Source organism: Dendrobates tinctorius, unplaced genomic scaffold, assembly GCF_039654945.1.
Source record: "Dendrobates tinctorius isolate UK_male_01 unplaced genomic scaffold, ASM3965494v1 ptg000084l, whole genome shotgun sequence".
NCBI lineage: Eukaryota > Metazoa > Chordata > Amphibia > Anura > Dendrobatidae > Dendrobates > Dendrobates tinctorius.
The window spans coordinates 45,355,095-45,491,664 of record NW_027361752.1 but is presented as its reverse complement, the minus strand read 5'-3'; the positions used below and the strand labels follow the sequence as shown (position 1 = coordinate 45,491,664).

Here is a 136,570-nt window from a genome sequence, read left to right as displayed (position 1 = left end):
TTCTAGCTAAGTAGCAGACAGAGAGAGGAACTTGAAGGGAGTTCACAGCAGCAAGTACCTCACAGAACAGCGCTAGAGAGGAGGCCTCACAACCTACCTGAATAAGGAGATTCCCAAATTGCTTTCAAGCTGACCGACTCCAGAACCATCTGTAACCTGAGCCCTGGACTGTACCTACACAGCTCAGTAAAAGGTAAAGGAAACTTCACTCTGTTGTGTCCTCTAGCTATTCCTGTGTCACCTATCCAACTCTGCTACATCTATCATCCTCAAACACAACATCTTCTCTACGACAACTGCCCTGGGACAAAGCTCTGCCTGTGGAGAGCTATACCAACTCTGCTGCATCACCATCAGTCCCAAAGGATCTGCCCTGCAGCGCTGGTCACCTCTGATCAGATACCACAGGTGGCATCACGAACACTTATTACAAACTTTATAAACTTTATCCATTGAAAAAATTCCCTTTTTATTGGACGTCCAGGGCCACGGACCGGGTCACCGCTGCCGTGACAGTGCCCCTTTCAGAAGCGGCCCGGGACCGAGTAATCCCCACTGCCCTGGCGGGTGATCCAGCAGCACGATTCTTAAAGGGACAGCAGCACTGTGTGTGCAGAACCTCCCAGCAGGGAAGATGCCACCAGTAGGTGGCGGTAGCAGTAGGGAAACGGAACCTGGAAATACCCAAAAAGTGAGGCAAAATGATATTGACCCCAGTGTGCATCCAGTGTGCATGTGAGTGAGAGTGGGGTAACTGATGGAGTGGATGAGGAGGGTGCGGGTATGGAAGTGTCTGTGGTTGAGGATGCGAGTGGCAGTGTGTCTAAGGTGGCAAGTGTGAATGGGGTGGCAAGGGTGAGTGCGGTGTTTGATGGTAGAAGGGGGAGGGGGACGGTTCATCTGCCTCCCTGGCCACCGGTCCTCGGAGTTATTCATGGGTGGTGGCTGGAGCCTCGGGGTCTAGTGAGGGGTTTCCTCACCTCTGGACCTCAGAGATAGCGCCTTGCAGTGCTGTTTCCTCAAAAAGGGAGAACGGACGAATGAAGTAGAGGGTAGAGAGGTGGTCTTGGCCTTTTGGCTGGATAGATACAGCCTGGCTGCCTTTCAAGATAAAAGGGAGGGGGAAACAGTTTAGTCCCTCCTGACAGCCAGAGAGGGAGTGGCCTGGCGGAATGTGGTCCATCTTCGGTGAAGGAGCAGTGAAGCGTGCCCGCCAAGGGTGAGAGTTGTGGAGCTCCTTCTGAAGATGCACTTCAGGGCGACAGACATCTTTGCCCTGATTCATCTGTTTGGCACCTCCTTCAGTTTTGCTCAGCCAGAGGGCTTCGAGCTTTTCTGGTCGAATTTTGAACTGGCAAAAGGGGAGCCTGGCTGGTGAGACTCTGCCCTACAGGTGGTGTCTCACCAAAATAATGTAAAGAGGGTGACCATTCTGACAAGTAGTGAATCACTCTGAGGTCGACATCAAGACGTGACTTTCCCGTTATGGGACGATTTTGGCATTTGGTCAGGGGGCTGGACCTTCATGGTAAAGTTGAAGGTTTCAGGAGGTACTGTCACCCACATCCCCTCCTCAGCATTTCTGGGGAGGGAAAGAATCCAGATCTTCTACCAGGGGCAACCGAAGGTCTGCCACAGGTGCGGGGATCCCCGCCACTTCAGCGCAGCTGCAAGGTGCAGAAGTGTGCCTTGTGTGGCGGGGTAGGTCATCTTGCCGCGGCCTGTGGTGACATTAGGTCACCCGTACAGCCGCTGCCCCTGTTCCTTTTCCAGCACCATCTCTGGCCCAGCAGGGGGGGAGCCAAGGGGAAGTCCCCGGTGGTGCATCTTCTGCTGAGGCTGAGGGTGGAGGCGTGAGGGGAGCTGAGGGGTCAGTTAGGAAAGTTGAGGCTGGTACATCTGCCCACCAGTGGCAACAGGTGAGGTGCCGTAAGAGCAGGGGGCAGGATAAGTTTCAGGCAACTGGAGTAATGACTGCCCCCACCCTGCCGACGGCAGCCGAAGCCTCTGAGGCCCTGGGGGAGAAGGCGGTGAGCGAGGAGATCTGGAGGATGGAGAGGGAGGAGTTGGCTGTTTGTGATAACTCTTCCCAGTATGAAAGTCTGGATGAAGAGGTGGAGGAGCAGCCTAAAAAAACGGGTGACAATCGTACCAGTAAGAGTCAGAAAAGGAGGAAGAACAAGGCTAAAAAAATCAAATGCCCACCCCCCCCTGACTGCTAGGGTGCCTACGGAAGGGCTCACCGGCTCGCCTCTGATCCTCCTCTCCAGTCGGTTCCAAGCCCTTCATGACTCTGCTGTGTCGGAGGTGGGGGGGTGAGGGGTCGGACACAACATTTGGGGTGTCTTTGGGGAGTGGCGAGGTCCGTCCTCCGGGGGATTCACACTCCTCTGAGGGGGACTACCTTGGGATCCAGGGGCGAGGAATCTAGTTCTGGGAAGGAGGTGTCCAGTGCTGTAAAGGAGGATATGGACACCTCAGTGTCTTAAAAGAGGAGGGGTGAGTCGAGCTCCTCCTCACAGGGGGAGAAGAAATCGGGGGGGGGTACGGTTAAAAAACAGGCCGTCTAACTCAATCACCCATAATGGCGGAACCTACCCCGTTGACTCTTGCATCGATTAATGTCACCAGCATAAAGTCGGATACGGCTAGATTTCCAATTCCAGCCTTTGATTTTTTCACCAGGGTTGAGGCTGATATTTTATTTTTGCAGGAGACCAGACTAACGGACCTGGGGTCCATCTATAAAGCAAAGTGGGAATGGAGGAGTTGGCCCTCATACTGGTCTATTGCGGCTTAGCCGTATAGCGGGGTAGCGGTCCTTTTAAAGACAGCGGAGGTGGAATGCAGATGGGTGATCGAGGTAGAGATGGGGAGATGTTTGGTCCTTGACGTCTTCATGAGGGGACAGGAGCTTCAGCTCATCAATATCTATGGCCCGCAATCTAAGTGGGACCATAAATGTCTCTTCCTGAGGATCAAACCCTATCTTTTTACGAGCCAGCAGGTGGTCTTTGGTGGGGTTTTAATACTATAACCAGACTCCGTGATAGGGGAGGCCCCAGAGACCGACTGGCTTATGATAGCGTAGCCTTGAATAGCATAGTAAGCGAAGCTCGCCTGATCCACATCCGGCACATCCCAGGTCACGGGGGTTTCACTTTTTATAGGGGAAGCAGTAGGTCTAGGATAGATAGGTTTTTTAAAGGAGGAAGCCGTCTCTTCTGCAGTGTCCTCTGTTGAGGTTGAGTTCTCCGATCACTGTTTAATTTTCTTTACTTTGAATGTTTCAGAGACTCCCCACATGGGGAGAGGCCTATGGAAGCTGAATTCATCCCTTCTGGAAGAAGCGGAAGTAAGACAGTCCTTTGAGGAATCTCTTCAGAGCCAGGTACCTCTCTTGGGTCTTTGTAGCAGTAAGTCTGAGTGGTGGGAGATCTTCAAAAGAAGGGTCGCAAGGTTCTTCCGTCAGCTCTCGAGCCTCAGGGGCCTCAACCAGACAGCCCTAAATGCATCTGCACTAATACAGGGTGCAGCAGACCCAAGTAAAATGGCAGCTGCACAGGTGCATAAATACCAAATGAAACAGCCAGCCTACAACCAAGGTTTGGCCGTGTGGTACACCAGTGCAGAAGAAATAATCCGCATGTGACAGTGTTCACAAAGGGAATGCAGGGCTTCTGGTTCACAACCTCTTAGTAACACCATATAGGGGGGATGCCCAGTGCCAACTAGAATGCATCCCGTGTGAACAGAGACCACAAGTTTGCAGAACCATTTGGGCCCAACTGCACCCTGAAAGAAATATAAAAAGTGCACAAAAAACATATCAATATATGTAAGGTATTGGTTGATATTAAGGCCTTAATACGGAAGCTGGCAAACTTTGTCAAAGTTCCTTACACTTGCCAGTCCTACTCTAACATGAAGTTAGAGGATTTTTTCCTCTTTTTGAGGTTTTCATATCAGCCTCAACAGGTATTGCCTGTATTGGGAGCTGGGGAGGAAACTCAAGCAGCTCGTCTCGACTGGAGGGGACAGAGAGGAAATCTCCAGGGTGAAGACCTTGCTCAAGGGGTGCCAGTACGATAGGCACACATCTTTGGTTTTTGAGAGGGATTTCGGGAGGTACCACTCGCCCGACCCTTACAGAAACTGCAGGATGTCAGTGAATTGTAAGATGGTGACAGGACTGATCGACAGTATGGGGTCCCTGAACAGATCCAAGTCAGGGATCCTGGAGGTGCTCAGATCCTTCTACTCGCACCTCTTAGGGAGGAGGGATCCTGATCGGGATGAGATGTCGGCTTTCCTGGCTGAAACTATCCCTGAGCCGGGGGATGACCCCTCTCTTCATATTTTGACAGAAGCAATCAAGGAAGAGGAAGTGAGATGGGCGATTGATGGGCTCTGGCCCAAAAAGTCGCCCGGTCCAGATGGCTAAACATCGGAGTTCTGTAAGACTTTTAGGGACTCTTTGGTCCCCCTCTTGACTGAGGTGTTTAATGAGTGCCTCTCCTCGGACTTTCTGCCCAGTTCAATGAGGAAGTCAGCCCTGATTATCCTGTCAAAGGGTAAAGACTCGTCCCGTATTGAGAATTGGCGTCCCATAGAGCTTCTCAATATGGACCAAAAAGTTCTGGCAAAGGTGCTTTTTAATCAGTTGGTGAAGTTTGCGCCCTGGCTCCTTTCGGGGGACCAGCACTGCTCTGTTCCAGGCCGCAGAACATTTAGTGCTGTGCTCCGTGGCCGAGAGGCAGTGGAGTAGGGCAGGGCACTGGAAGGGGTAATTGCTGTCCTTAGACCAGGCGAAGGCCTTTGATCGGTTTAACCATGAGTACCTCTGGTCCATCCTTCTGAGGTATGGTCTGCCTAGGAGGTTTGTTGATTGGTTGAGCGTTTCATACAAGGGGGCAGAGACTTTTCCGCTCGTGAACGGTTGGGTCAGACACCCTTTTGAGGTGAGGTCTGGTGTCCGCCAGGGCTGTCCTCTGAGCCCACTGTTATACGTGTTCGCGATCAACCCCCTTTTAAGGAGGGTGGAGCGCGGACTGTTGGTGGGAGTCGGGATGGACCAGGTGGAGCCAGAGGCCGCTTTGAGGATAGTGGCGTACGATGATTACGTTTCCCTTTTTGTATCCTCGAGAGAGGAGGCAGATTGGGTGATGTCTGAGGTTGAACGCTACTCGGTGGCATCCAGGTCCATGATCAACTGGGACAAGTGTGAGAGTCTCTGGCTGGGAGGGGGAGATCCAAGCTTTGATCTCCAGGACACCCTTCCATGGCCACAGGCCACAGCAAAAATATTAGACATCAGTTTCGTCCCGGGGGACTATCCCCAGCAAAACTGGAAGGGCAGACTTAATATTGCCGCCCAGAAGTTGGATCAGTGGAAGGGTTGGTCTTTGACCCTAAGGGAAAGGGTTAGTCTCGCAAAAAGACTATTTGATTCCTTTGCTAATATATCTGGGCAGCAACTACATCTTTCCAGAGCCTCTTTGGACATGGGTCTACAGCCTGTTTTTCCAATTATTATGGGGAAATAGGCTGAACCTAATCAAGAGGGAGGTCACCTACTGCACGAGGAGACTAGGAGGGTTGGGTATGGTAAACCCAGTGGTGTTTCTAGTAAACACCTTTCTTAAGGCAAACATCGCTAACCTCTGGTTAGAGAGGGCTCCTCCGTGGGTATTCTCCTGTAGGAGGTGGTCTCGGCCTTTCTTCCAGGAATGGGAGACAGGAGGGCAGGTGAAAGACTTTCGTACACCTCATGGGCATCTTCCGGCTTAAGCTACCCCGGTTCTGAAGGTGATCCGTCGGTGGGGTCTGGGAGTGTGAGAGATCAGGACCATGTCGAGAAGGTTTCTTGACAATAGGGTCCTGTTGACTCACTTTCAGAAGCCCCTGGCGCTCAGGGATTGCCAAAGCCGGGATCTGGAGGTGGGGCTCGGGTTATTGAACTCTAAGCGGATCCCCTTGAAGTATTGGGGCTTGGCGCTGCTTCCATGGGAAGCTGTTTGTGAAGGAAAACCTGAATTGCAGGCGCTATGATGACCGAGATTGTCCCCGCTAGGAGTGTGGCGGTATGCTTGAAAGTATGGAGCACTTCCTGCTTCGGTGTCCCTTTAATAAAGAGGTCTACAGCAGGGTGGGTGCTTCCATTGGCTGGCCCAGGCTGGCAGGACTTTCCTGCGCGGAGTGGGCCTATGGGGCATTCAGGTACCTTGGTGGCCGAGATCGGGGCACTGCTTACATTGTTAGTTTAGTAACTAGGTTCTACACGTGGAATGCACGGTGTCTACTCAGCGGAAAGAACTCCCCAGGGATGAGGTGATTAGGAACATCCTGGGTGACCTGGCAAAAGTGCGCTCGCTGGAGTTTGAGAGGCTGGGTGCAGGGAGGGCCTCTCTGCTATGGAGAGGGTTCTCCTTTAATGTGCCCTAGGGAGAGTTAGGTTCTGTGTGCCTGTGATAGAGTTGAGTTAGTCTTTTTTATCCTTTTATCTTTATTTTGTAGGGTCAGATAGATGTGTAGGGACAGGGAGGGACAGTCTTTAGGGACAAGTAGTATTAGGTTGGTAGTGAGGGTCAGTGAGGGGCAGGTAAGGAGAGGTTGGTAGGGCTATAGGGACAGGATTTTCTCTTTTGTGTTGTTAGGGAAGGTCAAGGTGATATGCGGTAGATTAGGGGGAGAGCCTCTATGGTCTCCAGTTCCTGGTAGTGGGCTGTAACTCTCACTTACAGATTTTTGTTTTGCAATTGGACGTCCAGCGGGATGCCAAGAAGATGGGAAAAAAAGGCCATTAACTTTTATGGACCTTGCTGTGTAGGAAAGGCCACAAACTTTGGTGAGAGCTGGTGTGCTAGGCCACAAACCTTCATGGGGCCTTTTGGGGGAATGGTGGTGGTTTAGTTTAGGAGAGTAAAAAAACAAATATATAAAATTAAAAAAATAATAAAAAAAATATATTAAAAAATAAATATATAATTAAGTTTTGGCCAGGTGGCATATTTACTTTCTTTAGGGCAGTTGGCCGAATTTTGCTTTTTTTTCTAGGGGTGTGTAATGTAAAATGTCTGTGAGGTAGAACTTTCTAGAATCTCCCATTGCTACACACTGAGGAGACGAGCCTGTCATGTAGCTGCAACCCCCCCCTTCCCCCACAACACACACCAGCGTCTTCCTGCGTGCAGCTCTGTGAAACCTGAAGCCTCAGTGTAGAATTCTTCTCCTCCCCCCTCCCTGCACAGCTAAAGGAAGTCCTTTGTCCTCTGGGACATGTGTCTGAAATAAAACTGTGAGAGATATTAAAATAGGCTAGCATGGGCTCCGATCGCGACAGAAAAACGAAACGAACATTTCTGTGATCTGCGCGGACCCGGCTTCCCTACGGTGGCTCTTGCAAAATCCTAATCTCTCCAGAAACTGAGATATGGATTGCTCCCAAATGGAGGGTCTTAATATTGGCATGCTTGGTGTTTTCGGATTCTATTCTGTAAATCACAAACAATGATGCCCTATGTGTGTTGGTACGGGCGTTTCTCATTTAGATATAGTTATTCTAAGTTTTGTAGTCAAATCATAACTTGGAGAGAGGGAGGTTGGACCTCTCCAGACCGCCCATTTCGTGAGGTCACAGACCCTAGGCTATAAGGTACTCCCTACCATATCCCAGGCAGTTAAGCTGGAGTTCTGATGCTGAACAAACGTACCCCATGTCTTGGGATGTTTGGCTACTGCCCATCCCCCGAGCCGCATGGTCTGCCTAATACCAACTACGCACATGCAAGTGTTACTTTCTGTTCTTTCATCCTCTTTGTTTTATATTTGTATTTGTACATATGTAATGTCTCAACTTTATAGCAACTTCTATCTATGTAATCACTGCCCGCATTCTTTTGTGAATAAATGAAAATCTATTAGCTCTGTCTCCATGCTCTAAGAAACGAACTATGCGCCTTTTTTACATAATCGCTACTAATTTCAGGGGTTTGCCGCGGACCATCTTAATTAACTCTTTGATTAAGTAAAGCGTGGCTGGTGGCAGCGTGGTGTGCGCGGCTGGCGAGGCTAGCTGGCAGTACAGAAGGGTCTTATATTGCTGAATGAGTGGTTGAGGCCACAGCATTGATAATTCCCTTACTGCAGTAGTCTAATTGCTGTGCACAACAAGCAGCCCGTCCGGCGACTAATTATCCTAGGTGCAGTTCCCTGACTGACCTGAGAGTAAGGGGGGCGCCGGAGAGCTGCGAGTTCCAAAGTGGAACTGAGAAAGTGGGATATACATAAATCCCTGCAGTTCTGGGAGGTTGCTAGCAGTGGTGGGGCAACTAAAATACCCCCCTGCGATAAATTGTTAGAGCAAGAATAGCTTGCTGTATTTTTGTCACATGGTGCCAGTGGTGGGATAACTAAGATAAGCCCCCATTGTGCCTGTGATAGCCATGTGCCGGTTGTGTGTCGGGTCCCTCCGTCCGCTGATACACCCGTGTCAGTGGTGGGATCGTCACATTTGGTGGCAGAGCAGTGGGATAATCCTAGAGCATTAGTGATTTGGTTTGAGCGATCTTTCCTCTCACTAAAAACCTGCACGGTTCCTGCGGGAATTCTGCATCATAGGTTTTGGAGAACAGACTCAGTGGTTACTAGTCCTCAGACATTTATGTGTAGTTGCAAGTATTCCCTCCCTTTCTCTCCGTTTTTCTTTCCTATCTTTTATTTGGCAACCATGGCAGCAAAAGGAGAACACTGGTACAGACAGCAGAAAAAGGAAAACCTTGCTGCAGTATGCACGTACCGAGGCATTAACGCCACAAGCAAAACCAGAGATCAATTGATCGCGGCTCTGGTGCAGCTGGACAACAACCAGAGTCCAGCGGGCGCAGAAGTTGGCCCAAGAGACAATGGGGCTGCAGAGGCTCCACTCCTGAGCGCTGACCCCAGATTCAACCAGAGCACGCTGGACCCCTACCTGCAAGCAGCCTTGGACGCACTCCCTGCCTAAGACAGTGAGGGATGGGTGAGGCTGATCCAGCAATATCGGCAGTAGGCCCAAGCCGAACGCCAAGCGCAGGCGGAGAGCCGAGCGCCAAGCAGAGGCTGAGAGAGCCGAGCGCCAGGCGCAGTGGGCCCATGAACTGGAGGTGCTCCCGCGGGGGGGGATGCCCCCACAGCCCGAAGCAGTGAGCCCAGCAGCGTCCAGACTCCTACACCCCGGCCAGAGCATTTTCCCGTGATGGAAAAGGATGGGGACTTGGACTCGTTTCTGCGAGCCTTTGAGAAAGCCTGCCGACAGTACCGGCTGGATAAGGTCCAATGGGCCAGGTACTTGACCCCAGGGCTAAAATGCAAAGCTCTGGAGGCATTTGCTTCTCTGCCGTCAGAAGACGACGACGACTATGATGCCATCAAGCAGGCTCTGATCGCCAAATACCGGCTGACACCTGAGGTATACCGAAAGAAGTTCCGGAACCTCCAACGTGGCCCACACAATAGCTATAGTGATGTGGTGCAAGGACTCAGGACCCACTTTGACCAGTGGATCCATGGACTGTCCGTTGATTCCTTTGAGTAGCTATGGGACCTGATGATCAAAGACTAGTTCCTGCATCTTTGCCCAGCTGAGGTCCGACAGTTCATCCTGGACCGCGAACCAACGAACGTGGACAAAGCGGCGCAGATCGCCGACAACTACGAGGCCAACCGGAAGCCAGAGATGCGGAGGCCAGTCACCACCAGCTGAAGAGGGGGTAAGCCTGCAACCAACCCCAGTGCCCCAGCTAGCCGTCTCTCCGGAGGCCCTGTCCCTGTTGCCAACACCAGGGCTACTACTGACTGTTGCCTGTGTTTCCACTGCAAGCGGCCTGGTCACCTCAGTTACACCTGTGCGGAAAAGCCAAAGAACCCCCCAGCCAAGGCCTCTGGGCCCAACGCCTCTGTTCTTTTGGTGGGAGGTGTGGTTGAGAGGATTGACGACAACGTTCAACCCATCCAGGTGGGGGCCCGTCTTGCTACAGGCCTCAAGGACACCGGGGCTGAACTAACCCTCATCCGTCCTGGACTGGCGGCCCCTGAAGAGTTTGTTGAGGGGAAAACCCTGACTGTCACCGGGATCGGGGGTACCCGCTGTCCCTTGCCAGTGGCCCGGGTATTTCTTGATTGGGGTGCTGGGAGCGGGGTGAGGGAAGTGGGAGTGTCTGAAAACCTGCCCACCGATGTTTTATTGGGGACTGACTTGGGGAGGATGGTTGCATACTATGTCCCTGACACCCTCCCCCAATCTGATAATAAGGGTAACTTTAACCCTGGTGTTGATGATGATGATGGGAAACTGAATGTGTTACCTGCTAATGCCTTGATGAGTAATGATGCAACTAACAACCATTCTTTCCCCAGGAATGATGCTGATGTGAATGTACCAAAGCAATCTGATAACCATTCTTTTCCTAGGAATGATAATGATGATAATGTTGTTGTATCTGTGCCGACTGAACCTGTTAACCATTTCTTTGAAACGGTAGATGTGCCCACAGGTACCGAAGTGCTCAGCCCCGACACTCTGCGGAGTGAAATGGCTGAGGAACCCCTGGCAGGAGCAAGCAACGGTGATCAAAGAAATGGGGAAGTGCATGGGGGCCATGAGGAAGGTAATGCCATGCAACTGACCAGTGCCACCGAGGAAGGTAACTGGCCCATAAGTAGCACTGCTCCTGGAGTGTTGGGGGTGGATGGGGAGGTAGGGCCCATAGCAGCGCCGATTGGTGGGTCTGTAGAAATCCCCAGGGAGACAGCATACATAGCAGCTGTCACACGCAGTCAGAGTGCCCAGATCGCAGGTTGCGCCCTGCCTTCTGGACCCTCTTCTGCTACAGGAGAGACTGAACCAGAGGTGACCCCAGAGCCAGTTCCAGAGGGTCCCAGTAAGGAAGGAACCCTGACGTCACTTCTGGCAGCCTCCAGCAAGGAGTTCCAGGCTGCTCTGCACTCAGATGCAAGCCTGGAGAAATTGAGACACCTCGCCGAGACGCCCACCTCCGAGCCTGATAAGGAGAGGGTGTTCTGGGAACGAGGAAGGTTGTACCGGGAGACAGTACCCGGAGATTCCCAAAAGGAGTGGTTGAGGGAAAGACAGCTAGTCGTCCCCCTACAGTTCAGAACTGAGTTGTTGCGGATTGCCCATGAGATTCCACTCGCTGGACACTTGGGGATCAGCAAAACAAAGGCACGGCTGTCTCAACACTTCTATTGGCCCAAGATGGGGACTGATGTCACGACCTACTGCCGCTCCTGTAACACATGTCAAAAAGTGGGTAAGGCGGGGCCTGCTCTTAAGGCTCCCCTTATTCCTTTGCCGGTGATAGAGGAGCCTTTCCAGAGAATCGCGGTGGACATTGTAGGCCCGCTGGCCGTCCCCAGCAGCTCTGGAAAGCGATACATTCTCACCGTGGTAGACTACGCTACCCGGTACCCAGAGGCAGTAGCTCTGTCTTCAACCAGGGCAGATAAGGTGGCTGACGCACTGGTGACCATCTTTTCAAGGGTAGGATTTCCCAGGGAGATGCTTACCGATCAAGGGACCCAATCCATGTCTCGCCTAATGGAGGCTCTCTGAGAAAATGCAGGTGAAGCACCTGGTATCGAGTGCGTATCACCCATAGACTAATGGTTTGTATGAACGCTTCAACGGTACCCTCAAACAGATGCTCCGCATGCTGGTTGAGACCCAAGGGCGCGACTGGGAGCGGTACCTCCCACACCTGCTGTTCGCTTACAGAGAAGTTCCGCAGGCCTCGACCGGGTTCTCCCCCTTCGAGCTCCTGTACGGCAGGCAAGTCCGGGCACCCCTTGGGTTGATAAGAGAATCCTGGGAAGATCAGCCAAACCCCACAGAAGTGTTCATCGTGGATTATGTCATGCGCTTCCGTGACAAGATGCAGACCTTGACGCAGTTGGTGCATGACAACATGACGCAGGCTCAGGCTGACCAGAAGCACTGGGAAGACCAGAACGCCCGGGAGCGGACCTACCAGGTGGGTCAAAAGGTGTGGGTGCTGGTCCCCGTACTAACGGATAAGCTTCAGGCTGCCTGGGAAGGCCCATACGTCGTCCACCAACAGCTCAACCCTGTCACCTACGTGGTCACGCTTGACCATGCTCGGGGTAGGCGCAAGGCCTTTCACGTCAACATGCTGAAGGCGCACCACGAACGTGAAGCTTGCATCCTACCGGTCTGCAACCTGCCCGAGGATGGGGAGGGAGATCCCCTCCTGGACATGCTAGCCCAAGCCAAGGCCGATGGGTGCATTGAGGACATGGAGATAAGTGGTTTGCTAACCGTATCCCAGCGGTCGCAGTTGGTGGAAGCCCTGGAACCCTTCCGGGCCGTGTTCACCAACCGACCTGGGAGGACGTAGTTAGCGGTTCATGAGGTGGACACCGGGAATCACGCCCAACTATGGCGAACACCTTATCAGATCTCTGAGGAGGTACAACAAGTCATGCGCCAAGAGATCAATGAGATGTTAAGGCTGGGGGTGATTCGGTCAAAAAGAGCGTGGGCCTCACCTGTAGTCCTCGTGCCTAAAAAGGATCGAACCACCCGGTTCTGCGTGGACTACAGGGGGCTCAACACCATCACAACCTCTGATGCCCACCCGATGCCGCGCATCGAGGATCTGCTTGAGCGGTTGGCAAAAGCAAGGTACATATCCATCATGGATCTGAGTCGGGGATACTGGCAGATTCCCCTGAGCCCTGAGGCGCAGGAGAAATCTGCCTTTATCACCCCCTTTGGGCTGTACGAGTCCACAGTCATGCCCTTCGGCATGAAAAATGCCCCTGCCACTTTCTAGCGGATGGTCAACCACCTGCTTCGGGGACTGGAAGAGTACGCGGTGGCGTACTTGGACGACATCGCCATCTTCAGTTCCACCTGGGAGGAACACCTTCAGCATCTCCAGGAGGTGTTCAAGCGTCTTCACCAGGCAGGCCTGACTATCAAGCCGGGAAAGTGCCAGATGGGCATGAGCGAGGTCCTCTACCTGGGGCACCGGGTATGCAGGGGTTCCATGACTCCGGAGCCAGAAAAGGTGGACGCAATCGCGTCCTGGCCCACCCCCAGGACCAAGAAACAGGAGAAGTCCTTCTTGGGCACTGCAGGGTACTATAGGTGGTTTGTTCAAGACTATAGCGCCCTTGCAAAACCCTTGACTGACCTCACCAAGCAAAGACTACCCCAAACAGTCAACTGGACAGATGACTGTGAGGCGGCCTTCCAAGCTTTGGAAGCAGCCCTGTGCAACTCTCCAGTGTTGAGAGCAGTTGACAGCAGTCGCCCGTTTCTGGTACAGACCAACGCCAGCGAGTTTGGCCTCGGTGCTGTGCTCAGCCAGGTTGACTCGGGGAACCAGGAGCACCCCGTGTTGTACCTGAGCCGGAAACTTTTGCCGAGGGAAGTGGCATACTCGACCATCGAGAAGGAGTGTCTGGCCATGGTGTGGGCACTGCAACGTTTGCAGGCCTACCTGTACGGGCGCACCTTCACGGTGGTTACCGATCACAACCCTCTGAGCTGGTTGCACAGTGTCCGGAACCAATGGAAGGTTGCTCCACTGGAGCCTTGCCCTTCAACAGTACGACTTTACTGTACAACACAAAAAGGGCAGCGAACATGGTAATGCCGATGGGTTGTCCCGCCGGGGCGAACTCGCTGAGGTGCGCATGGCTGATTACCGAGAGGTAATGCCTCTGTAGCACCCTCTAAAAAGGGGGAGGTGTAATGTAAAATGTCTGTGAGGTAGAACTTCCTAGAATCTCCCATTGCTACACACTGAGGAGACGAGCCTGTCATGTAGCTGCAACCCCCCTCTTCCCCCACAACACACACACCAGCGTCTTCCTGCGTGCAGCTGTGTGAAACCAGAAGTCTCAGTGTAGAATTCTTCTCCTCCCTGCACAGCTAAAGGAAGTCCTTTGTCCTCTGGGACATGTGTCTGAAATAAAACTGTGAGAGATATTAAAATAGGCTAGCATGGGCTCCGATCGCGACAGAAAAACGAAACGAACATTTCTGTGATCTGCGCGGACCCGGCTTCCCTACGGTGGCTCTTGCAAAATCCTAATCTCTCCAGAAACTGAGATATGGATTGCTCCCAAATGGAGGGTCTTAATTATGGCATGCTTGGTGTTTTCGGATTCTATTCTGTAAATCACACACAATGATGCCCTATGTGTGTTGGTATGGGCTTTTCTCATTTAGATATAGTTATTCTAAGTTTTGTAGCCAAATCATAACTTGGAGAGAGGGAGGTTGGACCTCTCCAGACCACCCATTTCGTGAGGTCACAGACCCTAGGCTATAAGGTACTCCCTACCATATCCCAGGCAGTTAAGCTGGAGTTCTGATGCTGAACAGACCTACCCCATGTCTTGGGATGTTTGGCTACTGCCCATCCCCCGAGCCGCATGGTCTGCCTAATACCAACTATGCACATGCGAGTGTTACTTTCTGTTCTTTCATCCGCTTTGTTTTATATTTGTATTTGTACATATGTAATGTCTCAACTTTTTAGCAACTTTTATCTATGTAATCACTGCCTGCATTCTTTTGGGAATAAATGATAAAATCTATTAGCTCTGTCTCCATGCTCTAAGAAACTAACTATGCGCCTTTTTTACATAATCGCTACTAATTTCAGGGGTTTGCCGTGGACCAACCTAATTAGCTCTTTGATTAAGTAAAGCGTGGCTGGTGGCAACGTGGTGTGCGCGGCTGGTGAGGCTAGCTGGCAGTACAGAAGGGTCTTATATTGCTGAATGAGTGGTTGAGGCCACAGCATTGATAATTCCCTTACTGCAGTAGTCTAATTGCCGTGCACAACAAGCAGCCCGTCCGGCGACTAATTATCCTAGGTGCAGTTCCCTGACTGACCTGAGGGTAAGGGGGGCGCCGGAGAGCTGCGAGTTCCAAAGTGGAACTGAGAAAGTGGGATATACATAAATCCCCGCAGTTCTTGGGAGGTTGTTAGCAGTGGTGGGGCAACCAAATTACCCCCCTGCGATAAATTTTTAGAGCAAGATTAGCTTGCTGTATTTTTGTCACATGGTGCCAGTGGTGGGATAACTAAGAGAAGTCCCCACTGTGCCTGTGATAGCCGTGTGATGGCTGTGTGTCGGGTCCCCCCGTCCGCTGATACACCCGTGTCAGTGGTGGGATCGTCACATATTGGTGGCAGCGGTGGGATGTTCGTCACAGGGTGAATGTGTGGGTATGAATGTATGAGGGGAAAAAGGTACATAGGGAAAAAAGGGTATAGATTGAGGTCTCTTCCCTTGCTGGGGGGGTATTAATGAAATGGAGGAACATTTTATTTGTATAAATCTGCTGGACATTGGATATTTGGGGTTTATGAATAATGTTTTTTTTATTGAGTTTGCCTGTAAGTTTTTTCTTTGTAATTTTATAATAGGATCAGTAATGTAATGTAAGTACAAAGCAACTGCACCAGCAGAATAGTGAGTGCAGCTCTGGGGTATAATACAGGATGTAACTCAGGATCAGTAATGTAATGTATGTACACAGTGACTGCACCAGCAGAATAGTGAGTGCAGCTCTGGAGTATAATACAGGATGTAACTCGGGATCAGTAATGTAATGTATGTACACAGTGACTGCACCAGCAGAATAGTGAGTGCAGCTCTGGAGTATAATACAGGATGTAACTCAAGATCAGTAATGTAATGTATGTACACAGTGGCTGCAGCAGCAGAAGAGTGAGTGCAGCTCTGGAGTATAATACAGGATGTAACTCGGGATCAGTAATGTATGTACAGTGACTCCACCAGCAGAATAGTGAGTGCTGCTCTGGGGTATAATACAGGATGTAACTCAGGATCAGTACAGGATCAGTAATGTATGTACACAGTGACTGCACCAGCAGAATAGTGAGTGCAGCTCTAGAGTATAATACAGGATGTAACTCGGGATCAGTAATGTAATGTATGTACACAGTGACTGCACCAGCAGAATAGTGAGTGCAGCTCTGGGGTATAATACAGGATGTAACTCAGGATCAGTAAAGTAATGTATGTACACAGTGACTCCACCAGCAGAATAGTGAGTGCAGCTCTGGGGTATAATACAGGATGTAACTCAGGATCAGTACAGGATCAGTAATGTATGTACACAGTGACTGCACTAGCAGGATAGTGAGTGCAGCTCTGGGGTATAATACAGGATGTAACTCAGGATCAGTAATGTAATGTATGTACACAGTGGCTGCAGCAGCAGAATAGTGAGTGCAGCTCTGGAGTATAATACAGGATGTAACTCGGGATCAGAACTGTATGTACAGTTGTGGCCAAAAGTATTGACACCCCTGCAATTCTGTCAGATAATAAAATATTCAGGATTGAATATTTCAACAGCTGGAGGAACCAGCTCTCCAACAGCTGGAGGAACCTTTCCTTGCAACCAGAAAAAATGTAAAACCTGTCCATTTATAATGAGCTAACACGGTACAAAGATATACATCTTTCCTGTGTCAGATAATAGTCAGTTTCTTCCTGAAAATGAATTCAAACACAAATTCTTTGGTATTATTATCATCATTTAATTTGTCTTAAATGAAAAAACACAAAAAGAATTGTCCTAAAGCCAAATTGGATATAATTCCACACCAAACATAAAAAAGAGGGTGGACAAAAGTATTGGCACTGTTCGAAAAATCATGTGATGCTTCTCTAATTTGTGTAACTAACAGCACCTGTAACTTACCTGTGGCACCTAACAGGTGTTGGCAATAACTAAATCACACTTGCAGCCAGTTGACATAGATTAAAGTTGACTCAACCTCTGTCCTGTGTCCTTGTGTGTACCACATTGAGCATGGAGAAAAGAAAGAAGACCAAAGAACTGTCTGAGGACTTGAGAAACCAAATTGTGAGGAAGCATGAGCAATCTCAAGGCTACAAGTCCATCTCCAAAGACCTGAATGTTCCTGTGTCTACCGTGCGCAGTGTCATCAAGAAGTTTAAAGCCCATGGCACTGTGACTAACCTCCCTAGATGTGGACGGAAAAGAAAAATTGACAAGAGATTTCAACGCAAGATTGTGCGGATGTTGGATAAAGAACCTCGACTAACATCCAAACAAGTTCAAGCTGCCCTGCAGTCCGAGGGTACAACAGTGTCAACCCGTACTATCCATCGGCGTCTGAACGAAAAGGGACTGTATGGTAGGAAACCCAAGAAGACCCCTCTTCTTACCCCGAGACATAAAAAAGCCAGGCTGGAGCTTGCCAAAACTTACCTGAAAAAGCCTAAAACATTTTGGAAGAATGTTCTCTGGTTAGATGAGACAAAAGTAGAACTTTTAGGGCAAAGGCATCAACATAGAGTTTACAGGAGAAAAAAAGAGGCATTCCAAGAAAAGAACACGGTCCCTACAGTCAAACATGGCGGAGGTTCCCTGATGTTTTGGGGTTGCTTTGCTGCCTCTGGCACTGGACTGCTTGACCGTGTGCATGGCATTATGAAGTCTGAAGACTACCAACAAATTTTGCAGCATAATGTAGGGCCCAGTGTGAGAAAGCTGGGTCTCCCTCAGAGGTCATGGGTCTTCCAGCAGGACAATGACCCAAAACACACTTCAAAAAGCACTAGAAAATGTTTGGAGAGAAAGCACTGGAGACTTCTAAGGTGGCCAGCAATGAGTCCAGACCTGAATCCCATAGAACACCTGTGGAGAGATCTAAAAATGGCAGTTTGGAGAAGGCACCCTTCAAATATCAGGGACCTGGAGTAATTTGCCAAAGAAGAATGGTCGAAAATTCCAGCAGAGCATTGTAAGAAACTCATTGATGGTTACCGGAAGCGGTTGGTCGCAGTTATTTTGGCTAAAGGTTGTGCAACCAAGTATTAGGCTGAGGGTGCCAATACTTTTGTCTGGCCCATTTTTGGAGTTTTGTGTGAAATGATCAATGTTTTGCTTTTTGCTTCATTCTCTTTTGTGTTTTTTCATTTAAGACAAATTAAATGAAGATAATAATACCAAAGAATTTGTGTTTGCAATCATTTTCAGGAAGAAACTGAGTATTATCTAATAGAATTGCAGAGGTGTCAATACTTTTGGCCACAACTGTACAGTGACTGCACCAGCAGAATAGTGAGTGCAGCTCTGGAGTATAATACAGGATGTAACTCAGGATCAGTAATGTAATGTATGTACACAGTGGCTGCAGCAGCAGAATAGTGAGTGCAGCTCTGGAGTATAATACAGGATGTAACTCGGGATCAGTAATGTAATGTACACAGTGACTGCACCAGCAGAATAGTGAGTGCAGCTCTGGGGTATAATACAGGATGTAACTCAGGATCAGTACAGGATCAGTAATGTATGTACACAGTGACTGCACCAGCAGAATAGTGAGTGCAGCTCTGGAGTATAATACAGGATGTAACTCAGGATCAGTAATGTAATGTATGTACACAGTGACTGCACCAGCAGAATAGTGAGTGCAGCTCTGGAATATAATACAGGATGTAACTCAGGATCAATAATTTAATGTATGTACACAGTGACTGCACCAGCAGAATAGTGAGTGCAGCTCTGGGGTATAATACAGAATGTAACTCAGGATCAGTAATGTAATGTATGTACACAGTGGCTGCAGCAGTACTGGGTGTTCTGTCACAGAGGGACCCTGTATTTATGGCTGTTAAGATGTCAGAAAACTTTCATTTGGTGAGAACTTCTAATTAGTTCCCTCTGTTTTTGGAGGAAAGTGTTCTGTACGTTACATGTGCTTCTAATCCTGCCTCCGGCATTACGGCTCCAGGCTTTTCTCACGAAGTTCCCGGAGGTGATGAGGCCTCCAGTGTGAGGGATTTCAAGGTTACCGATATCTCTATCTAAAAAAGTCACCAAACACTGAGCTGATTACTGAGAGTGGGGGGAAGGCGGAGAGGACAAAGCTGTCCTCAAGGAGTTCTCTGTAGGAGAGTGATATACACAGAGGCATCTAAGGCTATGTGCACACGGTGCGGATTGTGCTGTGAATTTTTCCGCGTGGATTTGCAGGTAAAGTGACCTGCGTTTTACCTGCAGATTTGCCTGCGGTTTGCCCCTGCGGTTTGACACCTGGACAATGGAACAGGTGTCAAACCGCAGCGGAATCCGCAGAAAGAATTGACATGCTGCGGATTTAACATTCCATTCATTGACATTGTACTGTACATTGCTTGTGGATCCGCAGCAGAATCTGCACCGTGTGCACACACCCTAAATCAGGAGCCCCAACTCTACAGACCACCTCCACCCAAAACAGGGTCCACGTCCTCCTTATAGGAGATTATTGGATCACTGAAAAAACGGAGGTCCAGATACAAAATCACTGTGGGGGGAAATGTTCTTACAAAATAATTACCTGCTCCTGTTTCCCAGGACTGAGGATTAGTTATAGCCGAGTATTTTAAGAATCCACTTCTAGGAGACCTGGGACTTGGCACAATTGTCATGGCATAAGGACTTATTAATGACCTCTCTGTATAAAGAAGTACAAGCCTCACCCCTAGAATGAGAGCGTGTGTGCCCACCATAAACTGCGCCATCATGAATTACAGCGCCAGCGGACTGCCCCACAGAAACAGTCTGTTCAGAAACTGTGACAACTAAGGCTTCTTTCACACTTCAGCTTTTTGACGTCAGTCGAAAACCGCCCTTTTTTGAAAAAAAACGGATCAGTTTTTTTTTGTCGGAATCTGTTTTTTTTCCACAGACTTTCATTAGTGGCGGATTGTGACGGAGGGTCGTGCGTTGCATCCGTTATTTGACGGATCCGTTGGTATTTCAGCGCCCACCGTGTTGAGTAGACAGACATAGTAACGTTTTTTCTCAGCGGCGGACCTGCTTTTTTCAACTGCGCATGCCCTGAAAATCTTCTCCTCATGTAATTTAACCCTAAACGCCGTTCTGGCACAGCCGGAAGAAAAAAAATTCTCTCTCTCTCAGCCACCCCCAATAGAATATAATGTAGCCCCCTCATATAGTATAATGCAGCCACCCCCAAAAGAATATAATGTGGCCCCCTCATATAGTATAATGCAGCCACCCCCAATAGAATATAATGTAGCCCCCTCATATAGTATAATGCAGCCACCCCCAAAAGAATATAATGTAGCCCCCTCATATAGTATAATGCAGCCACCCCCAAAAGAATATAATGTAGCCCCCTCATATAGTATAATGCAGCCACCCCCAAAAGAATATAATGTAGCCCCCTCATATAGTATAATGCAGCCACCCCCAATAGAATATAATGTAGCCCCCTCATATAGTATAATGCAGCCACCCCCAATAGAATATAATGTAGCCCCCTCATATAGTATAATGCAGCCACCCTCAAAAGAATATAATGTAGCCCCCTCATATAGTATAATGCAGCCACCCCCAATAGAATATAATGTAGCCCCCTCATATAGTATAATGCAGCCACCCCCAATAGAATATAATGTAGCCCCCTCATATAGTATAATGCAGCCACCCCAATAGAATATAATGTAGCCCCCTCATATAGTATAATGCAGCCACCCCCAATAGAATATAATGTAGCCCCCTCATATAGTATAATGCAGCCACCCCCAATAGAATATAATGTAGCCCCCTCATATAGTATAATGCAGCCACCCCAATAGAATATAATGTAGCCCCCTCATATAGTATAATGCAGCCACCCCAATAGAATATAATGTAGCCCCCTCACATAGTATAATGCAGCCATCCCCAATAGAATATAATGTAGCCCCCTCATATAGTATAATGCAGCCATCCCCAATAGAATATAATGTAGCCCCCTCATATAGTATAATGCAGCCACCCCAATAGAATATAATGTAGCCCCCTCATATAGTATAATGCAGCCACCCCAATAGAATATAATGTAGCCCCTCATATAGTATAATGCAGCCACCCCCAATAGAATATAATGTAGCCCCCTCACATAGTACAATGCAGCCACCCCCAATAGAATATAATGTAGCCCCTCATATAGTATAATGCAGCCACCCCCAATAGAATATAATGTAGCCCCCTCATATAGTATAATGCAGCCACCCCAATAGAATATAATGTAGCCCCTCATATAGTATAATGCAGCCACCCCAATAGAATATAATGTAGCCCCCTCATATAGTATAATGCAGCCACCCCCAATAGAATATAATGTAGCCCCTCATATAGTATAATGCAGCCACCCCAATAGAATATAATGTAGCCCCCTCATATAGTATAATGCAGCCACCCCAATAGAATATAATGTAGCCCCTCATATAGTATAATGCAGCCACCCCCAATAGAATATAATGTAGCCCCCTCATATAGTATAATGCAGCCACCCCCAATAGAATATAATGTAGCCCCCTCATATAGTATAATGCAGCCACACCCAATAGAATATAATGTAGCCCCCTCATATAGTATAATGCAGCCACACCCAATAGAATATAATGTAGCCCCCTCATATAGTATAATGCAGCCACCCCCAATAGAATATAATGAAGCTCCCTCATATAGTATAATGCAGCCACCCCCAATAGAATATAATGTAGCCCCCTCATATAGTATAATGCAGCCACCCCCAATAGAATATAATGTAGCCCCCTCATATAGTATAATGCAGCCACCCCCAATAGAATATAATGTAGCCGCCTCACATAGTATAATGCAGCCACCCCCAATAGAATATAATGTAGCCCCCTCATATAGTATAATGCAGCCACCCCAATAGAATATAATGTAGCCGCCTCACATAGTATAATGCAGCCACCCCCAAAAGAATATAATGTAGCCCCCTCACATAGTATAATGCAGCCACCCCCAATAGAATATAATGTAGCCCCCTCACATAGTATAATGCAGCCACCCCAATAGAATATAATGTAGCCCCCTCACATAGTATAATGTAGCCCCCTCACATAGTATAATAAAGCCTCCTCAGAGTATGATACAGCCCCCTCATAGAATATAATCCAGCCCCACAGTCCAGTACTCACTCACTGATATATTTAAAAAGAAACACACACAATCTTCACCTCTCCTCCTCGTTCCCGGCTCTGCTCCGGTGTCAGCAGCTGCACTGCCTGGCACACACAATGAAGTGACGTCATCGCGCACTCGCAGTGTCAGAGGGGAATGATGGGACAGGGAGCATCAGCTGACGCTCTCTCCTCCATCATTGCCTTGAATTGTACCGGCGTCCATGATGAATGTGGCGGGGGGGGAGGGTCGGCACTGGCACCAGGCGAGCCCCCCTGACTCACGGGCCCCATAGCGGCTGTGTGGTGTGTCACTATTAGCGGCACATCACTGGTTGGGGGAGCGGGGGCCCTAGGCAGCTGCCTGGTCTGCCTGCCGCTAACGCCGGCCCTGCCTGTCGTCAGGAGTCCACCGCACCTCTGCCTCCTGGTGTCCTGCTTTCTGGGGGGGGGGGGCTCTCCTAAAGACTGACAGTTCCGGAGTGCTCCCCCCAGTTACCGACACCTTTTCAATTTTGACCCATTTAATAAAATGAGACAACCTTTTTTTTTTTAGTTCATCTCCCCCTAAAAATACAAAATAAAAGTGATCACACATCTTATAAACTCCAAACTGGTACTAATAAAAACTACAGCTCGCAACGCAAAAAAAACCCAAAGCTCTGACACAGGAAAAATAGGTGTGGGATTGCTGCTTCCAACAGGTGGCGCTATAGAGTTCAAGGCCTCGCTGAAGAGGCAATGTGCACATGAAAAACAAAAACTCTAGGGTTTGTTTGTTTTTTAACTTTTGTGAGAAGGGAAGGAAGAGAATTAAAACGCAAAAATAGAAATTGGCTGCGTTCAGATGCAACATTTCACTTTCAGGTGCGGTTTTTAGCTGCTGTTGTTGTCACTTATCAACGGCAGGTGTCGCTATCCGTTCCAGAATCCTGCAGCGGTACTTCCTACATTCCAACAGCAGAGGTCGCTGTCGCCTAATTCCCAATCAAGCAGACAGCGGCGCTGCAGTGGTAGTTGTCAGCAGTCCCCAGCAGGTGTCGCTGCGGCGCTGTGACGTCAGCGTGCGGTGAGAAGTTGACCCGTTGGATCGGGCGATGTTCCGGACGCCGCAGACGGGTTTCCGTCAGTGATGTCATCGTGATTGACGTCCCTGCTGCTGCTGACGTCATGGACCAGGCCCTGCGGGAGTTCGCTGCCCACCTCGGGGTGTGTGAGGAGGCCCCCGGCTCTCAGCTGGCCGGAAACGACTGGGATTTCCTGGATCTCGATATGGAGGCGATCGACCTGCGCTCCCTGCCGATGGCCGTCATCTGCTGCAACCTGGAGGTCGGGGTGTTCTACGACAGCCGCTGCAGGGTGAGTGCAGCCCTGGGGGCAGAGAGTGACCCCCAGCCCTCACTGTGGGGGGCTCAAAAATGGGATTATCGTATGGAAAGGGCCCCCCGCCCTCCCGACACCGCCGGGCCCCTCTGTTTATTCCTCCTGGAAATGTCTGACCTTAAAGGGACGCTCCACCCCGGCACCGACCACTGATTCATCCATTTGTCCCGTAGAGTCGCCCTATCTGGCGGCCTCCAAGATGGAAGACGCGGGGGTCCGGCCTGTCACAGTCGCGTTAATTTAGGGTTAGTCAGACGGTCGACATGGGTCTGCAGTGCACAGACCGGCCTCGGGTCAGGAGAGGCGCCGTCCAGTCCGTGCACTGCGGTCTGATGCCCCCCCTCCTCTAGCACGACATGGCGTCTATGAATGCAATACCCGGCCGCGGCTTACCAGCTCGCTCCAATCGCTTCCATTTATTCCCATCTCCAAGATCCTGTCCCCCTATCCCAGTATGGAGTAGGTGTAATAATAGCAATATTAGAAATGTAGTCTAGTTCTTCTGATTTGCTATGTCTCTTTCCTCATTGCAGGACCTTAGGTATCCATGGTTACGACCACTAGCTGCTATATAACTGTACTACCTCAGTGTCCGTAACCATGGATACCTAAGGTCCTGCAATGAGGAGAGAGACATAGCGAATCAGAAGAGCGGCACGGTGGCTCAGTGGATAGCGCCAAGGACAACATCTGCAAGGAGTTTGTATGTTCTCCCCGTGTTTTTGTGGGTTTCCTCCGGGCACTCCGGTTTCCTCCCACACTCCAAAGACATACTGATAGGGAATTTAGATTGTGAGCCCCATTGGGGACAGTGATGATCATGTGTGCAAACTGTAAAGTGCTGTGGAATATGTTAGCGCTATATAAAGATTATTATTATTATTTAACTAGACTATATTTCTAATTGGAGGGATTTCCTAATATTGTTGTTATTACGCCTACTCCATATTTAGGATCGGGTCTTGGCGATGGGAAGACCCCTATAAATGTGTCTGATAGCCTCCGACAACAGGATTTAAATTGCTCGGTCATCAGCCATTACCCCCTCCCCCCTCGGTGTAAAGGCCTCTGTCGCCGCCATCTTTGTGCTCCCGTAAAGCCGACATGGCGGCCGGACGTCACTGATAAGTAATTTGATTCAATACTGCCAATACCGAAGGCGTAAAAAAAAAAAGTAAAAAGTTTTTGAAAATAGAAAAAAAAATAAAAAATCCCCAAATAGTATAAATTCCCACCTGACCCCTTTTTCCCAATTTAAAAACAAATAAAGATGTTGTCGGGTCTGTAAAAATCCAATCGAGGAAAAAGTTCATTTACCCCTATGGGATCATCCAGTCAGGAGGGGGTTAATAGATCCCGGAGTGCGCCCTCCCCGCCGCTCCTTGTGTCATCACCTGATGTGACCTGTTACCTTAAAGGGACCTTCGCTCTGCACCAGTGCATGCTGGGAAAGCTTCATTATAAGAGCGCGTCAGGACAGAGGGTTGCGGAATCATGGCTACTGCAGTGCGACCCGGACCCCGATGCCGATCACGGCCCCTGGGAGGGGGGGGGCACTGGCAGAGCGACCTCTCCTGACATCACTGATGGAGTAAATGCTTGTATTCCCCCATTATAGGACTTCTTCATTCTCTTAGAAATGTGTTCATAAATTGACAACTGGGCGTTACCATTTCCCCTGTTAGAGGGGGGGGGCGTGCCCTTACCAGATCTAATGCTGTTCTGTCAGTGTGGACATTATCACCCCCTCACAGACCAGCAGAGATCATGCGGTGTCTCCCAGAGCTCACGTGAGCGCTGCAGCTAATCAGTGCCTACTGATGGGCTGCAGCGGTCAGAAGAGCATCAGGAGACACAGCGTCCGGGAGGAGGGAAGATGGCTTCTTTGTTAAAGAGTTACCGCCATTTTTATTTAATAAATCAACAGTACACGTGAGAATAATGGTTTTCCTCACCCTCCCCTGGTCCGGCGTGGGTCAGAGCCCAGCGTCTGGTATTGCCTGCAGCGTTATAATGGCGGCACAAGCCACTAAGCTCACTGATTGTCTGCAGTGCTGCTGACATGATGTTAATGCTGCAGATGATAACAGACACAATGAGCAGCAGAGACTCTGCACCGGATCGGGGAGGGTGAGCAAAGGTCTTTTTTTAATATATATAACTTCTACCATAATTGTAAAACCCCTTTTGGAAGGGGGAAAGGGGGGGGGGGGCTCTTGTAAATCCCCATATAATATCTGAAAGCCTGGTGATGATCTGTAGGATGTCGCTGTGAACACCAGAGGGCGCTATGTCAGGCTGTCGGGTTAGTAATCCTGGTTCTTGTAGTGCCCGTGTATTTGCAGTAGGGGGCGCCATCTGCCTTATTATTTTATGGCAGGGCATAAGAGGGGGGGATGTGTTTATTGCCGCAGCGGTGACACTCGTGTCTTTCTACAGTTATTACAGATCCGAGCCGACCTCGCCCGTTCTTTTTGCCTAATATTGAAGTTGTGATACGCAGGGTGATGTAAATGAGTTGATGCAGGAGACAGCGGTGGTTTTGATGGTGCTGATGCGATTATACGTCACTATGGACCTAATGGATGGGGGGGTTAACCCTTTCAGATGACCTCCTCAGGAAAAGAGAGAGTCTGACGGCGCCGGCCCTTTAAATCACTCGATGCTACGTCACAGCTGGATTGCGGATCAGTGTGTGAGAAAATCCGACCGAGGACGACTGACATCTCCTAATAGGAGAAAGTAAATATTTCCTGCATTAAATATTAACATGGGGGGGAGTTAATGGTGTCTCTCCGCTTCAGCGTGCGTCGGTGCATTTAACTCCTTCTCTGTCTTACTTTGCTGCAGTGTTTCAGGTTGTTGGTAATGGTGAATTGCTCTATTATTTGTTTCCTATTTGGCGCTCGATCGGCCGTTATCCGGCTCGGATGTTTCCCGTGTGACGACCTCTTAGTTGCGGGGCAGAGGGTTTCCGCAAACTCTCCAGAGACGTCTGGGAGGCTCCCGATGTAAAGGAAAGGCTCCCGGGCGCCCAAGAGAGTAAGCAAATCTCTGCTTCCTGAAAGGGGCAAGTCCGGAAAAATGGGGGGGGCTATATATTCCTTTTGAGAGATGGATGCGGGTCCCAAATCCTGCGTAATTGTCAATGGCCCCAAGCGTACTGTAGCACATGAACTCTGCCCAAAAAGTGGGCAATCCCAGGGCGGATCTGGGGGTGTACTAACTTCTCCAACCAAGATTTTGGTATGTGTGTTGTAGGGGACCTGCATCCACCTTCAGAGCGAGGCCTACTAATGGTGAGGTATGGTGTGGCCGGAAAAAGTGGCGCTGCGTGTAAAGGATCCACCGGATGCTGGGATAAAGGGGTTCTCTCATAGTGAACGTATATCGCATAGGACGTGACATGTAGATGAGGGTCCTGCATCTCTAGAGCAGGGTAGCCGCTGGCCAACGCGTTCAGGGGGGACTGAATGAAGAGAGGATTGCGCACGTGCCCTATGGGAGTCATGGAATCGACCAGGCAGTCTGCTCGGCTGACTCAGAAGTGAAGGCTGTGCCCATGGATGTGGCACATTCCCCCTGGTGGTGTGGAGGTCTGGGGACCTCTGTTTTGGAGATGGGTGTCTACTACAGTGGTTGCGTCATAGATTTTGTAGACGGGAATGCACCTTTTAAAGGGTGGCGCTTTGGAAGATGAGCGACTCTTATGATGTCTCGTTGACTGGCGTGTGAACGGCTGGCAGGTATCGGACCCTGGTCCTGGCTGTCACCTGGGCATCATCCGCTCTGCTCACCCTGACCGGTACAATATGGAGGCTCGTGCGACCGAGTCCACATCTGCCTGACACCCAGGCTGCCGTTTTCTTGCCGCCCAACCTAATTCCGGGCCTGCCTGGCTCCCCTCTCGCCAGTATCATTAATTATGGACTGTTATCTGAGTTTCCCTTTAATTAGTGGCTTTTTCCCCTCCGGATCTGCAGATCGTCGGCCGTTGTGCCATTTTTCCTTTCCATTTAGCCGTCACTGGATTTATTCCTCTCCTGAAATTGTTCCATTTAATATTATTGGAAACCTTGTAATTTACAGACGCTTCGTGGAAACAAGTCCTGTCCGCGTCCATTACTTAATGATTCCGAGCGCCGCTCTCCGGGTTAGTGACGGAAATAATTCTACTTTATAAGGCGAGGTCTGAAGACGAGGTAGATGTTCTAGTGATCTGTTCCTGGGGAGGGATTGCCGGCACTCGTACGGACGCTTTTGGGCTTTCATACCCTCTCTGTGTAATGACGGAGAGGCGACCAACGCGTTTTAAGCTCTGTGGTCACTCTATAAAAACGGAGCGTATTTGTGTTCGTGCCGAACATCTAGGCGCCATGAAGGTGTCGCATTGCGGCCCTATTCCATCCGTTCCTACCCTGTTGTCTTAATCCTAATGAGCCCCATTCCGGATATACAGATCCGTAGACTGCGCTCGTAGATCGCCAGGGCACCTGTTGTGCAATTTCCTCACAAATAGGCTTTTGGTGTGTTTCAATCAATGTTTGACTGGTGAATGAAAGTAAGCTGCAATACCAGGGCATGGCCACAATGTTGTGTGTGGCGCTCTACCCATAAAAATAAGAGGCTGATACACTGACTAGAGCGCCATGGGTTTTGGGATTGTGTCCCCCCACCAATCAACTCCAAGCAAATCAGACGGGGGGGGATTTATGCACCCATATTACAGATGCAAGTCCGAGCAAGGGTACGACGGCTGTAGAGACGCGTAAGGAGCTGTCAGCTCAGATCCATGGCGAGACCAAGGCTTGTGCCTATAAACCACGTGTCTGAACCAGGCCCAATACTGAGACACAGAAACTTCAGCTGCATCCCCCTCCTCCCACCACTCCATTCCTCCCACAAACTGATTAATTTTCTTCCTATAAATTAAAGGTTTTTTTTTTTTTAAATCAAAACACTGCATTTTTAGTGCAGCAAATAAAATGCATGGCAACCGCAACGTGTGAACAGAGCCAGAACAGACCATTGCTTGGCAGAGCTTCCATAAGAGAGGCTAATCTCAATCAGTGGCGGCGATTTGTGCTGCCACGAAATCCTTAGTGTTGGCAGCACCTCATCCCCCTGCAAACCTGAAGATCATTCCTCCCCGCGTCATCTGCACAAAAGCCTTAAACGAGCCCCAAACCTCTCCGAATATTACTGATCGGTGGTCTTTATGGACAAGATCAAGACACCTATTCCCATTCCTGGTTGTCCCCAGTCTGTGGATGGAGCAGATGTGAGCGGCGCTGATTACAGCTGTTCCTTTCCCACAGACGCCCTGTCATTACGGAGCTGGGTACAGCGCCCTCCTCTCGCTTTGATGGTTCACGTATATTTAGCTGGATCTGACTTTTGAAGCTAAGATTAGTGAGTTCTCTGTAAACTTACCCTAGGCAGCACATCATAGGCAACACACCAGTCTCCACTAACCACATAAGGAACAGCATGTTTACGGTTTTCGGGGCGCGGCGCGTTCTGCAGCGGCATCGGGTGCGGAGCTCCGATCTGTGGGATGTTCTGCAGTTCACATCTTTGTGAGTCATCTGTATATAGACTCACATGGATGAATGCCTTCTTAGGCTATGTTCAGACACAGCGTTTTTGCAGCCAAAACCTGCTCTCTTGACAGTAATAAGGCTGGATTTTTTAGTTGTGTTTTTTTTTTTTTTTTGCGCCAGTTGAATGTGATTTTTCTGCATGTTTTATTCACCAAAAACCACTACTAAAGCATTGGTTGCGTTTTTGCAGCGTTTTTTTCATTGCTTTCTATGGGTGGAAAAAAAAAAAAAAGCAGTAAAAACGCTGAAAGATTTGACACGATGCAGATTTAAAAAAAAAATAAGCCACACTTCTCATACTCGATCAAGAAAAACAAATGACCAATGTGTGCGCATGAGATTTCTGAAATCTCAGAGCTTTTCTAGTACTGTGAGTAAAAAAATCTGTAAAAACACCGGCTTACGCTTCGTTCACACGTTGCATTTTTTTTTTTTTTTGCAGCTTTTTCCGGGCAAAATAAAAGCTGCTTTTTACAGTTTCAGCAAAAGCTCTGAGATTTCAGAAATCTCACGCACATATGTCTTTTTTTTTTTTTTTTTTCCTGTCTGAATTGGAAAACTGCAGCGTTTTTTAAAATCTGCAGCCTGTCGAGTCTTCAAGCGTTTTGACAGCTTTTTTTTTTTTTTTTCACCCATAGAAAGCAACGGGAAGGTGCAACAAAGCGTTTTTAGTAAATAAAAGTAACTTTATTAAACGTATACGGGTGAATGCAAATACGCAATGTGTGAACGTAGCTTTGCGATCAGCAACGGCAGCATTGTGTCCTTAAAGGGGCGGCCCAGCAGATGAAAATTAAAAGCGCTCAGACAAGTATGACGACTCCGGCGTGCTCGAAAAATATGTTCGTCAGTCAATCCCTCCATGCGTCGTCGCTGTCAAACAGGCTGAGACATGCCGTTGCGGGGACATGAAAATAATAATCCAGCACGCCGTAGACACTCAGCCCCCGAACACGGCGGATAACACCCGATCCGATCACGATCGCTCATCACTAATAAGTAAACCAACGTCGATCACCACCGCTCCCGTTCTGATGGTTAACTGTCCCTGACTGTCTCTACCCCGTGGTTCCGTCTCCACACGTGACCGATTTCGCATTTTACTCCATCTTTTATGGAACATCATGTGCCTGGTGATTTCTGACGCCGTACCCTCTGTAGATATTTCCCACTGACGGCGTTGTCGTGTTGAGATGACTCCCGTGTCGAGCGCTGAGCTCTTCTCCCGCCATCTGCGCCTCCCGCGCTGCTGACACTTCTTTTTCCACCTTCCTTCATCTGGAATGAAGGTCGGGTGTTTGTTTTCCGTCGGAGGGAATCATTGACCCTTCCTGCCCTCCTGGACTCTGCCCACGACTTGTTTTTTTTTAACTCCCGTCAATTGTTTTACAATTTTTTTCCATCCCTGCAAACTAATAAAAATCCCGAGCACAAATCAAGATGAAAGGCGACAGAGTCACTTGAAGAACGGCGGAGAGGAGGAGGCGGCGCACGAGGGCCGTCTTATACCTCGTGCACCGTATAGTTCTGGTTTTCTGTCCTTACAGCGAGATTTTATCTATTGGATCCACTCGTTAAACCCCTTTAAAGGGGCGGTTCACGGAACGGTGTATTTCCTTCTTTTCGGTAGATTTGCCATAAATGTCCCCTTTTTGGATCCGCCACGTATCTTTCCTTCACGGCATCCTCCACCTAGTCCAGCAGATGTGCTCCACGATTTTCAGGACTCCTATAGAAGTTACTGGAGAGCGCTGTGCAGGTGCGGCCGCTTCTTCATTCCCGGATGGGCCCGTTTCTCATGATAGATTTGAGTCCAAACTCGGGGTCTTGCCATAAATGAAATGCTTTAAAGGGACTCTTGTCGGCAGAAAATGACTGTTCAAGCCAAGCCCAAGGCGCTCGGCGCCCCCCTTAGTGCAGCCATAGAGTTAAGGCCCCGTCTCACATAGCGAGATCGTTAGTGAGATCGTTAGTGAGATCGCTGTTACGTCACCGATTTTGTGACACAACAGTGATCTCGCTACGTATGACCATAGCGGCGACCGCCCCCCCCCCCGCTGGATCTCGCTGATCGTGCTCGAATGTCCTGGGCCATTTTTTCATCGTCGGTGTCCCGCTGGCCGGCATGTATCGCTGTGTTTGAGGCCGACGAGCGACCTCGTTGGCGACGCAGAACTCAGGGACGCAGGCGGGAGTCGTCAGAATAGTTGCTGTGTGACAAGGTCCCAACGACCGCCGAGGTCGTTATACAGATCGCTGGATCGTTGCTGCGTCGTTGAGTAGATCTATCTGTCTGACAGCTTACTAACGACCATGTGGCGACGCACCAGCGACCCTTACCAGGTCATATCGTTGTCGGAATCGCTGGTGCGTCGCTTAGTGTAATGGGACCCTTAAGTACACCTTCTCGCCTGCTTGGATTGCACCTCCACCCCCTTTAACTGACGGCTCTGGCTTGATAGATCCGGTAGGTGGGAAGGTGCACTTAAATCTTCAGTCATTCTAAGGGTGCATCGAGCGCCTGGGCTTGGTTTGAACAGTCATTCTGTGCCGACAGGCTCCCATGGAAGATTATCCTGTGAGTATGGTGTAAATGTCCTCGGTGGGCCAAATGAGCTGCCATGTGAAGCCCCCATTTAGACAATGACCCCTTATCCCGTAGGGGGTCCTGGGGGTCAGATAATCCATTAATGTACAAGTCTCCTTTAAGAGCAATGAGCACCATTTTTAATTTTTTTTTTTAATTATTGATTAACCCTTTGTTGGCTTTAGTAGATTTTTCTTAGAATTTAACAACTGGTTGTAAAACCTGCGGTGTGATTACATTTTATGCTTCAGTTGCAAGGGAGGGAAAAAGCAAAAAATAAGTGCACCCCGCGTGCAAACTATTTTTTGTGTTGCTCTCAAATACTGCAGACTCACGGCTTGTGACCAGAGCGTGCACCGGACGGTACCGTCAGCGAAACAGAGAAACCTGACACGGTGCAAGAAGCGGCCAAGTTCCCGGCATCCCTGAGTCGGCACCGGCCGAGTTTCCACGCCTCACAGTGAAACAATGCAGCCTTTAAAATCTAAGCACTGGGGGGCGTCATAAAATCCCACCGAATGGAAACTCACCTGCAGGACGGCAACGTGCAGCGCGTTCACTGGGAGCGAGTGCGGACGGCAGCATTGCATCAGTGCCTTATTCATTGCAGATCTTGAGCTGGATCATTTACCGGCTGGTCCCCGTCCAGAGGTTTCCACCTCGTAGTTTCCATGTGTTCCTAATAATTCACCCTCGTAAAATCCTCGCTACATTACGGCTCATAAATCTAACCATGGTAACATAGGAAAGAGTGATAAGTAAGGTGAGGTGTGCGGAGTACCAGATCACTTACATTTTTTTAAAGGTGCGTTCACATGGGGCAGAAAATCTGCAACATGCGGTATTACATTTCATTAAAGCAAAGTGGATGAGATTGCACCAGATTGCGGATCATTTGCTCTCCATACTTGTTGCATGTTGTCTGTAGCTGATTCCCGGTAACCACAAGAAAATAATGTATGAGCTCGAAGGGTGGTACCTCACAAGATGGGCTCAATGGCTGGTAGCCCGTCACGGGTTAGGGGGCTCGACATGGCGTCTAGTAGCTGGCCACGGGGTCTCTTCAGCTGGTAGCCCACCATGAGGGGACTTGACTCGATGGCTGATAGCCCATCACAGGTTAGGGGGCTCAACATAACAGCTGGTAGCAGGCCACGGGGGGCTCGTTGGCTGGTAGCTGGCCATGAGGGCTTGTCAGCTGGCAGCCCACCACGAGGGGGGACGCGGCTCGATGGCTGGCAGCCCGCCACGAGGGGGGACGCGACTCGATGGCTGGCAGCCCGCCACGAGGGGGGACGCGACTCGATGGCTGGCAGCCCGCCACGAGGGGGGACGCGACTCGATGGCTGGCAGCCCGCCACGAGGGGGGACGCGACTCGATGGCTGGCAGCCCGCCACGAGGGGGGACGCGACTCGATGGCTGGCAGCCCGCCACGAGGGGGGACGCGACTCGATGGCTGGCAGCCCGCCACGAGGGGGGACGCGACTCGATGGCTGGCAGCCCGCCACGAGGGGGGACGCGACTCGATGGCTGGCAGCCCGCCACGAGGGGGGACGCGACTCGATGGCTGGCAGCCCGCCACGAGGGGGGACGCGACTCGATGGCTGGCAGCCCGCCACGAGGGGGGACGCGACTCGATGGCTGGCAGCCCGCCACGAGGGGGGACGCGACTCGATGGCTGGCAGCCCGCCACGAGGGGGGACGCGACTCGATGGCTGGCAGCCCGCCACGAGGGGGGACGCGACTCGATGGCTGGCAGCCCGCCACGAGGGGGGACGCGACTCGATGGCTGGCAGCCCGCCACGAGGGGGGACGCGACTCGATGGCTGGCAGCCCGCCACGAGGGGGGACGCGACTCGATGGCTGGCAGCCCGCCACGAGGGGGGACGCGACTCGATGGCTGGCAGCCCGCCACGAGGGGGGACGCGACTCGATGGCTGGCAGCCCGCCACGAGGGGGGACGCGACTTTCTGATCAATCCTGATTATTGGCTAAAGATTGGGAATGATCAGGAGGTAACGCTGCTCGATTGGCCAATTATCAGTCCATGTAAACCTCCAGTAGCCCTTAGCTGCCTCCCAGGGCCATCTTGCACTCGCTCTGTGCAGTTGTTGGGTGTTGGCACCATTACATGTGCACAGAATATTCCACCAGAGATCTGTCACGCACGGTCATATACACAGATTTGCTCTTTGTGTACAGAGGGTTCATCTCTGTGGTCACATTTTTCTGCCAGACATGGTTTTTCCAGCCGATTTCCATATGATGACCTTCTCCGTATGGAAATCTAAACAGATAACCTGCAGACCGTCCTTCCATTCACAGGTAGTTTCCATTATTTGGCTGTGGCTTTATTTTTTTCCTTAATACATTTCCGAAATGCGGATTTAGTTATTTATTAATTGATTTATTTTTTGCCTTTAAAACTACAAAATTGCATCAAAATTAAACAAGAGAAAGGGTCCCGTAACCGGAGTTTGGACTTCTTGGTACCTCTAGTCACGAGGCTGTAGACCGTCCCCTTTAGTGATATGTTTATTGCAAAGGAAATCCCATTTAAGGCCAGTGTGAGAGGACGGGCTGCAGTCAGGGCGTCGCACCTGTTGGATCGCCAACTTAGTCAGGTCCAAAATCCACTGTGTTACATTCAGTACCGGGCCTAAAGTTTAAGTCTAGTCTTAAAGGGGATGCCACTTTAAAGCCGAATGTTGTTGTCCGTGTTCGGACTGGCTGAGGGTGTCCTCACCTGAACTCTACGGCCTCCTTTATGCCTGCGCGGTCAGTGGTCGCACACGTCCACTACCACTCCTTTCACACTGGTGTATGTGGCGCGGGCGCCGTAGTTGCGCCTGCTCCACGCCTCACTTCAACGGCTGTTGGAAGAAGAGGTGGAAAAAAATGAGTGCAAAAATGAAGATTGGCCCCGGTAAGCAGAGGTTAAAAGGGTTATATAACGTTCGACTGCTTTTTCGCAGGGAGTTAGGCTGAGCTGCAATACTGCTCACAGCCTGTGGACAGGGGTGGCACTGTTTGTGAAAGAGTTTCAACCCTAATGTATGACCATGTTCTCATCTAGAGGGTGATAAAAAATAAAAGTGGGTGTGGGTGAAAGATGGAGTTATTTTAGGAACTTTTAGTCCATTACTGTCACTTATCAGCGTCGGAGCCAAGTGGTTACGCCAGTAACGCGAATATAATATTAAATGAAATTTTAATTGCTCGAGCTCACATTCCTGAAAGTGTGAAGCCGAAACAAACATTGTAACTCGGGTATAGAAGAGGCACCGGTGACATTTTCCATGAGGTCATCATCGCGGGAGCTCACTCATTAGAGGTGTGTCAATGGAAAAAAATCTCTCCCGAGGACTGGCCTTACGCCGTTACAAGATTTTTTTTCTTTGGCACGCCTGACTGCTAAGTAATTGGAAAACCAAATTGCAGGGCTTGACTCCGTGAGACTGAGGTTAGGTTATGCAATCTCAATGTGTGGCTGCTCCGGGGCGAGATAGAGAAAGAAGCCTCTATCTGTTGTCATGCCTTGGCAGCCTCGGTGCTGCTGAGGATTAGGTGCGGGTCCTCGGGGCTTATTGGAGGGTTTTCATGTTCGTTTCCTTCGTAATTGTTCGTAAGATTTGATGAGGTTGTGCGGGGTTATAAAAACATGGCTCCTGGTGTCCAAACGGCGCCACACCTGTCCACTGGTGGCTTGTGGTATTGCAGTTCTGCCATAGTCCCATGGACATGGTAAGAAAGTCTGTCGCCCTTTCAATCACAATAAACAGTGGATAGAATAAAATCTATTCCTAATCTGTCATTTGTATGTTTCTATTCTCTTGCATCCCCCTTGTGCGCCCCCCTGCTGCATACAGATGAATAAGACCTAGGAGACCTCTCATTATGTGAACGCTCTCAGTTGTCATCTCTCATGGGGTCTGTCAGTGTGACTCTCCGGACCTGTATCGGGTCCCAAAATTTGGCTTTATTGGCAGTTTAGACAAGGGGATGTTAACTCCTTTCTCCAAAAATGTCAGAACGGAGCACTCTTCTTCTGATTAGAATGGAGTGACAGTGCGCTTTCTCCACCAGTTCTACTTTAATAGCTGGAGAGTTGAACTCTGCTTTCTCTGCTATGAATGAATGAAGTGGCGGTCTCTCACGCACACTGCCGCTCCATTCTAACGGGTAGAAAAGTGACCCTTTCCGGCGATCGGTAGGGGTGCCATCAGTCGGACCCCCACTAATCAATAAATTGTTACACTTCTTGTGAATAGGTGATGGCTTCTTCCAACCAGAATAGTTCAAAAAGTTAATCTTGTTTTCTACCTGGCTCTTGGGATGAGCTGTAGATGCAGGGCAGGACCCCTTTGATTGCGTCCCATCGATGGCTCTTACTGTTTCACCCAGTCAGTGTCCGTCTCCATAAATGTAACTCCTATCTGAGATCGGCTTGTAAATCGTTGTGCCGAACACAAGTGATGCAGTAAATGCTGCTACAAGCCGCGCTCTTGGATCCCGCACACTTTTTCCATCCGCTTCAGCAGCAGCTGGTTTACATATCACTCCCGAGCCTTTAACAAGCTGCCTATATAATCAGTGTTTCCATGAGGACCGCTCTATTTTCTATCAAACCCCAGTGACCTAGCCAAAATAGCAGGAAGTCTTAAGTGGGGAGTATCGTTCCCGACTGTTTCCTTTGTTGAGATTCTTCCTTTCAGCGCTCCGCCAGCAGATAAGATTCATGGATGTTGTTTTTGTCTTTTCTCTCTATAGCCATGGCGGCACAGAGTTGTACCAGTATCGATGCATCTTCCCCATAGTGCCTGTATACATCAACTCCTGCATGTGTTGCGGCTATTGAACAACCGAGAGACATGCAGCTGCAGAGACTCGAACATACTTTTCGAGCACGCTGAAGACACTCGGTTATCCGAGTACTATCTCAGTATTAGGCCAGTTTCACACGTCCAGATAATTCCGGTACCGGTAAACACGGTACCGGAGCTGTCTGTGTGGATACTTGGTACCTTCATGTGGCACACGTGTGGCAACCGTGTGCCACACGTGTGCTGCATCAGGACCACACGGACGGCCGCTGGGAAGAATCGGCTACAGTAAGCGCTGTTCCTGGTGGCTGGTGCTGAACGCGGCTCTCATTCTGCTCTCCTGCTCTGCCGGCAACAGCGAGCAGGAGTGCAGAATGAATGAAAACCCCCCCCCCAGTTTGTGAACCAACCAGACAAAACTTACAGCTGAGGGCTGCAGCCCTTACTGTAGCTGTCAGCTTCATTAAGGTTGGTTCTCAAGAATAGAGGGTCCCCGCGCAGTTTTTTTAAGTTATTTAAATAAATAATTTAAAAAACGGTGTGGGGTCCCCCCTATTTTTGACAACCAACCTGACTAAAGCTGACTCCTGAGGGCTGATATTCTCAGGCTGGTAAAGGGCCATTGATCTTGGCCCCCCACAGCCTCAGCCTAAAAACATCAGCCCCCAGCTGCCCAAAAAAGGTGCATCTATTAGATAAGCCTATTCTGGAACTTTGCCAGGTTCTTCCCACTTGCCCTGTAATGGTAGCAAGTGGGGTAATAAAGGGGTTAATGCCACCTTTCCATTGTAAGGTGACATTAAGCCCGGATTAGTAATGGAGAGGTGTCAATAAGACACCTCTCCATTACTAATCCTATAGTAATTAAAGGGTTAAATAAACACAATTAGAATAAAGTATTTTAATGAAAGAATACAACACACACAGTTTTAAAATCTTTGTTACACTGCTAATTCCATTGCGACGCCCTTGATCTCCTGAAAAAAGGTGAAAATAATAAAGCAACAATATACATCTCGGGGGTTAATCAGTTTCCAGCCGGCGCATGCTCAGTAAATAACCTGCCTTCATAACCTATAAAGATGAGATGCCCAGTGCAGTTCTATTATCTTTAGAACACTTGCAATTCAGTGTGACAGTAGCTGCTCCTCACTGTTTTCTCCTCCCATTTTGGACGTTGCGTCACACAGCAGTTTGAAGCTCCCTCTGTGAGTAACAGCCAGTCCGACAAAAGGGGGTGTGCTATTATCAGGAGACTGGCCGATATTAACAGCATCATAGTGCTGCACACTGCTGTAATCCCTCAGACTGAAGGGGGGGAGCAGTGAAGAGCAGCTTCTGTCACATCAGTCCCCTGATGATGTCTCCTTGTCTGAGGTGAGGGGGTGTAGCGGGTCAGGGTCTGCCCCTTTTTGTCGGTCTGTTAGTGTGACGCTCCTGCTATGAGTGTTATGTGACAGAACATCCCAGACAGGAGGGCGGAGTAGTGAGGAGCAGCTGCTGTCACACTGAATTACAAGTGTTATAAAGAAAATAGAACTGCACCTGGCCATCTCATCTTTATAGTTTGAGGGAAGGGACAGTGTATAAGTTTTTTGATCTCCTGGGAATATCCCTTTAAAGGCTATAGCCAGGACTTTATGAAAAACAAAAAAATGTGCCTAAACACTAACGGGCAGATAGTTGCTATCTTCCAGCCTGTTGTGCACGGCGCCCTTCTTTGACATCACAGACCACTCCTGCAGGGGATTCGGCTACCTCTGCTGACATAACGTTAATAGAGTGTAGGCTTCTTCTCCGCTTCACTCTGTTGTCATGGCAGGGCTACCAACATCTTTCTGATTGACAGACGGATTCCAGCTGCCTAACTGAGGAAGCTGGCTGTCAATCAGAATGATGCTGGAAGTCACACCCCCTCATCAGAGGTAGCTGAATCCTCAGCAGGAGCGGTCTATACCAGAAAAGTACCGCGCCGGGCACAACAGGCAGGTAAGTAGCAACTACCTACCTCTTAGTGCTATGGCACATTTTTTGTTTTTCATAAAGTCCCGGATATACCCTTTCAAGCATAACTTCTATTGAAAATCCCCGCTCCTCGTGGGCGGTCCTAACCAGTGACAGCAGGGAATTGCTCATTAGGATCACCCACTCTACAACTATGCCCAGAAATGAGCGGGATTGCAGTTAATAAAATACAAATTATTCTGAACCTTTACCCAAAAAACAATATATCCAGAAAATAGTATATCTGTTGGGCTCCTTCTGCTCTATAACATGGTGCCCAAAAACTGCGCAGCATTTCCAGGCTGACGGGTTCCTTTTAATATAGAAGATAAGAAGCTAACCATAAACCACAAAAAGGAGGAACATGCCTTGTGCACCAAGCAGATGTTGTGTCTTTGACTTGTGTCCTCGTCAATGTAGTACACCACATCTGCTTACATACAAGCTGAGGCGTCATTTTTTTTTTGGGACTTCCTCTGCCGCGGTTTGCTTTTCTTTTCTCTTGAATTATTTCTAAACTAGGGAACGTCGCTCCAGGATTGTCAGGTGTTGTGTCCCTAGCAGTTACCTCTGTCTTAGTCTAAGCTCAAGGCTAAGGGAACTCTAAATTGATGATAGAATTGGAAGAAAATAAATGAGGAGTGCTGCTTAAAGGGGACCGATCACCAAGTGAAAAGTGTCCAATTTTTGCTGGTACTTCCCTCCCGCTGCTCCCCTGGGTCTATCTTTTCTTTTTTTATCATCCACCTTACAGTTCTAGAGATATTGGCCTTTTTGTTAAGTGATGACTTTTTTTTTTTTTGTTTTGTTTTTTTTTTACTAAGGGGGCAGGGCGCATATCATTCTTTGGGGCGGTGTCTATAGGCTGCTCTGCATTATTACCCTATGAGCCACACCCCCTTAGTAATAACCGTAAAAAAAGCCCATATCTCTGGAACCGGATGGTATATGTTATAAAAAAAAAAAAAGTACGCAAAGAAGAAATTGGAAAAATAAGAGCCAAAAAATGACACTTTTGACCTGGTGACGAGTTCTCTTTAATACCTTCCCACAATTGAATTCCCTAAATAATAGAAGAGAAGTACAACTCTTCTTGTTGTTCTCCCCGCTCACCTTCTTAGAATATGCTAATATTGATCCTTCTTAAGAGGTCACATGGGAGTAGGCTGAAAACACATATGGTACCTGCCACGGCGTGGCCATATGGTACCTGCCGCTGCGTGGCCATATGGTACCTGCCGCGGCGTGGCTATATGGTACCTGCCGCAGCGTGGTCATATGGTACCTGCCGCGGCGTGGCCGTACGTGGGCCTGCCGCGGCGTGGCCGTACGTGGGCCTGCCGCGGCGTGGCCATATGGTACCTGCCGCGGAGTGGCCATATGGTACCTGCCGCGGAGTGGCCATATGGTACCTGCCGCGGAGTGGCCATATGGTACCTGCCGCGGAGTGGCCATATGGTACCTGCCGCGGAGTGGCCATATGGTACCTGCCGCGGAGTGGCCATATGGTACCTGCCGCGGAGTGGCCATATGGTACCTGCCGCGGAGTGGCCATATGGTACCTGCCGCGGAGTGGCCATATGGTACCTGCCGCGGAGTGGCCATATGGTACCTGCCGCGGAGTGGCCATATGGTACCTGCCGCGGAGTGGCCATATGGTACCTGCCGCGGAGTGGCCATATGGTACCTGCCGCGGAGTGGCCGTACGTGGGCCTGCCGAGGAGTGGCCATATGGTACCTGCCGCAGCGTGGCCGTACGGGGGCCTGCCGCGGTGTGGCCGTACAAGTACATTTATCACCTGTAGGGTCCTATGGATATGACTTGTATACCCTGAGGCTTTCTATGTGCAAATGGCACACATGAAGTGCAGACACTGTGAGTGCATCCTTATACAGAGGCACGAGTCCCTCCATACTACACGCTGAATATTGCCTCGTGCCATATTGATCACTGTATGTGTAATCTCTTACTTATAGTGACCTTACCCTCTATAAAACGTCCGCGCACCGATGTCTGCAGCACAACTTCATGGAAAGTTCCTGAAGTTCCTTTATTTTCTCCAAATTACATAATTTAATTATTATTGAGACATTTTTTCCGTTCCGCTTTAATTTCCTGGCTTTGAGCTGAGTTTTGTTTTTTTTTCTTTTTCCCTTGTGAAGTAATGTACGGTTTAGTCGCGCTTTAAAGTCACTGCCAATTAATCTAATCCTTATTCGATGGCTGCAAATAATCTTATATTCCTTTTTCTTGTGTAATCCGGCGATCAGACTTTAGGAAGCCGGGAAATAACGGGCAGTTCTGTCTAAAGCTGCATTCATCATTGTGATTTCCGGTGACCAGAGAATTTTGCGTTGCTGGAGCTCTTCCATTATTGTCTTATGTAGAGGAAAGCCATGGCAGGGAAAAGTGAATAAAAGTGCATAAAAGTAAAAATGTCGCTATACAGTCCAGTTCTGCATGACTAGGCCTTGTAGATGGTTGAGTCAGCGATGAGGAACTGATGTAGCAGGGCTGAGTTTGCAATGGTGGTCGCAGAGCTGGCTGAAATGATGTCAGGGATGAGGAACCGATGTAGCAGAGCTGGCACAGTGATGTAGCAGAGTTGATTTAGTGATGAGAAACCACTGCCTAGCAAAACTGAGGCGACATTTTGGTTCCCAGCACTGTAGATCAGCAGACTAGCTGAGTAGTCCTGCGGTGCTTTACTATTTGAGCCGGGCTAAATTACCCGGAAGGTTAACGTCTCAGGAGTAGAAAGCCTAGGCCAGAGGAAGATGGAGGACTCAGTGCCGGAGTTAAGAGAAGTAAGACCTCCTACGTATCTCTGTACGTTACTATTCAAAATCCGCACTTGTCCACTCGGCTACATCGTCCAGGAGTAATTCGGAAAAATGGAAGACCTCTCCAACTCAAGGAAGAATTGGTAAATGTCCTGGGCACCGCAGAATCCTCCCGCTAAGCCAGCTTTCCCGTCCTTCAGGGTCATGGGGCAGAAAGCAGATGTGGTTATGATAGACCAGATGTCGGAGGGAATGGCAGTGCGCTTGCATGACTACCCGTCAATTGGGCAGTAAGGGGGAGAATGGCTTGGGACCCCTGTTTTGGTGGTTGTTGGTGCTCCTGGCCCCCTAATCATGGCTGGAGCATGTAGGATGTTATCATTAAACTGTCAGTAAACTTTCCACTTCTAAAAGGTGGCACTAGAGAGACGGCTTATTTTTTTGGGAGCAGAGCTAATTTGCATACATTTTTCCCAGGGATCACTTCCAGTCCTATAAGTCTCCAGCTGAAAGAAGAGGCTCTTAGTGGTGACCATTTCCTTTAAGTTTCTTGGTACTTTATCTGCAGTGTTTCCGTCTTCACTGTCACTTCTTCTTGTAGGCTGCTGAGAGCTGCTGGCACGTCTATGTCCCAGAATTGGTGTTGGCACTCTTTTTTTCCCCTTCGCTCATCTCTCGCTTATTGCATTTTGGCTGTGGGATTTTGCCCTGGAAAGTCTGATGCGAGCTCACCGGGGCGCATTATGTAACAGACCGTAAGGACCGATCTCCACACATTGGGAGTGTTTTACCTGTTAGGACTGTGATCTACATCTGTTATAGAGCATTAATTAATACAAAATATCAAATTAGTATCTCCAACCTGGAACCGTTCTTGATAAGATCTCTGTTAACGATCCAATCACAACATGGCAGCAGGATAGAGGGGCAGAAAGGTGAGGATTCCTCAGCATGTTCCTTATGTATTGCTAGAGGCGGCACGTGGTTTTCTCATACAGAGCTCCAAATCCTCTGCGCTGAATTATTATTCTGGGGGGGCCACAGTCATCACTGGGGGGGTTTACTGTGTGCCGGATTATTGCTCAGTGCACTGTATATTCTGTGTGCAGTGTGTGATTGAGGAGGAACCGGCATTTGTTATTTCTAGTCCATACATCAATAGCTGCTCTATAACAAGTCTGATCAGAGAATTCCGCTTCTTTCTCCTGGATTGTAACGTCACTCTCAATTCTTGTGTACAATCTGCATTATGAAAATCATGTATTATAAAAGCGTAAAAATGAAAAAAAGCTCGGTCAGTAAGGGCCAAGTGCCACCTAAGGGCTACTGTGGGCAGCAAGAATGTTACCACTTACAGGGGACCTGTTAGCTAGAAATCACCCGACCCACCATACAGGATCTCACTGAAGTTCTCTCTGTCTGTCTCGTCATCTCTATCCGCCTCTCTATGGCTGTCACGCTGCCTCCGTCTCCCCCCCCCCTCGCGCTGCCTCCGTCTCCCCCCCCCCCCTCGCGCTGCCTCCGTCTCCCCCCCCCCTCGCGCTGCCTCCGTCTCCCCCCCCCCCTCGCGCTGCCTCCGTCTCCCCCCCTCGCGCTGCCTCCGTCTCCCCCCCCTCGCGCTGCCTCCGTCTCCCCCCCCCCTCGCGCTGCCTCCGTCTCCCCCCCCCCTCGCGCTGCCTCCGTCTCCCCCCCCCTCGCGCTGCCTCCGTCTCCCCCCCCCTCGCGCTGCCTCCGTCTCCCCCCCCTCGCGCTGCCTCCGTCTCCCCCCCTCGCGCTGCCTCCGTCTCCCCCCCCTCGCGCTGCCTCCGTCTCCCCCCCCCTCGCGCTGCCTCCGTCTCCCCCCCCCTCGCGCTGCCTCCGTCTCCCCCCCCCTCGCGCTGCCTCCGTCTCCCCCCCCTCGCGCTGCCTCCGTCTCCCCCCCCCCCTCGCGCTGCCTCCGTCTCCCCCCCCCCCTCGCGCTGCCTCCGTCTCCCCCCCCCCCTCGCGCTGCCTCCGTCTCCCCCCCCCTCGCGCTGCCTCCGTCTCCCCCCCCTCGCGCTGCCTCCGTCTCCCCCCCCTCGCGCTGCCTCCGTCTCCCCCCCCCCCCTCGCGCTGCCTCCGTCTCCCCCCCCCCTCGCGCTGCCTCCGTCTCCCCCCCCTCGCGCTGCCTCCGTCTCCCCCCCCTCGCGCTGCCTCCGTCTCCCCCCCCTCGCGCTGCCTCCGTCTCCCCCCCCTCGCGCTGCCTCCGTCTCCCCCCCTCGCGCTGCCTCCGTCTCCCCCCCTCGCGCTGCCTCCGTCTCCCCCCCTCGCGCTGCCTCCGTCTCCCCCCCCCTCGCGCTGCCTCCGTCTCCCCCCCCCTCGCGCTGCCTCCGTCTCCCCCCCCTCGCGCTGCCTCCGTCTCCCCCCCCCTCGCGCTGCCTCCGTCTCCCCCCCCTCGCGCTGCCTCCGTCTCCCCCCCCTCGCGCTGCCTCCGTCTCCCCCCCCTCGCGCTGCCTCCGTCTCCCCCCCCTCGCGCTGCCTCCGTCTCCCCCCCCTCGCGCTGCCTCCGTCTCCCCCCCCTCGCGCTGCCTCCGTCTCCCCCCCCTCGCGCTGCCTCCGTCTCCCCCCCCTCGCGCTGCCTCCGTCTCCCCCCCCTCGCGCTGCCTCCGTCTCCCCCCCCTCGCGCTGCCTCCGTCTCCCCCCCCTCGCGCTGCCTCCGTCTCCCCCCCCTCGCGCTGCCTCCGTCTCCCCCCCCCTCGCGCTGCCTCCGTCTCCCCCCCCCCTCGCGCTGCCTCCGTCTCCCCCCCCCTCGCGCTGCCTCCGTCTCCCCCCCCCTCGCGCTGCCTCCGTCTCCCCCCCCCTCGCGCTGCCTCCGTCTCCCCCCCCCTCGCGCTGCCTCCGTCTCCCCCCCCCTCGCGCTGCCTCCGTCTCCCCCCCCCTCGCGCTGCCTCCGTCTCCCCCCCCCTCGCGCTGCCTCCGTCTCCCCCCCCCTCGCGCTGCCTCCGTCTCCCCCCCCCTCGCGCTGCCTCCGTCTCCCCCCCCCCCCTCGCGCTGCCTCCGTCTCCCCCCCCCCCTCGCGCTGCCTCCGTCTCCCCCCCCCCCCTCGCGCTGCCTCCGTCTCCCCCCCCCCCCTCGCGCTGCCTCCGTCTCCCCCCCCCCCCTCGCGCTGCCTCCGTCTCCCCCCCCCCCCCTCGCGCTGCCTCCGTCTCCCCCCCCCCCCTCGCGCTGCCTCCGTCTCCCCCCCCCCCCTCGCGCTGCCTCCGTCTCCCCCCCCCCCCTCGCGCTGCCTCCGTCTCCCCCCCCCCCCTCGCGCTGCCTCCGTCTCCCCCCCCCCCTCGCGCTGCCTCCGTCTCCCCCCCCCCCCTCGCGCTGCCTCCGTCTCCCCCCCCCCCCTCGCGCGGCCTCCGTCTCCCCCCCCCCCCCCCTCGCGCGGCCTTCTCTCGTGTATAAGTAGTCCGGTGATTGACGTAAAACTCGAAACTGGTGCATGGTGTTTGCTCCTGTCCGTGCTGGGCCAATGATTTTGGTTCGTGCATGCGCCATTTCCAGGCTAACCTCCGTTTCCTTGGAATAGACTCAGGAGCCCTCACCATTTGCAGATGGACAACTCTTTGGCTCTAGTATACGAAGGCTGCACAAAAATTGGCACGTGTCCTGATCAACCTTTGCTTCTGGCCCATTGATTGTTATAGGGCTAAAAACCTGCACAATTTAACTTTTTTTTTTAGGCAGTCCCACTGGTGCGTTCGGCCTCAGCCATCTAGATTTGGGCCGAGTATTACTTTCACACCTTGTCATTCGTGTCTTGCATTCTCCTTCTTGGAGCTTTAAACTCGTTCGCAGGTCGCGTCTATTTTCATTCTTCAGCTATTTTCCATTGCTTAACAGGTATCTCCGGTCCTGGGAGATAATTGCAGGTTTCAGAGCTGGAGCAGCAGATGTTTCATACTTGGGTTTGGCCTGTGATCTTCCGCCATCGTCCTCGTGTCCTGATGCGAGCGGCGTCCCGTTACCTAGTAATTCTGTGTTCTCGCGGCTGACCTTGTGAATTCAGGTCAGTATCGGAGCTATGACAGCTATGTCTGTCCGCCGGTATCTGTTACAGAAAACGTGGCCACCTTGTAGGGCTGCGAGGTTCGCTCTGTGTTAATATTTTCCATCTGATACTTCACACTTCACTTCGTCTTCCAGCAAATGCTGCTTTCTGTCCATAGATAGGGTGGAAACAAAACTTATGGAATAAGGTCATTTAAAGGGGCCGCTAATGTAAAAAAAAAAGAATAAAGTAAAATTCGAGCTGGTAGAATTTCCTCTTAGTGATAGCCCTTTTGGTCGGACCGTTGACGCAATGCGTTCAACACTTTATTTTGAGACTCTCTGGGGTGTTTTTATTTTGAGACTCTCTGGGGTGTTTTCTTTATTGCCATAAATGTCCAAAAGATCCGCGCATGTTCTGTAATTTCCAGAGCTTCCATAGAACTGAATAACGAAAGCTGCGCATGCGCAACGGGACCCCATGCTTGAGATAAATGTAAACCACTGGTGATATATCCTTTTAATATATCATAAATGTCCCAGAAGGGAATACTCAAAAGCTGTTTCTTTTTTTTTTTTTTTTTTTGTGTTCTTCATAACCCTGTTTTGGGGACCATACAGTGGGGCAAAAAAGTATTTAGTCAGTCAGCAATAGTGCAAGTTCCACCACTTAAAAAGATGAGAGGCGTCTGTAATTTACATCATAGGTAGACCTCATCTATGGGAGACAAACTGAGAAAAAAAAATCCAGAAAATCACATTGTCTGTTTTTTTTTTTCATTTTATTTGCATATTATGGTGGAAAATAAGTATTTGGTCAGAAACAAAATTTCATCTCAATACTTTGTGATATATCCTTTGTTGGCAACGACAGAGGTCAAACGTTTTCTGTAAGTCTTCACAAGGTTGCCACACACTGTTGTTGGTATGTTGGCCCATTCCTCCATGCAGATCTCCTCTAGAGCAGTGATGTTTTTGGCTTTTCGCTTGGCAACACGGACTTTCAACTCCCTCCAAAGGTTTTCTATAGGGTTGAGATCTGGAGACTGGCTAGGCCACTCCAGGACCTTGAAATGCTTCTTACGAAGCCACTCCTTCGTTGCCCTGGCGGTGTGCTTTGGATCATTGTCATGTTGAAAGACCCAGCCACGTTTCATCTTCAATGCCCTTGCTGATGGAAGGAGGTTTGCACTCAAAATCTCACGATACATGGCCCCATTCATTCTTTCATGTACCCGGATCAGTCGTCCTGGCCCCTTTGCAGAGAAACAGCCCCAAAGCATGATGTTTCCACCACCATGCTTTACAGTAGGTATGGTGTTTGATGGATGCAACTCAGTATTCTTTTTCCTCCAAACACGACAAGTTGTGTTTCTACCAAACAGTTCCAGTTTGGTTTCATCAGACCATAGGACATTCTCCCAAAACTCCTCTGGATCATCCAAATGCTCTCTAGCAAACTTCAGACGGGCCCGGACATGTACAGGCTATAGCAGTGGGACACGTCTGGCACTGCAGGATCTGAGTCCATGGTGGCGTAGTGTGTTACTTATGGTAGGCCTTGTTACATTGGTCCCAGCTCTCTGCAGTTCATTCACTAGGTCCCCCCGCGTGGTTCTGGGATTTTTGCTCACCGTTCTTGTGATCATTCTGACCCCACGGGGTGGGATTTTGCGTGGAGCACCAGATCGAGGGAGATTATCAGTGGTCTTGTATGTCTTCCATTTTCTAATTATTGCTCCCACAGTTGATTTCTTCACTCCAAGCTGGTTGGCTATTGCAGATTCAGTCTTCCCAGCCTGGTGCAGGGCTACAATTTTGTTTCTGGTGTCCTTTGACAGCTCTTTGGTCTTCACCATAGTGGAGTTTGGAGTCAGACTGTTTGAGGGTGTGCACAGGTGTCTTTTTATACTGATAACAAGTTTAAACAGGTGCCATTACTACAGGTAATGAGTGGAGGAAAGAGGAGACTCTTAAAGAAGAAGTTACAGGTCTGTGAGAGCCAGAAATCTTGATTGCTTGTTTCTGACCAAATACTTATTTTCCACCATAATATGCAAATAAAATGAAAAAAAAACAGACAATGTGATTTTCTGGATTTTTTTTTCTCAGTTTGTCTCCCATAGTTGAGGTCTACCTATGATGTAAATTACAGACGCCTCTCATCTTTTTAAGTGGTGGAACTTGCACTATTGCTGACTGACTAAATACTTTTTTGCCCCACTGTATACGGTAATTTTTTTTTATATATAGATACGGTATATAAGTTTTTGCTGCTTTTATATGTAGGATAAAAATTATTTCTGATTCACCACCAAGAGCTATATTATTATTATTATTATTATTATTATTATTATTTTAACAGATTTCATGTTGTCACTATTGCTTAAAGCCAAATATTTGTTGTTGTGCTTTTTTCTTTTTTTTCTTTTTTTTTTTTTTTTTAACTTTTAATTTCCTTTTCCTTTTTATTTTATGCCAGTAACTACCATATATTTGGGGCAACTCACTTGTTATTTTTATTATTTTAAGTGTTCAGGTTGTCATTATTGCTTAGAAGCCAAATATTTGTTGCACTTTTTTCCCTTTTTTTTTTTTTTTTTCCTACACTTATTTACTTTTCCACTTTATCTTTATTTTATGCCAGTAAATACCATATATTTGGGGCAACTTGTTTAAACCAAGTCGCATTTCCTTAAACATATGATATGAGTCTGGACCAGGAAGAAGCGCTTACTAAGGGCGAAACGGCTTTTGGTCCATACTTTCTAGTAAACCGAGTAGAGGGAGGGGGGGTTAATACTGTTACTGCCCTAAAAAACATTATTCCCCATACTCTATGGTGGTGCTCTGCAATATGGAGAAGACATATGAACGTGCGTTACTCTCCCCTGTTATAGAACATAAAACAACAAAACTTTTGCAGACTTTATTGCAGCGTGGCAGCATGCGGAACACTACAGAGCGTGGACAACTGCTGTTTCGCACCGAGCAGGCGCTTCTTCTTGGCCCTTCTGTTGTTTTTGTAGTTTTCTGTTGATCGAATGTTCTACCTTTTTACTCCCTGATCCCACGCGTTTCGCAGCGATCAGTAGATCCGCCTGTAGATTGTGGCGGAACCTTCTTCTATATGATGGCACAGTGAATTTTTCTAGTCCGGGTTGCAAACCTCAGTCCTTTACATAATGTGCTTGGTGTTGAGCAACACAGCCTTGTGTAATGGAGCACGCTGTATTTTTAGCCTGTGCAGACTACTGGTGGAAAAAAATGTTTCGAGATGAGTCTGTATGTCCTTTGCTAATTTTTCCAGAAAGGGATTATCACTTAAAGGGAATGTGCTGTATCATCTGAAACAGTTTTCAAATTTAAATTTATTTTATATACCCTGCACACTGAGTAAAGTTAAAAATGGAAAAATACACTTTTTTTTTCTGGATAGAGGAATTTCTTTTGCTTTTTTCAGGATATTTCATCAAGGTTAGATAGTTATGCTTTACTATAAAGGATATCAATGGGTACCATGTAATACTACATTTTTCCTGTAGTGGGCGCTGTAGGAGAACTCGTATGGCCGCGTGCAGCTTTCCCAATGATAACGATATTAGATGGATTTTGGTTGAACCGTCCCATTTTGGCAGCACCCCTCAGCCATTGAATGTGTCTGTACTAGTGTTGAGTGAACATGCTCGGATAAGGTCGCAGGCCGAACGGATCTGAATTCGAGATTTTAAAACTGACACTGATCCCTTTGAGATCCCAATTTTGGTACAGATGTGGCTAGGAGCATACGAGGCACGTGTGAATTTTTTGAAACTTTTAGATCCTATAGTTTTTTTTTGTTTTTTTTTTGGAAATGCTATTCAAAATTTTGTGCTTGAGTCCACTTGGGTGAAATATTAACGAAGATACTCTGCATTTGTAATTAAGTAGATCTGAAACCAGGTGAAGCTGGTGTACTCACTGTGAAAATCCATGTTGCAGCCTCAGCTAGACTGTCAAGTGCTCATTTTAATATCAGGTGTTTCGGCGGAGAGGGGAAAATTTAATAGAAGTATACAGCTATTCTGTATACAGTAAGCACACCAGCCTCATCAGGAGATGAGATCTAAATCCGAATGTTTTCCACTGGGAGAGAGGAAAAAGGTCGTCCCAGATACCTCTGTCCCTTCCATACGGCTCTAGCAACAGTTTATCTTCCCTAAACACAAAGGATCAGTTGTTAAATTTCAATGGCCGATCCTTGTGTCCCCCCACATCTGTCGGGGGACAGTGATAGAAATCAGTTGGTTGGTGGTCCTGGCAAAAATGGCCGGTTGGTCTGACTTTCGACTTGTGTATGCAGGGCTTAAAGGAGTTGTCCACTTTTAGGAAAATGGGACTAATCTTTGTAAAATGCCTAAAATAACGAAGCAGATACTCTCCCTCCCTGGGTCTAGCGCCTCCTCCTCGCCACAGCTCCAGTATCTGTTTTTTTATCTAGCCTAATTTTAGCTGCAGTGGTTCCATCACATCAACAGGGCACTCTGGCCAATCGCGGAGCTCAGCGGCTCACTTCTAGCCAGTCGCGGAGCTCAGCAGGGCACTCTGGCCAATCGCTGAGCTCAGCAGGGCACTCTGGCCAGTCGCGGAGCTCAGCGGCTCACTCTAGCCAGTCGCGGAGCTCAGCGGCTCACTCTAGCCAGTCGCGGAGCTCAGCGGCTCACTCTAGCCAGTCGCGGAGCTCAGCGGCTCACTCTAGCCAGTCGCGGAGCTCAGCGGCTCACTAGCCAGTCGCGGAGCTCAGCGGCTCACTCTAGCCAGTCGTGGAGCTCAGCGGCTCGCTCTAGCCAGTCGCGGAGCTCAGCGGCTCGCTCTAGCCAGTCGCGGAGCTCAGCGGCTCGCTCTAGCCAGTCGCGGAGCTCAGCGGCTCGCTCTAGCCAGTCGCGGAGCTCAGCGGCTCGCTCTAGCCAGTCGCGGAGCTCAGCGGCTCGCTCTAGCCAATCGCGGAGCTCAGCGGCTCACTGTAGCCAATCGCGGAGCTCAGCGGCTCACTGTAGCCAATCGCGGAGCTCAGCGGCTCACTGTAGCCAATCGCGGAGCTCAGCGGCTCACTGTAGCCAGTCGCGGAGCTCAGCGGCTCACTGTAGCCAGTCGCGGAGCTCAGCGGCTCACTGTAGCCAGTCGCGGAGCTCAGCGGCTCACTGTAGCCAGTCGCGGAGCTCAGCGGCTCACTGTAGCCAGTCGCGGAGCTCAGCGGCTCACTCTAGCCAGTCGCGGAGCTCAGCGGCTCACTCTAGCCAGTCGCGGAGCTCAGCGGCTCACTCTAGCCAGTCGCGGAGCTCAGCGGCTCACTCTAGCCAGTCGCGGAGCTCAGCGGCTCACTCTAGCCAGTCGCGGAGCTCAGCGGCTCATGCTGTCAACCTCCTCACAGCCGCGGAGCTCAGTGATTTGCTAGAGTGTGCTTTTGACATGATGTCACCACTGCTACCAAAACTCCCAAGACCGGAGAAGCGACAGGCATTATTATTGGGTATTCTACAAAGTTTGGGGACCACTTTCTTGAAAATGGACAACCACTTTAAGGACTATGCAACGAATACCCATGGGTGGTCTATAAAACCTTTATCTTGTATAAGTCGGTTAGTAGGGTCTACTAACCGACTTATACAAGATAAAGGTTTTATAGACCGGTCTGTATAAGGGTGGAGTGGTGAACGCATGTACCCGATGATTGAAAAACAGACTGAGAATTGTAGACTTTACGGCTTGTTGTCTTATCTCCACTATCTCTCCGGTGGCAGATGATAATCTGTGATGGAAAATTGCTCAGTGGAAGAATTTCGTCAGAAATGACATCTGATTACTGGAGTAAGGGTCCGTGTGAGTGACCCCGGCCTGGTACATGTGTGACAGTATTGCGCAGAGAGGATGCGTCCTAGATGAACAGTTTCAGGGATCACCGTAAACTCTCAAAGCCAGGTAACCAGAAACCCACAAGGCAGAGGTGGTCAGACCCTCAGGTTTACAGTAGGCCACAAGGGTCAGATTTTAACTGTGGACCCATCAGTATTGGATTATCCTCCGCTCTTGGATTAAATCCATCGGCTACATAGTTGGATGGGGATTTGTAAAAACTCTTAATACAGAGACACAAAGCCTCACTTTAATTTCATTTGTGAAGGATCTGGCAGTAAGTGTTACATTTCCCTGCAGCACCCCAACAGGAGAATTGGAGTATTACACAATTTCAAAAAGGTATTCTGGGTCCTCCTGAGAGAGAACAAGACACTCTCTTTGGATCCTTTCTATACAATTACGATTCCCAACATGTGGCCCTCCTAAGGCGTGTAAAATTGAATTTTTCGGACTCCTCAACTGTCACATTTGACCTACCGCTACTCGTTCTGACCCTCATACTTACGCATGATCAATTTGGTTAAGTGTGCATGTGTTTTTAACTGTGTAGGATTAAGCAAATGCCAAACACCTCTGCTGGTTTATCAATTCCACATGCCCCATCTTCATTTTTCTAGTTTCACACTAGCGTTTATTTCATGCAGCGCATGGCGCCGCTAAGTCCCGCCCCCTCCCGGATCCCTGCCCGCCCCATCCGGTCATCGCTGCCTACTATCGCACATGGACGCATGCGATCTGCGCACCCTATCTTTAGCATAGGGTGCGCAGATCGTGCGCTGGCCGTGTGGTAGTAGGATTTTAGCGTGCGCTGCGCACTTTTGAAGGAGCGCCGAGCGCGCCAAAATGAAACATGCTGCGTTTGGTGCACACGGGCGCACCTTCAAAAGTGCACAGCGCACACTAAAATCCTACTAGCGCACACTAAAATCCTACTAGCGCAATAGACCAGCGGCGATAGACGTCAGTCCCGCTGAACGTAACAAGTTCTGCTGGCTTTTAACGGGAATCTGTCACCCAAGTTTTTGCTACTCTCTGAGGAAAGAATGATGTAGGGGCAAAGACCCTGATTCCAATGATGTATCACTTACTAGGCTGCTTGCTGCACTTTTGATTAAAAAAAAAATCCATTTTATTTACTGCAGATCTAGCAGTCCTCTGAATGCTGAGATCTGTATAACCTCGCCCACACCTGTGATTGGCAGCATTCTGTGCACACTGAGTATAGGCAGAAAGCTTCCAATCAGTGGTGGGGGCGTGGCTGGACTACCAGGGTACTGCTTTACTAGTCCTCTAGTGATAATCTCCTGGTGATAAATCAGTGATTTTATGAAAACTACAGCAAGCAGCCCAGTAAAAGCCACATCGCTGGAATCAGGGTCTCTGTTTCTATATTATGCTGCTCTCAGAATGTGTAGCCAAAACCTGGTGATAGATTCCTTTTAATGTGTACTAGCACCTTGCAGTTTCCCATAGATAGGGGCAGATCGCTATGTAACGTGTGCAGATTTAAAGAAGCATTCCCATCCCATTAAGCAGACTGCAGGGGGGCGACGGTGTCCTCGGAGAAGCTCTCACGGCTGCCAGCTGTGTGTGAACAGGCTCTTTTGTTGCTGGGCACGACGCTGCGCCAGGGAGCAGCTGATGGCGGCTGCCCGGTATATATTGCAAGGGTTTGACAGCTCAGAGGATGTATAACTCATGACATAGGCACCGTAAAGAAGCGATCACTGATTTTGGCCGTCGCACAAGAACATGAATTGGGTTCAAATTAGGAGAAATTGCTTTTACTGTGCGCTATTAAACCGTTGGGTGAAACTTTGGCAAGCGACAAGAGGAAGGTTAGTCACTCGTGATAGATGTATGAGATCAGATGGTGGTAATGGGTAAATGGCCGTAATCCCCTAAAATAAAATCAAAGTAAAACTTGCCTGCTCAAAAGTAAGATTGGAAAGATTAAATAAAATAGCGCCACTCGTGTCTGTGGGCCATTTCTGGTATTACAGCTCACTACTGTTCACTTGGGACTGATTGTGCTTGAAAGGGAGTCCTAAATATGTCAGGTCAGTTGTCGGAGCCCTTCCCCCACTTCACTTGGCAGTCTGTTCACTCCAGAGGTGACTTCTAGTGACCACAATATACATATTTGTGCTTCCAAACTGAAGTTTTTTGTCTTGTGGATTCCATTAAAATCCAATAAAAAAATATTTCAACGACAGATTAGGAGAAATGAAGTCCCAAACTCCCCTGTGTGAACGTGGTGTTACTGAGCATGTGCGACCACTGCTGCATTCACTGTCTAGTGGAGTTGTGGTCGCACATGCTCACGACTGCGTCATCCACACCTGTTCTCCGGATCTCTGGGGGTCTCGGCATTCAGACCCCCCCCCACAGTGATCATACAGTTATCATCTGGATTGAACAGGTGATAAATGTTTATTGGACTTCTTTAAAACAGTAACCGGTTAATTACATGGAATTATCTCATGGTAATAAGCGAAGTTGATGCCTTGGAAGTGGGAAAAATGAGAGCGCGTAAGGTTTTGATAGTCCCGACGACGGTCACAGCATCTCCAAAATGGCAGGACTTTGTGGTCCTTGTGGTTAGTACCTCCCAAAAGTGATTTGAAGGAAGGCCAACTAGGGAACCAGCAACAGATTCATGGCTGCCTAAGGCTCTTTGAGCCCATAAAAAAATCTTCTGTAGCACAAATTGGTGGCTATGATATAAACGGCTGCCATGTAGTACCACGTTTCTCCAGCAGTGGTCACTACATGAGAAATTTGTAGCTGCTCACAGCTTTCTCGGCGATCACAGATGATCGGTGGAGGTTTCACACATTAATTTTTCAGAAAGAAGAGGCAGGGAGCCATATTGGTGCGATGATGATTTTCATGACGTGCTACCTTTCCGCTTCCTGGTGAATGTCTAGCCTGGCATCCTACCCAACCTACAGATGTTCAGTGGCAGGGCATTTGGAGAACAATAGCCCATCTGTTTAGTAAAATGTAAAAAAAAAACAACAATGTGTTTATTATTTCTTAATTATAGCGGCGTTAGGTAAAGCAGACATCAAAGACCAGGATGCAACCTGCAGATCTGGTTGACTTCACCAGGGTAATGTACGGTAATTGTCCTCGGCCCGGTGACTGGATGTGGCTTCTCAATCGGGACGTTGGCCTCAAACAAGCCACGAGTAGAGCTGGACATAAGTCTAAAAACGTACGGGACATGGCCCTCAGATGTGACTTAAGATCATTACACCTTCCATGTGTCTTGCGCATGTGTCCACTTGCCGCCATTTTTGGGACCTGCCACAATCGGCAGAACGAGAGGGCATTGGAGCAACACTTGGTGCCAGGCAGAGTGACGAGACTGCATACGTAAAATGATAATTGTAATGAGAAGAATGCTAAGTACACTGAGATAAGATTGCTTGCTGTCAAGTAGTGGAAATATTCTTGTGGATATTCAAGGGCTAAAATCCCGTCCTGAAGAAGCGCAAAATTTTTGACACGTCTCTACAGCAAGTTGCACCAAGTATGATGCTTCACGCCTGCCATAACTAAATATTTCTCAATTTGGGAAGTAGTCTGACGCTGACGGCAGACAGAGATTTTAAGTATAGAGAGGGGTTTAAAAAAAAAAAAAATTCTAGCTAACCATTTCCCATACAGCGACCACTACGGGAGAGACAAAGCATTGCATGATGCCACACAAATATCCGGTTTGCATTTAGCGCTCAAATCTGGATCCAAGTGGGTTTTCTGAGAGGGGTTGACCCTCTTTGTGCTGCCTGTATTCCCAAATAGATCATATGGATAGGGATTGTTTTGGGAAAGTAACCCCCTGTCGCCCTTCACGTACACTTACAATACTTGACGTTGGCCTGTAAAAGTAGCCTGTGCGGTCGGTGCCGACTAAGGCTGTGTTCACACACAGCGTTTTTTTAGCGGTGTTTTTCCAATAAAACCGCTATAACCCTTTAGATGCCTTGGTCAATAGCAACTGTGGCATCAGTTCGGTTGGACGGAGAGGCGGTTCCCTCTTGTCACCCAATGAGCTCTACTGTCATGTAATTTTAGTGTGTCTATGCATTTTCATGTCAACCAGGGTGCTAATTTCCCCTCCCACTCGGATTTGATAGTTTTGTTTGCCCCCGTACACTTTACATAAAAGTTGACCGAATCCATTGAGATGGACTGAACATCTATTACTTACACTTATGTGAAAAAGTATTTGACCCTTCCTGATTTTCTATTCTTTTGCATGTTTGTCACACTTAAATGTTTCTGATCACCAAACAAACGTAAATATTAGACATGTAGGCTATTTTTGTGTAGTCTCTTTCTTATGGTGGAGTCATGAACATTGAATTTAACTGAGGCAAGTGAGGCCTGCAGTTCTTTGGATATTGTTGTGGGGTCTCTTGGATGAGCCTTCTCTTTGCTCTTGAGGTCATTTTGGTTGGCCGGCAACTCCTGGGAAGGTTCACCATTATTCCATGTTTTCGTCATTTGTGGATAATGGCTCTCACTATGGTTCGCTGGAGTCCCAAATCTTTAGAAATGGATTTATAACCTTTTCCAGACTGATAGATCTCAATTACTTTGTTTCTCATTTGTTCCAGAATTTCTTTGGATCGCAGCCTGATGTCTAGCTTTTGAGGATCTTTTAGTTTACTTCACTTTGTCAGGCAGGTCTTATTTAAGTGATTTCTTGATTGATAACAAGTGTGAAAATAATCCGGCCTGGGTGTGTCTTGGAGAATGTGAACTCAGCTTCCCAAAGATGTGATAAACCACAGTTAATTTATTTTTTAAGGTGGTGAAGGGAGCAATTACTTTTTCACACAGGGCCCTGTAGATTTGGATTTGATTTTCTGATAAATAATAAAGACTAGAGTTGAGCAAATATCTTTGGTTTCCCGCTTATTCTGCAAGCTATAGTGCTTGCCGAATAAGCTACAGCGGGAACCTGGCTTCCTGGATCGCACGCATGTGCTGTAACAGTGACACAGCCGCGACACATGCAGCTGCGGCGGCGATCAGCTGTTCAGCCAGCACGATCCAGGAAGCCGGGTTCCCGCTGTAGCTTATTCTGCAAGCACTATAGCTTGCAGAATAAGCGGGAAACCAAAGCTATTTGCTCAACTCTAATAAAGAACTTAATTTAAAAACTACATTTTGTGATATCTTTGTCTAATATTTAAATTTGTTTGGTGATCTGAAACATTTAAGTGTGACAAACATGCAAAAGAATAGGATATCAGGAAGGGGGCAAACACTTTTTCACACAACTGTATATTGATTATTGATCTCCTAACTGTTCCCTAACAGATTATGTCAGGTAACAAAAAGATTGGGAGATTGGAATTCAATGGCCCAAGCCTTTTGTTTGGCTGGGAGATGATTTGCAGAGAAACACTCGTCATCCCGAACATCCTTGTGTATGGGGGTGTTAGCAGTAGTTTCAGTACAGTGAAAGGAAATTCACCATTTACATCATGTGCCATTGTTACCGTAGCCAACTCCTTGGCGGCATACCGGACTACTGGATGCTACAGCTTTAGCCAAGAAGTCCCAGAACAAATGAAAATCTCAACCTTTAACAATTGCATGCAACAAGTCCTTGACCACTCCTAGTTGGTGGGACATAGAACCACAGTCATATATTGACCTGGGCCATGGGATAGTTCTGGGCCTTTCCATGGATACACACCTTACCCCCATCCCCTTACCAGGGAGTAGTAGCACTTGCGGTAGTGTGGCCCTTAGGCCTGTTTCACACTTCCGTTTTTGTCGTCAGTCAAAATCCGGCAATTTTAGAAAAAAACGGATCCGCCAAAAAGGGGCGGATCCCTTTTTTTTCCCCATAGACTTACATTAGTGGCAGATCTTGACTGACGGTCGTCCGTCCCACCCGTTTTTTGACGGATCTGCCTAGATTTTAGCGGCTCCCGGGCGGATGAGACGGACAATGCAACGTTTTTTTTGCCTTGACGGTCCGCTATTTTTAAGTGCGCATGCCCGGAAGCTTTACTCCGGGAGGCATTTTAACCATGAAATGCCGTTCCGGGAGCTGCGAAAAATTCTCTCTCTCATTCTGGAACTTGTTTAATTCCACTAACTCTCTGTACCGAGTTGCTATGAACCTCGCCCCCCCAGCATTGTGGACCCTGGTTCTCCTCCACACAACTCCACTTACCCTGATGGCTCCCATCTTTCCCGATGCAATCTTTACACTGCAGTCACCAGTGCAGTCGCCAGTGCTCGCTGGGACTTCACATCTGCATTTCATCCACCAATTTTAGGGATTCACTTTTCTCAGGTAGGCATTAGGTAGTGTTCACACAGGCAATGTGGTTTGGTCCAAACGTGCAGTTTTATTGCCGTCATAAAACTCCAAGGGATTCAAAACCAAAAACTGCCACAAAGGTGTGAACAGGTTACTGGAATGCAGCAACGCAGATAATGATGATGTGGAAATGGTCAACTGAAGCTATTTATTTTCCCACCACAGAATGAAAGTCCAATTATAGGAACAGGTGGTTATTTGGGTATAGGGTAACAAGTCACACAATCTTGGCGATAATGACAAGAACGACAGTATAATAATTGCAATATCTTGTTCTATCTAGTTATCTTTCAGTTAAACAACTATTAATGTTTTACTGTCTTCGCTCAATGGGGCACCACTCCCAACGATGGGCCCGTTACTGTAATATGCTCTTCAAGCATTTTTGATTATTATGCTGGAACTAACGGGGATCACCGGTATTTCCCGCTATGCTGCAATTCCTTTCCAAGCGAGTCAGTTAGTATCCTGTGTACGTTCGGCACACTGGCCTCCCTCGATTCCTTCTGAAGCGCTGCACCGGCCCACACCCTGTACCGTACATCTGTGTTGGAAGTATTGGCTCTGTTCACTCGGCTTTCCTTGTCACCACGGCAAATATCCAGCCTCTTACAATGAACAGTGTCTGACCTTTGGTGCTTGACCTGCGGTGTCTCGATCTCTGGTCTTGATCTGCGGCGTCTGGGCTTCAGGTCTTGACCAGCGAAGTCTGGGCTTCGGTGCTTGACCAATGAAGTTCCGCCTGCCTCAGTTTCCAGGCACCCTTAGGTCGCTCTGCCTCTGCATTCCACCAATCACACTTCCTCTCTGTCTTGCTTGTTGGCGCCAATTGACTTCTTACCTTGCCACACATGCCTTTTGTATTTGATAACTGTGCCACAGTTACCACCTGACCCAGCATCCCCTTCAAGTTCATCCCTCCAGAAATGCTTCCTCCATCTTTTAGTTCCACCCTACTCAGATCGCTCAGCAGATGGCTACATTTGATCAGGAGTGCCATGGAATATTGATGAACCACATCTTCTGTTCCCCAATCCCTTACAAAGGCATCACAACAAATAAACTGTTCATTCAACTGGCATATGTTCTGTATGTCAGTGCAGGCTCACCCGAATAGATTAGTCCTTCATACACACAAAAGGCCTCATCCCACCAGTCTTGGTATCCCCTTCAGCCCAAGTTACTGCATCTTCCAGAAGAGTTCAACTACGGGCACTGGACAGGCTGCAGCTTCCACATGGTTCTTTGCACCTCCAACACGCAGACTGCTCAGCTTTCCTAGATGACCTGTGCAGTCTCCATTCATTGAGAGACCCTGGAATGTCTCTCTCCCAGCTACAGCTTACATTTTGGCCTGACACTCAACATCTTCAGCACACTTGACTTTGCTTAATTCAGCAGACTGACACCTAGTGAACATAGGCCTGTTTCTAAGGGTCCCGTTTTACTTAGCGACGCACCAGCGATCACGACAACGATACGACCTGGTAAGGATCACTGGTGCGTCACTACATGGTCGCTAGTAAGCTGCCAAACAGGCAGATCTCACCAGCGACACAGCAGCGATCCGGCGATCCATATAACCACCTCAGTAGTCATTGGTACCTTGTCACACAGCAGCTTTTCAGACGATTCCCGCCTGCATCCCTGAGTTCAGCTTTGCCAACGAGGTCGCTTGTCGGCGTCAAACACAGCGATGCATGCGGGCCAGCGAGACGCTGGGGACTAAAAAATGTCCCAGGACACTCGAGCACGATCAGCGTTATCCAGCGGGGGGGGGGGCGGTCGCCGCTGCGTGTCACATGTAGCGAGATCGCTGGTGAGGTCGCTGTTGCGCCACAAAATCGGTGACGTTTCAGCGATCTCGCTATGTGAGAAAGGGGCTTTAGTTACAGCAAGTCAGATGCATCTAATCAAGATCTGCAGTTCTAGGATTTAACCCTAGCCTACCTGGCTGTGCTACAATATATGAACATAAAACACAATTAGGAGAAACTGTGAAAACTCAACAAACAAACCCCCAAAAATTTGAGGCTGTTTTTAAATATTTGTGTTTATTTTTAATATATATAGAATTTTACCCTGGGCAGCCTTAACAGAGCACCAACTTCCACCTCTTGAGCGTGACCTATCGTTCCTGGCATTCCGCCGTGAGCACACAAATCCTTCGGCATTTCTTAACGCCATAGACTTGCACTATACAGTATTGTTTCCACAGCCCTTTTACATCTAGATCAATCACACGGCAGGTCGCTCGCTGCTAACCTTTCATAGCAGATATTGTTAACTTATGGAAACATTTCAAAAAATAGCTAGAGAAGGCTGGAACCGGTTCTGCTTGTTTCTGAGGATTAGACATAGATGCGTTGGCTGCGGCAGACCTGCATGATTCATTTATAATCCGTCTTAAAATCGGCTCCATAAAATAATATGATGCAATTTACTATGTCATTAAATAGATTATCCGTAAGAATGTTCCATCACATAATCAATGCATATAAGTGCCTCCCGCATGTCTGAACTTTGTGTATGATGCAGCCTCCTACATGCTTGTTCCCTTTGTCGTCTTCTCTTCAAATCCATATTTCTCACCGAACGGGGTAGCATTATTATATTCAGTGTTGAAGGTCAATTTAAAAGAAAAACAACAAAATTGTTATTTTATCATTTTTAAGCTTTATTTTTCTCCATATCGCCTGTAAAGATGTAACGTTAAACTTTGTATTCTCTATTTTGTAATGAGATAGCACCCATCTAGGATATGCCCATACACCATCACTTCAAAGCAGATCCGTCACCATACAATACATACTGTATAAACCTTACACCAATTTACACCTGATGTGGCTGGTGAACTTCCTTCCCATGCACCCTTTGCACTGCATTCGTGACAGTTGATGTAGTGGTTCATACTTTGCATCTATTCGCCATAGTAAGACTATTAACCATTGTACTAAATGTGTGTAAATACAAAAAGAATACCCAGTTGCATTCTAAATGCAAGAGAAGTTGAACAGAATAGAGCAACTAATGCCACCAAGGGACAGCCACCTCCAATATAAATACAAGAGAATACGGAGCAAACAAGTTAAAGGGAGTTGTATTTTTTATTTTTATAAATATATGTATAAATGACACACTAGAAAGTGGATAAAGTGCATAAAAGACAAACACACAAGGTCAGATAAAGGTACTGCATATGCATCCCCTTGAGAAAGCGGTGTTTAAAACACGCGAAACGCGCATTGGGGTCCTGCTTTCCGGCTCAGGGTCAGCTACAGTCTCCTCCTTAGTAAGCTAAGCCACTGCACTTGCTTTGAATGTTATGCCACTTGGGTAGATGAACCATCGGAATTTATGGTCCATATAGGGGCGCGCTTTACCTGCACTATGTATTGCCCTTTATGGGCTTATGCAGTACCTTTATCTGACCCTGTGTTTGTTTGTCTGTCTTTTATGCACTTTATCCACTTTCTATTGTGTCATTTATACATATTTTTATTAAAAAAAAATACAAATCCCTTCAACCTTGTCACTCTGTATCCTCTTGTATTTATAAATGTATGTAAATGTAGTGTGTGTGTGTATGTGTGTGTGTATGTGTGTGTATATGTATGTGTGTGTGTGTGTGTGTATATATATATATATATATATATATATATATATATATATATATATATATATTAATTATAGGCACGTGCCAATTGGATTTCTCAAATTTGTCCCCAATGTGTTGTTTTTACTTCTTTATAAGTTTAGGATTGTGATGGATTTACCTAATTGATGATCCGACAGCTTGGGCTTTATATCACTGTGTATGTCGGCTTGTTATAGACTCATAATAGTCAGAACATCGCTGTTTTTATTTGATGGAATAAAAAAGAATCCTCTTCTATTTATCCATAGGGAGTGTTGTGGTCTCCATGTGAAGAGTAACCGAAGTTTAAATATTTTTTTTTACTTTTTTTTTTTTTTTTTTTTTTTTATAATTCAAGGGTACACATGAAAATTAGAAACTTTGTAATATATCTTATCAGATAAATATGCTCCTTTCTCCTCCTGGACTGATCTTTTACTCAATTTATGGGTAAAATCAGACGACTCAGCACTAATGCACAGCAGAGCTGGCTGTCAGTCATTTTAGGGGGCGTGGTTACAGCTACTGCTCACTACTGATTGGTGACTTAAGCCGCACCCTCATGATTGAAAGCCGGAGGCTGCCTGGAGAAATAAAGTTAATTTCCTCCCGGGTAGCTAGGCTTTCAATGAGGCGGCTTTAGAAGGCGATTAACCTGTAGATTAACCCCATATCTGCAGGTCAATAGATTTTTTTTTTTTTTTTTTATATGACAGGATCCCTTTAAGACTCCTGGGAAAATTATTTTAATGACTAGAATTGTGCTTTAGAAAGCTGCCCTCCTATTTGCGGTTTTTAGGACTTTTGCTGGTAATATTCTTAGAAAGTTTTCTGTTTTGAATTTTCGAAATTAAGAAACAAGAGATTTTACGCACAATTACCCTAAGTTAACGGCTTTTTGGACAGCAGAGGTTACTTTTTCCATATAATACATATATATACACTCACTGGCCACTTTATTAGGTACACCTGTCCAACTGTGTGTTAAGACTTAATTTCTAATCAGCCAATCACATGGCGGCAACTCAGTGCATTTAGGCATGTAGACATGGTCAAGACAATCTCCTGCAGTTCAAACCGAGCATCAGTATGGGGAAGAAAGGTGATTTGAGTGCCTTTGAACGTGGCATGATTGTTGGTGCCAGAAGGGCTGGTCTGAGAATTTCAGAAACTGCTGATCTACTGGGATTTTCACGCACAACCATCTCTAGGGTTTACAGAGAATGGTCCGAAAAAGAAAAAAAATCCAGTGAGCGGCAGTTCTGTGGCCGGAAATGCCATGTTGATGCCAGAGGTCAGAGGAGAATGGGCAGACTGGTTCGAGCTGATAGAAAGGCAACAGTGACTCAAATTGCCACCCGTTACAACCAAGGTAGGCAGAAGAGCATCTCTGAACGCACAGTGCGTCGAACTTTGAGGCAGATGGGCTACAGCAGCAGAAGACCACACTGGGTACCACTCCTCTCAGCTAAGAACAGGAAACTGAGGCTACAATTTGCACAAGCTCATCGAAATTGGACAGTAGAAGATTGGAAAAACGTTGCCTGGTCTGATGAGTCTCGATGTCTGCTGCGACATTCGGATGGTAGGGTCAGAATTTGGCGTAAACAACATGAAAGCATGGATCCATCCTGCCTTGTATCAACGGTTCAGGCTGGTGGTGGTGGTGTCATGGTGTGGGGAATTTTTTCTGGGCACTCTTTGGGCCCCTTGGTACCAATTGAGCATCGTTGCAACGCCACAGCCTACCTGAGTATTGTTGCTGACCATGTCCATCCCTTTATGACCACAATGTACCCAACATCTGATGGCTACTTTCAGCAGGATAATGCGCCATGTCATAAAGCTCGAATCATCTCAGATTGGTTTCTTGAACATGACAATGAGTTTACTGTACTCAAATGGCCTCCTCAGTCACCAGATCTCAATCCAATAGAGCATCTTTGGGATGTGGTGGAACGGGAGATTCGCATCAGGGATGTGCAGCCGACAAATCTGCGCCAACTGTGTGATGCCATCATGTCAATATGGTCCAAAATCTCTGAGGAATGCTTCCAGCACCTTGTTGAATCTCTGCCACGAAGAATTGAGGCAGTTCTGAAGGCAAAAGGGGGTCCAACCCCTTACTAGCATGGTGTACCTAATAAAGTGGCCAGTGAGTGTAGATGGATATAGCAACTTGCCAATTTTCCTACATGTAGTTTGGAGCCATGGGAAATGAGCCCCCCATGATATCATTCCCCCCAGAAACATGTGTGTCTTATTAGCCTGGGTGCTGTAACTCGGCACAGAATTATGGACTTTAATAGATCCGAGGAAATGGTTTTTATTGTAGGGGGCTGGAAAAACAGAAATATTTTTGCAGTCATTTTCCCATTGCGGCCGCTGAAGTAACAAACAGAAGAGCGGCTCTTACATTTCCGAGTGTTTTCACTGAATGTTCTGGATTTTATACTTTTCCCATCTGCTGATATACAGAAAATTGGAGATGGAGACAAACAAAAAGTTCACAAACAAGGATCTTTCTGTGCGTACTGGACTCTCTCCAGGATGTAACCTTAAAGATATTCTTCAAGACTACTGACGACCGATCCTGAAAAAGAGCCATCAATCTCTGGATCAGTGGGATCCAACACCCATCACCCCCACTGATCGGATGTTGGCAGGTCCCTTGGCATCTGGAAGTGAACTGTGTTAGCAGCTGAGACACCACAACCCTGTAGACTGAGTATTGTCCGTTCTTGGGTATTGCAACTTGGTGACTATTGAAGTGAACAGGAGCAGAGTTGCAGAACCTGAGAGTGGTTACTACACAGGGAGCGGAGCTGTGCTGTTCTTGCTCCTAACACAGTTTATTTCCAACCATCACGCGATGTGTAAACAGCTGATTGTTGGTGGTAATGGGTGTCGGATCTTTCCAATTTTGATGACCTAAGTCAGAAAAATCTAAAATAAGGTGAACCCCAACTCTATGACCCTCTAAGATGAGCTGACATTTCTATGGAAACCTGATAGTACCCGTTCAATTTCCCTGCAGCACCCCCACAGGAGAAATTAAGTATTACAGTGACTATTCGCATCAATGGACTGTCTTTGTAATACAGGACTGGGCCTCCAGAGAGGGAGATAGCGATTTCTGCTAACCAATGGGGGAAAAAAAATGCTGAATATATTTGTGGTGGTCTTGTGGGTCCACAGAGTGGGGTTCTCTTAGTCCTTAAACATGGCTAAGAGAAGGCTGTTGATCCATGGTTGGAGCTTATAGAACGAGTGAGCGACTTTCCATAACCTCCGCTCCATAGTGTGAGGACCAGGTGGGATGTATGGTACTCTCATGATCGGCGAGGGTCCCTCAGGCCCACAGATTAGTGACTTATGACCCTTAATACACTGTAAAGCATGGAATTGGAAAGTTTTCTTCCAACCAAAGTGTCTTTTCCGTCAGCATCTTACTGTGTTTTGAGCAAGTTTTTTTTTTTTTTTTCAATAGGTCAAAGACCTACGATTGCCTTCATCTGAATTGGCCTTGACGTTTGTTTTCCTCCGGTCGGAAAATTCCAAAGAGTTCACGTCTGATAGTAAATGTTATAGGACGCCTTATAAGGTTTACAGCGCAATATAAGCTTGTGATGATGGAAATATGAAAGTGGTAGTGTGGTAATATCTATCGCATGAGCGGCATTGGGAATGTGAGGTGTTGGTGTATGGCCAGTAAGGAGCCAACACAACCAGTACGATGTGTGTGATCACGAGATTGACCCTAGTGTGAGTCTTGTCTACGCGAGGACAGTGGATAAATACCATGTATGACTGAGCCATATAAATAGAGCCGGTCAGAAGGTGTTGCGTCTATCGGTAGCGCGCTATCTAGCTACATGCAAGAATCTGATATGCTGATACTTTCTATGTTAGGGCATACTTCCCTTTCGACTTCACCTTGGCCATGGACTACAAATGAGCAGTGTATATTATATATACTGTATACACCAATAAACCACAGACTCTAATCATTTTGACTGGAACTAACCTGCATGACCGAAATAAAACTTGTTGTAATTGGCCACTACGCTGCTGTTTAATTGTCAGTTCATAGAAATTTCATGCCCGGAAGGGAAACCGGTATTTGCTTTTATATAATCACTAAGGAAACTGAACCTACACATAAAACCCCACAATTATCCTATTCAATGGGACCTGGAGTTACGTAACCTTGCGTAAGTCAAGCTAATTTTATATCTGTCCAGTGATATCCGTGTAAAATCACCTTTTGGTGCTTGTACGTCTATTCCTTCCGATCTCCCTTGCGCGCACTCTCGGCTGGTACAAAAATTTAAGCAGTTCTTCTTTGTTTGATGGCTTGTGACTATCCATCTTCCTCTTGATTACATTCCAGAGGTTTTCAATGGGGTTCAGGTCTGGAGATTGGGCTGCCCATTACAGGGATCTGATGTGGTGGTCCCTCATCCACACCTTGATTGACCTAGCTGTGTGGCATGGTGCATTGTCCTGCTGGAAAAACCAGTCCTCAGAGTTGGGGAACATTGCCTGAGCAGAAGGAATCAACTGTTTTTCCAGGATATCCTTGTATACGACTTGATTCATACGTCCTTCGCAAGGATTAACCTGCCCAATTCCAGCCTTGCTGAAGCATCCCCAGATCATCACTGATCCGCCAACAAATGTCACAGTGGGTGCAAGACACTGTGGCCTGTACGCCTCTCCAGGTCTCCGTCTAACCATTAGACGACCAGGTGTTGGGCAAAGCTGAAAATTAGACTCATCAGAGAAGATTACCTTACTCCAGTCCTCTATGGTCCAATCCTTATGGTCTTTGGCAAACTTCAGCCTGGCTCTCCTTTGCTTCTCATTCATGAAAGGCTTTTTTCTAGCTTTACATGACTTGAGTCCTGCCTCTAGGAGCCTGTTACGAACTGTTCTTGCCATGCACTTCACCCCAGCGGCCATTTGCCATTCCTTTTGTAGGTCACTTGATGTCATCCTGCGGTTGCTGAGTGACATTCGAATAAGATGACTGTCATCCCGATCAGTGGAGAGTCGTTTTCGCCTTCTGACAGTCTGTAGCTTTGTTCTCCACAATGTCTGCTGCTTGACCTTGTTGTAATGGACTGCCGTCTTATAAATTTTAAGGATGGAGGCAACATGGCACTCACTGTATCCTTCTGCTTGTAAAGCCAGAATTGAGCCCTTCTTTTCCTCACTCAAGACTTTTCTTTTCAACTCCTTTGGCATGGTTTAAAAGTTATTTTTTTCATTCCTATTACTTTTGGGATATTACTAGCACTTGTTTTGCCATCCAGCTTGTCCTATTGCAAGAGGATTGTGAACACCACAGCAGGGTTTTTTATACTTTCCTTTGTTAAATAAGATTTGGGTCAGGTGATCACCTAATCAGAAGCACATTAAGTAGAATGAGGTGTACTCTGGTTGGAATTCAACTGACACTGGAATGGAATGGCGGTCAGACATGGAGAGAAGCTGGATTTTATAAAACTGTGCAGTGCTCTTTTAATTTTTGCCAGAGCTGTATGTGAGCTCCTTTGGTTGGATCTGCCAAAGTGGTCTGCTGATAAGTTGGACATGGACATTGGATATTTAACATAACACTAGCTGAAGATTTAAAGTTGCTATCGGTGATCATGAGAATCTGATATCTGGGCCCCCCACCTGTTACCAAAGTGGGTCCTGTGTGAACAGAGTGGTACTGCACATGTGTGGCCATCGCTCCATTCATTGTCTCTTGGAAGCAGTAGTTAAGCATGTGGTCTACCAGTCCTTTCACAGTAGACACTTAGACCTTTGTGCTCAGGGTCCGTGGGATTTTAGGGAAAAACCAGGCAAATGTTCAAAAAAAGATTCAGTAAAAATCTCAACTTCTATGCTTAAGGCCACCCACTGGAGGCCTGTGTAATGATTGACCGCTATCTATGCACAAGAAAGGCTGTCGGTCCCTAAATAGGACCACCCCCTGAACTCTGCGAAATTATACTTTTCATATGACTAGGAGTCCAGTGGGTGGTCCTATGTAGCGATTTACATTTATTGATGCACACTTTTACATGGAAGATTGTCGGTCACTAATTAGGACCACCCAGTGGACTCCTGTGTAGTTCCCCCACTATATATGTGTGTGCTCAGCTCCTGCTGTTCATGCCCCTGAGCTGTGGCTGGCACCTCTTCTTGGCATTATGGTGTGTAATTTAAGTAGTGTGACCACAACTCTGAATAGTGGCATACCACATATGGCAGAAGTATAGGGGCACAGCCTAGGGGGGGGGACAAGAATCATGTCATCAAACTACAAGCTGTCTAAAGACGCGACACATACTGTCCGCAGCAGAGGCTTTACCTGAGTGCATGTGTCAGGTGCTGAGGGAACGTCCATATTCTGTATAACTTTTCTGTATACAAAATAGAAACAATATGTAAAAATGTCTCCAAACTGCCCAACTTCACGGCGTGTGTGTTTTGGGCACAACATAAAGTAACTACCGTAAACCTCACTCGTTACTCGGGAAGCCCCACACAACATACAGGGGTTGGACAAACTAATGGAAACATCAACAAAAGTTAGTTTAATATGGTGTAGGTCCAGCTTTTACAGCCTCAATTCTCTGAGGTATGGATTCATACAAGGTGTGAATTGTTTCCAAAGGAATTGTAGCCCATTCTTCAGTTAAAACACCCTCCAGTTTGAGCGACGATGGTGGTGGACATCGACGTCTAACTTGAATCTCTAAAATCGACCATAAATGCTCAATAATGTTGAGGTCTGGGGATTGTGGGGGCCAGATGAGATGCTCAACTTCATTACAATGTTCCTCGTGCCATGCTTTAGCGATTCTACCTGTATGAATTGGTGCATTATCATCCGGAAAGATGGCGTTCCCCTCCGGGAACAGTGCTTGAACCATAGGATGCACTTGGTCGCCCAAAATGCCTAAATAATAGCGGCTGTTAATTCTTCCATGAAGGGGATATCATTGGCCCGGCGGATCTCCACGAAATAGCACCCCAGATCATCACAGAACCTCCGCCATGTTTTACAGTCGGGAGAAGACAGTCTGGATGGAATGCTTCTTTCGGCTGTCTCCAAACGTACACTTGGCCGGAGGTCGGGATATTAGTCGTAGTAGTCCGGTGGCTCTGGCTGATGGGATGATGTGGGATATTAGGGGCAGTAGTCCGGTGGCTCTGGCTGACGGCATGTTGTGGGATATTAGGGGTAGTAGTCCGGTGGCTCTGGCTGACGGGATGATGTGGGATATTAGTGGTAGTAGTCCGGTGGCTCTGGCTGACGGGATGATGTGGGATATTAGGGGTAGTAGTCCGGTGGCTCTGGCTGACGGGATGATGTGGGATATTAGTGGTAGTAGTCCGGTGGCTCTGGCTGACGGGATGATGTGGTATATTAGGGGTAGTAGTCCGGTGGCTCTGGCTGATGGGATGATGTGGGATATTAGAGGTAGTAGTCCGGTAGCTCTGGCTGACGGGATGATGTGGGATATTAGGGGTAGTAGTCCGGTGGCTCTGGCTGACGGGATGATGTGGGATATTAGGGGTAGTAGTCCGGTGGCTCTGGCTGATGGGATGATGTGGGATATTAGAGGTAGTAGTCCGGTGGCTCTGGCTGACGGGATGATGTGGGATATTAGTGGTAGTAGTCCGGTGGCTCTGGCTGACGGGATGATGTGGGATATTAGGGGTAGTAGTCCGATGGCTCTGGCTGACAGGATGATGTGGGATATTAGAGGTAGTAGTCCGGTGGCTCTGGCTGACGGGATGATGTGGGATATTAGTGGTAGTAGTCCGGTGGCTCTGGCTGACGGGATGATGTGGGATATTAGGGGTAGTAGTCCGGTGGCTCTGGCTGACGGGATGATGTGGGATATTAGGGGTAGTAGTCCGGTGGCTCTGGCTGACGGGATGATGTGGGATATTAGGGGTAGTAGTCCGGTAGCTCTGGCTGACGGGATGATGTGGGATATTAGGGGTAGTAGTCTGGTGGCTCTGGCTGACGGGATGATGTGGGATATTAGGGGTAGTAGTCTGGTGGCTCTGGCTGACGGGATGATGTGGGATATTAGGGGTAGTAGTCCGGTGGCTCTGGCTGACGGGATGATGTGGGATATTAGGGGTAGTAGTCTGGTGGCTCTGGCTGACGGGATGATGTGGGATATTAGGGGTAGTAGTCCGGTGGCTCTGGCTGACAGGATGATGTGGGATATTAGAGGTAGTAGTCCGGTGGCTCTGGCTGACGGGATGATGTGGGATATTAGTGGTAGTAGTCCGGTGGCTCTGGCTGACGGGATGATGTGGGATATTAGGGGTAGTAGTCCGGTGGCTCTGGCTGACGGGATGATGTGGGATATTAGGGGTAGTAGTCCGGTGGCTCTGGCTGACGGGATGATGTGGGATATTAGGGGTAGTAGTCCGGTGGCTCTGGCTGACGGGATGATGTGGGATATTAGTGGTAGTAGTCTGGTGGCTCTGGCTGACGGGATGATGTGGGATATTAGGGGTAGTAGTCCGGTGGCTCTGGCTGACGGGATGATGTGGGATATTAGGGGTAGTAGTCCGGTGGCTCTGGCTGACAGGATGATGTGTCTGCCTGCTTGTCGGTCACGCGTCTGTCTGTCGATCTGTCCTTTTGCATTTTTCTGTTATATAATCCCATTATCCTGAGTGACCTGTTAGACTTGTTTCACATTAGCGTTTTTTAGCGCAGCGCATCGTGCGCGTCCATGTGCATGCGCGATGCACCCCTATGTTTAACATGGCGGGCGCATGGTCTAGCGTTTGCACACGCACGTATGCGTTTTCGTGCGCATGCGTTTTTTGTAGTGTGCACCTAGGCGCGATCGACGCCACCTGTTGCATTTTTGGGTTCGTCCAACGGCGTAAAAAAATGCATGCGGAATGTGCAAAAATAACACATTGCAGTCTATGGGAGTGCAGGCGTGCGCATGGACCAAACTGGTTAAAACGCATGCGCCTAAAAACCGCAAACGCATGCAAAACACATGATGCGTTTTTTTGCATGCGTTTCTACTGCGCACTAAGCGCTGCGCTAAAAAACGCTAATGTGAAACTAGCCTAAGTATTGTGGGATTTGCATTTCCCTGTGACATGGAAATCCTGAGACTACCCGGATTATCTGGGCAGGGAAGCCGGTGACACCTCTCTAATACCGTTTTGTCGGTAAAACTATTCAGCAGCCTCCCTTGTAGGTGTCCGCAGCTGTCCGGCCTCCGGAGCTGCGCTTCCTTGTCATTTCTGCAGTACAATGGTCTGGTTTTCGCTTGCACGCTTTATCTCCCCGTGAGACCTGACCTCACGCTGGGTGTTTGGATACACAGGTAATTATAGGCGTGGGGTGTGTCACTTTTTCCATTCAGGTGAACCCATAAATATGTAAGATGTGCAGATTTGCTGGCTACATCTCATGTGTTCACCTCGGAGGAACTTTGGAGAAATTGCTGTGAAATACAAAAATGGTTTTCCACAATTTACCGCAGCGATGCCAGATTTTTTCACAGATGTGCTCACTCACAACCAAACCACTGTGACCAGCTGTGGGCAGTCATACCGGGGGCAAAAGGCTGTCACGTCTGAGCTGCTTCAAAAAGGAAGCAAGTCTGATATCTAAAATGGCTGATATCAGAGAACAGTAGAGTGCGCTCATCTGTATATCTAAATGCTGAGACAGTAGACTTGTATGGTCATATATGGAGCAAATGTGCTGAAAAGTTCAGTAAGCGATCAGGTCTGAATTGTCAGACGTAAGATCTGGCCAGGAACGGTTTTAGGGTTGGACAAACTGGGCCGAAACCGCTTGTCCGGCCATTCCTCCCGAAGCCCCATTACTTGCTTTGGCCTGAGGTGCTTATCTCGTGAATGGCGGACATCAGGGTGAACAAACGCCAGACACCTCTGACTGCAGCTCATCTCCCCTGAAAACACAACAAATGGGCATTGCCATCAAAGCCCAGGTTTTCTTTCCCCAACCCTCGGTCAGGAGAGAAGTTGGAGCCTCCTTCCTCCATAGGATAGTCAGCTGGTCCTGCCGATATCAGGTCAGGAGGTTTGATCGGTTTTAATGTGTATAGGAGGCTTCAAAGACTGATCCAACACATGTCTGTACTGATCCTGAGTGACATCCTGTACTTACATAACTTATGCTGTATTATACTCCAGAGCTGCACTCATTATTCTGCTGGTGCAGACACAGTATAACATACATTATTATTATTATTATTATTATTATTATTATTATTATTATTATTATTATTATAGAGCCATTTATTCCATGGCGCTTTACGTGTGAAAAGGGGTGTACATAATAAAAACAAGTAAAATAATCATGAACAATACAAGTCATGACTGGTACAGGAGGAGAGGACCCTGCCCGCGAGGGCTCACAATCTACAAGGGATGGGTGAGGATACAGTAGGTGAGGGTAGAGCTGGTCGTGCAGCGATTTGGTGTTTACCGCAGGATGTAGGCTTGTCGGAAGAGGTCGGTCTTCAGGTTGTTTTGAAGGTTGCCATGGTAGGCGAGAGTCTGATGTGTTGTGGTAGAGAGTTCCAGAGTAGGGGGGATGCGCGGGGAGAAGTCTTGTATGTGATTGTGGGAAGAGGAGATGAGAGGGGAGTAGAGAAGGAGGTCTTGTGAGGATTGGAGGTTGCATGCAGGTAAGTAACGGGCGACGAGGTCACAGATGTACGGAGGACTCAGGTTGTGGATGGCTTTGTATGTCATGGTTAGGGTTTTGAACTGGAGTCTCTGGGTAATGAGGAGCCATTGATAGAATTGACAGAAAGGAGAGGCCGGGGAATAGTGGGGGGACAGGTGGATTAGTCGGGGAGCAGAGTTTAGACTAGAATGGAGGGGTGCAAGAGTGTTAGAGGGGAGGCCACAGAGCAGGAGGTTGCAGAGGGAGGTTGAGGGGAGGCCACAGAGTCAGCATAGGTTTGTAACTAATAAGTCATGTCAGACTAACTTAATTTCCTTCTATGACGGAATCACTGATTGGGTGGATCAACGAAATGCTGTAGATATAGTATATCTTGAATTCAGCAAAGCATTTGACAAAGTATCTCATACAATCCTTATTGAAAAAAATGACTAAGTATGGAATGGACAAGGCAACTGTTAGGTGGATTCATAACTGGCTTAGTGATCGGACCCAGAGAGTGGTCGTAAATGGCTGCACATCCAGTTGGAAGAATGTCTTAAGTGGGGTACCACAGGGCTCTGTCCTGGGCCCTGTATTGTTCAACATCTTTATCAACGATTTAGATGAAGGAATTGAGGGTAAACTGATTAAATTTGCTGATGACACAAAGCTAGGAGGGATAGCTAATGCTAGAGAAGAGAGAGAGAGGATTCAAAAAGATTTAAATAAACTGGAGAAGTGGGCAGCAACTAACAGAATGGTTTTTAACAGGGAAAAATGCAAAGTACTACATCTGGGCAATAAAAATGAAAAAAGCATATACTGAATGGGAGGAATAGGCCTAAGCAACAGCACATGTGAAAAAGACTTGGGTATACTAATAGATCACAGACTGAATATGAGTCAACAGTGTGATGCAGCAGCAAAAAAGGCAAATGCAATTCTAGGATGTATTAACAGAAGCATACAGTCTAGATCACGTGAAGTCATTATTTCCCTCTACTCTTCTTTGGTCAGACCTCATCTGGAATATTGTGTCCAGTTTTGGGCACCACATTTTAAAAAAGACATCAACAAACTGGAGCAAGTTCATAAAAGGGCAACCAGAATGGTGACCGGTCTGCAAACCCTGTCTTATAAGGAAAGGTTGCAGGATTTGGGATTGTTTAGTTTGCAAAAGAGAAGACTGAGAGGAGACTTAATAGCTGTCTACAAATATCTCAAGGGCTGTCACATTGTAGAAGGATCAACTTTATTTTCATTTGCACAAGGAAAGACTAGAAGCAATAGGATGAAACTGAATGGGAGGAGACACAGATTAGATATTAGAAAAAACTTTTTGACAGAGTGATCAATGAGTGGGACAGGCTTCCACGAGAAGTGGTGAGTTCTCCTTCAATGGAAGTCTTCAAACAGAGGCTGGACAGACATCTGACTGGGATGATTTAGCGAATCCTGCTTTGAGCAGGGGGTTGTACGAGATTGCCCAGGAGGTCCCTTCCAACTCTACGATTCTATGAGTAGTCAAGGCGGGAGATGATGAGGGCATGGACTAGGGTTTTTGCAGATTCTTGGTTGAGGAATGTACGGATCCGTTAAATATTTTTGAGTTGAAGTCGGCAGGAAGTGGAAAGGGCTTGTATGTGTGGTTTGAAGGAGAGTTCAGTGTCAAGGATTACCCCAAGGCAGCGAGCTTGTGGGACTGGAGAGAGTGGGCAGCCGTTTACTTTAATGGATAGGTCCGTTGGGGGGATCACATGAGATGGGCGAAAGATGATGAATTCTGTTTTGTCCATAATTACATTACTGATCCAGAGTTACATCCGTATTGTACTCCAGAGCTGCACTCACTATTCTGCTGGTGCAGTCACCGTGTACATACATTACATTACTGATCCTGCGTTACATCCTGTATTATACTCCAGAGCTGCACTCACTATTCTGCTGGTGCAGTCATTGTGTACATACATTACATTACTGATCCTGAGTTACATCCTGTATTATACTCCAGAGCTGCACTCACTATTCTGCTGGTGCAGTCACTGTGTACATACATTACATTACTGATCCTGAGTGACATCCTGTATTATACTCCAGAGGTGCACTCACTATTCTGCTGGTGCAGTCACTGTGTATGTACATTACATTACTGATCCTGAGTTACCTCCTGTATTATACCCCAGAGCTGCGCTCACTACTGCTTGTAGTGAGTAGTTTATGCTTGTATTATACTTAAGACTTTTATTCACTATCCCGCTAGCTATTATTGGAAGTGGTGAGTTATTTTTCTGCATTCTCGGCTGTTGAGCGCTTCTTCCCTACAGTCCTGATTCATGTGGGTGCGTGGTACATAATGGCTCACACTTGTCCTGCTTCTCAGAAACACAAGCATGCGTCCTCTTTCCTGCTCTGCCTGTGAGTGTCCCGCATGTTCTGTACAATCCTGATGTAATGGATTATGCGAGTTGCTTCACTAACTACGAATCTTTTATATAAACCTTTTTTTCTGTGCTCCAGTGAATGAAAGAAGTGAAGCCTACCTTCATAGTCCTTTCTCCTTCTCTGTACACGGCTCCGGTGCAGTTCTACGAGCTACTAGGTGATGCAGCTACTACTCCATGGTTAACGTTTGGCTAACTCCCTCCTGAACAATGAAGAGACCTCTGGCCAGATTAGGTTCTTGTCTTTCCCAGACTGCAGGATATATATATTCCTTTTTCTCAGCCATGTCATTGGGAGAGTGCGGAGGGAAGACCCCCGACGCACAGAAGAGAAAGAAAACATTCCCCATAGCCCGGGCACGCTGAGCTCTGAACTTGCAAATCCATAAGCAGGCTTGTCAGAGAAAGCAAAATACAACATAAAACCTGCTCCCAAGAGCTTACAATTGAAGAGGTTACCGGGATGGCAAGAAGTAAAAGTGCTTGCTTTGTACAATGGTTCCATCATCGTTTATACTAAATAGTGCACAAAAATCGACGTCACCCAGTGCGTTATGTAATGCTTAGGGGTGCCAGGGTGTGGGGAATAGTGTTGAGTACAGGGATCAAGTTTTGAGAAATAATGGTAATAAAAATACAGAAATCAGTTTATGAAATGTGATAGGCCAGTCTAGAAAGATGTTTTGGGGTTTTTTTAAGGTCCCACATAAAAAATGTGGATATTGGGGATTAGTTTTGATAATCTGGGTTAGAACAGTCCAGAAAACTGGTGCAGCACAAGAAATGGAGATGAGAGTGTGAGGCTTGGATTATGGAGGGTGTTAGTGTTGGATCATTGGTAGGAGTGTGGTAGACCAAAATGTAGAGCAGTACATCCCGGTGGAGCGCCCTTTGGGTGATTGGATTATATAATATTGTGTAGTGGTTATCAACAAGTAGAGCTCAGCAAATCAATTCGGGCAGCACGGTGGCTCAGTGGTTAGCACTGTAGTCTTCCTGTACTGGAGACCTGGGTTCAAATTCCACTAAGGACAACATCTGCAAGGAGTTTGTAAGTTCTTCTTGTGTTTTTGTGGGTTTTCACCAGTTTCTCCAGTTTCTTACCACACTCCAAAGACATACTGATAGGGAATTTCAATTGTGAGCCCCATGGGGACAGTGGTGATGATGATGATTACTGTAAATTGCTGTGGAATTAATGGCAGTGTATGAGTGAGTAAAATAAATAAGACCATGGTTCACTGGCCCCATCATTAATCTGTGAGCCTTGTGAGCCACCTTCTTTCTGTCGACATTCCCACCACCTCGTCTGATTAGCAGGAGAGGTTGCGCTGGACCGGGAATGCCGGCCGGTAAGGTAGGAAGCGGTTCGCAGGGCCTCCATCCGGAAACTGTGAACTACACATGTGGCAGCTGAACCAGGGTTCTTCATTCATCCAACCAGTGTAAGGACAGTGATATGGTGGAGGCACCGCTTAGGTAGGACAGAAATATGAGCCTGACTAAAATTACCAAAAGAAATAAAAAAATCTTCTTATCAGTTGTTTTGTAGATGGTATGGGTTGGGGGCCGCAGCGTTCATATTTGCTCAGTAATGACTCCTGGTCACCCAGGACATGTTATTCTTACTACCAGCAGCACTGATCTGTCTCTTGGAGATAGCGGTGTCTCAGCATACGGACCTAGCGGATGGGATTTAGATCACAGGCGACCTCTTACTGCTGAGGTGATAACGGCTCTGGACAATCACATCAAACACTCGCTGCATTCCCGCGTGTCTGAAAGCGAAGATACTAATTTCCTAGATTAGGAAACTGTTCTGGGCATTTTCCAATACAACCAACCTGCCAGTGCTCCAAGCAGAATACTCACTCGTCACCATGCCCCTTCCGAATAGCCACGTACCCTATCGCCTACCTTCTAAATCTGCATCTGCTGGAGACTGTTCTCCCTCCGATGACATCCTTGAGCCAAGCATTGGAAACCCTATGGCAGCATTGCTTTTCGGGAGGCTTTGACAGCACCCTATACCTGCCAGATCTTCTTGGAGTTCACCTGTAGTACTAGTAGCTCGGTATGGTTCTCGACAGCAATGATCTAGCACAGGTGTAGTGCTTTACAGTGTGAGACGGTGATGAACATGGACATGACTTCAGAAGAGTGGGCAGCACTTACCGGTGGAGCAGAAAACCTGAACCATGTATTCGTAAATGACCGATCAGCCCCTTACCCGTTTTGTTATGCACATTGTGTATATATAGTGGCCAGTGCCATTAAGGCAAGGCTGGGCCAACTACTTCTGACCTTAGGACACGTGTAGGTCACTCTTTTAAAAGTTCCTAAAGACTTTTGTAATAAGTCAGGCGTTGGGTTAACAAACAGATGTAATTTCATCTTTCATACAGAAAGTAACTTGTCACAACTTGATCCCGGATTCGAGTGCACAAATATTTGCCCAAGGATGACAGTGCCCTCTCAAGCCGACAACGAGATGATTACAGCGGTGTCCTTCTTAGTATTGCCATTTCCGTGTGTGGTTCCACTATTACTCCTCAGCAACATGCCCGCTGTCTTGGGGTCATACTTGACTCCGAGCTTTCCTTTGCCCTCCACATCCAATCACTGGCTCGCTCTTGTTATCTGCATCTCAAAAACATTTCTAGAATTCGACCTTTTCTTACTTTTGACTCTGCAAAAACTCTTACTGTTTCTCTTATTCATTCTCGTCTCGACTATTGTAACTCCCTTCTAATCGGTCTCCCTCTTACCAATCTCTCCCCTCTCCAATCTGTCTTGAATGCTGCAGCCAGAAACACATTCCTCGCCAATTGTTACACCGATGCCTCTACCTTGTGCCAGTCATTACACTGGCTACCCATCCACTCCAGAATCCAGTACAAACTTATTACCCTCACCCACAAAGCACTCCATGGCTCAGCACCACCCTACATCTCCTCCCTTGTTTCAGTATACCACCCTACCTGCGCCCTCCGTTCTGCTGATGACCTGAGGTTAGCATCCTCAACAATCAGAACCTCCCACTCCCATCTCCAAGACTTTACACGTGCTGCGCCAGTTCTTTGGAATGCACTTCCCAGGTCAATACGATTAAAATTAGCTAATTTTTGCCGAGAACTACCGTAGTCTTCTGGTTGCATGTTGACCTCGGAGTCTACTATGTGTCGACAGACAGAGGTCACTCCTCACTTCAAATGGCAGAGCCATGAGCTGTCAAGGCATGTTAAGACCAATTGTAAATCTCTGGCAAATTTGGTGTTATGGTGGAGTTGTACCTCTGTTGACCCTCCACCATAATACAATATATGGTCATGTAGTGTACAGGTGTCTGTAACATGTAGTACCGAATTCTTTTTTACCCTGCTGTCATGTGTTGGCCCAATGAGCTTTATTTTATACATTTTACTTAAAAATAATTACACTAGAAAAATTGTCACTATGCCAGAGGTTTTGATTGTGGGGGTGGGGCCATGTGCCAAGAACCCTTACTGCTTGGTGAAATAAAAGGGCTGAGAGGTTAGGTGGGCTCCTAGATAGATTTTGGACAGCTGACCATCTCGGACAACTTTGATTAATGGTTTTGATGTGTGTGCATGACCTTGGGGGGATTAGTGTATGACATGTAGGGACTCATTGAAGGTCCTTGTTGCCGCCATCTTTCTACTTCCCTAAAGTCCAGCCTGGACTTCATAGAGCTTCATTTTTGCAATATAAATCAAGCAACTATTTCAGTATACAGGTCAGGACTGCAGATTTAAGTTTCCTAGTGGGATTAAATACGGTAAGTAGGGGAAAGTTCATTAAAAAAAAAGTTTTATCATTTTTTTAAAAATATGCATTTGAAAGAAATTAAACAGATTTGGTGTAAGTGATCTAGAAAAATATAAACCAAAAAGGGAAAAAAAAATTGAAACTTTAATTTTTTTCCTGTGATCTTTGTTCCCCAAAAATTACCTTATTTTTCGGACTATAAGATGCACTTAGGTTTTAAAGGAGGAAATTAGGAAAAAAAAATTAAAGCAAAAAAGTGGTCAATTCTGTATTTAATATCCCCTATCCTGGTATATATGGTCCGCCCTCAGCCCTACTCTGGTATGCATGGATCCCACATCCCTATCCTTGTATGCATGCCCCCCACATCCCTATCCTGGCAGGAATGATTGCCCTCATCCCTATACTAGTATGCATGGCCCCATCCCCATCCTGGTAGGCAGGGCGCCCCATCTCATCCTAGTATGCATGTCCAGATCCCTATCCTGGTCGGCAGGGCGCCCCATCTCATCCTAGTATGCATGGCCCCCATCTTTACCCTGGTATGTAGAGCCCCCATCTCTTCCTGGTACGCATGGCCCCATCCTATAATTGACCCCCATCCTGGTATGCATAGCCCCATCAGAAAACATTAAAAAAAAAAAAAAAAAAAAAAAATTTACACTTTCCTGCCCTCCCTTCTGCTCCGGTGCCAGCAACCTCTTTATGCTTGTAAGCAGCACATGTCAGGGACGTCATGCGCTGCTCACAAGCAGAGCACAGCTGCCGGAATACTCACCGGGACTGTGCGTGCATTGCTCTTCATTAGCGCGCTGTGTCAGCCACTGGCTTCCTGCTGCAGCCGGCAATCACGTGTGTGCTGCTTACAAGCATAAAGCAATTGCTGGCACCGGAGCAGGATGCTGCGAGGGAGCTCAGGAAGGTAAGTGTAATGGTTCGTTTTTCTGATGGGCCCATGCATACCAGGAGCGGGGTTGGGGGCCAATCATACCAAGATACTATTATTAAAGAGAAATTAATATTTATTGCCCTCCATGCCCATGGGCGTGGAATGCAGTGAATATTTTTCAGGAGTTAGCCGCCGCCCCCAGCGTCCTGTGACCCGCTGTTGCTGCTCTCCCACCTCCCCACCAGAGCCGGTGAATCTGGACTATAAGACACACCCCCCATTTTCCTCCACATTTTTGGAGGAAAAACATGCGTCTTATGGTCCGAAAAATACGGTAAGTAAAAAAGTGAGCGAAAGTTGGTACGTACACCAAAATGTTACCAATAAAGCCGATGCATAAACAAGCCCTCCCACAACTCCATGGATGGAAAAATAGAAGAGATATAAAACACAGTGACGCAAACCACATTTGAAGCTTCTGATTTTTTTTTTTAAAACAATAAAATAAGCATTTGCTTTAACTGTAATTGCAGTGGAAATGAAGAATCCTATTTCCAGGAACACCGTAAAATTTAGCCGTACTTTGATATATTTTTTCCGTTATTTGGTAAAATGAGCGGTAGAAAACAAGCCATCATACGGCAATATAGACGGGTAAATTAAGAAAGGCTCTTGGAAAAAGGGAAGCAACCCCCCAAAAATGTGAAAAAACTAGATTCTCCCAATATGAAGGGGTTAAATAGTAGTGCTGTCTATGCAGTTAATACCATACACTGCAAAAATACTGTAGAATTCCGCCAAATAGCAACCCCATATATAAAGTAATCTGATGGTAGTGCTATATAATTGTCGTGGTAGTCAAAAGTCACATGCGGGTGGCCGTTTTGTGGCTGCTCTTTAGGAAGGTCCGCTTGTTGATCCTGCCCCTTTAAGGCCAGCGCTAATCATTGATCTGTGCAACCTATGGCCATTTTTCCATTTTTAGGTTAGTTGACCCCTTTTTCCATGGGTGGTCTTGTGTCATCCTCCTCTGGAAGTTCATCTGAGGTCTCTCGGCCTCCCGGTGCCTTGTGTGCTCTGCAGATTGCGAGTCTCCAGCTCGTTCCTTTATGTGGATGATCTATTAACAGTTTATTTGCCATTAAATTCAGAAGCGCAAAAAAAAAGACATGAAACAGTGGTTAATGTACTGTGTTTATCGTGGGCAACATTCCCGCTTGCTCTTGTAGGATCTCGCCGGTGCTCAGGGTGGAGTCGGCGCAAATCCAGAGAAAACTGCACTATTCGGTTATGGAGAAACTAGAAGTCCGCTAATGAATTGTTGTCCTTTCTTATTTCAGGGAATCGCCCTGCCATGACCTATTTCCTTTATTTGTTTTTCTCTTATTCAGAGCCTGCGCTGCCGCTTGTATCGCTGCGGAGGTTGTCACCAGATCAGGATTAATGAGGGAGATTTAGCAAAACTGGTGCAGTGGAAAATAAGAGCCACTGCCCATGGTAACCAATCAGGTTACAGCTACTATTTGAAAAAAGGTCTTTGAGCAATGAGAGCTGGATGCTGATTGGTTGCTGTGGTCAACTGCAAATTCTGACGGGAAACACAGCACTGATGCCTCTTAGTTCCTTGGATTGGTGGGAGTCTCAACAGTCAGACCCCCTACAGTCATTATGTGATGATAAATCCTAGCCATGTCTTATTACTCGTGGTGGGAATAAAACCCTTACCGATTTACTGCCACAACACCGTGACGCCCTAAAGATTTACTGCCACAACACGGTGACCCTCTAAAGATTTACTACCACAACACGGTGACCCCCTAAAGATTTACTACCACAACACCGTGACCTTGTACAGATTTACTGCCGACTGTGATTTAACTGGTTAACTGATGTTAGAGACATTTGTTGGCTAATTAAATCAGACATTAAGTGCGGGGAGGAGGGGGGAAGATACGGGGTCAGCGTGCAGCCCACATCAAGGGCAAGGACACTACTTTGGGTAGTGAAGGGTTTAAACCATTTTTTTCCATTTTTGTTGCTCAAGAGCAAAAAGAAAAATGACACTTTTGCTTTAATTTAAACCATTTATTATTTTTCTTTGTTTTTTTTTTTTTTGTTTTTTTTTTTATTGCCAGATCGGCTTTTTTATTTTTAATTCGCATCTGGTAAAGTAATGGCATGTCCTAGCAATTTGTGATCGGTGGAGTTCCAACAATTGGGATTTGTGTTTTCTTCTAAGTATTTCCTGCACATTGCTCGGTAATACCTGTTTATTTTGGCAGTTCTGACTGGTTATTTGTTCATTGGGTGGCAGCCATCTAAGATCAGCTGATGGGTGCCGGCAGTCGCCTCTCAATCTCCATCGCAAAATAAGTGACCACCGCTGACAAGCAGCACCAGGCGCATGGAGCAATACCCGTCCACCGATGAATTTTAGCCTTCAGAGCAACCTTGATGAGGTAGGAGGACCTGGTTTCGAGGAGATATAATGGAATTCAAGATATACAGGTGCTCATTGCGCCTGAAATTTCCCACTACAGACCAAATAATACGAAAACCTTTAGTATAAAACTGTGGACGTGGTTGGTCCGCCACGACTAACGTTCACGAAAACTGAGCAGAAAGGAATATTTAGAAACCTGAAGGGCTGTAATGACAAATCAATGGATAAACATATAATTCCAAAAATGTCTATTTCCAAGATGGGAACCTCGCTTCAGAACAGAATAGAGAGCACAAATGTCAAACTCTATATTTTTTTGCCATTTCAGTTGACACGTTAGTATTCTACATAAACAGAGAGAGACTATTATCTCAGAGACATGGACGTAGCCCTGCTCAGTCAAGAGAAAGCCAGTTATCCAGCCGACCACTTCCTTGGATGGCCCGTTCCGTAGAACAAATGCAGTTTGCTCCTTCCAAATTCCTAAAAATTGTATTTTATGTGACATAAAGTGAAGCTTCTCGGCACTTATTCAAAATCTGATTCCAACCCCCCGAGGACCAACACCCAGACAAATCCTGGGGCCCCGCTCAGCCATGAGCAATACTGCATTTGTGGAGCTAGGCCTGTTCCATACAATACGGGTGCCAGCTGTGTTACACAGTCAGCATCAAAGTTTTAACTGATGCGATGGGATCTAACGCTGATCGCAGCTGTTTATGCACTTAGATGCCTTTGTGATAGCTGCATTTAAAGAGACTGGAAATGGTGTGCCGTTTAAGATATAAAAATTTGTTACATATCTGGAACATCCTTGTGTCTTTTAGAATCATAGAATGTTGGAAGGGATCTCCAAGGTCATCTTGTCCAACCCCCTACTCAGTTCAGGATTCACTAAACCATCTCAGACAGATGTCTGTCCAGCCTCTGTTTGAAGACTTCCATTGAAGGAGAACTCACCACATCTCGTGGCAGCTTGTTCCACTCATTGATTACCCTCACTGTCAAAAGTTTTTTTTTTTTTATAATGTCTAATTTGCATCTTCTCTCTTTCAGTTTTATTCCATTGCTTCTCGTGTTTTCATGTTCAAATAAGAATAATGATAATCCCTCTACAATGTGACAGTCCTTGAGATATTTGTAGACAGTTATTAAGTCTCCTCTTAGGCTATGTGCACACGGTGCGGATTCTGCTGCGTTTCTGCAGCGGTTTTGGCCCTGCGGAAACACAGCAGTTAAGACCAAGTACAGTACAATGAAACCCTATGGGTTTTCAAAAACGCTGTGCTGACGGTGTGGTTTTTTTCCGCGCGGTTTTGCTGCGGTTTACAAACCGCAGCATGTCAATTGTTTGGGCGGTTTCCGCAGCGGTTTCACACCTTTAAAATAGTAGAGGTGTGAAACCGCAGGTCACTTTACCTGCGGTTTTACCTGCGGTTCCGCGCGGAAAAAAACGCAGGTGAATCTGCAGCGTGTGCACATAGCCTTAGCCTTCTTTTTTGCAAGCTAAACATTTCCAGATCCTCTAACCGTTCCTCGTAGGGCATACTTTGCAGTCCACTCACCATCTTGATAGCTCTTCTCTGAACTTGTTCCAGTTTTTCAATGTCTTTTGTAAAATGTGGCTCCCAGAACTGATCACAGTATTCCAGCTGAGGCCTGACCAAGGAGGAGTAGGGGAGGATAATTACTTCACATGATCTAGACTTTATGCTCCTGTTAATACATCATACTGTGTTTGCCTTTTTTGCTACTGCATCACACTGTTGACTCATGTGCATTCTGTGATCTATTAGTATACCCAAGTCTTTTTCATCTGTGCTGTTGCTTAGTTCTATTTCTTCCAATTCTTTAGATGTAATTTGTTTTTCTTGCCCAGATGTAGAATTTTGCATTTCTCCCTGCCAAATGTCATTCTGTTAGCCGCTGCCCATTGTTCAAGCTTATCTAGATCTTTGTGAATCCTTTCTCTAACTACTATAGTGTTAACTATCCCTCCTAGCTCTGCATCATCTGCAAATTTGATCAGTTTACCTTCAGTTCCCTTATCTAGGGAATTGTTATAAAAATTTTGAACACTGGGGCCAGGACAGAGTCTTGTGGTACTCCACTTGAAACTCTTTTCCGATTGGATGGGCAACCATTTATTACAAGTCTTTGAGTACGATCACTGAGCCAGTTATGAATCCACCTATCCCGTAGCCTTGTCAGTCCCATACTTGGTCATTTTTTCAATAAGGATAGCATGAGATACTTTATCAAATGCTTTGCTGATGTCGAGATATACTATACCGCATTTCCCTGATCCACCCAGTCAGTGATTCCATCATAGAAGGTATTTTGATTAGTCTGGAATGACATGTTTGCTACAAACCCATGCTGGCTCTGGTTAATTACTGTATTCTTATCCAAGTACTTACATACTTAATAATTTGTTCAGATATCTTTTCTGGTATAGAAGTAAGGCTCACTGGCCTGTAAATTGTGTGTAACGGTCTGGGATAATAAAATGTTACTGTAACGGTAAAGAATTTAAAAATGGCACATTAATCGCTGAACCCCCCCTCCCCCAGAGATCTGAAGATGGTGTAAATAAAACTACAGCTTGTACCACAAAAAGAAGCCCACATACAACTCAATCAGCGAAAAATAAAAAGTTTTAGTTTTTGAAAGGCAAGAAGGAAAATCTAAAGCGAAGAGGAGCTCAATGGGAGTCTGTTGCTCAAGGTCCAGCATATACCTGGAGCTGGCCCTATTCATATCTACCATGTATATTTTATATTACTGGTGTTGTTTTGTGTATTGAAGGGTCCTAACTTTAGATTTCTGGTTTTCCCATGTATTATGGTGTTTAAGTCTGATTTATTTGCGTGTCCTTTCTTCTGGGTGTGGTGTGTTGTGTGTCCTCTGGAATATGACAGGATTTCACTGGAGATAGTTTAATAGTGAAAACATAATGACTGGCACATCGGAGTTAAACTGGCTCGTGTGCACTTGGGGCATGAATGGGTCACAAACAAGATCGCTATGTTCCTTCATTACAGATTTGAAATATTGAAAATTGCTGGTAAAATCTAAGGCTTGTGTCACCTCATGTTTGTGCCTGATCTTTGGGTGGTGCGTGTTTGTATACACGTTGACCCTCTTCTCCTGATATTAGAGGGGAGTTCTGTACCTCTTTCTATAACATATCCAAGAGCTGCTGATATTACTCCTTTTTTTTTAAAGGTGTTTTTCCATTTTTTTTTCTAAATTTACTCCCTTAGAGAATGATATAAAATATATAGAATTAACCATTAATTATCTGTTAAATACCCTTCCGCTCCATCACCATGTCTGGTGATCTATGTCCAGGCCCAAAGGTCATGGAGTTGATGATCCCCCTTCAATCAGTAACTTGGTGACTGACTGATGGTACGCCATCATTGTAAGACAAGCGGTGACCACCAGAGTGATAGGTGATTCAGTGGGTAACTTTTGGTTATTTCTTTACTTTGTGACACTCCTCTGTAAAATCCTGTAAAATTTTCTTTTTTTTTTAATCTGCAAAGTCAAACGTTTTGGAGGCCGTGTCTGTTTTTTTTTTTTTTTTGAGAACCAATATGGCTGCCATTACAGCTCACAGTGGTTGTTTCCCGGCTTTCCTTGTGTCCCCAATAGCGCTAATCGTGTACCATTCCCATCTTTCTAGGCAAATTTCCTAACCTATTCCGTAGAGGTCGATGAGCATAGACGACCATCTATTTGTATGGCCGCCCTGAATATAACGGCCGTTGGAGGGAGACATTCATGGCTGGCCACAACTTTCCCTGGTGACCACAGGAGCTTATTAATGGTTTCCAATTAGCAGGGGTATGAAAACAAATTAAAAATCACTGAATTCTTTAGTAAGGCTCATGGAGATCTATTATAAAGGTGTTTTACAGTTACAGACTATAGATACAACGGTTGAAAACTACTGAAATCTGTTCTACCGACAGGTCGTAGGGATTGCGGTGTAGGAAACTGTTAAATCTTCCGTCGTGGAGTGGAGGTAGCGGTATATAGCTGTAATTACTGTTTGCTGGTAGAACATATTTTCCCTCGGAGCATTAATATTTCCTCGAGTGTCCTCACAGCACATGCATTAGTAACCTGTGGTCAATTATTCAACGCTTGTTTCCCTTCCCGAGGAGACCAGGCCTTAAACCCTCATTTCCTGTCCAGAAGATGATCCGTCCCTCGTGGACCAGTTGGGATTCTGCAATATTTATTATATTTTGTGTAATAACGTTCTCGCTGTTCTCTACATCTCTGCTTGACGTCATTCTTTAGGAGCATAATTGTCTTGGTCATAAGATAGGAGCCGTGCACGTGTGTGTCTATCAGAGCTCCTATGCGTCACGTGCGCGGAGCCGATTTTTAGCCTTTGAAAATAAACCCTAATTTAATTGCTGAACGAAAACAATTGGAGATCTTGAAAATGATGACAAATTGATGTTCTATAGTTTTCCACGAATCAGACAGTGAAAGTTAGCGATTTTTCCACTTCATTTGAAAAAATAAAGTAAGTCAGAAATTGACGGTAGCGACACAGCTCAAAACAGTTAAAACGGAGATAACAAAAGGCTGGAAAAGTAGTGCTAATGAAAACAACTGTAGGGTAAATGTTCAACAAGAGTGTGTTAGAGAGGCAGAGTCTCACACAAGCAAAGATGGTCAGATCTGTGAACAAGTAAATGTGTAACAATTTAAAAAAAAGTTTCCTAATGTAAAATTGCAAATACTTTGAATATCCCACCAGCTACAGGAAATGATATCATTAGAAGAGTCAGAGATTCTAGGGAAATCCACTTGCACAAGGGACAAGGACAATGGTCAATACTGGATGCTCGTGGTCTACGGACCCTCAGGCGGCGCTGCATTAGAAACTGGCATCATTCAGTCGTAGAAATCATTGCATGGGCTCAGGAATAATCCAGAAATCATTGTCTGTGATCACAGTTCTGTATAATCCACAAATGCAAGTTACAGAAGCCAAATTGCAACACAATCCGGAAACGCTGCCGTCTTTCCTAGGCAAACGCTCATTTATAATGGACGGAGGCAAAATGGAAAACGGTTCTGTGGTCAGAGGAATAAAAATGTGAAATTCTTTATGGAAACCATGGAAGTCGTGTCCTGTGAACTCCAGATGGCAGGGACCATCCAGCTTAAGGCTAGTTTCACACTAGCGTTACGGGGCGCAGCGCACGGCTGCCGCTAAGCTCCGCCCCCGGCCGCTCCCCCTCCGTTCAGCTCTTTTGATCGCATGACGATGCATGCGATCAGCGTACCCTATATTTAGCGTTGGGCACGCTGGTCGTGCGCTGGCATGATTTTGCAGGTGCTTGCGCCCTTTTGGCGCTGCGCCGAGCACGCAAAAATGCAACACAGTGCGTTTGGCGCATGTCGGCGCAATGACAAAAGGGTGCATTCGCCGTCAAGTGTACCAGCGCATGACCAGCGTACCCAACGCTAAATATAGGGTACGCTGATCGCATGCAGCCTCATGCGATCAGAGGAGAAGCTGACCGGAGGGGGCGCGGCTGGGAGCGGAGCCTAGCGACGGCCGTGCGCTGCGCCCGGTAACGCTAGTGTGAAACTAGCCTTATCAGCGCACAGTTCTGCAGCTTTAATAGTTGGGGGGGCATTAGTGCCTATGGCAGGGGCAGCAGAACAATGGTAGATTACATACTGCCTCCATCATAACCCCATGAAAGAGTTCAGGTGATCCAGCCTCCTGCAGTCCGGACCTTTCACCAGTACAAAACATTTGGTGCATTATGAAATTACAAAATCCGGCAAATACCACAAACCGGGGAGCAGCGAGAATCGGGCAAGAATGGGACAACAGGCCTCTCCCAAAACTCCAGTAATTGTCTCTTCACTTTCCACTTTCCCGAAGTTTATAGACTGTTGTAATAAAAAGAGGGGGAAGCCGCATAACGGTAGACATGGTGAGGGCCAAATATTTTTCAGATGTGTCGCTGCCATTAATTATAATAAAATGGAAAAATGTCCACCGTTCACCTTCTGATCTGTTCTATGGCGAATAAAACATGGTAGAAGAGATTTCCAAATCATCGCATTCTTGTTTTCTTTACATTCTACACAATGTCCCAACTTTTTGGGAATTACTTTTGTGCATGACATTCTCTATCCTGTACTGATCCCAAGTTCCGTCCTGTATTACACCCCAGAGCTGACCTCATTATTCTGCCGGTATTGTTCTTGGCAGCGCGTATCCTGAATCCACAGGAGGATGTGCAGCTGAAAATAATGACTTATTTTTTATGTGAGGTTAAAAATCATTTCACCGTTTTGCTTGTTCTTTGGTGGCCTGTTTAGACAGACCGATAATTGGGAATGTGCGTTCTTAGGAATGCTTGTTTCACAATTATCAGCTACTTTCGTTGCACCCTTACTGTTCCACTGCATTATAATAGCTCAGCTAAGCTTTTTGGGATGTGTATTTGATGAACTTTTAACTGCTTCCACTAACATCTACAAGTGTTGTGAATGCAGCTCTGGAGCACAATACAGGATGTAGTTCTGCATCAGTAGAAGACTATACCAGCAGACTAGTGAGTGCAGCTCTGGAGTATAATATTTATTGCAGCAGCTCTGGTGGTGGTGAGATGACAGCTGGGTTATTGCTCTTGGAGACTTAGTATTGAATATTGTCCGTTAACTTAGGCGGTTAGTAAGTCAGTAATTTTGGTGGTTGTAGGTTGTCGGAAAAGTGAGCTGGAAGAGAGGTGGGTGGAAAGTTCAATGTGGACTTGCTGTTTGAGGAGCTTTGAAGCGGAGTAGTGATAGAGGTTGGGCCTGAAGATGGCTTCTTTGGGATAGTCGTGATTGTTGTGTGTTGAAAGCGGAAGGCAACAGAGGTTAATGATAAGTTGAAGAGAAGGGTTAAGTTTTGGATAAGCAGGGTGGTGAGGATGGGGAAGAGGTGGGAAGGGATGGGGTCAAGCACCAATAGTGTTGAGGTGATGTTTTGGAGAGAAGATGACGTTTTTCTTCAGTGATGTTGGGGAGGAAGGTTATGGGGGAAAGACATTGGACTATTCTATGGAGGTGTGATGGTGGTTGAACAGTAAAGACTTGTCTGATTTGGTCGATCCTATTTTTGAAATGTGCATAAGTCTTGCAGAAATTAGGGAGATCGGAGGTGGCAATGGTGGACTGAGGAGGGAATTGTTGAATAATTGTTTGGAAGTATGTGATAAACGAGATATGACCACTGTGAAGTCGTCCTGTTTAGCAGAGGTGATGGCCGACGTGAATTTGAGAATTGCTTGTTTGAACGTGGGAAAGTCATCCTGTAAGTGCATGTTCTTGCAGCGCGGCTCCGCAACCCTGGACACTTGGCGCAGCTTTTGTGTGAGGCTTATCTACCAGGGTTGTCTATTGATTTGACCCCTTCTGCTAAGCACGAGAGGAGCGACAGCTGATCTAATAACTGATGCGAGTGTGTCGTTGCAGAAAGCGGTGACGCCGTCTGTGTAGTAGTGTGAAGATATGTTGGAGAGTGGTAGAAGACTGAGAGTGTGTGTCTAGGTTGTGAGAGGTTTCTGCAGGGGTGTGCTAACTGCTGGACTTGGGGGACAGGTAAAGATAAGAGGGAGGAGAATGTGAGTAGGTTGTGGTCAGAAGGTGAGATTGTGAGGTTAGAGAACTGAGGCAGGTGAAGATGAGGACTAGTGGATGTCTGTGGAGGACCATTGCATATGACCAAAGGATGAAGCAATTTATGTGGGTGGAGGCGGCTGACTGATGTCAACTAGAGGTTAGTATATGACCACCACATAGAGGTTTGAGTGAGAGTAGATAACGGACAGAGTGTACGTCGAAAGAAGTTAGAGGTGAGATTGGGTTGAAGGTGCAGTTAGAAAGGAGAAGGTCAAATCCTCCACCATGTTTATTGTTAGGATAAGGAGTGTGGGTGAAGTAAAGGCCATCGTAACACAGCGCAGCAGGGGAGGCTATGTCAGAGGTTGTCAGCCATATTTCTGGGAGGCCCAATAAGTATATATTGTGATAAGTAAAGCAGTTGTGAATGACTGACATGGGGTTTATTACAGATGGACCGTTGTTTCATGGTGCTATAGAGAGAGGGAGTGTCAGAGCGGGATTTAGAAAGGTTGGGGGGATTTCTAGTAGCTGCAGAGTGATCTGAAGGAGAAATAATAGAGGATAGTAGCTGAGGACCAGGATTAGGAGATGCATCACAATCAGGGAGGAGGAGGTCAGAGAAGGGGAGAGCACAGTTTGTTTTGTGTTTTTAAATGGAAGGATCTGAGGTTTGGGAGCAGGTCAGCATGTGAGGTCAAGTGGGTATGTGGAGATAAGAGGGAAGGAGAGATAAATATTTGTTTGGTGGGTGATGGGGTTTGAGAATAGGGAAGGAGAATAAAGATTAGTGGAGCAATAACTAAGCAGATACAAGCATGATAATGGAGTAGTTGTGGAAAAATAGGAGGTGCTGTTGGTAATAGCTGGTGGCTCTTATCTTCTGTTCACTTCTGGTACATTTCTTTTAAGCACTTAACAAGCTGTACTTAAAGGAGCTGCACGCATAGATCACGGTCCAAACAGTACAAGCCATGTGTGCAGCTCACGGTCCGAATAATACAGGATATCATATAGGATCAGTAATGTAATGTATGTACACAGTGACTGCACCAGCAGAATAGTGAGTGCAGCTCTGGAGTATAAAACAGGATGTAACTCAGGATCAGTAATGTATGTAAACAGTGACTGCACCAGCAGAATAGTGAGTGCAGCTCTGGAGTATAATACAGGATGTAACTCAGGATCAGTAATGTATGTAAACAGTGACTGCACCAGCAGAATAGTGAGTGCAGCTCTGGAGTATAATACAGGATGTATTTCAGGATCAGTAGTGTATGTAAACAGTGACTGCACCAGCAGAATAGTGACTGCAGCTCTGGAGTATAATACAGGATGTATCTCAGGATCAGTAATGTATGTAAACAGTGACTGCACCAGCAGAATAGTGAGTGCAGCTCTGGAGTATAATACAGGATGTAACTCAGGATCAGTAATGTATGTACACAGTGACTGCACCAGCAGAATAGTGAGTGCAGCTCTGGGGTATAATACAGGATGTAACTCAGGATCAGTAATGTAATGTATGTACACAGTGACTGCACCAGCAGAATAGTGACTGCAGCTCTGGGGTATAATACAGGATGTAACTCCGGATCAGTAATGTAATGTACATACACAGTGACTGCACCAGCAGAATAGTGAGTGCAGCTCTGTAGTATAATACAGGATGTAACTCAGGATCAGTAATGTAATATATGTACACAGTGACTGCACCAGCAGAATAGTGAGTGCAGCTCTGGGGTATAATACAGGATGTAACTCCGGATCAGTAATGTAATGTATGTACACAGTGACTGCACCAGCAGAATAGTGAGTGCAGCTCTGGGGTATAATACGGGATGTAACTCCGGATCAGTAATGTAATGTATGTACACAGTGACTGCACCAGCAGAATAGTGAGTGCAGCTCTGTAGTATAATACAGGATGTAACTCAGGATCAGTAATGTAATATATGTACACAGTGACTGCACCAGCAGAATAGTGAGTGCAGCTCTGGGGTATAATACAGGATGTAACTCAGGATCAGTAATGTAATGTATGTACACAGTGACTGCACCAGCAGAATAGTGAGTGCAGCTCTGGAGTATAATACAGGATGCAACTCAGGATCAGTAATGTATGTACACAGTGACTGCACCAGCAGAATAGTGAGTGCAGCTCTGGAGTATAATACAAAATGTAACTCAGGATCAGTAATGTAATGTGTGTGCACAGTGACTGCACCAGCAGAATAATGAGTGCAGCTCTGTAGTATAATACAGGATGTAACTCAGGATCAGTAATGTATGTACACAGTGACTGCACCAGCAGAATAGTGAGTGCAGCTCTGGGGTATAATACAGGATGTAACTCAGGGTCAGTAATATAATATATGTACACAGTGACTGCACCAGCAGAATAGTGAGTGCAGCTCTGGAGTATAATACAGGATGTAACTCCGGATCAGTAATGTAATGTATGTACACAGTGACTGCACCAGCAGAATAGTGAGTGCAGCTCTGGAGTATAATACAGGATGTAACTCAGGATCAGTAATGTAATGTATGTACACAGTGACTGCTCCAGCAGAATAGTGAGTGCAGCTCTGTAGTATAATATAGGATGTAACTCAGGATCTGTAATGTAATGTAATATATGTACACAGTGACTGCACCAGCAGAATAGTGAGTGCAGCTCTGGGGTATAATACAGGATGTAACTCAGGATCAGTAATGTATGTACACAGTGACTGCACCAGCAGAATAGTGAGTGCAGCTCTGTAGTATAATACAGGATGTAACTCTGGATCAGTAATGTATGTACACAGTGACTGCACCAGCAGAATAGTGAGTGCAGCTCTGTAGTATAATACAGGATGTAACTCAGGATCAGTAATGTATGTACACAGTGACTGCACCAGCAGACTAGTGAGTGCAGCTCTGGAGTATAATACAGGATGTAACTCAGGATCAGTAATGTAATATATGTACACAGTGACTGCACCAGCAGAATAGTGACTGCAGCTCTGGGGTATAATACAGGATGTAACTCAAGATCAGTAATATGTGTACACAGTGACTGCACCAGCAGAATAGTGAGTGCAGCTCTGTAGTATAATACAGGATGTAACTCAGGATCAGTAATGTAATATATGTACACAGTGACTGCACCAGCAGAATAGTGAGTGCAGCTCTGGGGTATAATACAAAATGTAACTCAGGATCAGTAATGTAATGTGTGTGCACAGTGACTGCACCAGCAGAATAGTGAGTGCAGCTCTGTAGTATAATACAGGATGTAACTCAGGATCAGTAATGTAATGTATGTACACAGTGACTGCACCAGCAGAATAGTGAGTGCAGCTCTGGAGTATAATACAGGATGCAACTCAGGATCAGTAATGTATGTACACAGTGACTGCACCAGCAGAATAGTGAGTGCAGCTCTGGGGTATAATACAGGATGTAACTCAGGATCCGTAATGTAATGTATGTACACAGTGACTGCACCAGCAGAATAGTGAGTGCAGCTCTGTAGTATAATACAGGATGTAACTCAGGATCAGTAATGTATGTACACAGTGACTGCACCAGCAGAATAGTGAGTGCAGCTCTGGGGTATAATACAGGATGTAACTCAGGATCCATAATGTAATGTATGTACACAGTGACTGCACCAGCAGAATAGTGAGTGCAGCTCTGTAGTATAATACAGAATGTAACTCCGGATCAGTAATGTAATGTGTGTGCACAGTGACTGCACCAGCAGAATAGTGAGTGCAGCTCTGGAGTATAATACAGAATGTAACTCAGGATCAGTAATGTAATGTGTGTGCACAGTGACTGCACCAGCAGAATAGTGAGTGCAGCTCTGGAGTATAATACAGGATGTAACTCAGGATCAGTAATGTATGTACACAGTGACTGCACCAGCAGAATAGTGAGTGCAGCTCTGGGGTATAATACAGGATGTAACTCAGGATCCGTAATGTATGTACAGAGTGACTGCACCAGCAGAATAGTGAGTGCAGCTCTGGGGTATAATACAGGATGTAACTCAGGATCCGTAATGTAATGTATGTACACAGTGACTGCACCAGCAGAATAGTGAGTGCAGCTCTGTAGTATAATACAGGATGTAACTCAGGATCAGTAATGTAATGTATGTACACAGTGACTGCACCAGCAGAATAGTGAGTGCAGCTCTGCGGTATAATACAGGATGTAACTCAGGATCCGTAATGTATGTACACAGTGACTCCACCAGCAGAATAGTGAGTGCAGCTCTGGGGTATAATACAGGATGTAACTCAGGATCCGTAATGTAATGTATGTACACAGTGACTGCACCAGCAGAATAGAGAGTGCAGCTCTGTAGTATAATACAGGATGTAACTCAGGATCAGTAATGTAATGTATGTACACAGTGACTGCACCAGCAGAATAGTGAGTGCAGCTCTGCGGTATAATACAGGATGTAACTCAGGATCCGTAATGTAATGTATGTACACAGTGATTGCAGCAGCAGAATAGTGAGTGCAGCTCTGGAGTATAATACAGTAATTGTAATGTATATACACAGCGACGCAGCTTTTTCTGAAAATTACATTTTATATATAAACTGTAAAATTATGTTCAAAAGTGGATAATCCGTTGACGCTTCACAAGCAGTTAATACCCAGAACGCCTCCATTCCTGACTTCTGGCTCGGTTACATTGTTACGCCTCATAATTTTAATAACACCAGTGTGTTTTTATTTTCTTCCCTTCTCTCAGATAATGCCCATGTGTCCAGCTGGGCGGCATGCATTAACATTTTCCATCTTAAGACAGGCTGAAGTGGAGAGAGCATGTAGCCTGAGTGTTGAATGGAATTACTAGCTGTGGAAACTATGTAGACAGAGGTCCTGATAAAGGAACTGCTATGCAAACCTCAGCTGTTTTTCCATCCTGCAAAGCAGAAGAAAAAAAAAAAAGTTAATTAGCATAGGGAAAGTGACTAATGCTGACGTCACCCCCTTCCCAGCGAGTTCTGCCGGGTCCTTCTTCCCAGCTACTTGGAGCAGGACCTTACTCAGGAATGTGCTGCCCCATAGGAGCCAAGCTGTAGAGTTTGGCGGGGAGGAGTTGTGGCGCTGCCTTATAAACCCAGTTTAGTGTAGGCTCTGCTGCTTTAAGTGTCCTACTCTGGTCTTGAAACTTCATAGTCCTCTCCGCTCTGCCCTCAGCTAACACTCAAGATGCATTTCAGAAACTTTAACTACAGTTTTGCTTCCTTGGTGGCCTGCGTGGCGGAAAACGACATCTTCTATCAGAGCGATGTCCGGGTAAGGGGAAATGTTATTTTTGATTTCTCTTTTTATGTTTTAATTATTTAGTTTTTGTTCTTTTTTTTTTCTATAGTAATTGTTGCATATTTAGATGTAGCCGCGCCAAATCTTTTGTTAAACTTTTATTCCTCTCCGGCTCATTAAACCCCACTAACGAGTCACATTGCAGTAGGTCACGTGAAATGCATTCGGTGACAAATCCAGCTCTGCAGCATCTGACTTTACAGAACTCAGCTTCTTCATTCATTGGTCCCGGTCTGCAATGTCGTGGTTTTTGGGGTTTTTTTTTTCGTTTCCAACCCCCTTGTCTTGACCCAATGGGCCTTCTTGTTACATTGCTCACCTCGCTACTCCTTTAAAATTATCCAGAATTTTTTTTTTTTTTCGCTAACTCTAATTTTTGCCTTTTAATTTGGAACTCTGCGGTGCGAAAACCCTGGTACATTTCACATTGGATTACCAGCGGCTTACGTTTTGACTCCTGGGTCCAGTGGTCCCTGATGATGTCCCTCGTGGGCACTGGTGGTGAGGACGTCACCATCCTTAGGTGGTTTTCCCAGAATATCGCTTTAGCTTATTAACGTTTATCTACTTCTCTATGGCTGTCTGATAATCCACATTTTTTTTTATTATTATAGCGCCATTAATTCCATGGCACTCTACATGTAAAAATGGGTATACATCTTAAAAAACAAATCTGTTTGGTTCAGCTAAATCAGGAATTTTTGGATTTTCCATTAGTGACCATACAAGTGGGTTATGGGACTTACACTTGGGACAAACACAGGATTGGGTACCAGTTATGCATCCATTACTTTGCATGGCAGACCCTGGTGCAGGCAGTGAATGGCATCACCAAGGAGAAAGCAAGCCATCCGAATGTGTCATGTCCAGCCGTTAAAGGGGTGGACGCATGAGGATGACCCGTGTCCATATTCCCAATTATGACGGCTAGTTGTCAGTCGTGCCTCCTCGTCATATCCGACACCGCCGCAGCTCATTAGAAGTGGGCTCTATTGCACCAAGAGTGAATTCGCTGACAGCAAGCAGAGCTTGGAAATGGTGAGGAATTATTATATATATATATATATATATATATATATATATATGTGTGTGTGTGTATGTATACATATATATATATATATATATAAAATATAATTATTTTTTTTTTTCGTTTTTCGCAAAACTTGCATTTTTTAGAAATATTTTACACTAGCGAAGTTTTTTGTGTCACTTGGAACTGCCCTAATGCCCAAATGCTCAGTGTAAGGTATTATTTTTTTTGTTTCTATGATTATAAGTGGGAGCCATATGAGAAGTTAAACCTCACACAATACCTAACTGCCATAAAAAATATATATACACATCTATATTACAGGTAATATAGAATACTTAACTGTCATAACATTTATAAATATATACCCACTCCTGCATAAGATATAGATATATATATATATATTAAAAAATAAAAAATTATATATGTATGTATATATAATTTTTTTTTTTTTTTTTTTTTAAATAATTAGCTAGGGGGGTCTGCTGGCAATACATAGACACTATTCATAGTAACTCTTGACCATTCGGCTGCCAAAAAGTCCGATGTTGCACAAACCGAGGTGTAAACCAGAATTTTGGGATTTTTGTAAGAATTCCGTTCTCTGAACAATTCCATTGTTACAGGGCGGCCATAAAGAGAAGTCAGGGCTGATCATTAGTATGTACAAAGGAATGCGAAGTATGTGAAGACTGACTGCCCCCTACTGGTCGATGCATAGAAGTGCACAATGATGAGGACATGTACGTGGGCCACCAAGTTGTTATGTACGGTTACTCCGGTCAGCGTTGTCGAGCTCAGGGCCAATCCTGTGTGTAATATGGCAGCCATGGCCAATAGTTCTTAATTTGCTGCTTGTGTGGTCCCACGTTAATAGGGGGCCACAGTATGCTGCTGGTATTGACCCCATGGCGCATAGCCTTACTTGTAATGGCGGGTTGAGTAGATTTGTTAACGGTTGGATAGATATGCGATGAATGGACATTGGATAGGGAGATATAAGAGATTTATGAAACGGGGAATCTTGTTTCCCGGGAGGACTAGAAACTTTACAGAAAGTAAAAGACCCTATTAAAGGTAGCGAGGGCCATCATGATGTAATTCCCCTTCTGGGGTTTCCATGAGGAGGACCTATTGATAGCGATGCCTTTACGTGGTGTCCATCTTTTATTTCAGCTCCTACATAAAATTTTTAATGGATGGCACTTAGTGGAATAATTCAATCTGCCTCACTATTCTATACAGCCCGCAAAAAACTGTAACCATGACTTTGAGGGTCCATTTTGCTTCCATCTGGTGAATTGAGGGTCTACAGATCCACTTAATGACAAGCGTGGATTTCTAATACTGTGTCAAGGGCCCTCATGTTTATTTCTCTGAAGTCGTTGACATTGGTAATCACCGCCTCCATCTTTAGTCCCTGAGATTTATCAAAACAGTCTTTGTGGCCCATAGCAACCAATCACAGCGCGGCTTGTATGTTACCAGAGCTGTTTACAGAATGAAAACTGTACTCTGATTGGTTGCTATGGGCAGGTTTGATAAAAGGCCCAAAAAGTTTCCTTATTTTTTTTTTTTTTTTTGTTATTTTATTATTTTATTTTATTTTTTTTTTACCTCAGACTATCGTAAAAGCCTGGCGTTCAAACCTTTAGATCTGTAGGTTTAATGACTCTTTAGGCGTCGGCCTAGGCAAAATAAAAGCGGCCATTTTGTGAAGCTGAGGCGGCGTTTTGCACTCCAGTCCAGGGTCTTGCGAGGAGCAGGATGATCAGTTACAAGGAGCCTCATAAAATGAAATTAGGAGGGCACATTTGGATGCGTTTCCCCCCCTCTTTAGCTGAGACATTCTTTCCATGGGGGGAGTGACAGCTGCTCTTTTCAGCAGGAAAGTGACAGCTGCGACAGTGGAAAGCGTATTAATTCATGGCGCAGGAGATTCGTCATCGCCTCTTTGTCAGTGAGCGGTCGTTTCGGCTCCTAATCAGTGTTGGGTTTTTTTCGCCCGTCGCGGTGACTGGCATTGATTTGTCACACAGAATGCAGAACACCGCGCGCTCCGCTCCCCGGGGCAGAGGGGGCTCCTATGACTTGCAAGAAATTGTCGCCACGCGAGGGTCTGCTTCATGGAAAAGGCTCAGGACATGGTGGATTTTACATGATGCAGGCGAAGAGAGAATAATAACAAATGGAGGCTGAAAATCTGCGTCCTTAACTCTATCCATTGTGCTGAAGTGTCATCCGCATACATAAGTCTGTGCAGCCAGCAGACACAGTGCACTATACTGCAGATCCAAGTTATAGCGATTGTAAAAAAAAATTTATGGGTCACATTGCATTTTTTTTTTCTTCTAAAGAAAGGCTTTATGTCAAAATAAAATATATCTATATATCTTAATAATTCATCTCTGGAAAGACCTAAACAAGTCTGTGCATCCAGTAGAAGCAGTGTATTGTAATGCAGATTCAAGTGAAAACATGTGTGGATGATTTTGTATTTTTTTTTTTTTTTTTTTTTCTAACGCTCCAAGATTATATCCCTATAATCCGAGGGACCTAAACAAGTCTGTGCATCTAGTAGAGGCAGTGTATTATACAATAGTTTTCAGATGTGAAAAGACACATGGGTTACACGGGATTCTTTTGTTATGACGGGTATAGGACAAAATCAATATGGATTCATTGCAGGTCAGCAAGGACTAGGAGATATTAAGAAGGCAGCTTGGCTAAAGAATCGGACTACACTTTCTTTTTCAGTCTGCAACAATGAAGGCACATGGGCTGCTTACAGCAAGCCATAGGATATGGTTAATCGAGATTATCTGCAGATTTCCTATTTTAGATGCTGTAGACCTAAATAAGCACAAAAAAAAATGAAAATTGCAAATGTTTACAAGCTTTATAAATGTATTTTCTTCTGGTGATTTGGATCTAAGGGGTAACGTTTCTCCTTGTGGAGAGTGACAAGGCAAGCCTGGCATGTCAGAGAGAGGAGACTTGTAAGCCATGCATGCTTCTCTGGGAAATTAAATAGGAAAGTTGCTTGAGTTCTACTCGTCTTTCTCTCTGAAGAGGCAACTTGCCTATTCAATTTCCCAGAGGAGCATGCATGGCTTAGAAGTCTCCTCGCTCTGACATGCCAGGTTTGGCAATATTGCCGTTTAGGATCGCTACTTCCAATCCTAAACGTCAATATTGACTCTTTAACGAGCCTTGCAAATATGACTTGAGATTTTGGTTTGGCTTTTATCCTAATTTGCAGACACGATGTTTCAGGGTGTTGCCCCTCCTCAGTGCAAAGTAGGAGATCTGATTTGGGTAGGTGAAAGGCTCTGGACTGGGGTCTTCTGATGTTTTGAATTCTTTGTATTGTGTGTACTGGGAATATAACGTTCAGTGTTCACGTTTTGTTTCTTCTCTTTCAGACCAAGTTCGAGTCTCTGTTCAGAGCGTACGATAAAGATGCCACCTTTCAGTACTTTAAGAGTTTCAAGAGGGTGAGGATCAACTTCAGTAACCCGCTGTCAGCGGCCGAGGCCAGAATCCAGCTACACAAGACAGAATTCCTAGGGAAGGAGATCAAGCTGTACTTCGCACAGGTCTGTCTGAGCCGCCATTTCTAAAGCGTGAGCCGTAAGCGAATACCCTGCATAGACATAGGGTTAGAATTCTATGTGTCTGCAGCCACCACTAGAGGGAGCTCACTGCAGACTGCTTTATCATTGAGTTCAGTGTATAACCTGTATACAGAAAGTTCCCTCCAGGGAAGAATGCAGGTAGAGAGCATGAGATTATAGATAAAAAAATATAATTCTATGTATGAGAGAAGCTTAGCTCCAATTTTACATAAGCACTTCAATTTTGAATTATGAGACAGTTACATAAATACAAGTTTTTCAGGCTTAAAATCATGTTTGTAATTTGGCTTAATTAAAAATGTTGCTCCATTTGGATTTTCCAGGTTCTTTGTTTCTGTGCACATCTCTTTGATGCCTGGGAGGCTGTCTGAAAAAGACAGATAAGAGAGTTAAAGGCTCTCCTATCTGAGCTCCATAGGGGACTGACTAACAGATACTCGGTTAAAAGGGTCGTCAGCTACTTCTCAATTACTATATTCCTCCGTGTAAAATGAAAAACCGCGATCCCGATCCAGTGATGTTTGCGCTGGGTCTTCAGGGGCTCAGGTGACCTGAGAACGACACGTGAACCCCAGAAGACTCAGCATCACTGAAACTGCGCCTGCTCTGGAGGGGGATTTTGCAATATTTTTAATGAAACCCAATTGCAAAAATAACTTTTAGCCCAAAATACTTAAATCTAAGTTTAAAAATAAAAATTCTTGAAAGAGGGACAACCCTAGACACATTGCCATGTGCAGTCACTGTGACCCTGACCGCTCCTTTTATTAATGTCTTTCTTTTGTAGACATTGCACATAGGAAGTTCACACCTGGCGCCACCAAACCCAGAGAAACAGTTCCTCATCTCTCCTCCCGCTTCCCCTCCGGTGGGCTGGAAACAGGCAGAAGACTCCACCCCGGTTATTAACTACGATCTTCTATATGCCATCTCCAAACTTGGCCCAGGTAGGAGCTGCTGCATGTGTATATACACTGAGTAATAAGTCGTAGACCTCCTGAGGATTTATCGGCAGGTGCGAAACATTTTGGTTTCCCTTCTCCTTATAAGCTACATCAGTATGCTTCCCCGCTTTGCTTCATTTATGCCAGATAGCAGTAAGAAGCCCGCAGCGGTGGAGAGCTAGCCCGGGCCGTGGCGTTACACAGTGGTCATTACCGCCAGGGAACGTTTCCTCGGAGCTGTCCAGAAATAGCTGCTGATTATACAATGTGCGCGAGGCCAAGTTTCCATTCTTTCCAGACAAAATCACTCCGTTATTTTTCTACGCAGCACATTTTTCCTACATTAGGCTAAGGGGGGAAAAATATCCCTGACAAGTATCGCCTCTTCCTATCTCTAATGTGGGAAAATGTACACTGGTCTATATATATCATATTCTTATTAATTTACATTGGCCTCTGGTATGTGCTGAGTGACAATCACAGGCTGTATAATACCCAAGCTCGGACTGGCCACAGGAGAAGAGGAGAATTCCCAGGTGGGCCCCTCTTATATGAGCAGTAGACTTAATTCACTATGTAAAGACAAAGGCAGCATCTGACACTGATAATACCCATGGGTCTGGTAACCCTGCTTTCCACAGACCCTGATGGAGAAATAAATATCCCAAAAGAGTCGGGTTGATTCTATTTTGAAAAACCCATTTTTAAATCCAAAGCGGGAACTCTAGTTAATAGGATTGGGTCCGGTATTCTGGATCCTCATGGAAAGCGGTTACCTAAAGCATCTCTCGCTCTGAACGACCCGTCCTGTCCCGCACTGGACAGCCCATTGATGTGAATGTGCATTGTGTAATACTTAGTTTCCCCTATGGTGGCGCTGCTGAGAAGTCAAGCACTTAAGGCCCCATTCACCATTTGCAGGGTTTAAGTCCCTTTTCCGTATTTAGTGATGTTCATGGAGAGTTTCTGAGCAAAACTCGTGCACACAGTTTGACTTTTGCACAAAGGGAAAAACAATACATCTTATTTTTTTTTTTTTGGCTTTAACCATTTTTGCAACTTTTGACTTGTGACATTTTAGTGCAAAAAGTCATAACAAATTGCACCAGAAAAAAACCTGACTTGCACAGAATTTCTCCAGTTTACGACTGGAGTACATTTTGCGACAAATTTTATCTAATTTTAGAAAAATTGCAAATGATTAATCAGGCGAAAAGATCTGGAAACCCAAAACTCTATCAACAGTAGCGAATGAAAAGAAAGGGTGAACACATAAAATAGACAAAAATGGAAAGATTATTTTAGTGCAGACAAAAAAAAGGCACAAAACACCCAAAACTTGACAGATTACAGGCACAAATCCAATAATAAATCCTCGCAGATTATATCTGGTAGGTGGAGATCTCAGCAGGGGAGAGACATTGTGAGCACCCTCTCAAGAGATCCTTCTAACGCAGGGATTTGTTAGCCCCCTGATGAATATTGACAGTTTCCCCTTTTCCCTCACAGGAGAGCAGTATGAACTACACGCCGCCACAGACACCACCCCCAGCGTGGTCGTCCACGTCTGCGAAAGCGATCCCGAAAACGAACTAGAGGTGGAAGAAGACGAGGACGGCATGAGCAAACCCAAACCAAAAATCATCCAAACGAGGCGGCCCGACTACATGCCCATCCACCTAAGCTGAAGAGGACGGCTGGCGCGTTTTTGAAGACAGACGTCAATTTCACTCCATGAAATTTTTGTAACCTGAGGACGAGAAAACTCAGCGTGCGGCACAGCGGTGGAAGAGGCCGAATTCATACACCACTCGGCTCTTCCAAACCGGTGTAATTTTTTAGGCTTGTTTTTATTTTTTTTCATTTTTTAGGCCGAGCAGCGCCCTTTTGTCTTGGAGAATCCTTTGGGCCTTATACAACAACTGTTAAGGGGGGTGACGGCTGGTTTTGAGGCCTCTTTTTTTATTTTTCTTGCTTTTCCGAAGCTTTTACGTTAATGGAATAGTGAGGGTTTGTTGCGAGTCGGCCCGTTGCGTGCAGAGGCGCGTGGGCGGCTTCACCGTGACTTCTCTTTGTACATATTTGCTGGTATGCGCACACCTGTCCATTGCAAGCTGGAAGGAAGAGTACAACATTTTTAAAAAATTTTTATTTTTAATTCATTTTTTTTGTTAATATTTTTTGCATGTGAACTCGATGCTGACTTTTTCTATCGTAGGTTTAGTTTTAGATATATTTTCTATTTTTTTGTTTAGTTTTTTTTCCCCGGTGAACTGTGTGACTTCACTCGCAGAACGAGTCGGGGGTGATTTAGGTTTTTTTTTTTTAATTCTGTTGTACGGAACATGAGATCGAAAGTCAAAATATAAGACAAAAAAACCCCCCAAACTTTGGACTTTATACCTTACTGGTTTATTAGCTATCGATCGTACTTACAATCTGATATAGTGTAAATGACTTTTACCTTCGCAGTCTAATAGCTTTTTATGAATGTGTCTGATGTCCGTGTGATTCTGGAAAGACCATGAGATAAAGTATGCAATACCTTGCGTCCCGTGTGCTGCTTTTGGAGTCCACATTGTGACCTACAGTATCGATTTTTCAGTTTCAAAATGGCGTCGGTCTAGTCACCTGACTAATATTATGTTCATGTTTTGGGGGGTTTTACAATAGATTTTCATTATTCGAGGCCTGGATTCTCTCACCACTAGGTAAGACTACAAATCACGCATGGTGCTACTCCCAAGATCACCCCCTTTAAATGCAAATGAGCATATGCTCCTCCCCTTTGGGGTCCAGATCACATGACTATACCATAACAATTTGGAGAGTTCTATATTTCACATGTCCATTTTGAATTGATGTTACGGGATCTAGTCAACACTCTGTGTCTCCTGAGCTCAGCCACGTCGTCGTCCCTCCACTTCGCTGTGCTGGTTGCAGCAGGAGCCTCTCCCCTCAATTCCACCTGCACTGTTACAAAATATTTTGAATTGATGTTACGGGATCTAGTCAACACTGTGTGTCTCCTGAGCTCAGCCACGTCGTCGTCCCTCCGCTTCGCTGTCCTGGCTGCAGCAGGAGCCTCTCCCCTCAATTCCACCTGCACTGTTACAAAATATTGCTAAGCCACACCCATTGGCAAGGGGGTGGGGCTTCCGTATGATGCTGATCAATAGTAGATTGAAGGATAAAAGCAAGTGGGTCAAATTACACAAAGGTCGATCCTGAGTATGGCCACCAGGACAGGCCCCTGATAAGCCATGGAAAGGGTCCTTACACCCCTTATACATCTGACAGATGCTAAACAGAGACCTTTCAGTACACTACTATAGCACTTTCATCGTCTGTACATTCAGTACATGTATGGGGAGATTTCCATGTGCAGCCTATGGACATAATGTGAACACAGCCTTTATTAAGCAATGGATAATGTTTTACAAGAAGTACCTCCCACCGATCAGCTGTTTGCAGACCCCTGCAACAGCACAGTTCTGTTCTTGGGGACCTATTGAAGTGAATAGGAGCTGAGCTGCAGTACCCTAGAACGGCCACTGCACACTGAATGGCGCTGTACTGAGTTGCAAACAGTTGATTGGTGATGGTCCGACACTTAGCACCCCGACCAATCTAAGATTGATGACCTGCCCTCCGTGTCCTTGACGGCCCCCTTTAAGTAAAGCCCCCGTTACACACTGCGATATCGCTAGCAATATCGCTGTAAAGTCACCGATTTTGTGACGTTGCAGCGATATTGCTAGCGATATCGCTGCACGTGATACTTACCTCCGACCGGCTCCCCCGCTGGTTATCGCTGATCGCGCGAGAAGCTGCTGGATCATTTCTTGTCGGTCACTTCCTGCGGCGCTTCCTGCTGTGACGACGAGCGACGCGTGGAGCCGGGCGGGAGGACGCAGGATCGCCTCGTCTGACAGGTAAGTAGCGACCCCCGTCCCCAGCGATGTCGCTGGTGAGATCTGCCTGTGTGGCAGCTCACTAGCGACCACCTAGCGATGCACCAGCGATCCTGACCGCGTCATATCGCTGGTCTGGATCGCTGGTGCATCGCTAGGTTTAACGGTACCCTAAGGCAGGGAATACAGTGCCTTATACTCCCTGGGACAGTGGGGGGTACTGCTTCTCATCAGAGACACAGCTGGAAAATGGAGACTTTGCTTTCATGCTCTATTGTGGGAAAAAAAAGTGAGCAAATGACTATTATTCCTTCCTTTCATCAGACAAAACCATCTGTAGACGGCTGTTTCGGGTTTTCTGTATCTGTCACATTTTGTAAAGGGTGATGGAATGAAAAAAAACAAAACAACCATCCTGTCAGTCCTCGCTGCACCTCTGGCAGAACCAGGAAGCTCTGGATGAACGATGCTTTTACCCTGGGAACTTCAATTGTGTCACATCTACAAAACATATCAGGATCACATTTGATTTCTTGGTGGATTTTCTCTCCGGCAGGATCCCCAATCCATGGTTTTGTTCCTGTCTTCGTATTTCATCTGTTGTGTAAAAGTTCCCAGACAATAAACTCCTTTTATATTTGTGTCTTTATCCGCCAGTTTTGATCCTTTTTTTTTTCACCTTGATGGCCACAGATTATAATGAAGCATATGTATCTTAGGTGTAACTGGTTCTAGCAATTTTTCATCTGATGCTAAGGAGCATTTTCTTATACAGTTTGGCGCCACCTGGTGTTCACAGGCTTTTGCACTGTTCGCATCCACCTTTTATACTGCATCCTGGTGGTCGCACATGCTCAGTCACTTTCCCACAACCTGCACTGCAGGGCGCCAATAGAAAAAAGTTTCCTGCTGCATGTCAGGAAAAGAGGGGAACCTCTACAGACAATCACTTTAATTGCCAAACTAATATAGACTGTTTTACTACACCGCGTGCGCTAACCATTGATCTCTCATTTACTGTTTCAACCTTAGATGCCCTTTTAAAGGGAACCTGTCCTGCCCACAAACTCTATTAATTTGCAGCTATGAGGTTAATCTGCAGGTTCCAATGTCCATCTTACATACTGAAAGCCCGACTACTGGGAGATGCTTGAATTTTTTTCCTCCCATGAGCTTCTGGCTTTCAGTCGTAGAGGAACAGCTTCACTCACCCACCATTCAGTATACAGCCAGTAGTGGCTGTAAGCACGCTCCAGCACTTTGATTGACAGCTCGATCTGCAGTGCATCAGTGCACAGTGAGCTGTCAATCAAAGTATCGTGATGCGCTTACTGCCACTACTCGCTATGATCTCCCCTTTTTCCAATGGACAAAAGTTTTTTAAAAATGTAAAAGTTTTTTGTTTTAATGAGTGAAGAAATTGGCTATATAAATGTTATACAGTGCTCAAACCCGTAACATTCCGCATAACAAATTATTCTGCAAATTGGATTTAAGTGTCATAAAGATGTAATTTTTTTTTGTTTTTTCACAAAATCCTGGATGGTTTGTGTCTCAGGGTCTCTGGATCACTGAAATCTCAAACACCTGTGATAATTAGTTGCCAGATGAGCCCAAATAAAGGAAAACTACTTAAGCATGATGTTCCGCATTATTATGCAGCTACAGGTTTCATGCAATACGACAAAGAAAAAGGATCTCTGCTGCTGAAGAGCATCAAATAGTACAATGCCTTGTACGAGGTATGAAACCATTAGATATTTCACGAAAAGCCGGATTACTTACCAGTAATGCTCTTTTAATGAGTCCACGACAGCACCCACTGGAGGTAGCGGGATCCGCCCCATAGGAGCAGGAAATTTACAGAGAAATAAAAGGGGCGGTCCGCCTCTCCTCAGTTGTATTTCAGAGTACCAGGAGGACCGCCAAGAGTTAGGCAAGGTTCTTGCATTTTAGGTTAACTTTTAGGCTGAGTTCACACGTTGCATTTTTTTCGCGTTTCCGCGGCGGTTTTAACCGCGCGATTTTGCCGCGAAAACGCGAAAAATAAGCATCCCATGCATTCCTATGGGATTCCACAATGCTGTGCTAATGCTGCGGTTTTTACCGCGGCGGAATCGCTTCGCGGTAAAAACCGCAGCATGCTCATTAATTTGCGGAATCGTGGCGATCCCGCACCCATAGGAATGCATTGTTCCGCTTACTTCCCGCATGTGGCTGTGCACACCATGCGGAAAGTAAGCAGAACAATTGCGGATGGTACCCACGGTCCGGAGGAGAGGAGACTGTCCTCCGGGCTTTGGGTACCATATCCCTGTAAAAAATAGAATTTAAAATAAAAAATATTGTTATTCTCACCCTCCGACGTCCCGCGCAGCCTTCCCGCTTCTCTTCACGCTCCGGTCCCAGTAGTCCTTTGCGAAAATGCCCGCGATGACGTCCGTTCTCGCGGGATCGCGAAGTCTCGCGGTCATTCGCGCGACGTCATCGCGAATTACCGTGAGACGTCGCGATCCCGCGAGAACTGACGTCATCGCGGGCATTTTCGCAAAGGATTACTGGGAACGGATGAGCGGGACGTCGGAGGGTGAGAATAACACCGGTTTTTATTTTTTTTTTTACATTCTATATTTTACTACTGATGCTGCATAGGCGGCCTCAGTAGTAAAAAGTTGGTCACACTCGTCAAACACTATGTATGACGAGTGTGACCAACCTGTCAATCAGTTCTCCAAGCGATGCTACAGATCGCTTGGAAAACGCTAGCATTTTGCAAGCTAATTACGCTTGCAAAATGCTAGTTTTTCCGCGGGAAAATCGCGGGAATTTAAAATGCGATTTTCCCGCGGACTGGAATTCCGGAATTCTCGCGGTAATTTCCGCGAGAGTTCCGGTATGTGTGAACTTAGCCTTATACTTTTATATTTAAGGAATACACTCTATTAATATATGTGGTGTATCTCTATTATTATCTTCATAGGGAAGGAAGTGAGCGGGTGCTGTTGTGGACTCATTAAAAGAGCATTACCGGTAAGTAATCCGGCTTTTTATCCTTCGCCACGACAGCACCCACTGGAGAGATTCCAGAGACCATCACCTGGGTGGGACCACCGTGCCAAGGACAGTCCTGCCAAAACTTAGGTCGGAAGTTGATAGGTCAAGTCTATAGTGATTATAGAAGGTAGAAGGGGTTGACCAAATTGCCGCCTTACATATGGCTTCGATTGGAACGTCTCCCCTCTTGGCCCAAGAGGATGCAATTGCTCAAGTAGAATGTGCTCTGATGTTCTCCGGAGGATCTTCATTTCTCGCGGAGTAAGCTAATCGGATGGCATCCCTGATCCATTGGGATAAGGTGCTCTTCGTGACTCCGTACCCCTTTTTACAGCCCTGAAAAGATATGAACAGAGCCCTACACTGTCTACAGCTCCCGGATCTTTTGATGTATTTTAAGACAGTTCTCCTAACGTCTAGGTTGTGAAATTTCTGTTCTTCAGGAGTGGAGGGGTCCCTGAAAAAAGTGGGGAGAAGTATCTCTTGTGATCTATGGAATTTTGCTAATACCTTGGGAAGGTATGATGGGTCTGGTTTTAAAACCAACCTATCCTGATATATCTGTAAGAAGGGTGGATCTATGGATAAGGCTTGAAGGTCGCTAACTCTCCTAGCAGATGTTAGTTCTACTAAAGGCCCCATCTCACTAAGCAATCTCGGTAGCGAGATCGCTGCTGAGTCACAACTTTTGTGACATAACAGCGATCTCACCAGCGAGATCGCTATGTGTGACAGCGATCAGCGAGCGGCCCCCCTGCCGGTATCGCTGATCGCTGCAAGAAACCTCTGGACATTTATTTGGTCGCTGGTCTCCCGCTGGCCAGCACGCATCGCTGTGTGTGACAGGCAGGAGACCAGCGATCAGGTGTAAAAAATAATAAAAAAAATATAGTTATTCTCACCTTCCGACGTCGCGTTCAGCCATCCCGCCTCTCTCCACGCTCCGGTCCCAGTGATCCTTTGCACGAATGACCGCGAGACTTTGTTATCCCGCGAGACCGTGACATCTCGCGGTCATTCTCGCAAAGGATCACTGGGACCGGAGCGTGGAGAGAGGCAGGATGGCTGAACGCGACGTCGGAAGGTGAGAATAACTATATTTTTTATTTTGATTCTATTTTTTACAGGATGGCCAGCGATGCCGGGCGCTCGCATCGCTGTGCTGATCGCTGGTGAAGCTGTCTGTGTGACAGCTCACCAGCGATCACATAGCGACTTACCAGCGATCCTGACACCTTCATATCGGTGTCGGGATCGCTGGTAAGTCACTTAGTGTGACAGGGCCTTAAGAGGGCCATTTTGAGTGACAGGTATTTTGGAGATAGTGTCTATTGGTTCAAAAGGGGCTCCCGTTAGGGCGTCTAGGACCAAATTTAAGTCCCAAGGAGGGATTCTAGGTATGTGAACAGGGGCCATTCCTTCACAAGCTGTAATAAATCGGGACACCCACTTATTCCCTGCTATATTATGGTCATAGAGTGCCCCTAATGCAGACACTTGGACTTTCAATGTATTCACTGCCAGAGCCAGTTCTTTTCCTTTTTGTAGTAAGGTTTCTCCTTGCGGAGAGTGACATGCCAGCTGTGGCTTGTCAAGGTAAGGAGACAATTTGTCTGCAAATTGAGATTCTGATTTGGCTTGTATCCTAAGTCATACTACAAGACTCGTTAAAGGGTTGATTGTGACTTGTAGGATCGCTACTACCAATAGGTGGCGCTGTAGAGTAAAAGTCCTCTTTCTTTCTGAAGAGGCAATTTGCATATTATTTTCCCAGAGGAGCATTGCACGGCGAATAAGTCTCCTTACCTTGACAAGCCACAGCTGGCATGTCACTCTCCGCAAGGAGAAACCTTACTTCTTAGACCCTAGTCCAGAGCCTCTCACCTTGCCAAATCAGATCTCATACTTTGCACTGATGAGAGCCAACAGCTCGAAACACCGTGTCTGCAAATTGAGATTCTGATTTGGCTTGTATCCTAAGTCATACTACAAGACTCGTTAAAGGGTTGATTGTGACTTGTAGGATCACTACTACCAATAGGTGGTGCTGTAGAGTAAAAGTCCTCTTTCTTTCTGAAGAGGCAATTTGCATATTTCCTTTTTGTAGAAATTCTAAGATAGAAACTATCGGAATTTCTGTGGAACGAGAGGTTGTGTGGAACTGCAGAAATTTTCTCCATATTCTTGTGTAAATCTGGGTAGTAGACTGCTCCCTGCTTTGTAGGAGCGTAGCAATTAGTGTTTTGGAAAACCCTCTTGATTTTAGTAGCTGCCTCTCAAATTCTACGCAGTCAAGTGTAGGCTGTCCACTTGAGGGTGGAAAAAAGAGAGTAGGTTGGAGATTGAAGGGAGGATCCAAGGATCTGATATCGACATGGTTCGTAGCCATGAGAACCACGGTCTCTTGGGCCAGGACGGTGCTATTAAAATTATCCTCGCCTTATCCTCTCTGATCTTCCGAATGACCTGTGGTAGGAGGATTATCGGGGGGAAGCATATGCTAGGTTGAATTTCCATGGGGCTTGAAGGGCGTCTAGTATGTCTGGATGATCCGTCAAGGACAGGGAGGCAAATCTTTTTACTTGTCTGTTCTCTTTCATGGCAAAGAGGTCTACTTAGGGCTGCCCCCATAAAGCTATTATGTCCTTGAAGACGCGGTGATTGAGGGGCCACTCCCCCTGCCGAAGTGTATGTTGGCTTAAGAAGTCCGCTTCTTGGTTGTTCTTTCCCTTGATGTGGAGGGCAGAAAGGGACAACAAATAATCTTCGGCTAAGCTTAAGATTTTTGATACGGAAGACATCAGAGTCTCTGATCGAGTACCTCCCTGTCTGTTTAAATACGTCACTGTGGTGGTGTTGTCCGATAAGATCCTGACATGCTTCTGCTGGAGCTGTGGAAGAAAATGATGTAATGCATAATCTACTGCTGTCAGCTCTTTAAGTTAGATGAATATTGTAGTTCCTCCTTACTCCATCTTCCCTGACAGCAGTTATTCCCCATATGGGCTCCCCAGCCATGGGGTCTAGCGTCGGTGGTTAAAATATGGGATGGTGATATTACCCATGGAACTCCTGCGGTCAAATGATTACTATCTAGCCACCATACTAGAGAAGTCAAGACTTCCTGGGATAGGGTTATCTTGTTCTCAAGGTGACCACCAAGCCGTCTATCCTCTTGGAGGATGTGATGGTGCAGTGTGCGGATGTGATATTGGGCCCACTGAACTGCCGGGGTACAAGAGGTGAGCGACCCCAATAGCGACATCGCCTCTCTCAGGGACATGCGTGGTCTGTCCATTGCTGCTCTAACTTTGCCTTTATTGAGCAAAATTTTTACCTGAGGGAGTAGACACCGCTGGATCGTAGAGTCTAACTGGAACCCTAAAAACGTCTCAAGGTGTAGGATCCTCCAGAGGCTGCAGTTGCTCAGGACCAGGAAAATCTAGCGGTAGTTTTAAACACGCTCTCCCAGTTTGGTTGGATCATAAACAGGGAGAAATCCCACCTAATGCCAACAAAATGCCTAGAATTCTTAGGAATGGTAATTAACACCCACCGCTCAAGGGTCTTTCTCCCAGAAAGAAAGTGGATTACCCTCCAGCAGGGAATTCGCTCTCTGTTGAAATTCCGGCTTCTATCCTTTCGCACTGCCATGAGAGTCCTGGGAAGAATGGTGGCAGCTTCAGAGGCGATACCCTTTGCCCTGTTTCGTTCCAGGATACTGCAGAGGAACATCCTCCTTCAGTGGGACAGGTCCATCTCTTTGCTGGATCGCCCCTTCCTCCCCTTCATTCAGACCAGGGAGTCCCTCAAGTGGTGACTGACCTCCCCCCTTGTTCATCTGGGATGGCCTTTTCCCACTGGCAGGTAGTAACTACAGATGCCAGTCTCCTGGGCTGGGGTGCGGTATTCCGCCACCTGACTGTCCAAGGACGATGGTCGAGGCAAGAATCCTCACTGTCAATCAACATTCTAGAACTGAGAGCGGTCTTTCTAGCACTTCTACATTGGGAAAGATACCTCAACAACCAGCCAGTCCAGATTCAAATGGACAACGCCACGGCGATGGCATACCTCAATCACCAAGGGGGAACCAGAAGTCCCCGGGCACTGGCCGAGGTATCCAGAATCTTCAATTGGGCAGAAACCGCAATTTCAGCAGTTTACATTCCCGGCATAGACAACACGGCCACCGACTTCCTCAGTCAGGAGGGGCTCGCGGCAGGGGAGTGGTCCTTACACCAAGAAGTGTTCCATTAGGTATGCCAGCTATGGGGGACTCCAGATGTGGACCTCCTGGCATCACGACAGAACAGAAGGGTACAGCAGTTTGTCTCAAGATACCGCAATCCTCTAGCAATAGGGGTCAACGCGCTGGTCATTCCCTGGACACCGTTCAGACTCCCTTACTTGTTCCCTCCCCTTCCTCTCCTGCCCAGGCTGCTAAACAAGATCAAGGCGGAATGGGTGCCGGGCATATTGGTCGCCCCGTACTGGCCCAGGAGGGCCTGGTTTGCAGAAATTATCAATCTTCTCACAGGCACCCCCTGGAGACTCCCCGACAGACCAGATCTCCTGGCTCACGGGCCATTTTACCACCCGAATTCTCGATTGCTCAGTTTCACGGCATGGCCGTTGAAACCACAATACTGAGAGCAGCGGGTTTTTCGGACCGAGTCATTAATACAATGATCCAGGCTAGGAAGCCTTCCTCTTCCAGGGTCTATTAACGAGCCTGGAAGGCCTATTTAGGCTGGGGTGAGTCTAATCACGTCACACCTATGCCCTGTCCCCTGCCATCTGTCCTAGCTTTTCTCCAGGCAGGGTTAGATGGCGGTCTGGCCCTAAGTTCCTTGAAAGACCAGGTATCTGCTCTCTCTATTCTTTTTCAAAAGAATTTGGCCTCCCGCTTACAGGCTAAGACCTTTCTGCAAGGAGTGGCACATGTGGCCCCTCCTTACAGATCCCCTGTGGCTCCATGGGATCTTAACTTGGTCTTGGAAGCCTTGACAGGTTCACCCTTTGAACCCCTACAGGAAGCTCCCATGTCTTTGTTGTCCTGGAAGGTGATATTTCTCGTAGCCATCACCTCTATTAGGTGGGTTTCAGAATTAGCGGCATTTTCCTGTCGTCCTCTATTCCTAATTATGCACCAGGACAAGGTTGTTTTGCGGCCTCCTCCTAACTTTCTTCCCAAGGTGGTATCGGCCTTCCACCTGAACGAGGATATAATCCTTCCGTCATTTTGTCCCGCTCCAACCCATCCTCTGGACCGTTCTTTGAATAAGCTAGACCTGGTCAGGGCGATAAGGATCTATCTGGCCAGGACCGCTCCTTTCAGGAAGGCGGACTCGCTCTTTGTTATCCCCAATGGGGTGAGAAGAGGCCTGTCGGCCTCTAAGGCAACAATTGCCCTCTGGATCAGAATGGCAATTCTGGAAGCCTGCCGGGTAAAGGACAGGGTGTCCCCTGCTGGGGTCAAGGCCCATTCAACCCAGGCGGTGGGCGCCTCCTGGGCGGTACACAACACGGCATCAGCCATGCAGTTGTGCAAGGCTGCCACATGGTCGTCCGAGTGTGGGGAAGGTGATTTGACGGACGGACTTGACTGAAGGGATGGTTTGTGCACTGTAGACGGATGTTTGTAATGACAGAAGGGAAACAGCTGGGGAAGATGGAAAAGGAGTGCAGTACCTAGATTTGACCACAAGATGGCAGGGGGAGCGTAGTTCAGGACTTGACAGCAGCTTAGGGCTTTAGAAACCGCTTAGTCATGGGGGGCGGGAAGATAGGAACCCAGGAGGGAAATTCCCGAGGAAGGGGATAAATAGGACAGGACAGGGTTCCAGGCTAGGCTAGTCCCGGGAGGAGCTCAGGAGGAGAAGACTCAGTACGGAGGACTGACAACGGTGGAGAGCTCAACCAGGGGACTGATAGGAAGAGAGAGTCAGGGGGGTGGCCCTGACACAAAGAACCGCAGGACAGAAGAGGCCCCGGGGGTATCGATAGAACGACGACCTCAGACTGGTGAAGCACTGGCGGTAGATAGGCATAGGGCAGCCCCAGTGAAAGAGCCCCGAGGAACGTCACTACGACTGAAGGAAGGTGCAGGTACCCGGGCCTGAATACGGAGAGCTGTAAAGGAGCTGCGGTGTATGGCTACGGTCAGGAGGACGGCCAATAAACTCAGACCTGTTGCAACCAAAATCTGCCTCCGTCTGGTGTCTGTGTCGTCTGGTCACGGTAAGCAGTGGACCCCCCCCCCCCCAATCCAGGCCATTACTACACGTGCATACCTTTTCAAGGTTCTATAAGGTCCATACCTATGCTTCAGTGGACGCCAGCCTAGGCAGAGGAATCTTGCAGGCGGCAGTGGCGAGTTCTCCGACCTGAAGGAAGTTTCTGTCTTTTCCCACCCCATGGACTGCTTTTGGATGTCCCACGGTTCCTGTGTCCCCCAATGAGACAAAAGAGAAAACAGGATTTTGGTTGCTTACCGTAAAATCTGTTTCTCAGAGTCTTCATTGGGGACACAGCGCCCTCCCATGATTTTATTACGTGTAATGAATATATGATGACTTACATGATAATGTCTCCTCCTACTGCTTTTTCACTAACTGATTGTCCTACAGCTGGTCGGAGGGGTGTATACTGCGGAGGCGGAGTTAACATTTTTTTCATGCATAGTGTCAACCTCCTAGTGACAGCAGCACACACCCACGGTTCCTGTGTCCCCCAATGAGGACTCTGAGAAACAGATTTTACGGTAAGCAACCAAAATCCTGTTATTAGCACTATGCGTGCTGGAGCCTGCTTCTTCGGGTCTTACATCACCGAGGCTAGCCATCTTGGTGACGCAGAACTTCCATCCAGGACCTGTCCAACTGAAACCTTACAACAGGTACACAATCACTTCTACAACTACAGTGGGATTACCACCCTCCAAGATGCAAGTACAGGGAATTGGTGACATCAATCCCTGCAATGTGAATGCTATGAGGAGCACAGCACATTTTTGAGTGCCGCTGTGGATGTGATAATTAATTTTTTTTTTTATTTAAAAATTAAAAAAAGTTACATGAACTCGTCACTGCAAAACCAGAGGGTCCATCAAAGCACTACAGTGCCGGACATTTTAATTGTGGAATATTTAATTATTTTAAAATGTATTTGATACCAATTCTTGTACAATTTTTGAAAAATTGATTGAGCAGTTTGAGTACGAATATGGCAGCGGTTAGCATCTATAAAGTCCTTATTGGCAAATTTGACTTATTACATAGTGATCGTTTTCACATCTCCCAGTATTAGCAATTGGTGGAACAGTTTTAAATCCCGTTCTTAAAACCCACTTAGCTCCACTCACTTATGACCCGTCTTGTGGGAAATTCCACACAACCGCTTTTAAATGAATTATTCCTGCAGTTTGTATTTGACCCACATGGGGGAGACATTACATCAGTAACGGTACAATGATACTTTATTAATGCTCTGCTAGAAAAATATTTTATTATGCTCCACTATATATTTATCACTCTACTGCACCTTTTTATAAGGGGTGTAATTTGGCTACTCTGTCGTCTTTGCCACGAGAAAAAAATTACAAACAATTTCTCCAGTAAAAAATGACCCCGATCAGTCCGATCACGGCTATATCAAATTCATATACTTTGTTGACTTTTTCTGAAATGTACTTTTTTTAATTTATCGGTCGAAGGAGCTTGATTTTTATATAGAGGGCTGTAGCTTTTATTGTTACCATTTTGGGGGACATACACATTTTTGACCAGTTTTATTCCATTTTTAAGGCTAGTTTCACACTTGCTTTTTTTTGCAGCGCGTTTTTCCCGCAAAAAAACGCATTGAAAAAACGCATACAAAAGCATACAACTGCTGCGTTTTTTTCAAGCATTTTTATGAGCATGCATGAAAAAAACGCAGCATTTTTATGCATTTGTATGCGTTTTTAGTGCGTTTTTACCGCGTTTGCGTTTTTTTCCAACATTAGGTGGCCCCTCACACTAACCCAAACCATGACTTTACTAACCCTAACCCTAACCCTAACCCTAACCCTGACCCTAACCCTTAACCAAACCATACTTAACCCTAACCCTGACCCTAACCCTAACCCTAACCCTGACCCTAACCCTTAACCAAACCATACTTAACCCTAACCCAAACCCTAAACCCTAACTAACCCTAACCCTGACCCTAACCCTTAACCAAACCATACTTAACCCTAACCCTGACCCTAACCCTAACCCTGACCCTAACCCTTAACCAAACCATACTTAACCCTAACCCTAACCCTGACCCTAACCCTTAACCAAACCATACTTAACCCTAACCCTAACCCTGACCCTAACCCTTAACCAAACCATACTTAACCCTAACCCTGACCCTAACCCTAACCCTGACCCTAACCCTTAACCAAACCATACTTAACCCTGACCCTAACCCCAACCCTAACCCTGACCCTGACCCTTAACCAAACCATACTTAACCCTAACCCTGACCCTAACCCCAACCCTAACCCTGACCCTGACCCTAACCCTAACCCTAAACCCCCTTAACTAACCCTAACTCTAACCCAAACCCCTAAATTCCATGGTTAAAAAAAAAAAACGCATGTGCAAAAAAACGCATACATGAGCATGCCAGTGCGCATGTATGCGCATCCATAGGCTATAATGGCCATTTTTAGCGCAAAACGTGCGCATATGTGCGCATGCGCTTTTTTGCAGGGCCAAAAAATGCAACATGCTGCGTCTGGAAAATCCAAACGCACACCCCAAAAAAACGCAGCGCATGAAAATCGCATACATGCGCTTACCAGCGCGCAGGTATGCGCACCCATGTTAAATATAGGGGGAAAAACGCATGCGCAGGTATGCGTTTTTTTCCAGCGCTAAAAAACGCAAATGTGAAACCAGCCTTAGGGGTGGGAAATGAGGTGAGATGACCCCCCCCCCCAAAAAAAAAAAAATGCAACTCTGGCATTTTCCTTCTTTATTTTTATTTTATTTTCTTTGCGTTTAAATAAATATACTTTCACCATAAGAACTTTTATGAACACAGCAATACCAAATTTGCTATATATATTTTTTAAATTCTTTTCAGAATGGGAAAATGACTAATTTTAAGAATTATCTCACATTCTTTGCAGCCGCCATAAAGCAAACAAAAAAAAAATACTGGAAATTTGGGTTTGTCCCCTATTTGTCAGCCTGCTTCACCCGGGAAATATTCACAATAACTAATGTATTACTTTTGTTTGTACAGATTAAAAAAATAATACTAAGATGACATAAATGAGAGCAATGCAATGTATGGCTCCCTCGTCTATGTAAACTGTCTCCATTCCCTGCTGTAACTATGATGGGAGCTGACGAGTTGGCATTAAAGGGAATGTCCTATGAAAACAAGTAATTTATCACATATCCTCCTCTAGATGGGTGATGACTTAGTTATTTTCACTAAATAATCCCTTTAAAGGGAATCTGTCAGCAGATTTTTCCTATGTAATCGGAGAGCAGAACAATGTAGGGTCAGAGACCTTGATTCCAGGGGTGTATCACTTATTGGGCTTTTTGCTGTCATTGTGCCAAAAATCACTTTGGCGCACACACACAGACACTCAGGCCATTGATTGGCAGCTTTTGGTGTACACTGCATAGGCAGTAATCTGCCGATCAGTGGTGGGGTAGAGTTATACGGATCAAGAAGACTAGGATACATAAGACATCTAGTCCTGTAGTGATAATCTGCTGATAAAAACACTGATTTTATTGAAACAGTAGCACACAGTCCTGTAAGTGGCACGTCGCTGGAATCAGGGTCTCTTCCCAGTGGCATATCGCCAATGGCAGCAGGCCATGTGGCTGTTATGGGGACTGTCAACTGGGAAGGACCCAGTGCCAGCACCGACACCAGGTCCCTGCCTATCATTGCAAGCTCAACTGTATAAGCATTCTGCATGCCGATACAGTTGAAAGAGAGAGCGTCAGGTGAGGCTTCCTCCTCCATCACTCTTCCTCTACGTCTGATGTTGTCACTACATGGCACCCACAGCTCTGAGATGTACAAGCGCTTCAGAACGCTCGCTGCAGAGACCGGAGGAAAGGTGGGTATTGTATTGGATTTTTTTGTTTTTTTTTAAAGTCAGTGAGTACATTGTGGTGGTCACAGTGCTGTATGGCAGACTGTGCAGAGTGCATTATACTGTATGGAGGACTGTGGGGAACGCTCTATACTATATGGAGGACAATGGTAAGTGCATTATGCTATATGGAAGACTATGGGGAGTGCATTATACTGTATGGACAATGGGGAGTGCATTAAACAGTATAGAGAACTATGGGGAGTGCATTATACTATATGGAAGTGTATGGGTAGTGCATTATATTATAAGGAGGACTAAGGGTAGTTCATTATACCATATGGAATATAAGGAGTTCATTATACTATATGGATGACTATGGGGGTGCATTATACTGTGTGGAGTATTATGGGGAGTGCATTATACTGCTTGGACTATGGGGAGTGCATTATACTGCATGGAGGACTATGGGGAGTGCATTATATTATATGGAGGACTATGGGGAGTGCATTATACTATATGGAATATAGGGAGTTCATTATATTGTATGGACTATGGGGAGTGCATTATGCTGTATTGAAGACTATGGGGAGTGCATGATACTGTATGATAGGGGTATATTATACTGTATGGAGGACTATAGGGGTGCAGTATACTGTATGGAGGACTATGGCGGTGCAGTATACTATATGGAGGACTATGGGGTGCATCATACTATATGCAGGACTATGGGAAGTGCATTATTATACTGTATAGGTGACTGAGGGTGTATTATACTGTAAGGAGGACTGTGGGTGCATTATACTGTATGGAATACTATGGGGAGTGCACTATACTGTAGGATGACTATAGGGTGCATTTTACTGTATGGAGCACTATGGGGAGTGCATTACACTATATGGTGGACTACAGGGAGTGCATTATTATACTGTATGGATGACTATGGGGGTGCATACTACTATATGGAGAACTATGGAGAGTGCATTATGTAACAAGAAAACATGTGCCCTCAGGAAAAGTGGTGCAAGGTGTGCCATTAATGAGGAGAGACTACCATCTGCTGGCCAACTAAAATCAAGTGGGAAGAACCTTGTGTGCTGGACCAGATCAGGTGACCCTCTGTAAGATCCTCCCTCGTATAAAAGCCCAGTGTGCCAAATCACAGGGGTATTTGGCACCAGGAAAGAGAGTGGGTCAGACGTGCTCCAGAGGCTCCATGTTACCGGCCTCAGCAGGAAGTCTGTGCTACCTGGGTGTCGGTCACCACCTGGCAAGGTCCGGATTCCCTGGAAGGTAACCCCCAAGTACGGCTTACGCTGGTCAGAGCCGTAATCTGCGCCCTGCGCTAGTCAAACCTCCAAGGTTGGACTATGCCTGTCAAGAGTTGAGGTCTGGTCCTCTCTGCCCCGAGCCTGAGAAACTTTCACCGACGGTCAAGCCTAGAAGAGCTATGCAGTGACTGCGACAGGAGAGGCACGCCTGCAAGAGAGGAGGAACAGTGCAAGTGAGCTATCACCTACGTACCGGGTTCGGCTAGGACTAGGATCACAGGTTGGGAGGCTCAACGGGTTTTAATAGACTACGTCAGGAAGAGACTAGCAGGAAAACACGGTGACCCCCGCTAAAGCCAGAGCTTCAAGTGAGATCTCGTGGGGTCTCCCAAGACTGGGTGCACCACTAACATTAAGTACTGAGAGACTTTCTAGCTTGTTCATAACCTGTTGTAATCCTCTATATTTTTAAATTGCATGTTTACTAACACTAATTGTTAGAAGTTATTGTATAAAAAACACCAAAATATCAACCCCTGGCTGTTTCCACCTCGTGATCTCTGTACGTTGCAGACAGACACCTGCATTACATTACACTGTGTGGAAGACTATGGTTAGTGCTCCACACTATATAGAGGACTATGGGGAGTGCATTATACTATATTGAGGGCTATGGAAAGTGTATTATACTATATGGGTGAATATGGTGAGTGCATTTTTCTATATGAAGGACAATGGGGAACACATTATACTTCAGGGAGGACTATGGGGAGCAGTTTACTATATGGAGGATTATGGGGTGCAGAATACAATATTGAGAACTATGGGGAGTACATTTTACTATTTGAAGTACTATAAGGGCTCCATTTTACTATAAGGGGGACTAAGGTGAATACATTATACTTCTTGCAGGACTATGACAACTGTATTTTACTATAAGGAAGAGTATGGGGAGTGCATTATACTGTACGAAGGATTATAAGATGCATTATACTATATGGAGGACTATGGGGAGTGCATTATAGTGTATGGAGGAATGCATTATACTATATGGAAGACTATGGGGAGTGCATTATACTATATGGAGGACTATGGAATGCAGTATACTATATGGAGGACTATGGGATGAAGTATACTATTTGGAGAATTATGGGGTGCAGTATACAATATGGAGGACTATGCGGTGCAGTACACAATATGGAGGACTATGGTGCCCATTATACTGTATGGAGAGCTATGTGGAGGCTATTATAATATTTAAAGGGCTATGTAGGAGCCTTTAAGCTTCATGTAGGGCTGTACGGGGGCATTACATTATATGGAGGAATATAGGGAGCGTGTTATAGTATATGGAGGACTATGGGGAATGCATTATAGTATATGGAGGACTATGGAGAGTGCATTATAGTATATGGAGGACTATGAGTAGCACATTATACTATATGGAGGACTATGGGGAAGTGAACTCCCCCATATAGCATAATTCACTCCCCATAGTCCTCCATATAGCATAATTATGGGGTACATTTTACTGTATGGAGGATTAATGGGACTGCATTATGTTATATAGAGCGGTGGTCCCCAACCTTTTTTGCACCAGGGACTGGCTTCAAGAAAGACCATTCTTCCATGGCCCAGCAGGGCGGGGATGGAGGTATGACAGGGGCGGGGCTTTGGTCATAAGGGGGCAGGGCAATGGACGTGGTTGTTGTTTAGCAGTGCATACTTATCATTTAATTATAACATTTATAATGTGACTCAACTCACCATAGGTTTTGAATGAGTGGGAGCACCTGGCTTGTTTCTCTGTTTCAGTGGGAGCACCGGGCTACTTCTACTGATGACCGTCACTGCTAATGATGATTGGAACCTACAAGGAAATGGAGCATTGAGCACTTAGAAAAATTGTACTGTAGTACTGTACATGCTGATTATTTTCTAATCATCAGAAAATGTATGTGTGGTTCCCCGTCCTGTCCAGCTCTGTGTGGCTCCCCCTGTTGTATGCATGGCTCCCCTGTCCCATCCATGTATACATGGCTCTGCTCCCATCCTACCATCCTGTATACATGGCTCCGCTCCCATCCTACCATCCTTGTATATATGGCTCTGCTCCCACTCTACCATCCTGTATACATGGCTCTGCTCCCACCCTCCCGTCCTGTATACATGGCTCCGCTCCCACTCTCCCATTCTGTATACATGGCTCCCCTGTCCCATCCTGTATGCATGGCTCCGCTCCCACTCTCCCTCCCTTGTATATATGGCTCCGCTCCCACCCTCCCTCCCTTGTATATATGGCTCTGCTTCCACTCTCCCTCCCTTGTATATATGGCTCCGCTCCTACTCTCCCTCCCTTATATATGGCTCTGCTCCCACTCTCCCTCCCTTGTATATATGGCTCTGCTCCCACTCTCCCTCCCATGTATTTATGGCTCCGCTCCCACTCTCCCTCCCTTGTATATATGGCTCCGCTCCCACTCTCCCTCTCTTGTACAGTATATATGGCTCCGCTCCCACTCTCCCTCCCTTGTATATATGGCTCCGCTCCCACTCTCCCTCCCTTGTATATATGGCTCCGCTCCCACTCTCCCTCCCTTGTATATATGGCTCCGCTCGGCTCCCCCATCCTCCCCCATCATACTTACCTTCACATCGCTGAACTTCCCTCCCTGCATCTCGCGGCGCTTCAGCTCCTGTGCGGAGCGGTCACGTGCTACCGCTCATTAAGGTCTATGAATATGGACGCCACACCTATGGGAGATGAGTGGCGTCCATATTCATGACCTTAAATGAGCGGTACACTTGACCGCTCAGTGCTGGATGACGCCGCCGCGCCGACTGGGACCGCTAGGTGAGTATCAGCTGCCGCACCGCCGCCTGCTCCCCTTGTGTCCGCGGACCGGCAAGGGCACTGCAACGGCCCGGTGCTGGGCCGCGGACTGGTGGTTGGGGACCCCTGATATAGAGGACCATGGGGAGTGAATTATCCTATATGGAGGACTATAAGAGAAATTATACTATATGGAGGACTGTGGGGAGCACATAATACTATATGAGGACTATGATGTGCAGCCCTGGGATCCTGGGTTCAAATCCCAACAAGGAAAACATCTGCAAGGAGTTTGTTCTCCTTGTGTTTGTGTGGGTGCCTTCCGGGTACTTCCGTTTCATCCCACACTCCAAAGACATACTTATAGGGAATCTAGATTGTGGGCCCCAATTAGGACAGTGCCAACAGGGTCTGTAAAGCACTGTGAAATTAATGGTATTATATAAGTGAGTAAAATAAATAAGAATAAATACGGATAACTTTGGGGTGCATTATACTATATGGAGGACTATGGGAACTGCATTTTACTATATAGAGGACTATGGGGACTGCATTTTGCTACATGGAAGACTATGAGAGTGCTTTATACTGTATTTAGGACTATAAGGTGCATTAAACTATATGGAGGAATATGGGAGCTGCATTATACTATGTTGAACGTTATGAGGAGTGCACTATACTGTATGGACGACTATGGGAGTGCATTATAGTGCATGGAGGACTATGGGAGCACATTATACTTTATGGAGAACTATGGGGTGCAGTATACTGTATGGAGGATTATAAGGAGTGAATTTTAATATATGAAGGACTGTGGGGGCTCCATATTACTATAAGGACTCTAGGGAGTGCATTATACTGTATGGATGACTGAGGGTGCATTCTACTCTATGGAAGACTGGGGAGTGTATTATACTGTATAGAGGACTATGAAGTTCATTATACTATAGTGAGGGTTATGGGGAGTGCATTATGCTGTATGTATGTCCATTATACTGCATGGGGGGCTGTGTGGGGAGTCACAGTTGGGGATCAAACTGTGTTCAGGTTATCATACTTTGTTGGGGGAGTTGAGGGTACAGTAGGGTCATCATACTGTGTAGGAAGTCACAGTGGGGGTATAGTACTGTGGTTGTGGGGCATTTTTGTTAGCATCATACCATATGAGTGCAATGAAAGGGGAATATAGGGCTTAAATAAGTGGAAAATTACTTTGTAAAGACAGCAGAGTTGTGAGTTATGCTCTTCGGTGCTATTCTTTATCACTGGCATAAAAATCACCATTCTTAATGAATCAAGATCTATGAACTGATTTGCCAATTGATCGGAGAATTTCCAGTCGCTGGGTTGCTGTTATTTAATTGCATGTTATAATTACTATATTACATCTGTAATTATAATATTGTATAAATCACAGAATAATTATAAGGCTGTCAACTTAAAATACCGTCACCCTGTCTCTTTGGCTGGTTTCAAACTTGCGTTTTTTTGCGCTGTTTTTTTGCGCAAAAAAAAAGCATGCGTTTTTTTCCTATACTTTACATGGGTGCGCATACTCCCTTGCGTTTGTATGCGCATGCGTTTTTTTGTAGTGTGCGCTCGGGCGCACAAAATGCACCCGGTTGCATTTTTTGTGCGTCCGACTTGTCCCAAAAAAACTCATGCGCACGCAATGCGTTTTTTTTTCACCCAAACACCCATTATAGCCTATGGGTGCGCTGACGTGCACATGGTAACGCATGACGTTGCACATCAGCGCAAAGAAACGCATGCGTTTTTTTAAAAAAACGCATTCAAAACCGCAAAACGCACACAAACGCATGATGCGTTTGCACTGCACACGGTGCGCAGCGCAAAAAAAAACGCAAGTGTGAAAGTAGCCTTATAGCGATCGAAAAATGTGAACATCCAAACACGATATTCAAAACAAACTGCTGGAAAGTGCATGGAGGAATTTAGAAGTTTCATCTGTTGCTGGGAAAGCAGAGTACAAATCTGGCTTCCATTACAGCTTCTAAAAGGTAAACATAACATTATAAGGTGTCTCGAGTGGCAGATTTGCAGTAATCTTTCTCACAGCTAATAACATTAGAGAATTCAAGGCGCTTTTAATCTATTAGAGCTGAGGAATCTGCTGTATTGACGTCCCCCATCCTGGTCCCTTTATTTAATAATGTCTTGCATTCTGTGGTAATGTCCTTGTCCTGTTAATGTCCCAATCATTTCATAATGACCCCGTCCTTGGCTTCATCGTGTAATAATATCCCCCATCTTAGCCCTTGGATCCCCCGCCAGGGCAGTGGGGATACTCGGTACCAGGCCGCTTCTTAAAGGGGCAGTGTCACGGCAGCAGTGACCCTGTCCGTGACCCTGGGTGTCCAATAAAAGGGGTATATTTACAAGGGAAATAAAGTTTATGATAAGTGTTCGTGACGTCACCTGTGGTTACTGGTCAGAGGTGACCGGCGCTGCAGAGCAGATCCTCTGGGACTGATGGCGATGCAGCAGAGTTGGTATAGTTCTCCACACACAGAGCTTTGTCCCAGGGCAGTTGTGATAGAAAAGATGTTGTATTTGGTGATGATAGATGTAGCAGAGTTGGTAGGTGATGCAGGAAGAATTCAGAGGACACAGCTGGGTGCAGTTTCTAAAGCTTTACTCACAGTTCTGCAGATTACTGTCTACAGCCGTGTGCTGTGTCCTCCGGGCCTGTGGTCCAGCAAACTCTCAGGTAGATCAGGATTCACCCTTCCAGGACTCCTTTCAGTGTGTACCTTTCCTGGCCATCTCACTGTGTTGGTTTCTCGCCTCTCCTGCCCAACACCTCACAGTCAGTGTCCCAGGCCAGCAGCCGCGGACCGTGTTGGGTAACGCCTCTCTGCATTCCCTTGCTCTATTTTGGCTGCCTTTCCGGCGAAGATAACTGTGACTGTGGCTGAAGCACCTACAGGTGCCTCTGCCTCCAGCTTGCTAGTTGAATCTGATGATTCCTCCACTAGGCTAGGGGACCGGCACCACCTTGTGACCTGGTCTCTCCAATACTGGATCCGGCCACACGGGTGGCTCTCGCACGTCCTGTGCCCCTAAGAATCCCTTCTGCTCCCCTCCAGGAGCTTTCTTCTGTCTCTTTTCCTTTCTGAAGCCCCTTCTGACAGGGAGCTGCTTCACAACACGTTCATTTCCTCCTGACCTTCTGCCTTACTCTGCACTGTCTTTCCGCTTTTCTTTCTGCTACACTCCACCCACCCCCCAACACCCTTTACTACCCAGCAGGGATGACAGGAGGCCCTGCTACTGTAGTGTGTGTGGGGTGCAAGTGTCAAAGTCCTGTGGGGTGCTCCATCCTTACCTGAGAGTGAGCACCACACCCCTGGGTGAGGTGCAGTAACTCTGTGACGACTGAACCCTCAGGGGCGCCACACCCTCGTCCTGTAATAATATCGCCTATCCTGTCTCCATCCTGTAATGTCCCCCATTCTAGCCCTTATTTAGTAATAATGTCCCCCATACTGGATTCCATCCTGTAATAATGTTCCCCATCCTAAAATAATATCCCACATCCTGTAATAATGTTGCTCATCCTGGCCCCTGCTTTGTAATAATGTCCCCCAACTTGGCCCTCGTCCTGTAATAATGTCCCCCATCCTGGCACCTTCCTGTAATAATGACACCCCTGTCCAGGCCCCTTCATGGCCCCCTTCCTATAATAGTGTCCCCATCCGGGCTCTTTCTTCAAACACATTTAAACGCGAAAATATGATTCTTTAGACCTGTCATCCCTCCTTCATCACGCTACTTTCTCTTCCTCATATATAGTAGGCCTTAGGGCATATGGAAGCGATGTTATGCATCCACCATGCAGGGCACTCCCAGGATGCTCATTCAGCTAAAAATGGGGCTGTCATCAGCAGCCACCCCCTGCACCCGGCCAGGTTACGCCCCGCTGGATCTTGTGCATTTTGCGGAAATCAGACTCTTGTTGAGATAAAGTATACTGTAATAATTAAGGCGTAGGGTCATCCTTACGATTTCAGTCACTGAGTTTGGGATATTGCTGACAATTATATTAATTTAAAGTAAATTTGTAAAAATATATATATGTATTTTTATTAAAAAAAAGTTGTCTGTGTTTTTTTAATCTGTATTAGTAATGAATAGAATATTTTGCAATGTTTACACTGCCCACTGGAGTAATTCTACATGCCTTCTTCCTGTTATAACAGGGAAATGCACTTGCACATTAGCAGCAATACACTGAAGGAAGCCCTATGTTTTGTAGTGAAGCATCTAATGAGCGTGTGCAAAAACGATTGTGAAGGGAAGGAGATTTAGCTGTGACATCGCCTGTTGTGATTGGTGGATCCTTTATTATTTGTGTATAGAGGTGTTACCTGTCATCCTGTAATCCTGCCTCTGATGATAATGAGACTGCTGCAAATTCAGGAAATATGAGTATAAAATAGTCCAAAGACCAGTGAGAAAGTTGCAAGATTTCTTTTTTTTTTGTAATAAAAAATGTAGTCTGAAAATTAAATCTTATTCACGTAACACAAACATATAAGATAATTTTCTGATTACATATTATAATAGATAATAGATAATGTAATAGATCGACAGGGTGTATGGTTTGAGCGAGCGCCGGGGCCAGTATAGTAAAAAATAAATGTATATTTACACCATAACACCAAAATCAGCCGAGGATGGTGAATAAAAAGCACCAAACAGTAATAAATGATAAAGCATCTCCCAGGCCTAGGGGTGGTGTAAAATGAGGAATCAGATGGACATATGTGGGTGCTGTCCCTCTGATTGATCAATTCCTAGAAAGTTTGTCTTGAGCCCTTGAAGAGTCAGTCCACATCATGGGGAACAAGTCATCATTGTCTTTGTTTATAGCCCATGATATTCTTCTATATCTCACGTACAATCAAGGACGAAGGGGCACGGCCGTCATCGGCCTAATATGAGTTTTCCATTTAATTAAATTTAACCCCGGAGACACTGTGAATCGTAATTGGAAATAATGACATTTAAGCAGTCTTCGTCTGACTCCTCTACAGGTTAATGTCACAAGCCGAACAACCAGTGGTGTAACTAGAAGCTCGTGGGCCCTAATGCAAAATCTTAAACAGGGCCCCCAACTATTGGAGATCTTTAATAGAATTTGTCTTTTCATATGACCTTTAGGGCCCCTCAGGGCTCCAGGGCCTGAATGTGATTGAAACCCCTGCACTTACTCTGTTTACGCCTCTGCGTACCACACTTCCTGACCTTGCCATGTCTTCATTATCTTTGCAGCCTTCTGTTGGACAGTCCTGTTTTGTTAGAAAAAACTTTAATAATGCTAATCGCAGGGTATGTGGCTACTGGAACCCTGAATGATCAATGATAATGAGTGCAGGAACCTAATAGCAATAATTCAATTTCCCTACAGCACCTCCAGAGGGAAAATGAGGTATTACACAGTGTTCATTAGCTGTACAGATATTCAGCTACTTTCCATTCAGGCTAATAGATGAGTGTCTGTCCAACGCCATAATCCATGTCTGGGGATCGTTCTGTCCCATGCCATAATCTATGTCTGGTGATAAACAGTTTTCAACCTGGACTGTGCCAAGATGCCACTGTCCGGGCTGAGAGCCACAGGTGAATGAGCTGCTGTGAGCGCAGCATCAGTGACCAGCGGTGACATCATAGAGGTTACTGCTGGTCACAGAGGCTGCATTCCCAGCTGGGCTCATGAACTGCGGTGACCTCAGCACTATGAAAAAAAATTCAGTGAGTTTACAATGGTGAACTGCGGTGAACTCAGAGAGAAACAGCTGCTATGAACTCAGGTGACCTTACTGTTCTTGTTGACAATTAAAAAAGTAATTGAAAAAAACTGCGGGATCCCCCATAATTTTCATAATCAGCAGAGGGAAAGCTGGAGGCTGATGTTAATATTCTGGGAAAGAGGCAATGTTAATAAAAGTTCCCAGGCTATTAATTTCAGCTCACATCTGTATATTTCGCCTTTCTTGCTTATTAAAATGGCTTTTTTTTTGGGGGGGTGCCCTTTTTCATAGGGTCCTCCTATATTTAATAACCAGAAAAGGCCTGGCAAGCAGCTGTGGGTTGATATTAATAGCCTAGGAAGGCACCATGGATTTTGGCCCCCTGTCAGACTAAAAGCGTCAGCGCGAGCGCCGTTACAACTTTTCCCACGTCACTCACCCTGAAGTCAGTAAGTTGAACTGAGTTCATTGGCTGTGAACTCTAGGACCTTTCTGACGGCACCAAAAGCGTGAAAACTTTCTCACCCTCAAGGTGACATCAGTGTGGTCACAGGAGTTCACCGTGCAAGTTTGCGGGATGTTTTGCTGCCACCGGAAACACTGACATCTGAAAGCGCCTATAGTGACCTCGATCACTCACCGAACTTTGGCAAGCTTTTTTTTAGGGAACAAAAACCCCCAGGTATCTGAACACGAATCCAAATGTGCCGAATTTGAGATAGGCGAACGTTTTCCAAACAAGTTGTCATCATTGGCACTGTCCCCGATGGGGCTCACAATCTAAATTCCCTATCAGTATGTCTTTGGAAGGAAACCCACTCAAACACAGGGAGAACATACAAACTTCTTGCAGATGCTGTGTGATTGGAACCCAGGACCCCAGTGCTGCAAGGCTGCAGTGCTAACCACTGAGCCACCCGATGGAGACATAGTGCTTACAGCAGACATTGTACAATAGAAAACATGAACTAGTCTACAACATATCGCCGGTACACAGGAACACATAATTAGTAAAGCCACCCATCATGATTTTTTTTTACCTTGGTGCCTAATAAAAATGGGTGTCACTTTATTCTAATATGTGCTCTAACTGGAACGAACGGGAAAGATTAAAGTATCAGCGTAAATATGACACAGCTCCAATTGTTGGTACGCTCTTGGGCACCACCCTTGGCACATCCTGTGTGCGGAGTCAGCCAGATCTTCACCCAGTATCTTAACCATCAGGTCATCAGCGGGGCGGCACAATCTGATCGCCTGCACCATCCTCCCCGCAGAGCACGCTGCAGAGCTCCTGAACCTGCACTAAGGTAAGACGTCCTCATCTGTTTCCCACAGAACCATGTGATTTTACACCTGTACAGGTGCAAACAACTTTTTTTTTCACCACCGCCTCCAATGATCACCGTTTTGGAGTATATATTATGCATAATTGTATCAGTATTTTTAGGGGAAGGTGAGAAAAAAAAAAAAAATTCTGCCTTTGTTTTTTGGGGGTTTGGTTTTTATGGTCATTTTTAAAATATCATAAATGGTCGAATTTCTGGGACACCTCCTCAATCAGCGCTGCAGCCCTTTCATATTCAGGATTGATGGGAGTCCCAGAGGTCGGACCCCCATCAATCACAAAATGATGGTCATCACTATGTGAAATAATAATACCTGTTTAACAGTGCCAGGTTGTACCTAAGCTTGACAACTTTTTTGTTTTTTGGACAGCTTCTCAAAAAAAATCATGATCAGTCGACGTTGTTTATGAAAACCGTAATAAATCATTAAGATTTTAAATGTACCAGCTCATAATTTTGATATGGAGACATCAGCTGCATTCACTGTGAATTACGAAAAGATGATAATAAGGGCAGGTGCAGATGACCGCGTTTTCTTTCATCCGAGAGAATCGGGCAGATTATGCTGATCATAGTGTGATCCATAAAATAAAAAAATTCTCCATCTTCCTCATTCTTTCAATTCATGAACACTGAACTGCACTCGGATGTCATCCAAGTGCAGTCAAATGTTTTCCATGGACTCAATGACTTTCAGAATATCAGATCCAACTAGGACATGCATTGATTTTTTTTCTTCGGTTCTAGGAAAATAATTAGACAAGTGCGCAGCCCCATAGAATAGCACTGGTCCAAGTAGGACTAGGTGTTTTGTCAGATCGCACTTGGACTGAAAATACAGCCATGTGCACAAGTACTAACAGCTGTAATAATCGGCAAGTCTTTCTAGCTTAAAAATAAATCACACATTGATTTCAAGATGTAGCGGTGACATCTCAACTACAGATCACCACTGCAGCTAATCACTGAGCTCAGTGGTCCTGCTGATGTAAATGGCATGAGTTATTGAGCTATGTGATTGGCTGCAGCAGTGATGTGCGCTCTAGTCTTGATGTGTCTGCTGCAGCCTGTAAACAATCAACAAAGCAGCGGGAAAGAGATGGCGCCAGACCGGGGGAGGGTGAGTAACAACTCTTTTTATTTAAAGCTTTGGTGAATGAGATAAAAAAAAAAACACCATTCCGAGAAAACTCCTCTAACACAATTATTTGTTCCCCATACGGTTGGCACCACATTACTTGTTCTTCTGAATGTGACATTGGCCGATTGTTAAAGGCACTAAAAGTTGCCTCATCTTTTTAAAATGCTACAATTTCAAAGAGGTTATAAAAACAAGCTCCTTTGCATTTTGCCTCTCATTAACAATCCTCTCGGTTCTCAGGAATGGAAGGTTTTTTAATTCTGCAGTTTACTGCTCTGGCTAATATACCAGCCACAATTGCAATACTTGAGTTGCAAATTTTACAAGCAAGCAGTGCGCACTTGCCATCTATTGGCTTTTCAGCCTGTTATCAAGCTAGCCAGATTGCTAGAAAGACATGGTGGACAGCAGTGTGAGCAGCCTCTTCTTACCTCAGCACCCTTGGTATAGCCAGTATTATATCAGATAGACAGGGTGGACAACAGTGTGAGCAACCTCTTCTTACTTCTACTTCAGCACTTCTGGTATCTCCAGTATTAGCTCAGATAGACGGGGCAGATGGCAGTGTAAGCAGCCTCTTCTTACCTCAGATATATCAGATAGATAGGAAGGACAGTAGTGTGAGTTGCCTCTTCTTACCACAGCACCCCTGGTATATCCAGTATTAGTACAGATAGACAGAAAGGACAGCAGTGTGAGCAGTCTCTTCTTACATCAGCACTCCTGGTGTGTCCAGTATTATATCAGATAGGCAGGGTGGACAGCAGTGTAAGCAGCCTCTTCTTACCTCAGCACTCTTGGTATCTCCAGTATTAGATCAGACAGACAGGGTGGATAGCGGTGTGAGAGGCTTCTTTTTACAGCAGCACCCCTGGTATTTCCAGTATTAGATCAGATAAACAGGGTGGACAGCAGTGTGCGCGGCCTTCTCTTACCTCAGCACTGCTGGTAGCTCCAGTATTATATCAGATAGACAGGAAGTACAGCAGTGTGAGTTGCCTCTTTTTACCTCCGCACTCCTGGTAGCTCTAGTATTAAATCAAATAGACAGGGTGGACAGAAGTGTGACCAGGTTCGTCTTACCTCCGCACCCTTGGTATCTCCAGTATTACATCAGATAGACAGGGTGGACTGCAGTGTGGGCAGCCTCTTCTTACCTCAGCACCCCTGGTATCTCCAGTATTAGATCAGATTGACAGGGTGGACAGCAGTGTGAGCAGCCTCTTCTTACCTCAGCAATGCTGGTATTTTTAGTTTTAGATCAGACAAGGTGGACAGCAGTGTGAACTATCTCTTCTTACTTCAGCACCCCTAGTTTATCCAGTATTAGATCAGATAGGGTGGACAGAAGTGTGAGCAGCCTCTTCTTACAGATTATTATCTGGGAGCACATTTTCCGACACATAATGAGGTGGTGGAGCTTCCTACGGCAGTTGCTCACAGGCACCCATCCTATTTACAGTCTAGGACAGCAGCAACCATTCCTTATGTTCTACGATGATTACCTCCCTAGTTGATAAAAAAAAAATGTGAATTGCTATTGAAAGGTATTTAGGAATTTATTCCTAATGACATTTCCTTTCTCTCTTTTTATTATTGGAGAACCCCTTTAAGTCAGATGTCGCTGTCAGTAGGGAAAACAGCTGCCCCCTGCTGCCTGCTTTTGTGAGAACACCAGTGAATGTGTTGTTTTTGGCACACAGCATCTGAGCCTTTTTCATATTAAAAACCTACCTAATTCCCTACTGTACAGGTCATAGTTTCCCCGAACGAGTGCCATACACATCAGAGAGAGCACTACAACTCTTCTGGAAAAGCTCAAAGATTAAAGACTTTATAGCCAGTCTATGACGGAAGCTCCTAAATTTCCTTGGGAAGACTGAACATCAGCTCGAGGACCATACATGGCTCCTTGTGAGGAAACTCACTATATGTATTTCATAAAGGCTGCCAGGAATGTTCAACATCAGGGTCATATAAGATATACATGAATTATAGATTTCGCCAATCACAATGCAATGGAATAGCAACAACCATAGCAGAACGTGCAACGGCCAGGGGGCCTCACAAGCACCAGGGACTTCTCAAAAAGACAAGTGTGCGCGCCACGTGGTCCCATATTTGTTCCATTATTATGCGCACTTGCTACCTTCCACATTTTATTAGGATGATGTTTGGGTGAAAGCCTCCATGCACACTAGACTAACATCGTCCGAACCTACTGATGCCTGCGACCTCAGCCAACATGTGTATGGGGACTATCCTAATAGAGGATGACAGAGGAGGTAAGGAATCCAGCATGGCCGATTTGGGACTGATGGAGAAGACACCGCTGGAGGAGTCTGGCAGCGTCTCTCTGATAGAAAATACAGTAACGATTGGCAGATTGAGCGTTCCTGTATAGTGGATAATACCATATATTCCTGGAGATCTAGGATTATACAACCTAATATACCTAATACCTAAAATCCCGGTGCGTGTAGAGTATACTCCTAATCATCTTTTTGTCTATTGTTTCATGTCTAAAAAAAAATCCTTGAAGATAACAAATGTCTGCCTAATATCCCCGCTGGTCTACTGTGATCTATATATATAAATCTGAATGTGTGTGTGTGTATCAACAACCAATCACGAAGCAGCAGAGTGGGACACAATAGGAGAGCAGGACTGAGGACGGATACAGCAGGACAGTGCATGGAGAGCGGGGCTGTGAGGAAGACAGTCTTCAGGCAGGGGCCGAATAGTGCCGACACCCTCCCAGCCCTGTCTCGACTCAGTCGGCGCTTCCCGTCGCCAACTGCGCTATCCCCCCTCTCCCCTGCAGCTTCCCGGCCTAAATTTAGTCCCCGGCTTCTACTGCGGCCTACTACAGCGCTAGGCCACGCCCCGCAGGCCGCCCAGTCACACGCACTGCAGCTCCACTCTAGCTCCACCCACTCAAGCTGCATGCGATAGGCCATGCCCCCCGCAGGCCGCCCAATCACATGCGCTGCAGATCCGCTCTAGCTCCGCCCACTGCGCACCTCTCTCTTCTGGTCCCAGCATCACCACGTGTGGTGCATTGAGACCGGGGACGTGGGGGAAGGAAGACAGCGGGGCTGTAGAGGGAGAGAGCGGGAGAGCAGGGCTGTGAAGGAAGAGAACGGGGCTGTGAAGGAAGAGAACGAGGCTGTGGACGGGGAGAGCGGGGCTGTGAAGGAAGAGAACGGGGCTGTGATGGAAGAGAACGGGGCTGTGAAGGAAGAGAACGGGGCTGTGGACAGGGAGAGCGGGGCTGTGAAGGAAGAGAACGGGGCTGTGATGGAAGAGAACGGGGCTGTGAAGGAAGAGAACGGGGCTGTGGACGGGGAGAGCGGGGCTGTGAAGGAAGAGAACGGGGCTGTGATGGAAGAGAACGGGGCTGTGAAGGAAGAGAACGGGGCTGTGGACAGGGAGAGCAGGGCTGTGAAGGAAGAGAACGGGGCTGTGATGGAAGAGAACGGGGCTGTGAAGGAAGAGAACGGGGCTGTGGACAGGGAGAGCAGGGCTGTGAAGGAAGAGAACGGGGCTGTGAAGGAAGAGAACGGGGCTGTGGACGGGGAGAGCGGGGCTGTGAAGGAAGAGAACGGGGCTGTGGACGGGGAGAGCGGGGCTGTGAAGGAAGAGAACGGGGCTGTGATGGAAGAGAACGGGGCTGTGAAGGAAGAGAACGGGGCTGTGGACAGGGAGAGCAGGGCTGTGAAGGAAGAGAACGGGGCTGTGATGGAAGAGAATGGGGCTGTGAAGGAAGAGAACGGGGCTGTGGACAGGGAGAGCAGGGCTGTGAAGGAAGAGAACGGGGCATTGGACGGGGAAAGCAGGGCTGTGAAGGAAGAGAACGGGGCTGTGGATGGGGAGAGCAGGGCTGTGAAGGAAGAGAACGAGGCTGTGGACAGGGAGAGCAGGGCTGTGAAGAAAGAGAACGGGGATGTGGACGGGGAGAGCAGGGCTGTGAAGGAAGAGAACGAGGCTGTGGACGGGGAGAGCAGGGCTGTGAAGAAAGAGAACGGGGATGTGGACGGGGAGAGCAGGGCTGTGAAGGAAGAGAACGGGGCTGTGGACGGGGAGAGCAGGGCTGTGAAGGAAGAGAATGGGGCTGTGGACGGGGAGAGCAGGGCTGTGAAGGAAGAGAACGGGGCTGTGGACGGGGAGAGCAGGGCTGTGAAGAAAGAGAACGGGGTTGTGGACGGGGAGAGCAGGGCTGTGAAGAAAGAGAACGGGGTTGTGGACCGGGAGAGCAGGGCTGTGAAGGAAGAGAACGGGGCTGTGGACAGGGAGAGCAGGGCTGTGAAGGAAGAGAACGGGGCTGTGGACGGGGAAAGCAGGGCTGTGAAGGAAGAGAACGGGGCTGTGGATGGGGAGAGCAGGGCTGTGAAGGAAGAGAACGGGGCTGTGGACAGGGAAAGCAAGGCTGTGAAGGAAGAGAACGGGGCTGTGGACGGGGAGAGCAGGGCTGTGAAGGAAGAGAACGGGGCTGTGGATGGGGAGAGCAGGGCTGTAAAGGAAGAGAACGGGGCTGTGGATGGGGAGAGCAGGGCTGTGAAGGAAGAGAACGGGGCTGTGGATGGGGAGAGCAGGGCTGTGAAGGAAGAGAACGGGGCTGTGGACGGGGAGAGCAGGGCTGTGAAGGAAGAGAACGAGGCTGTGGACGGGGAGAGCAGGGCTGTGAAGGAAGAGAACGAGGCTGTGGACGGGGAGAGCAGGGCTGTGAAGAAAGAGAACGGGGTTGTGGACGGGGAGAGCAGGGCTGTGAAGGAAGAGAACGAGGCTGTGGACGGGGAGAGCAGGGCTGTAAAGGAAGAGAACGGGGCTGTGGACAGGGAGAGCAGGGCTGTGAAGGAAGAGAACGGGGCTGTGGACAAGGAGAGCAGGGCTGTGCAGGAAGAGAACGGGGCTGTGGACAGGGAGAGCAGGGCTGTGAAGGAAGAGAATGGGGCATTGGACGGGGAAAGCAGGGCTGTGAAGGAAGAGAACGAGGCTGTGGACAGGGAGAGCAGGGCTGTGAAGAGAATGGGGTTGTGGACGGGGAGAGCAGGGCTGTGAAGGAAGAGAACGGGGCTGTGGACAGGGAGAGCAGGGCTGTGAAGGAAGAGAACGGGGTTGTGGACAGGGAGAGCAGGGCTGTGAAGGAAGAGAACGAGGCTGTGGACAGGGAGAGCAGGGCTGTGAAGAAAGAGAACGGGGTTGTGGACAGGGAGAGCAGGGCTGTGAAGAAAGAGAACGGGGTTGTGGACGGGGAGAGCAGGGCTGTGAAGAAAGAGAACGGGGTTGTGGACGGGGAGAGCAGGGCTGTGAAGAAAGAGAACGGGGTTGTGGACGGGGAGAGCAGGGCTGTGAAGGAAGAGAACGGGGCTGTGGACGGGGAGATCAGGGCTGTGAAGGAAGAGAACGGGGCTGTAGGCGGGGAAAGCAGGGCTGTGAAGGAAGAGAACGGGGCTGCGGACGGGGAGAGCAGGGCAGAAGGAAGAGAACGGGGCTGTGGAGAGGGAGAGCAGGGCTGTGAAGGAAGAGAACGGGGCTGTGGACGGGGAGAGCAGGGCTGTGAAGGAAGAGAACGGGGCTGTGGGAGGGGAGAGCAGGGCTGTGAAGGAAGAGAACGGGGTTGTGGACGGGGAGAGCAGGGCTGTGAAGAAAGAGAACGGGGTTGTGGACCGGGAGAGCAGGGCTGTGAAGGAAGAGAATGGGGTTGTGGACGGGGAGAGCAGGGCTGTGAAGGAAGAGAACGGGGCTGTGGACAGGGAGAGCAGGGCTGTGAAGGAAGAGAATGGGGCTGTGGACGGGGAGAGCAGGGCTGTGAAGGAAGAGAACGGGACTGTGGACGGGGAGAGCAGGGCTGTGAAGGAAGAGAACGGGGCTGTGGACGGGGAGAGCAGGGCTGTGAAGAAAGAGAATGGGGCTGTGGACAGGGAGAGCAGGGCTGTGAAGGAAGAGAACGGGGCTGTGGGAGGGGAGAGCAGGGCTGTGAAGGAAGAGAATGGGGCTGTGGACGGGGAGAGCAGGGCTGTGAAGAAAGAGAACGGGGTTGTGGACGGGGAGAGCAGGGCTGTGAAGGAAGAGAACGGGGCTGTGGACGGGGAGAGCAGGGCTGTGAAGGAAGAGAACGAGGCTGTGGACAGGGAGAGCAGGGCTGTGAAGAAAGAGAACGGGGTTGTGGACAGGGAGAGCAGGGCTGTGAAGAAAGAGAACGAGGCTGTGGACAGGGAGAGCAGGGCTGTGAAGGAAGAGAATGAGGCTGTGGACGGGGAGAGCAGGGCTGTGAAGAAAGAGAACGAGGCTGTGGACGGGGAGAGCAGGGCTGTGAAGGAAGAGAACGAGGCTGTGGATGGGGAGAGCAGGGCTGTGAAGGAAGAGAACGAGGCTGTGGACGGGGAGAGCAGGGCTGTGAAGAAAGAGAACGAGGCTGTGGACAGGGAGAGCAGGGCTGTGAAGGAAGAGAACGGGGCTGTGGACAGGGAGAGCAGGGCTGTGAAGGAAGAGAACGGGGCTGTGGACGGGGAGAGCAGGGCTGTGAAGGAAGAGAACGGGGCTGTGGACAGGGAGAGCAGGGCTGTGAAGGAAGAGAACGGGGCTGTGGACAGGGAGAGCAGGGCTGTGAAGGAAGAGAACGGGGCTGTGGATGGGGAGAGCAGGGCTGTGAAGGAAGAGAACGGGGCTGTGGAGGGACACCGAGACATGGATGTGGAGCGCTGCTGCGGAGGGATAGAACGGGACAGCGGGTGGAGAGCGGGGATGTTAAGGAAGACAGCGGGACCCACAGTCAGGTATTATGCCCGGGCAACGCCGGGCTCTTCAGCTAGTTAGAAATAATTTCCAATACCTACGGAGAACATCATGAGTTAATAGCCAATATGATGGGAGGTGTCAGGTGGTTGTCAATGAATGTTTGCTATCCATGGAGGTCTAGCATGGTTATGGATTAATGTCTAAAAACCCAAGGATTCTAATAGATTAATACCTAAATTGCTTTCGGAAGTTGAGGATGGTATTGCATTTATACCCAATATCCATGGTGGTCTAGAATAATAATAGATTTATACACAATATCCCTAGCACTCAATGGTGACTATGATTTATTGCCCCTTATTTCTGATGGTCTAGGGTGTGGGGTCATGAATTATTAGCTAATATCCTTGAAATTCAGGATAGGTTACAGGCTAC

The 136,570-nt window shown here is 47.0% G+C and overlaps 1 protein-coding gene across 2 annotated transcripts; it reads left to right on the top strand.

The window, feature by feature from the left end:
* Positions 1 to 23,048: 23,048 nt before the first annotated feature.
* Positions 23,049 to 102,505, top strand: RCAN1 (regulator of calcineurin 1). 2 transcript variants are annotated; one of them, XM_073584628.1, is made up of 4 exons: positions 23,049 to 23,388; positions 98,800 to 98,973; positions 99,800 to 99,959; positions 101,466 to 102,505. In XM_073584628.1, the coding sequence occupies exons 1-4, from the start codon at positions 23,200 to 23,202 to the stop codon at positions 101,642 to 101,644; spliced, it is 702 nt and encodes a 233-aa protein (XP_073440729.1). In that variant the 5' UTR covers positions 23,049 to 23,199; the 3' UTR covers positions 101,645 to 102,505. The 2 variants fall into 2 exon arrangements, with proteins under 2 accessions (XP_073440729.1, XP_073440731.1); XM_073584630.1 differs by lacking the exon at positions 23,049 to 23,388 and adding an exon at positions 94,085 to 94,317.
* The last annotated feature ends 34,065 nt before the right edge of the window (positions 102,506 to 136,570 follow it).

Excerpts from the sequence above, each read along its gene's own strand:
- RCAN1 (XM_073584628.1), top strand. The coding sequence starts at position 23,200 with ATGGACCAGGCCCTGCGGGAGTTCGCTGCCCACCTCGGGGTGTGTGAG. Across the intron at positions 23,389-98,799 it reads TCTACGACAGCCGCTGCAGG|ACCAAGTTCGAGTCTCTGTT; the intron begins GTGAGTGCAGCC and ends CTTCTCTTTCAG. Across the intron at positions 98,974-99,799 it reads TCAAGCTGTACTTCGCACAG|ACATTGCACATAGGAAGTTC; the intron begins GTCTGTCTGAGC and ends TTTCTTTTGTAG.